Consider the following 144,179-nt stretch of genomic DNA (forward strand, 5'->3'; position numbering starts at 1 on the left):
TCGTCTGAGCCTCCAATCTCTAGTTTCCCCCCTCGCCAATCTTTCACGATAAACACCTGCCTAGCTGAAACTACTGTCAATAATTTTTCCCACTCTTTATCTGTGCCTAAATTAAAATGTAGATTCCATGAACAAAGCTTCTTTCTTAGAAGTGCACGACTGTTGAACTCTCTTCCGTTTGCCTGTTTCCCACCTGACTACAACTTGTATTTCTTCAAGTCCAACATAAACAAATTCCTGATGAATTATCCCCTTAAGTAAGACACTTTATCAAATCTCCAATACTAATGATTACTACGATACTATCCCATTGATTACTGTACACGCAATAACACTTATCCCCAAGTGGCTTCTGGGCCTTGGTAAGTGATGACCTCCATGTAAAAAAATTCGATAAAATTTGACCACTTATGTGGACGGCTCAACAAGAACTTATTTACATTAGATTTGAAGACTCCCATACAGCAGAACCTCTAGATACAAAATTAATTGGTTACAGCTGGATTTTCGTGCCTTGAAATTTTCATAACCTAAAAGGTGTTTACACATAAATCGTCTAATCCATTCCAAGCTCTATGGAAACACTCATTAAATTTTATAATATGGGTAAAACCAGAATGAAATAAGAGTCAAATAGTACCTAACCTAACAGTTAATATTTGTAAATGAAGTAGATATTAGAACTTAATGCAATAATAAATTTAAACAAGCTTTTTTGTACAAAACTGTGGAACCTTACTTTTTGAGTGAGACGATGTCCGAACTTTACAAAACACTTGAAATTAATTTTTATTTTTTCAGTTTCTAAGATGTTCATGGTTCGAAATTGGAATGACAGTTACTTCAAGTTTGGATTCACAAATGTTATTGGAGATTGCGTGGAATGCACGCATTGTCTGCATTGCTCAGTTATGATGTCAAATGCATCACTACGTCTTTGCAGACTTTCTAACAATCGTGACAAGATGCATCCCCCAAGAAATAACAATAGTGTTGATGCTTCTGTCTCCGAAACGTGCATGAAAGGGCAATAATGAAGCGACACTTCCCAAATTTGGATTCTGTCCAGAAGAAAAACCTGCTCTACAATCCAGCTACAAAGTGGCATACAGAATCATGAATTGCAAGAAACTGCACACTATTGCCGAGGCACTTATCAAGCTATGTACAGAGAAAATGGTGGAACTAATTATTACACCAGAGGCAAAAAAGATCCAACAAATTTTACTAGTGTTCAACTGAGCTCCAATCTATGGTCCTTCCTGGTCAATCTTTCACAAAAAACACTCATCTAGTTAAAATCACTATCAATAAATTCCCCCACTCTCTATCGGTGCCTACACCTAAACATGGATTTCATAAACAAAGCTCCTTTTCTAGAACTGTCTGCATGTGGAACTTTGTTCCACTAGTCTGCTTTCCAGCTGACTACAATATTGCCTTCACGTCCAACATAAATAAGTTATTGAATATTAACCCTTATCCTCGAGTGGCCTCTGGGCCTTGGTATGTCATAACCCATTTCTAAAAAGAAAAAAAGAAAACAGAACAAAACAATTCATCCGACAGATTGATGACTTATTTATGCCATCAAGTTTGCTCAGAACTCAAATAAAGCAAGTTAGCTTGCAATTGGATGCATCTACAGACACCATTCGCGAGAGTTTGTTGATCGCCTTTGGTCACTACGAGAAAGAAGGAAAGATAAAGGAAGAATTTTTGTTTTGCAAAATCTTGCCAACCACAACGATAGCAACAGATGTCAAAGTCATCATGGACTCTTTTGACCTTATGTACTTGACTGACAGAACTTCACGCACATCTGTGCTGATGGTGCTTCAGCGATGATTGGCATCAGAGAAGGGTCCATCATGCTTGTCAAGAATGAATGGTCGTATGTGATTTCCCACTGTTTACTATGCAGTTTTGTGTTGAAAACTCTACTGCCACATTTGTTCAAAGTCATGGACGTTACAGTTAAAGTGATCAACCCCATTCATGCAAAGGCCAAAAATTCACCGGCTCTTCCAACAAAATGGGAGCACAGCATATGCGACTTATTCTACACCAAAGTTCATTGGCTATCGAGGGGAAAATACCTCTCTTGGCCGTATGAATTCCGTACGGAAGTGAAAATCTTTCTAGGAGATAACTAAAATCACCTCTATGTCCACCTTGACAGTGTACAAGTTTGTCATGATGTTTGCCTATCTGGTTGATATTTTTGGCTGACTAAACGAAATGAACCAATCCTTGCAAGGCTGTGATGTGCAGTGACGTTCAAGACAAGCTTGCCAGACTGTCTGTTCAAACTGAACTCGGCATGCACAAATCAAGGCCATGTCCACAATTTTGTTTCCCTGTCTCAAACGAGCATTTGCAAACGTAAAGAATTGAACTTCCTACCGACATCAAAAGTTGTATTACTGGACATCTAAAAAATACTCTCCGCTGAGTTCAAATCTTCTTTAGACGAAGAATCACTGAATATCCTATGGCACAGAGAGATACTTTCAACATTGAAATTGAACCCACTGAAGATGAAGCAGACGAGCAGGCAGAGTTCAAGGTTTCAAAAGCAATGAAGCTGGCCTTGAGTAACAAAGAACATCTCTTTATCTTCTGGTTGCCCGTTCAGGATGCACATCCACTACTCAGCAAGAAAGCATCCATAATGCTGTAATACAATTCACTACAACATACCTTTGTGAATGTAGATTTTCTGACGTGGCAACTATTAAAACAAAGTTTAGGATATGTCTTGATGTTAGGAACAATATTCACCTTGCTTGGTGCAAGACAGAGTCGAACATAAGAGGCATTGTCACATGAGTTCAGCAGCGTGTCATTTTCAGCAAAATTTTCACTTTGATTTTTCATTTTAGAAAAACTAAGTAAATATAAAAATCTGCATTTTTTTTTTTTTATCTCTTGAAGTGCAGGGCGGGGGGGGGAGTCATGATTGTTAAGATACTTAGTAAGGGGGCCACAGGTCATTAAAGGTTAACAAACACTGGTAAATGATGTTTAGCTAGTAACCACTCAGGTGCTGCTTCTTAATAAATGAGGACATCTATTTTTGCTCCCAGCCCGTAACCTCATTATTTTATTCAATTTTTTTTTTTTTATACATGTCTATAATTTTCAAGCAATAAAAAAATAAATTAAAACGTCTTTTCTGCTTATGTATGCACGCTGCAAAGAAGATACCACGTTATTATTGTACGATGAAACGAGACAAAAACCAATATGACCATTGGATGCTTTTTAACATTTAACTCAAGAAAAGTAGTTGGTTTTGTGATTCTTCAAGTCAATCTCTGAACTGAGAGACGGAGACATGATGAATACAGTACAGATTCAAACAGAAAACGACCAAAACGAATCTCAGCAAAGGTGTTGTACGAGGAGAATGCAAATCAATTTCTCTTTTAGAATCGGAAAAAAAAAAAAAAAAATCTGCAATTTTATTTCCAGTGAGTGGGGGCGGGAAGGAGCAGGGAAAATGTTTAAATAAACACACATTTAGCAGTTCATTAAAGTCTTTTAAAAAATTTAAAACATTTTGACAAAAAAAAAAAAACAGAAAAAAAAAAAAAACGTTTACATTTATTTCTTTTTTGATAATCGCGTGTTATCTGTTTTCACATTTTAAAAATTATTTTCCATCATTTTCACAAATTTAAACATGCATTAATGTCGCCATATTATTATTATTTTATTTTTTGGGGTTTTTTTTTTTTTACAAAAATATGTTATTTATTAAAATAGTATTTATTCAACATGTTTGTAAACTCGATGACATAAATTCGAGATTATATTTTACGTAGTCATATTATTTGGACTACTGTTCTCATCTAGAGTCTTATTTGCACATTTCGGCCAATGTAACCTCCAACCTTCTTCAAGCGTATCTTGTAGAACTCTGGAATCTTCCCGTCAAACTTGAGAATCTGCACAAAATTTTAATTAGAATCCTTCATTTAATCTAAAGAGTAGCATGCACTTGTTCTGTCAGCCATGATTGAATAGAAGCCTTAATTTTATTTTGAGTGTTGCCCCAAAACCTTCAGTAGAGTGCAACTTTACAACTGAATTTTACCAAATACTTTATCCATTGCATCATGGCTCCTTGCAAGTTCAACAAGATACAACTGAAGAATTTCGGAGGTTACATCAACCGAAACGGTGTGAAAATAAGATTCAAGATGAGAACAGTAGTTCAATGAATCCAAATAATACGAATAACCAATCCCCATCTAAAAAATTCAGAAACATATTGTGCAAATAATGAAAAACTTCACATAAATATACGTCCTAAAATGCATAATTTCTAAGTTAAACACCGATATTAATCAATATTCTTCATTGTAAACTCATAAACATGTGCAACGTGTGTGATATTACACTTATTTCTACAGTTTTGGATAAACACTATCGCTGTGACAAGATCATAGGCAAAATAAGCCTGGGTCTGGTGTTGTCATGCGCACTAAAAACAACAGAATTCCCCCTATATTAAAAAAAAAAAAAAAAAAAAAATCTGTGCATAGTATGTAAACTGATCAAGTAGTTTTACTTTTAATAAAGAAAATCATTTGTAAGCGATGAATGGGGATTTGTAGACATTACGACATATCTTGCAAGTTTGAATCATTGTTGAGTTATCTCCCTTGTTTCTTGGATTTATTTTCAAGATGGCATTCAAGACCGTCGCTCCTCTCTTCCACATGAAATTTGATTCTATTAGTTAAAAATAAGACAATTTTTTTTTTTTTTTTAACAGAGAGAGAATTCTGGACAAGAACCAGATACCTAAATTTGTTAAAAAAAAAAAAAAAAAAAAAAAAAAAATTTCATTTTAAAAAAGGAAAAAATTTAAAATTTCTTATTTAGAATTCAAACTAATTAAAAAAAAAATACAGAAAAATATTTATAATGTACATACTTATCACAGAACGAAATTGTCATATTCCAAAAATCATAAACTGATGAAGCAGTTTTTTTTTTAACTGAGATAATCAAATTTTATGAGTAAACAAGAAAGGACTGTCTCGCGTTGCCACCTTGAGCAAAGAAAAAAATGCAAGGACAGATAAATCCACAATAATTCAAACTTGTGAAATCAGCCTCGTAATGCGACTGATTTCAACATTAATCGTTTTCAATCATTTAAAAATGATTTTATTAAAAAAAAAAATACTTAATCAATTGTCATAATTTTTGGAATATGACATTTTCGTTTCATGACAGGTATATACATCATAAATTTTTTTTTTTTTTTTTAATCAGATTGAATTAAGAACCAAAACAAAATACATGTTTTGCAACAATAATCGATCTTTTTTTTTTTTAATTTTAGGATTGAAACTTGTCACATTTAAGGAGACAACTTATTTTTTATTTTTTTATTTTTCAACAAAGAAAATCCCGACTAAAGATGCAAGTGTTGAATTACCTAATAAACCTAGGAAAGCTGCAGTATGGACCTCATTTTCTATTAGAAATAATAATATACAACATTAAATAAAAATATTAAATTCCTATTTGGACAATACCATGGTAAAAGGGAAATGACTCTTCTGTAAATATAGTTGCCTCCCTTGTTTTAATTCTGAGATAACAGTTATGTCCTCACGCGAAAACAACACACGACGACCACATACCATCAGCTATCTTCAGACAGAGCAGGATGCCATATGGTTTCATTTTTTAAAAACAGGTCGCTGACTGGATCCTTAAAACATTTCAGCTATCAAAAATATTCCAGCTCCAACAGACATCAAAACTCTACATTCTTTTTTTTGGTTTAGTAAGCCATTACAATTCATTTATACCAGAGTTACATCACACCCAATCTCCTCTACATCACCTTCTAAAAAAAAAAAAAAAAACTACATGGAACTGGTCATCAGAAATGCTTTTGCCAAAATTAAAGCTTCACTTTCTTCAGATCTTCTCACACATTTTAAATCCATCTTTGGACATTGGTGTAGTTTCCAAGCTTCTGACTCTGGTGTTGGTGCTATGATCTCTCATATCTTTCCTGACGGTAGTCAGAAAGTCATTACTCATGCATCTAGGTCATTGATACCAGCAGAAAGGAACTATAGCCGAATCAAGAAAGAAGCTTTGACATTAATATATGCTCTTAAAAAATTCAATGAAATAGTTTATGGCCGTCACTTCACATTAATCACAGACCACAAACCTCTGGTAAGCATTTTTGGATCTAAGAAAGGTATTCCTGCGTATACCGTCAATCGATTACAAAAATGGGCTACCACTCTAGTGGATCATGATTTTTCGATAAAGTACTTTTCAATCAATTCGACATGCAGATGCTTTGTCGAGACTCATTAACATACACCAAAAATTACCTGACAATTCGGTTGTTGCATCAGTTTTCTTGGAGTCAGAAATCTCTTCAATGCTTACAGCAACAGTAAGAGAGTTGTCAGTTACTTTCCACACGATTAAAGAAGCCACATCTTCTGACCCTCTATTGCAGGAAGCCATCACCTACCACCGTACCAAGTGGCCAACAGTATCCCCAAATAAACAGCTGCAACCATTCTTCCAATGGAAATCTTCCCTACCTGAGGTTGATAGGGTAATTCTTTTTGCTGAATGGGTCATCATTTTTTCATCCTTGCAAACCAGGATTCTTAAACAATTCCATTTCGGACATCAAGGTGTCAGCTGAATATGCCCTTAGAATGTGGATAAGCAGCTACAAGACCTCGCACGCACTTACACAAAATGCAAACTAGCAGCCAAATCACCTTGCAAATCTACACTTTCTTTATAGCTTGTTCCAGATTCCCCGTCGTCACATCTTCACATAAATTTTGCAATCTTTTCTTGCTGTTGCAGATGCCTACAGCAAATAGTCTGAGATTTTTCTAATATCCCACATCACTTCTGAAGAAACAATCTCCAAACTTCAGAAAATTTTTAGCAGATTCAGCATTACTGAGACCTTGGTCTCTGACAACAGTACGGCACTTAGTTCAGCCAAATTTTACAATGTCAACAGAACGGCATAAATCATATTCATACACCACCATCCCGCCCATGGTCAAACAGGCAGGTCGAACATCTTGTGGATGCTTTTAAAACACAGAGGAGAAGGGACAACATCAGAAATACTGGAAACCTTTTTGACAAGCTATAGGACAACACTAAACCCTTACAAAGTAAACAGTAGCTCATCTGCTGAATAGGAAAATCTGATTACATTGACGGTGTCTGTCCAAAACAACATCACAAAAATGGAATAGCAGTACAATCGCCATCATAGTTCGGTTCAAAGAAAACTCTTACTTGGTCAACATTTTTGGCAAGGGACTCCCGAAACACGAGAAACATGGACTCGGGGACATATCATACAGCAAATTGAAACATCACTTACAAAGTAAATGTCTAAAATTCTATTTGGACTTTACATTCTTACAACTGAGATCATCACATCTTTCAGTAGAAGTACAACAAAACCCTACCATTCCGTTGAACATTTTGTTGGACAAATCTAACTTGTCACAGCTAATTTCAGAACATAGAAGTTGAAATACAAGAACTGAACATCTGGAAGTTAGTTTGCGTGTTCTGTCCAGCACAACAACACTTGCAGGTGGACTCACAATTGAAGTTGTACAAGCAACTACATTTAAAGGGGAGATGTTAGGACGATAACATAGTCAAAGGAAAATAATTTTTCTGTAAAGGTAAAGTTGCCTCTCCTCCTTTAACTCTGAGATAACAGTTATCACGCCTTCACGTAAGAACACAAGATCACATGCTAGCAGCCATCTTGGGACAGAGCAGGACACCGCATGCCACGTGTAGATAATCAAACTAAAATTTAATTATATGAATAGACTTAAGAACCTTTCCCGACTTATAAAGACTTAATACATATAGTAATCATAACAATTCTAAAAGCTAATGATATTATATTTTATTTTTAACTAGTCAGTAAAAAATGTTTTCATTCCCATTTCAAAATACGTTCAAAAAACAAAAAACTAAAAAGTTGAGATAAATTATCCTCGTTGATATAAAAATATTGGAGGTTTGTGTAGAATAGTGATATTTTAAACCAAAAGATTTCAGGTGAAAATATTATGCACTTACATGCCACATGGAAATTGATGGAAATCAAAATAATTATGAAAAAAGATCCAGTGGATATGCTAGATGTGTTTTTAACAAAATTTAGTCACAATTACATTACAACATTTGTGTTTAAAAATGGCAAATTGTAATTATTTAGTCAAAATGATCAATTACAGTTACTTCCCTTGGGTCTTGTGACATAAAATTTGATAAATTTTAATTTTACTTGTAATTATTTTTCTGCTGGATCATTTTTTGATAATTTTTGGAATTTATACTAATTTGGACATTAGACACAAGTACATAATAATGTTTTCACCTGAAATGAGTTAGTTTAAAACAGTACTATTCAACACAAACACTAAAAAAATTGGATTCTGGTCTAGAATGTACATACCCATAACAGAAAGAACCTACTATACACCAAAAATCACATACATTGATGAAGTAGTTCAATTTTTAAATAAGAAAATCAAATTTTGTGGCCAAACGAACAGTAATGAAATTGCTTGAAAACAAAAGGAGATAACTCCAAATAATTCTTAACATGACGAGGGAAAACTCAAATTTGTTTAAAAATGAGCTTATTTATAAAATAAGTCGATGAAAACTAATTGATGTGATTTTGGGAATATGATTCTTTCGTTTTGTCATAGGTATGTATATCATTTAGACTTTATTTTTTTTTTTTTTTTTTTATAGGAATAGGGGGAATTCTGGGCAAGCAGCAAAAATTGCCATCCTAAAAAAAAACAAGGGCCAAAAATCATTGACAGAAATATGGCAACGTTAACAGATATTTGTTTTGTGAAAAAGTCTGAAAATTAAAAACTTCTGACTGATGATCTACGAGTCCCTTTTTTCTGCATAACATCAGAATCATTATTCTTCAAATTGATAAAGAACTTATAGGAATGGAATTCCAATACAGTTTGCATTATACTGAAGTGGTTAGCTTCCAAAATGGCTGTCAACTTTTATAGATTAGAGCTGTCTTATTTTCTAAATGGTGACAGGGCAAACTACTTGACTGTTTTAATTTGTTATCTGATGTTTTTTAATTCTTTTTATAATTTACATTTTGCAAATAATTTGTTTTTAATTTTTGTGGATTTCTTTTTTTTTTTTTCATTTTTATTCTGCAAATATTAATAAATAATAAAATCAATCAGTGTTGATTAAAAATGTTGTCACCCAGACTTGGGGGGGGGTTAGTAGTAGGGTTAAAAGAGAATATGTTTTGTTTTGTATATTATTTAATTGGAATTCATTATTGAGATGAATATTATTTATTTTATTGCGGACTATTATCCTCATCTTTCTTAGTTGTTGTTTTACGACGTTTCGGCCAAGTATTTCTCTGGCCTTCATCAAGTGGTAACCGCGACGGGATAGGAACTCAAAATCTTCTAACTGCATTCTCAGCAATTACTGCCATCCATAGTTGTTGTTGTTTCACCACGTTTTTGGCCAAGTAAGCCTCTGGCCAGCTTCTTTGGGTAGGACTGAAACTGCTATCTTCAGACTATACTCACCTGGAACCATAGAGATTCAACGTCTCTATCCACTCTGGCCTTCGTCAGGTGGTAACCTGACGAAGGCCAGAGGAATAGTTGGCCAAAATGTCATGAAACAATTAAAAATTGATGAGGATAATAGTCTGCAATAAATTAATGTTTTGTTTTATAATGAACAAATAATAAATTAGTGTTCATTATAATGAACAAATAATAAATTAGTGTTCATTATAAATGGAATTGAAATATATTACAAATTAAACACTGTAATAATGGTGTATCCAATGTAGAATATTGATGGAGGAATTGTCTTTAAAAATTCAATTTAATCCACAAAAATCAAATTAATATCTGCAAAATAATCCATTTAGAAAATCAGACGGAACAAATTGCTTAAATTTGACAACCATTTTGAGAGCTATCAGCTACAATATAAGCAAAGTTCGATTAATTAGCACCATTGTTGACCAATTCCATGTCAGGCGCCAAAAACTGGGGTTTCAACAGCAGTAATGCGAGGAACATATAAAAAAAAAAGGAAACATCCACACATTCAAGAATATAAAATATTTAAAGTTTTTGTTGTTCCTATTTTTTCTTAAAATATAGATAATGCTATGACCTCCGATTCGCGACAAATTCTCGATATGCGATTGAAATATAGACAACAATAAGAAGTAGAACAAAGACATCATCTAGAAGACCAAAAAGACCAAATGCCGCCTCGGGGATAATGTCCAACGGTGAGATGAGGTAGCAGATGCCAAACAGCGTACATATCGTAATCCGCATACGAAACATCATCATAAGGCCGTTCCAGGTGAAAAGTTCTTGCAAAAAATGTCGCAGTAAAGTTGGAATATCACGAATATAATCCATAATCTGAAGAAACAAAATAAAGAAACAGTCATTTTACAATACCAGACTCAATAATGGTTCTTGTCAAAAATTGTATATTAATAAACAAAAATAAGAAAATCTATACGATGTATCTATTTATATCACAAATATAATCCATAATCTGAAGAAACAAAATAAAGAAACATTCATTTTACAATACCAGACTCAATAATGGTTCTTGTCAAAAATTGTATATTAATAAACAAAAATAAGAAAATCTATACGATGTATCTATTTATATCACGAATATAATCCATAATCTGAAGAAACAAAATAAAGAAACATTCATTTTACAATACCAGACTCAATAATGGTTCTTGTCAAAAATTGTCTGCATATTAATAAACAAAAATAAGAAAATCTATACGATGTATCTATTTATATCACAAATATAATCCATAATCTGAAGAAACAAAATAAAGAAACAGTCATTTTACAATACCAGACTCAATAATGGTTCTTGTCAAAAATTGTATATTAATAAACAAAAATAAGAAAATCTATACGATGTATCTATTTATATCACGAATATAATCCATAATCTGAAGAAACAAAATAAAGAAACATTCATTTTACAATACCAGACTCAATAATGGTTCTTGTCAAAAATTGTCTGCATATTAATAAACAAAAATAAGAAAATCTATACGATGTATCTATTTATATCACAAATATAATCCATAATCTGAAGAAACAAAATAAAGAAACAGTCATTTTACAATACCAGACTCAATAATGGTTCTTGTCAAAAATTGTATATTAATAAACAAAAATAAGAAAATCTATACGATGTATCTATTTATATCACGAATATAATCCATGATCTGAAGAAACAAAATAAAGAAACATTCATTTTACAATACCAGACTCAATAATGGTTCTTGTCAAAAATTGTATATTAATAAACAAAAATAAGAAAATCTATACGATGTATCTATTTATATCACAAATATAATCCATAATCTGAAGAAACCAAATAAAGAAACAGTCATTTTACAATACCAGACTCAATAATGGTTCTTGTCAAAAATTGTATATTAATAAACAAAAATAAGAAAATCTATACGATGTATCTATTTATATCACGAATATAATCCATAATCTGAAGAAACAAAATAAAGAAACATTCATTTTACAATACCAGACTCAATAATGGTTCTTGTCAAAAATTGTCTGCATATTAATAAACAAAAATAAGAAAATCTATACAATGTATCTATTTATATCACAAATATAATCCATAATCTGAAGAAACAAAATAAAGAAACATTCATTTTACAATACCAGACTCAATAATGGTTCTTGTCAAAAATTGTATATTAATAAACAAAAATAAGAAAATCTATACGATGTATCTATTTATATCACAAATATAATCCATAATCTGAAGAAACAAAATAAAGAAACAGTCATTTTACAATACCAGACTCAATAATGGTTCTTGTCAAAAATTGTATATTAATAAACAAAAATAAGAAAATTTATACGATGTATCTATTTATATCACAAATATAATCCATAATCTGAAGAAACAAAATAAAGAAACATTCATTTTACAATACCAGACTCAATAATGGTTCTTGTCAAAAATTGTATATTAATAAACAAAAATAAGAAAATCTATACAATGTATCTATTTATATCACAAATATAATCCATAATCTGAAGAAACAAAATAAAGAAACAGTCATTTTACAATACCAGACTCAATAATGGTTCTTGTCAAAAATTGTATATTAATAAACAAAAATAAGAAAATCTATACGATGTATCTATTTATATCACAAATATAATCCATAATCTGAAGAAACAAAATAAAGAAACAGTCATTTTACAATACCAAACTCAATAATGGTTCTTGTCAAAAATTGTCTGCATATTAATAAACAAAAATAAGAAAATCTATACGATGTATCTATTTATATCACAAATATAATCCATAATCTGAAGAAACAAAATAAAGAAACATTCATTTTACAATACCAGACTCAATAATGGTTCTTGTCAAAAATTGTATATTAATAAACAAAAATAAGAAAATCTATACAATGTATCTATTTATATCACAAATATAATCCATAATCTGAAGAAACAAAATAAAGAAACAGTCATTTTACAATACCAGACTCAATAATGGTTCTTGTCAAAAATTGTATATTAATAAACAAAAATAAGAAAATCTATACAATGTATCTATTTATATCACAAATATAATCCATAATCTGAAGAAACAAAATAAAGAAACAGTCATTTTACAATACCAGACTCAATAATGGTTCTTGTCAAAAATTGTATATTAATAAACAAAAATAAGAAAATCTATACGATGTATCTATTTATATCACAAATATAATCCATAATCTGAAGAAACAAAATAAAGAAACAGTCATTTTACAATACCAGACTCAATAATGGTTCTTGTCAAAAATTGTATATTAATAAACAAAAATAAGAAAATTTATACGATGTATCTATTTATATCACAAATATAATCAATAATCTGAAGAAACAAAATAAAGAAACATTCATTTTACAATACCAGACTCAATAATGGTTCTTGTCAAAAATTGTCTGCATATTAATAAACAAAAATAAGAAAATCTATACGATGTATCTATTTATATCACAAATATAATCCATAATCTGAAGAAACAAAATAAAGAAACATTCATTTTACAATACCAGACTCAATAATGGTTCTTGTCAAAAATTGTATATTAATAAACAAAAATAAGAAAATCTATACGATGTATCTATTTATATCACGAATATAATCCATAATCTGAAGAAACAAAATAAAGAAACATTCATTTTACAATACCAGACTCAATAATGGTTCTTGTCAAAAATTGTCTGTATATATTAAACAAAAATAAGAAAATCTATACGATGTATCAATTTATATCACGAATATAATCCATAATCTGAAGAAACAAAATAAAGAAACATTCATTTTACAATACCAGACTCAATAATGGTTCTTGTCAAAAATTGTCTGTATATAATAAACAAAAATAAGAAAATCTATACGATGTATCTATTTATATCACGAATATAATCCATAATCTGAAGAAACAAAATAAAGAAACATTCATTTTACAATACCAGACTCAATAATGGTTCTTGTCAAAAATTGTATATTAATAAACAAAAATAAGAAAATCTATACGATGTATCTATTTATATCACGAATATAATCCATAATCTGAAGAAACAAAATAAAGAAACATTCATTTTACAATACCAGACTCAATAATGGTTCTTGTCAAAAATTGTATATAATAAACAAAAATAAGAAAATCTATACGATGTATCTATTTATATCACGAATATAATGCATAATCTGAAGAAACAAAATAAAGAAACATTCATTTTACAATACCAGACTCAATAATGGTTCTTGTCAAAAATTGTATATAATAAACAAAAATAAGAAAATCTATACGATGTATCTATTTATATCACGAATATAATCCATAATCTGAAGAAACAAAATAAAGAAACATTCATTTTACAATACCAGACTCAATAATGGTTCTTGTCAAAAATTGTATATTAATAAACAAAAATAAGAAAATCTATACGATGTATCTATTTATATCACAAATATAATCCATGATCTGAAGAAACAAAATAAAGAAACATTCATTTTACAATACCAGACTCAATAATGGTTCTTGTCAAAAATTGTCTGTATATAATAAACAAAAATAAGAAAATCTATACGATGTATCTATTTATATCACGAATATAATCCATGATCTGAAGAAACAAAATAAAGAAACATTCATTTTACAATACCAGACTCAATAATGGTTCTTGTCAAAAATTGTCTGTATATAATAAACAAAAATAAGAAAATCTATACGATGTATCTATTTATATCACGAATATAATCCATGATCTGAAGAAACAAAATAAAGAAACATTCATTTTACAATACCAGACTCAATAATGGTTCTTGTCAAAAATTGTCTGTATATAATAAACAAAAATAAGAAAATCTATACAATGTATCTATTTATATCACGAATATAATCCATGATCTGAAGAAACAAAATAAAGAAACATTCATTTTACAATACCAGACTCAATAATGGTTCTTGTCAAAAATTGTATATTAATAAACAAAAATAAGAAAATCTATACAATGTATCTATTTATATCACGAATATAATCCATGATCTGAAGAAACAAAATAAAGAAACATTCATTTTACAATACCAGACTCAATAATGGTTCTTGTCAAAAATTGTCTGTATATAATAAACAAAAATAAGAAAATCTATACGATGTATCTATTTATATCACGAATATAATCCATGATCTGAAGAAACAAAATAAAGAAACATTCATTTTACAATACCAGACTCAATAATGGTTCTTGTCAAAAATTGTCTGTATATAATAAACAAAAATAAGAAAATCTATACAATGTATCTATTTATATCACGAATATAATCCATGATCTGAAGAAACAAAATAAAGAAACATTCATTTTACAATACCAGACTCAATAATGGTTCTTGTCAAAAATTGTCTGTATATAATAAACAAAAATAAGAAAATCTATACGATGTATCTATTTATATCACAAATATAATCCATAATCTGAAGAAACTAAATAAAGAAACATTCATTTTACAATACCAGACTCAATAATGGTTCTTGTCAAAAATTGTCTGTATATAATAAACAAAAATAAGAAAATCTATACAATGTATCTATTTATATCGCAAATATAATCCATAATCTGAAGAAACAAAATAAAGAAACATTCATTTTACAATACCAGACTCAATAATGGTTCTTGTCAAAAATTGTCTGTATATAATAAACAAAAATAAGAAAATCTATACAATGTATCTATTTATATCGCAAATATAATCCATAATCTGAAGAAACAAAATAAAGAAACATTCATTTTACAATACCAGACTCAATAATGGTTCTTGTCAAAAATTGTATATAATAAACAAAAATAAGAAAATCTATACGATGTATCTATTTATATCACGAATATAATCCATGATCTGAAGAAACAAAATAAAGAAACATTCATTTTACAATACCAGACTCAATAATGGTTCTTGTCAAAAATTGTATATTAATAAACAAAAATAAGAAAATCTATACGATGTATCTATTTATATCACGAATATAATCCATAATCTGAAGAAACAAAATAAAGAAACATTCATTTTACAATACCAGACTCAATAATGGTTCTTGTCAAAAATTGTCTGTATATAATAAACAAAAATAAGAAAATCTATACGATGTATCTATTTATATCACGAATATAATCCATGATCTGAAGAAACAAAATAAAGAAACATTCATTTTACAATACCAGACTCAATAATGGTTCTTGTCAAAAATTGTCTGTATATAATAAACAAAAATAAGAAAATCTATACGATGTATCTATTTATATCACAAATATAATCCATAATCTGAAGAAACAAAATAAAGAAACATTCATTTTACAATACCAGACTCAATAATGGTTCTTGTCAAAAATTGTCTGAATATTAATAAACAAAAATAAGTAAATCTATATGATGTATCTATTTATATCACAAATATAATCCATAATCTGAAGAAACAAAATAAAGAAACAGTCATTTTACAATACCAGACTCAATAATGGTTCTTGTCAAAAATTGTCTGTATATTAATAAACAAAAATAAGAAAATCTATACAATGTATCTATTTATATCACAAATATAATCCATAATCTGAAGAAACAAAATAAAGAAACATTCATTTTACAATACCAGACTCAATAATGGTTCTTGTCAAAAATTGTATATTAATAAACAAAAATAAGAAAATCTATACGATGTATCTATTTATATCACGAATATAATCCATAATCTGAAGAAACAAAATAAAGAAACATTCATTTTACAATACCAGACTCAATAATGGTTCTTGTCAAAAATTGTATATTAATAAACAAAAATAAGAAAATCTATACGATGTATCTATTTATATCACGAATATAATCCATAATCTGAAGAAACAAAATAAAGAAACATTCATTTTACAATACCAGACTCAATAATGGTTCTTGTCAAAAATTGTATATTAATAAACAAAAATAAGAAAATCTATACAATGTATCTATTTATATCACAAATATAATCCATGATCTGAAGAAACAAAATAAAGAAACATTCATTTTACAATACCAGACTCAATAATGGTTCTTGTCAAAAATTGTATATTAATAAACAAAAATAAGAAAATCTATACAATGTATCTATTTATATCACAAATATAATCCATGATCTGAAGAAACAAAATAAAGAAACATTCATTTTACAATACCAGACTCAATAATGGTTCTTGTCAAAAATTGCATATTAATAAACAAAAATAAGAAAATCTATACAATGTATCTATTTATATCACAAATATAATCTATGATCTGAAGAAACAAAATAAAGAAACATTCATTTTACAATACCAGACTCAATAATGGTTCTTGTCAAAAATTGTCTGCATATTAATAAACAAAAATAAGAAAATCTATACAATGTATCTATTTATATCACAAATATAATCCATGATCTGAAGAAACAAAATAAAGAAACATTCATTTTACAATACCAGACTCAATAATGGTTCTTGTCAAAAATTGCATATTAATAAACAAAAATAAGAAAATCTATACAATGTATCTATTTATATCACGAATATAATCCATGATCTGAAGAAACAAAATAAAGAAACATTCATTTTACAATACCAGACTCAATAATGGTTCTTGTCAAAAATTGCATATTAATAAACAAAAATAAGAAAATCTATACAATGTATCTATTTATATCACGAATATAATCCATGATCTGAAGAAACAAAATAAAGAAACATTCATTTTACAATACCAGACTCAATAATGGTTCTTGTCAAAAATTGTATATTAATAAACAAAAATAAGAAAATCTATACGATGTATCTATTTATATCACGAATATAATCCATAATCTGAAGAAACAAAATAAAGAAACATTCATTTTACAATACCAGACTCAATAATGGTTCTTGTCAAAAATTGTATATTAATAAACAAAAATAAGAAAATCTATACGATGTATCTATTTATATCACAAATATAATCCATAATCTGAAGAAACAAAATAAAGAAACATTCATTTTACAATACCAGACTCAATAATGGTTCTTGTCAAAAATTGTATAATAATAAACAAAAATAAGAAAATCTATACGATGTATCTATTTATATCACGAATATAATCCATAATCTGAAGAAACAAAATAAAGAAACATTCATTTTACAATACCAGACTCAATAATGGTTCTTGTCAAAAATTGTCTGTATATAATAAACAAAAATAAGAAAATCTATACGATGTATCTATTTATATCACGAATATAATCCATGATCTGAAGAAACAAAATAAAGAAACATTCATTTTACAATACCAGACTCAATAATGGTTCTTGTCAAAAATTGTCTGTATATAATAAACAAAAATAAGAAAATCTATACGATGTATCTATTTATATCACAAATATAATCCATAATCTGAAGAAACAAAATAAAGAAACATTCATTTTACAATACCAGACTCAATAATGGTTCTTGTCAAAAATTGTCTGAATATTAATAAACAAAAATAAGTAAATCTATATGATGTATCTATTTATATCACAAATATAATCCATAATCTGAAGAAACAAAATAAAGAAACAGTCATTTTACAATACCAGACTCAATAATGGTTCTTGTCAAAAATTGTCTGTATATTAATAAACAAAAATAAGAAAATCTATACAATGTATCTATTTATATCACAAATATAATCCATAATCTGAAGAAACAAAATAAAGAAACATTCATTTTACAATACCAGACTCAATAATGGTTCTTGTCAAAAATTGTATATTAATAAACAAAAATAAGAAAATCTATACGATGTATCTATTTATATCACGAATATAATCCATAATCTGAAGAAACAAAATAAAGAAACATTCATTTTACAATACCAGACTCAATAATGGTTCTTGTCAAAAATTGTATATTAATAAACAAAAATAAGAAAATCTATACGATGTATCTATTTATATCACGAATATAATCCATAATCTGAAGAAACAAAATAAAGAAACATTCATTTTACAATACCAGACTCAATAATGGTTCTTGTCAAAAATTGTATATTAATAAACAAAAATAAGAAAATCTATACAATGTATCTATTTATATCACAAATATAATCCATGATCTGAAGAAACAAAATAAAGAAACATTCATTTTACAATACCAGACTCAATAATGGTTCTTGTCAAAAATTGTATATTAATAAACAAAAATAAGAAAATCTATACAATGTATCTATTTATATCACAAATATAATCCATGATCTGAAGAAACAAAATAAAGAAACATTCATTTTACAATACCAGACTCAATAATGGTTCTTGTCAAAAATTGCATATTAATAAACAAAAATAAGAAAATCTATACAATGTATCTATTTATATCACAAATATAATCTATGATCTGAAGAAACAAAATAAAGAAACATTCATTTTACAATACCAGACTCAATAATGGTTCTTGTCAAAAATTGTCTGCATATTAATAAACAAAAATAAGAAAATCTATACAATGTATCTATTTATATCACAAATATAATCCATGATCTGAAGAAACAAAATAAAGAAACATTCATTTTACAATACCAGACTCAATAATGGTTCTTGTCAAAAATTGCATATTAATAAACAAAAATAAGAAAATCTATACAATGTATCTATTTATATCACGAATATAATCCATGATCTGAAGAAACAAAATAAAGAAACATTCATTTTACAATACCAGACTCAATAATGGTTCTTGTCAAAAATTGCATATTAATAAACAAAAATAAGAAAATCTATACAATGTATCTATTTATATCACGAATATAATCCATGATCTGAAGAAACAAAATAAAGAAACATTCATTTTACAATACCAGACTCAATAATGGTTCTTGTCAAAAATTGTATATTAATAAACAAAAATAAGAAAATCTATACGATGTATCTATTTATATCACGAATATAATCCATAATCTGAAGAAACAAAATAAAGAAACATTCATTTTACAATACCAGACTCAATAATGGTTCTTGTCAAAAATTGTATATTAATAAACAAAAATAAGAAAATCTATACGATGTATCTATTTATATCACAAATATAATCCATAATCTGAAGAAACAAAATAAAGAAACATTCATTTTACAATACCAGACTCAATAATGGTTCTTGTCAAAAATTGTATAATAATAAACAAAAATAAGAAAATCTATACGATGTATCTATTTATATCACGAATATAATCCATAATCTGAAGAAACAAAATAAAGAAACATTCATTTTACAATACCAGACTCAATAATGGTTCTTGTCAAAAATTGTCTGTATATAATAAACAAAAATAAGAAAATCTATACGATGTATCTATTTATATCACGAATATAATCCATGATCTGAAGAAACAAAATAAAGAAACATTCATTTTACAATACCAGACTCAATAATGGTTCTTGTCAAAAATTGTCTGTATATAATAAACAAAAATAAGAAAATCTATACGATGTATCTATTTATATCACAAATATAATCCATAATCTGAAGAAACAAAATAAAGAAACATTCATTTTACAATACCAGACTCAATAATGGTTCTTGTCAAAAATTGTCTGTATATAATAAACAAAAATAAGAAAATCTATACGATGTATCTATTTATATCACAAATATAATCCATAATCTGAAGAAACAAAATAAAGAAACATTCATTTTACAATACCAGACTCAATAATGGTTCTTGTCAAAAATTGTATATTAATAAACAAAAATAAGAACATCTATACGATGTATCTATTTATATCACGAATATAATCCATAATCTGAAGAAACAAAATAAAGAAACATTCATTTTACAATACCAGACTCAATAATGGTTCTTGTCAAAAATTGTCTGAATATTAATAAACAAAAATAAGTAAATCTATATGATGTATCTATTTATATCACAAATATAATCCATAATCTGAAGAAACAAAATAAAGAAACATTCATTTTACAATACCAGACTCAATAATGGTTCTTGTCAAAAATTGTCTGAATATTAATAAACAAAAATAAGTAAATCTATATGATGTATCTATTTATATCACGAATATAATCCATAATCTGAAGAAACAAAATAAAGAAACATTCATTTTACAATACCAGACTCAATAATGGTTCTTGTCAAAAATTGTCTGAATATTAATAAACAAAAATAAGTAAATCTATATGATGTATCTATTTATATCACAAATATAATCCATAATCTGAAGAAACAAAATAAAGAAACATTCATTTTACAATACCAGACTCAATAATGGTTCTTGTCAAAAATTGTATATTAATAAACAAAAATAAGAAAATCTATACGATGTATCTATTTATATCACGAATATAATCCATAATCTGAAGAAACAAAATAAAGAAACATTCATTTTACAATACCAGACTCAATAATGGTTCTTGTCAAAAATTGTATATTAATAAACAAAAATAAGAAAATCTATACAATGTATCTATTTATATCACAAATATAATCCATAATCTGAAGAAACAAAATAAAGAAACATTCATTTTACAATACCAGACTCAATAATGGTTCTTGTCAAAAATTGTATATTAATAAACAAAAATAAGAAAATCTATACGATGTATCTATTTATATCACGAATATAATCCATAATCTGAAGAAACAAAATAAAGAAACATTCATTTTACAATACCAGACTCAATAATGGTTCTTGTCAAAAATTGTATATTAATAAACAAAAATAAGAAAATCTATACAATGTATCTATTTATATCACAAATATAATCCATAATCTGAAGAAACAAAATAAAGAAACATTCATTTTACAATACCAGACTCAATAATGGTTCTTGTCAAAAATTGTCTGCATATTAATAAACAAAAATAAGAAAATCTATACAATGTATCTATTTATATCACAAATATAATCCATAATCTGAAGAAACAAAATAAAGAAACATTCATTTTACAATACCAGACTCAATAATGGTTCTTGTCAAAAATTGCATATTAATAAACAAAAATAAGAAAATCTATACAATGTATCTATTTATATCACGAATATAATCCATGATCTGAAGAAACAAAATAAAGAAACATTCATTTTACAATACCAGACTCAATAATGGTTCTTGTCAAAAATTGCATATTAATAAACAAAAATAAGAAAATCTATACAATGTATCTATTTATATCACGAATATAATCCATGATCTGAAGAAACAAAATAAAGAAACATTCATTTTACAATACCAGACTCAATAATGGTTCTTGTCAAAAATTGTATAATAATAAACAAAAATAAGAAAATCTATACAATGTATCTATTTATATCACGAATATAATCCATAATCTGAAGAAACAAAATAAAGAAACATTCATTTTACAATACCAGACTCAATAATGGTTCTTGTCAAAAATTGCATATTAATAAACAAAAATAAGAAAATCTATACAATGTATCTATTTATATCACGAATATAATCCATGATCTGAAGAAACAAAATAAAGAAACATTCATTTTACAATACCAGACTCAATAATGGTTCTTGTCAAAAATTGTATATTAATAAACAAAAATAAGAAAATCTATACAATGTATCTATTTATATCACGAATATAATCCATAATCTGAAGAAACAAAATAAAGAAACATTCATTTTACAATACCAGACTCAATAATGGTTCTTGTCAAAAATTGCATATTAATAAACAAAAATAAGAAAATCTATACAATGTATCTATTTATATCACGAATATAATCCATGATCTGAAGAAACAAAATAAAGAAACATTCATTTTACAATACCAGACTCAATAATGGTTCTTGTCAAAAATTGTATAATAATAAACAAAAATAAGAAAATCTATACAATGTATCTATTTATATCACGAATATAATCCATAATCTGAAGAAACAAAATAAAGAAACATTCATTTTACAATACCAGACTCAATAATGGTTCTTGTCAAAAATTGCATATTAATAAACAAAAATAAGAAAATCTATACAATGTATCTATTTATATCACGAATATAATCCATGATCTGAAGAAACAAAATAAAGAAACATTCATTTTACAATACCAGACTCAATAATGGTTCTTGTCAAAAATTGTATATTAATAAACAAAAATAAGAAAATCTATACAATGTATCTATTTATATCACGAATATAATCCATAATCTGAAGAAACAAAATAAAGAAACATTCATTTTACAATACCAGACTCAATAATGGTTCTTGTCAAAAATTGTCTGCATATTAATAAACAAAAATAAGAAAATCTATACGATGTATCTATTTATATCACGAATATAATCCATAATCTGAAGAAACAAAATAAAGAAACATTCATTTTACAATACCAGACTCAATAATGGTTCTTGTCAAAAATTGTCTGTATTATATAAACAAAAATAAGAAAATCTATACGATGTATCTATTTATATCACAAATATAATCCATAATCTGAAGAAACAAAATAAAGAAACATTCATTTTACAATACCAGACTCAATAATGGTTCTTGTCAAAAATTGTATATTAATAAACAAAAATAAGAAAATCTATACGATGTATCTATTTATATCACGAATATAATCCATAATCTGAAGAAACAAAATAAAGAAACATTCATTTTACAATACCAGACTCAATAATGGTTCTTGTCAAAAATTGTATATTAATAAACAAAAATAAGAAAATCTATACGATGTATCTATTTATATCACGAATATAATCCATAATCTGAAGAAACAAAATAAAGAAACATTCATTTTACAATACCAGACTCAATAATGGTTCTTGTCAAAAATTGTCTGTATATAATAAACAAAAATAAGAAAATCTATACGATGTATCTATTTATATCACAAATATAATCCATAATCTGAAGAAACAAAATAAAGAAACATTCATTTTACAATACCAGACTCAATAATGGTTCTTGTCAAAGATTGTCTGTATATAATAAACAAAAATAAGAAAATCTATACGATGTATCTATTTATATCACAAATATAATCCATAATCTGAAGAAACAAAATAAAGAAACATTCATTTTACAATACCAGACTCAATAATGGTTCTTGTCAAAAATTGTCTGTATATAATAAACAAAAATAAGAAAATCTATACGATGTATCTATTTATATCACGAATATAATCCATAATCTGAAGAAACAAAATAAAGAAACATTCATTTTACAATACCAGACTCAATAATGGTTCTTGTCAAAAATTGTCTGTATATAATAAACAAAAATAAGAAAATCTATACGATGTATCTATTTATATCACAAATATAATCCATAATCTGAAGAAACAAAATAAAGAAACATTCATTTTACAATACCAGACTCAATAATGGTTCTTGTCAAAAATTGTCTGTATATAATAAACAAAAATAAGAAAATCTATACGATGTATCTATTTATATCACAAATATAATCCATAATCTGAAGAAACAAAATAAAGAAACATTCATTTTACAATACCAGACTCAATAATGGTTCTTGTCAAAAATTGTCTGTATATAATAAACAAAAATAAGAAAATCTATACGATGTATCTATTTATATCACGAATATAATCCATAATCTGAAGAAACAAAATAAAGAAACATTCATTTTACAATACCAGACTCAATAATGGTTCTTGTCAAAAATTGTCTGTATATAATAAACAAAAATAAGAACATCTATACGATGTATCTATTTATATCACAAATATAATCCATAATCTGAAGAAACAAAATAAAGAAACATTCATTTTACAATACCAGACTCAATAATGGTTCTTGTCAAAAATTGTCTGTATATAATAAACAAAAATAAGAAAATCTATACGATGTATCTATTTATATCACAAATATAATCCATAATCTGAAGAAACAAAATAAAGAAACATTCATTTTACAATACCAGACTCAATAATGGTTCTTGTCAAAAATTGTATATTAATAAACAAAAATAAGAAAATCTATACAATGTATCTATTTATATCACGAATATAATCCATAATCTGAAGAAACAAAATAAAGAAACATTCATTTTACAATACCAGACTCAATAATGGTTCTTGTCAAAAATTGTCTGTATATAATAAACAAAAATAAGAAAATCTATACGATGTATCTATTTATATCACAAATATAATCCATAATCTGAAGAAACAAAATAAAGAAACAGTCATTTTACAATACCAGACTCAATAATGGTTCTTGTCAAAAATTGTATATTAATAAACAAAAATAAGAAAATCTATACAATGTATCTATTTATATCACGAATATAATCCATAATCTGAAGAAACAAAATAAAGAAACATTCATTTTACAATACCAGACTCAATAATGGTTCTTGTCAAAAATTGTCTGTATATAATAAACAAAAATAAGAAAATCTATACGATGTATCTATTTATATCACAAATATAATCCATAATCTGAAGAAACAAAATAAAGAAACATTCATTTTACAATACCAGACTCAATAATGGTTCTTGTCAAAAATTGTCTGTATATAATAAACAAAAATAAGAAAATCTATACGATGTATCTATTTATATCACAAATATAATCCATAATCTGAAGAAACAAAATAAAGAAACAGTCATTTTACAATACCAGACTCAATAATGGTTCTTGTCAAAAATTGTATATTAATAAACAAAAATAAGAAAATCTATACAATGTATCTATTTATATCACGAATATAATCCATAATCTGAAGAAACAAAATAAAGAAACATTCATTTTACAATACCAGACTCAATAATGGTTCTTGTCAAAAATTGTCTGTATATAATAAACAAAAATAAGAAAATCTATACGATGTATCTATTTATATCACAAATATAATCCATAATCTGAAGAAACAAAATAAAGAAACATTCATTTTACAATACCAGACTCAATAATGGTTCTTGTCAAAAATTGTCTGTATATAATAAACAAAAATAAGAAAATCTATACGATGTATCTATTTATATCACAAATATAATCCATAATCTGAAGAAACAAAATAAAGAAACAGTCATTTTACAATACCAGACTCAATAATGGTTCTTGTCAAAAATTGTATATTAATAAACAAAAATAAGAAAATCTATACAATGTATCTATTTATATCACGAATATAATCCATAATCTGAAGAAACAAAATAAAGAAACATTCATTTTACAATACCAGACTCAATAATGGTTCTTGTCAAAAATTGTCTGTATATAATAAACAAAAATAAGAAAATCTATACGATGTATCTATTTATATCACAAATATAATCCATAATCTGAAGAAACAAAATAAAGAAACAGTCATTTTACAATACCAGACTCAATAATGGTTCTTGTCAAAAATTGTATATTAATAAACAAAAATAAGAAAATCTATACAATGTATCTATTTATATCACGAATATAATCCATAATCTGAAGAAACAAAATAAAGAAACATTCATTTTACAATACCAGACTCAATAATGGTTCTTGTCAAAAATTGTCTGTATATAATAAACAAAAATAAGAAAATCTATACGATGTATCTATTTATATCACAAATATAATCCATAATCTGAAGAAACAAAATAAAGAAACATTCATTTTACAATACCAGACTCAATAATGGTTCTTGTCAAAAATTGTCTGTATATAATAAACAAAAATAAGAAAATCTATACGATGTATCTATTTATATCACAAATATAATCCATAATCTGAAGAAACAAAATAAAGAAACAGTCATTTTACAATACCAGACTCAATAATGGTTCTTGTCAAAAATTGTATATTAATAAACAAAAATAAGAAAATCTATACAATGTATCTATTTATATCACGAATATAATCCATAATCTGAAGAAACAAAATAAAGAAACATTCATTTTACAATACCAGACTCAATAATGGTTCTTGTCAAAAATTGTCTGTATATAATAAACAAAAATAAGAAAATCTATACGATGTATCTATTTATATCACAAATATAATCCATAATCTGAAGAAACAAAATAAAGAAACAGTCATTTTACAATACCAGACTCAATAATGGTTCTTGTCAAAAATTGTATATTAATAAACAAAAATAAGAAAATCTATACGATGTATCTATTTATATCACGAATATAATCCATAATCTGAAGAAACAAAATAAAGAAACATTCATTTTACAATACCAGACTCAATAATGGTTCTTGTCAAAAATTGTATATTAATAAACAAAAATAAGAAAATCTATACGATGTATCTATTTATATCACGAATATAATCCATAATCTGAAGAAACAAAATAAAGAAACATTCATTTTACAATACCAGACTCAATAATGGTTCTTGTCAAAAATTGTATATTAATAAACAAAAATAAGAAAATCTATACGATGTATCTATTTATATCACGAATATAATCCATAATCTGAAGAAACAAAATAAAGAAACATTCATTTTACAATACCAGACTCAATAATGGTTCTTGTCAAAAATTGTCTGTATATAATAAACAAAAATAAGAAAATCTATACGATGTATCTATTTATATCACGAATATAATCCATAATCTGAAGAAACAAAATAAAGAAACATTCATTTTACAATACCAGACTCAATAATGGTTCTTGTCAAAAATTGTATATTAATAAACAAAAATAAGAAAATCTATACGATGTATCTATTTATATCACGAATATAATCCATAATCTGAAGAAACAAAATAAAGAAACATTCATTTTACAATACCAGACTCAATAATGGTTCTTGTCAAAAATTGTCTGTATATAATAAACAAAAATAAGAAAATCTATACGATGTATCTATTTATATCACAAATATAATCCATAATCTGAAGAAACAAAATAAAGAAACATTCATTTTACAATACCAGACTCAATAATGGTTCTTGTCAAAAATTGTATATTAATAAACAAAAATAAGAAAATCTATACGATGTATCTATTTATATCACGAATATAATCCATAATCTGAAGAAACAAAATAAAGAAACATTCATTTTACAATACCAGACTCAATAATGGTTCTTGTCAAAAATTGTATATTAATAAACAAAAATAAGAAAATCTATACGATGTATCTATTTATATCACGAATATAATCCATGATCTGAAGAAACAAAATAAAGAAACATTCATTTTACAATACCAGACTCAATAATGGTTCTTGTCAAAAATTGTATATTAATAAACAAAAATAAGAAAATCTATACGATGTATCTATTTATATCACGAATATAATCCATAATCTGAAGAAACAAAATAAAGAAACATTCATTTTACAATACCAGACTCAATAATGGTTCTTGTCAAAAATTGTATATTAATAAACAAAAATAAGAAAATCTATACGATGTATCTATTTATATCACGAATATAATCCATAATCTGAAGAAACAAAATAAAGAAACATTCATTTTACAATACCAGACTCAATAATGGTTCTTGTCAAAAATTGTATATTAATAAACAAAAATAAGAAAATTTATACGATGTATCTATTTATATCACGAATATAATCCATAATCTGAAGAAACAAAATAAAGAAACATTCATTTTACAATACCAGACTCAATAATGGTTCTTGTCAAAAATTGTATATTAATAAACAAAAATAAGAAAATCTATACAATGTATCTATTTATATCACAAATATAATCCATAATCTGAAGAAACAAAATAAAGAAACATTCATTTTACAATACCAGACTCAATAATGGTTCTTGTCAAAAATTGTATATTAATAAACAAAAATAAGAAAATCTATACGATGTATCTATTTATATCACGAATATAATCCATGATCTGAAGAAACAAAATAAAGAAACATTCATTTTACAATACCAGACTCAATAATGGTTCTTGTCAAAAATTGTATATTAATAAACAAAAATAAGAAAATCTATACGATGTATCTATTTATATCACGAATATAATCCATAATCTGAAGAAACAAAATAAAGAAACATTCATTTTACAATACCAGACTCAATAATGGTTCTTGTCAAAAATTGTATATTAATAAACAAAAATAAGAAAATCTATACGATGTATCTATTTATATCACGAATATAATCCATAATCTGAAGAAACAAAATAAAGAAACATTCATTTTACAATACCAGACTCAATAATGGTTCTTGTCAAAAATTGTATATTAATAAACAAAAATAAGAAAATCTATACGATGTATCTATTTATATCACGAATATAATCCATAATCTGAAGAAACAAAATAAAGAAACATTCATTTTACAATACCAGACTCAATAATGGTTCTTGTCAAAAATTGTATATTAATAAACAAAAATAAGAAAATCTATACGATGTATCTATTTATATCACGAATATAATCCATAATCTGAAGAAACAAAATAAAGAAACATTCATTTTACAATACCAGACTCAATAATGGTTCTTGTCAAAAATTGTATATTAATAAACAAAAATAAGAACATCTATACGATGTATCTATTTATATCACGAATATAATCCATAATCTGAAGAAACAAAATAAAGAAACATTCATTTTACAATACCAGACTCAATAATGGTTCTTGTCAAAAATTGTATATTAATAAACAAAAATAAGAAAATCTATACGATGTATCTATTTATATCACGAATATAATCCATGATCTGAAGAAACAAAATAAAGAAACATTCATTTTACAATACCAGACTCAATAATGGTTCTTGTCAAAAATTGTATATTAATAAACAAAAATAAGAAAATCTATACGATGTATCTATTTATATCACGAATATAATCCATAATCTGAAGAAACAAAATAAAGAAACATTCATTTTACAATACCAGACTCAATAATGGTTCTTGTCAAAAATTGTATATTAATAAACAAAAATAAGAAAATCTATACGATGTATCTATTTATATCACGAATATAATCCATAATCTGAAGAAACAAAATAAAGAAACATTCATTTTACAATACCAGACTCAATAATGGTTCTTGTCAAAAATTGTATATTAATAAACAAAAATAAGAAAATCTATACGATGTATCTATTTATATCACGAATATAATCCATAATCTGAAGAAACAAAATAAAGAAACATTCATTTTACAATACCAGACTCAATAATGGTTCTTGTCAAAAATTGTATATTAATAAACAAAAATAAGAAAATCTATACGATGTATCTATTTATATCACGAATATAATCCATGATCTGAAGAAACAAAATAAAGAAACATTCATTTTACAATACCAGACTCAATAATGGTTCTTGTCAAAAATTGTATATTAATAAACAAAAATAAGAAAATCTATACGATGTATCTATTTATATCACGAATATAATCCATAATCTGAAGAAACAAAATAAAGAAACATTCATTTTACAATACCAGACTCAATAATGGTTCTTGTCAAAAATTGTATATTAATAAACAAAAATAAGAAAATCTATACGATGTATCTATTTATATCACGAATATAATCCATAATCTGAAGAAACAAAATAAAGAAACATTCATTTTACAATACCAGACTCAATAATGGTTCTTGTCAAAAATTGTATATTAATAAACAAAAATAAGAAAATCTATACGATGTATCTATTTATATCACGAATATAATCCATAATCTGAAGAAACAAAATAAAGAAACATTCATTTTACAATACCAGACTCAATAATGGTTCTTGTCAAAAATTGTATATTAATAAACAAAAATAAGAAAATCTATACGATGTATCTATTTATATCACGAATATAATCCATAATCTGAAGAAACAAAATAAAGAAACATTCATTTTACAATACCAGACTCAATAATGGTTCTTGTCAAAAATTGTATATTAATAAACAAAAATAAGAAAATCTATACGATGTATCTATTTATATCACGAATATAATCCATAATCTGAAGAAACAAAATAAAGAAACATTCATTTTACAATACCAGACTCAATAATGGTTCTTGTCAAAAATTGTCTGTATATAATAAACAAAAATAAGAAAATCTATACGATGTATCTATTTATATCACGAATATAATCCATAATCTGAAGAAACAAAATAAAGAAACATTCATTTTACAATACCAGACTCAATAATGGTTCTTGTCAAAAATTGTATATTAATAAACAAAAATAAGAAAATCTATACGATGTATCTATTTATATCACGAATATAATCCATAATCTGAAGAAACAAAATAAAGAAACATTCATTTTACAATACCAGACTCAATAATGGTTCTTGTCAAAAATTGTCTGTATATAATAAACAAAAATAAGAAAATCTATACGATGTATCTATTTATATCACGAATATAATCCATAATCTGAAGAAACAAAATAAAGAAACATTCATTTTACAATACCAGACTCAATAATGGTTCTTGTCAAAAATTGTCTGTATATAATAAACAAAAATAAGAAAATCTATACGATGTATCTATTTATATCACGAATATAATCCATAATCTGAAGAAACAAAATAAAGAAACATTCATTTTACAATACCAGACTCAATAATGGTTCTTGTCAAAAATTGTCTGTATATAATAAACAAAAATAAGAAAATCTATACGATGTATCTATTTATATCACGAATATAATCCATAATCTGAAGAAACAAAATAAAGAAACATTCATTTTACAATACCAGACTCAATAATGGTTCTTGTCAAAAATTGTATATTAATAAACAAAAATAAGAAAATCTATACGATGTATCTATTTATATCACGAATATAATCCATAATCTGAAGAAACAAAATAAAGAAACATTCATTTTACAATACCAGACTCAATAATGGTTCTTGTCAAAAATTGTCTGTATATAATAAACAAAAATAAGAAAATCTATACGATGTATCTATTTATATCACGAATATAATCCATAATCTGAAGAAACAAAATAAAGAAACATTCATTTTACAATACCAGACTCAATAATGGTTCTTGTCAAAAATTGTCTGTATATAATAAACAAAAATAAGAAAATCTATACGATGTATCTATTTATATCACGAATATAATCCATGATCTGAAGAAACAAAATAAAGAAACATTCATTTTACAATACCAGACTCAATAATGGTTCTTGTCAAAAATTGTATATTAATAAACAAAAATAAGAAAATCTATACGATGTATCTATTTATATCACGAATATAATCCATAATCTGAAGAAACAAAATAAAGAAACATTCATTTTACAATACCAGACTCAATAATGGTTCTTGTCAAAAATTGTCTGTATATAATAAACAAAAATAAGAAAATCTATACGATGTATCTATTTATATCACGAATATAATCCATAATCTGAAGAAACAAAATAAAGAAACATTCATTTTACAATACCAGACTCAATAATGGTTCTTGTCAAAAATTGTATATTAATAAACAAAAATAAGAAAATCTATACGATGTATCTATTTATATCACGAATATAATCCATAATCTGAAGAAACAAAATAAAGAAACATTCATTTTACAATACCAGACTCAATAATGGTTCTTGTCAAAAATTGTATATTAATAAACAAAAATAAGAAAATCTATACGATGTATCTATTTATATCACGAATATAATCCATAATCTGAAGAAACAAAATAAAGAAACATTCATTTTACAATACCAGACTCAATAATGGTTCTTGTCAAAAATTGTATATTAATAAACAAAAATAAGAAAATCTATACGATGTATCTATTTATATCACGAATATAATCCATAATCTGAAGAAACAAAATAAAGAAACATTCATTTTACAATACCAGACTCAATAATGGTTCTTGTCAAAAATTGTATATTAATAAACAAAAATAAGAAAATCTATACGATGTATCTATTTATATCACGAATATAATCCATAATCTGAAGAAACAAAATAAAGAAACATTCATTTTACAATACCAGACTCAATAATGGTTCTTGTCAAAAATTGTATATTAATAAACAAAAATAAGAAAATCTATACGATGTATCTATTTATATCACGAATATAATCCATAATCTGAAGAAACAAAATAAAGAAACATTCATTTTACAATACCAGACTCAATAATGGTTCTTGTCAAAAATTGTATATTAATAAACAAAAATAAGAAAATCTATACGATGTATCTATTTATATCACGAATATAATCCATAATCTGAAGAAACAAAATAAAGAAACATTCATTTTACAATACCAGACTCAATAATGGTTCTTGTCAAAAATTGTATATTAATAAACAAAAATAAGAAAATCTATACGATGTATCTATTTATATCACGAATATAATCCATAATCTGAAGAAACAAAATAAAGAAACATTCATTTTACAATACCAGACTCAATAATGGTTCTTGTCAAAAATTGTATATTAATAAACAAAAATAAGAAAATCTATACGATGTATCTATTTATATCACGAATATAATCCATAATCTGAAGAAACAAAATAAAGAAACATTCATTTTACAATACCAGACTCAATAATGGTTCTTGTCAAAAATTGTATATTAATAAACAAAAATAAGAAAATCTATACGATGTATCTATTTATATCACGAATATAATCCATAATCTGAAGAAACAAAATAAAGAAACATTCATTTTACAATACCAGACTCAATAATGGTTCTTGTCAAAAATTGTATATTAATAAACAAAAATAAGAAAATCTATACGATGTATCTATTTATATCACGAATATAATCCATAATCTGAAGAAACAAAATAAAGAAACATTCATTTTACAATACCAGACTCAATAATGGTTCTTGTCAAAAATTGTATATTAATAAACAAAAATAAGAAAATCTATACGATGTATCTATTTATATCACGAATATAATCCATAATCTGAAGAAACAAAATAAAGAAACATTCATTTTACAATACCAGACTCAATAATGGTTCTTGTCAAAAATTGTATATTAATAAACAAAAATAAGAAAATCTATACGATGTATCTATTTATATCACGAATATAATCCATAATCTGAAGAAACAAAATAAAGAAACATTCATTTTACAATACCAGACTCAATAATGGTTCTTGTCAAAAATTGTATATTAATAAACAAAAATAAGAAAATCTATACGATGTATCTATTTATATCACGAATATAATCCATAATCTGAAGAAACAAAATAAAGAAACATTCATTTTACAATACCAGACTCAATAATGGTTCTTGTCAAAAATTGTATATTAATAAACAAAAATAAGAAAATCTATACGATGTATCTATTTATATCACGAATATAATCCATAATCTGAAGAAACAAAATAAAGAAACATTCATTTTACAATACCAGACTCAATAATGGTTCTTGTCAAAAATTGTATATTAATAAACAAAAATAAGAAAATCTATACGATGTATCTATTTATATCACGAATATAATCCATAATCTGAAGAAACAAAATAAAGAAACATTCATTTTACAATACCAGACTCAATAATGGTTCTTGTCAAAAATTGTATATTAATAAACAAAAATAAGAAAATCTATACGATGTATCTATTTATATCACGAATATAATCCATAATCTGAAGAAACAAAATAAAGAAACATTCATTTTACAATACCAGACTCAATAATGGTTCTTGTCAAAAATTGTATATTAATAAACAAAAATAAGAAAATCTATACGATGTATCTATTTATATCACGAATATAATCCATAATCTGAAGAAACAAAATAAAGAAACATTCATTTTACAATACCAGACTCAATAATGGTTCTTGTCAAAAATTGTATATTAATAAACAAAAATAAGAAAATCTATACGATGTATCTATTTATATCACGAATATAATCCATAATCTGAAGAAACAAAATAAAGAAACATTCATTTTACAATACCAGACTCAATAATGGTTCTTGTCAAAAATTGTATATTAATAAACAAAAATAAGAAAATCTATACGATGTATCTATTTATATCACGAATATAATCCATAATCTGAAGAAACAAAATAAAGAAACATTCATTTTACAATACCAGACTCAATAATGGTTCTTGTCAAAAATTGTATATTAATAAACAAAAATAAGAAAATCTATACGATGTATCTATTTATATCACGAATATAATCCATAATCTGAAGAAACAAAATAAAGAAACATTCATTTTACAATACCAGACTCAATAATGGTTCTTGTCAAAAATTGTATATTAATAAACAAAAATAAGAAAATCTATACGATGTATCTATTTATATCACGAATATAATCCATAATCTGAAGAAACAAAATAAAGAAACATTCATTTTACAATACCAGACTCAATAATGGTTCTTGTCAAAAATTGTATATTAATAAACAAAAATAAGAAAATCTATACGATGTATCTATTTATATCACGAATATAATCCATAATCTGAAGAAACAAAATAAAGAAACATTCATTTTACAATACCAGACTCAATAATGGTTCTTGTCAAAAATTGTATATTAATAAACAAAAATAAGAAAATCTATACGATGTATCTATTTATATCACGAATATAATCCATAATCTGAAGAAACAAAATAAAGAAACATTCATTTTACAATACCAGACTCAATAATGGTTCTTGTCAAAAATTGTATATTAATAAACAAAAATAAGAAAATCTATACGATGTATCTATTTATATCACGAATATAATCCATAATCTGAAGAAACAAAATAAAGAAACATTCATTTTACAATACCAGACTCAATAATGGTTCTTGTCAAAAATTGTATATTAATAAACAAAAATAAGAAAATCTATACGATGTATCTATTTATATCACGAATATAATCCATAATCTGAAGAAACAAAATAAAGAAACATTCATTTTACAATACCAGACTCAATAATGGTTCTTGTCAAAAATTGTATATTAATAAACAAAAATAAGAAAATCTATACGATGTATCTATTTATATCACGAATATAATCCATAATCTGAAGAAACAAAATAAAGAAACATTCATTTTACAATACCAGACTCAATAATGGTTCTTGTCAAAAATTGTATATTAATAAACAAAAATAAGAAAATCTATACGATGTATCTATTTATATCACGAATATAATCCATAATCTGAAGAAACAAAATAAAGAAACATTCATTTTACAATACCAGACTCAATAATGGTTCTTGTCAAAAATTGTATATTAATAAACAAAAATAAGAAAATCTATACGATGTATCTATTTATATCACGAATATAATCCATAATCTGAAGAAACAAAATAAAGAAACATTCATTTTACAATACCAGACTCAATAATGGTTCTTGTCAAAAATTGTATATTAATAAACAAAAATAAGAAAATCTATACGATGTATCTATTTATATCACGAATATAATCCATAATCTGAAGAAACAAAATAAAGAAACATTCATTTTACAATACCAGACTCAATAATGGTTCTTGTCAAAAATTGTATATTAATAAACAAAAATAAGAAAATCTATACGATGTATCTATTTATATCACGAATATAATCCATAATCTGAAGAAACAAAATAAAGAAACATTCATTTTACAATACCAGACTCAATAATGGTTCTTGTCAAAAATTGTATATTAATAAACAAAAATAAGAAAATCTATACGATGTATCTATTTATATCACGAATATAATCCATAATCTGAAGAAACAAAATAAAGAAACATTCATTTTACAATACCAGACTCAATAATGGTTCTTGTCAAAAATTGTATATTAATAAACAAAAATAAGAAAATCTATACGATGTATCTATTTATATCACGAATATAATCCATAATCTGAAGAAACAAAATAAAGAAACATTCATTTTACAATACCAGACTCAATAATGGTTCTTGTCAAAAATTGTATATTAATAAACAAAAATAAGAAAATCTATACGATGTATCTATTTATATCACGAATATAATCCATAATCTGAAGAAACAAAATAAAGAAACATTCATTTTACAATACCAGACTCAATAATGGTTCTTGTCAAAAATTGTATATTAATAAACAAAAATAAGAAAATCTATACGATGTATCTATTTATATCACGAATATAATCCATAATCTGAAGAAACAAAATAAAGAAACATTCATTTTACAATACCAGACTCAATAATGGTTCTTGTCAAAAATTGTATATTAATAAACAAAAATAAGAAAATCTATACGATGTATCTATTTATATCACGAATATAATCCATAATCTGAAGAAACAAAATAAAGAAACATTCATTTTACAATACCAGACTCAATAATGGTTCTTGTCAAAAATTGTATATTAATAAACAAAAATAAGAAAATCTATACGATGTATCTATTTATATCACGAATATAATCCATAATCTGAAGAAACAAAATAAAGAAACATTCATTTTACAATACCAGACTCAATAATGGTTCTTGTCAAAAATTGTATATTAATAAACAAAAATAAGAAAATCTATACGATGTATCTATTTATATCACGAATATAATCCATAATCTGAAGAAACAAAATAAAGAAACATTCATTTTACAATACCAGACTCAATAATGGTTCTTGTCAAAAATTGTATATTAATAAACAAAAATAAGAAAATCTATACGATGTATCTATTTATATCACGAATATAATCCATAATCTGAAGAAACAAAATAAAGAAACATTCATTTTACAATACCAGACTCAATAATGGTTCTTGTCAAAAATTGTATATTAATAAACAAAAATAAGAAAATCTATACGATGTATCTATTTATATCACGAATATAATCCATGATCTGAAGAAACAAAATAAAGAAACATTCATTTTACAATACCAGACTCAATAATGGTTCTTGTCAAAAATTGTATATTAATAAACAAAAATAAGAAAATCTATACGATGTATCTATTTATATCACGAATATAATCCATAATCTGAAGAAACAAAATAAAGAAACATTCATTTTACAATACCAGACTCAATAATGGTTCTTGTCAAAAATTGTATATTAATAAACAAAAATAAGAAAATCTATACGATGTATCTATTTATATCACGAATATAATCCATAATCTGAAGAAACAAAATAAAGAAACATTCATTTTACAATACCAGACTCAATAATGGTTCTTGTCAAAAATTTGTATATTAATAAACAAAAATAAGAAAATCTATACGATGTATCTATTTATATCACGAATATAATCCATAATCTGAAGAAACAAAATAAAGAAACATTCATTTTACAATACCAGACTCAATAATGGTTCTTGTCAAAAATTGTATATTAATAAACAAAAATAAGAAAATCTATACGATGTATCTATTTATATCACGAATATAATCCATAATCTGAAGAAACAAAATAAAGAAACATTCATTTTACAATACCAGACTCAATAATGGTTCTTGTCAAAAATTGTATATTAATAAACAAAAATAAGAAAATCTATACGATGTATCTATTTATATCACGAATATAATCCATAATCTGAAGAAACAAAATAAAGAAACATTCATTTTACAATACCAGACTCAATAATGGTTCTTGTCAAAAATTGTATATTAATAAACAAAAATAAGAAAATCTATACGATGTATCTATTTATATCACGAATATAATCCATAATCTGAAGAAACAAAATAAAGAAACATTCATTTTACAATACCAGACTCAATAATGGTTCTTGTCAAAAATTGTATATTAATAAACAAAAATAAGAAAATCTATACGATGTATCTATTTATATCACGAATATAATCCATAATCTGAAGAAACAAAATAAAGAAACATTCATTTTACAATACCAGACTCAATAATGGTTCTTGTCAAAAATTGTATATTAATAAACAAAAATAAGAAAATCTATACGATGTATCTATTTATATCACGAATATAATCCATAATCTGAAGAAACAAAATAAAGAAACATTCATTTTACAATACCAGACTCAATAATGGTTCTTGTCAAAAATTGTATATTAATAAACAAAAATAAGAAAATCTATACGATGTATCTATTTATATCACGAATATAATCCATAATCTGAAGAAACAAAATAAAGAAACATTCATTTTACAATACCAGACTCAATAATGGTTCTTGTCAAAAATTGTATATTAATAAACAAAAATAAGAAAATCTATACGATGTATCTATTTATATCACGAATATAATCCATAATCTGAAGAAACAAAATAAAGAAACATTCATTTTACAATACCAGACTCAATAATGGTTCTTGTCAAAAATTGTATATTAATAAACAAAAATAAGAAAATCTATACGATGTATCTATTTATATCACGAATATAATCCATAATCTGAAGAAACAAAATAAAGAAACATTCATTTTACAATACCAGACTCAATAATGGTTCTTGTCAAAAATTGTATATTAATAAACAAAAATAAGAAAATCTATACGATGTATCTATTTATATCACGAATATAATCCATAATCTGAAGAAACAAAATAAAGAAACATTCATTTTACAATACCAGACTCAATAATGGTTCTTGTCAAAAATTGTATATTAATAAACAAAAATAAGAAAATCTATACGATGTATCTATTTATATCACGAATATAATCCATAATCTGAAGAAACAAAATAAAGAAACATTCATTTTACAATACCAGACTCAATAATGGTTCTTGTCAAAAATTGTATATTAATAAACAAAAATAAGAAAATCTATACGATGTATCTATTTATATCACGAATATAATCCATAATCTGAAGAAACAAAATAAAGAAACATTCATTTTACAATACCAGACTCAATAATGGTTCTTGTCAAAAATTGTATATTAATAAACAAAAATAAGAAAATCTATACGATGTATCTATTTATATCACGAATATAATCCATAATCTGAAGAAACAAAATAAAGAAACATTCATTTTACAATACCAGACTCAATAATGGTTCTTGTCAAAAATTGTATATTAATAAACAAAAATAAGAAAATCTATACGATGTATCTATTTATATCACGAATATAATCCATAATCTGAAGAAACAAAATAAAGAAACATTCATTTTACAATACCAGACTCAATAATGGTTCTTGTCAAAAATTGTATATTAATAAACAAAAATAAGAAAATCTATACGATGTATCTATTTATATCACGAATATAATCCATAATCTGAAGAAACAAAATAAAGAAACATTCATTTTACAATACCAGACTCAATAATGGTTCTTGTCAAAAATTGTATATTAATAAACAAAAATAAGAAAATCTATACGATGTATCTATTTATATCACGAATATAATCCATAATCTGAAGAAACAAAATAAAGAAACATTCATTTTACAATACCAGACTCAATAATGGTTCTTGTCAAAAATTGTATATTAATAAACAAAAATAAGAAAATCTATACGATGTATCTATTTATATCACGAATATAATCCATAATCTGAAGAAACAAAATAAAGAAACATTCATTTTACAATACCAGACTCAATAATGGTTCTTGTCAAAAATTGTATATTAATAAACAAAAATAAGAAAATCTATACGATGTATCTATTTATATCACGAATATAATCCATAATCTGAAGAAACAAAATAAAGAAACATTCATTTTACAATACCAGACTCAATAATGGTTCTTGTCAAAAATTGTCTGCATATTAATAAACAAAAATAAGAAAATCTATACAATGTATCTATTTATATCACGAATATAATCCATGATCTGAAGAAACAAAAAAAAAAAACAAATCCAAGAATACATATTTTACAATATCAGACTTAATAACGGTTCTTGTGAAAACTTCCATAACCTGAGAAACAAAAAAAAAGACAAAATTCAAGAATACACATTTTACAATAGCAGCGATAGCAATGGTTCTTGTCCAAAATTCTCCCCTCCTATTAAGAAAAAAATCTTTAGGATCTATGTACCTGTGATGGAAAGATTATATTGTATTCCAAAACTCACGTAAATTGATCAAGTATTTTTATTTTTACAAAGAAAATCATTAAGTGATTAATGAGAATTCAACTAGTATGAATTATTGTTGAGTTATCTCCCTGGTTTTTGTTTTTTTTTCAAATTTTTTTAAAATTGCAAGCGAGACAGTCACTCGTTGAATGCTCATAAAATTTGATTTTCTTTAAAAAATAAAATTATTTGATCAATTAACATGATTTTTGGAATATGATATTTTCGTTTTGTCATGGGTACGTACATCATACAGATTGCTCTTTATTTTTGTTCTTTAATATAGGGAGAATTCTGGACAAGAACTATAACAATCGACTTAATGTCTCAATATTTATCTCTCTCCCATAGCGGGATGATGTGACACAAGAGTCAGAAAGTGAAACTGCAGAACCAGCGCATTAGAGGAAAAGCAATCAGGTTAGCAAACAATGCTTGGATAGCTCCATCGGCATTCCCTAGCAGGGGTGCCTCAAGCGATTAGCAATAAACTAATCTGTTCTCAGAAGGAGAAGGCAAAACCTGGAAGGATAAACTGCACAGAACCAGGAGCATACCTCAGCCAACATGTTGTATACTTGTGTGTGTATAAAGTGTCTGTGATGACCTTTAGTGTATGTACGTATCTATATATGTGATTATATCTAATTATATATGTGTATGTGTGTGTCAGTTTGTATTAATGCACTGGTTCTCTTTCTGTATGTAGTGTCCATCAAGTGAATGTCCAAATGTGGGTGGGTGTATATACATTTAATAAACAGGACACTGACGTACAAGAATAGTTCTTTTTAACAAAGGGGCAAATAACTTCTGTGGTGATACATCAGGCCAAAAAAGGGGAACATACTCTTTTCTGTAGGTTGGTCTTCATTGGCAGTCTGTCAAGATTTCTTCTATCTGAAGGAACAACAATCGACACTTGCGTTAGATTTTATGCAACTTTATTTCCTGACATCCTCCCATCTTAGAGTTGCACGTTTCTATGGTCTCTACATCTTTCTATAACGTGTCCATTAGCTTCAGCAGACTTCAAGAGACGAAATCTCCCAAACCAACTTTCGTCTGCTAACTAGACCTCGCTTTGACTGGCTAACATGCATATATAAAAACTATCGCTTTGTTTGTTCAACTCTGACGTCAGAGGTCAACCTTATTGTTATTCCAAATGAGGTTTTATTTATCTATCTACATTCTAATCTGGTTTATTATTTATGATATTAAATTCCGTTACGACTCAAATCGTTTTATTTTCAAATATTCCTCTTCGTTATCAAAACATTTTCTCTGAATATTTCCTATTTCATAAAATTTACGTTTCCATACAATAATAATAATAATCGCTTAGGTGACTTGACGATGCCACAATATATATTTTATCGGCAATATATTCTACCGTTGTTTTGCCCTTTCATGTTGCACCTAATTTTGACTACTACTTACCATATTATCCTATTTCTTCATTCTCATTTCATATCTAAATGTCATAAAGCCAGTTTTTTTTCTATATTTGCATTTTGTATAATTCAAACCCTATTCTGATGAGAAGCATTTAGCTTCAAAATGCCATGGCCTAAAGAGTTTTTTTTTTAATTTTCCCCTTAACTTTTCCTTATTGTTCTGATAATATAATAGTTATATATATAACTTTTATTCCTCATCTTCATTTAATATACATACATATATATATATATATATACATACACGCACACATAAATGAAAACCTATACTTACAGGCCGAGGTTCTCCAGAAAACCTTCTGTTGTAATCATGAATTTCATTTAAAATATTCGTTTGTTCTTGAGATGCCGATTGTGTTTCCGATTCCGTAAAACAGATTAAAATAAGAGTAACCTATAGAAGAAAAAAAAAACAGATTAAAATAAGAGTAACCTATAGAAGAAAAAAAATAAGAATTTTTGTCATTGAAAAAATTCTAGGAAAATTATATTTATCTTTACAGATATTTTTTTTAATGTTAAAAAAATAAGTTGCTTTTATTCTCTAGCTACTGCCTAAAATTTTAATAATTTCTAACTGAAATGAATAAAACAAGATTAATATTGATCAGGTGCTTATGTAGAATAAGGGCCATGCTTCTATTCAATCATTTTTGGTAAGTTTCACTCATTTAAACATGACACATCAGCACATAATAGTGTTTTATAACCTAAAATGCATTTATTTGAAATCCTATAATACTGTACAAGCACCGTAAAACGTAACATGCATCCACAGCCGAAATTGAACTCACTATACAAGATCGTAGGGTAATTCAAATCTTGTCTGTAGCAGAATACTTGATGCTTCGCCAGGGCTATCAAGAGTATTTTTTTATTGTGGCGCCATCACTAGATGGGTTGCCTACCATGGCTTAATAGAGGCCCATCTATCCTCGAGAGAATAGACCGCGCCAGTTTCCAAACTGTATTTTATTTTGCGGTACATACAGCGCCTCGCCTTCTCAAATGGTCACCCATCTGGCTCAACGTTGCTCAACTTTGGTGATTTGGCAAGAACCGATGAGTCAATGTGATTGTGGTGTACGGACAAGTACCAATAGTTTTGATATAGAAACTAGCAGGACTGTTAAAATTTGATGGTTATTATTTTCTGGATCTATCTGCATAGTTTGCCATTAATAGTAACGAGCATCTTTTTGAATGTGTGTCTGTCCTTCTTGCACGTATTTACGTGTGATCGCCTAGTTTTTAAAATGTCACTAAACAACTTACCTGGTATATATTCACATATAATGACAAATAACTAACAGAATAAACATACTTGTCTCTTGCTAGACAAAGGAATACCTTAACAAAAGGGATGAATACTATTCTATGGAGTAAAAACATTTAGCCAATTAGGGAACACATTTAGCCCATCTTTGAGCTTGCTGGACGGAAAGCTGCAATGAAAATTCTACCACGAATGACAGACCTCAAGTTTATTTCAGCAACCTTTTTTTCCAAATGTTGTTCCTATCTTGAAAAGATTGAACGCCGATACAGTCCTGTCTACATCTTAATTGCCGATCTTGCCCCTGCTGGGTGCCATCCCGTCAGCCGCCCATTACAGACTCAACTAACTAACTTTCTAAGTTGTCTCTCCTCTGGTTAAGTCATATATTTGCATAAACAAAAATACTTTCCTTGTCTTTTGTCATGTATCTTTGTTTATTAAAACCAAACATTCCAATCCGATGTCATTAAACATCTTTCTAAACACTTTTTTGTTTTATAGATTTCTGGCTTAATTATTTCTACATTAAATTCCAGTCCTATTTCAAAACATTCTTCCGTTATCAAAACACTTTGTTATTTTCATAACATTGTCATCAGTTCAAATGTCGGTCAATCACCTCATTCCCCGAGAAATCCGACGTTGTCCAGACCATAATATACTGATATTAAGAGAAAAAAAATGTCTCTTCATCCGTAAAAATAATTGTCAAATATGCTTCAAATAAAACTACCATTTCTTCTTTATTTAAAATCATATTTTTTAAAACTATTATTAGAAACTAGAACGACCCAGGAAAAATCTAATGAATGAGAAATATATTTAATAAACAAATGTGTTTTCATAAAGCTGATATTATTTTATTTTTATTATTACATTTTCACCCCAAACAAGGCACATTGCCACTTTGATGTTGGAGGCTACAATCAGGGAAATAAGCTACAGGGGTACTATGTAGAGAGTTGGGCAGCAAGATGTCGGTTCACATGTAACGTGAACTTCTGCATGTCAGTACAGTTGGGGAAGCAGGGACCCGGAAGGGAATTCCAAAGTCTAACAGTTCTGGGGAAGAAACTACTGGAGTACAAGGCTCACTTACATCTAGGGATCTCTACTGTAAAGGGGTAGGATTTAGCTGCTTGTCAGGTTTGGCTGGGGTATTTACGTTAAAGGGGTATAAGTGCTTTATATTTATCTAAATAGCACAAAAAAATTGTTTTGGGGCAGAAAAACTAATAACGCACAGCAAATATGTGTTTATCAACATTTCTATGAAAATAGTGTCCATTGTATTTTAAATATAAAACTGACAGAAATGAGATAAATTAATAAGAACTAATAAAAAATCAGAGAATAATATTATGCGACATAGTTCAATGCAAACAATAAAATCACATTGTAAGAAACAATATAATATAAAACTGACACAAATGAGATAAATTAATAAGAACTAATAAATATTAAGAAAATAATATTGTGCTACATAGTTCAATACAAATAATAAAATCACATTGTAAGAGACGATCTTTAATTTAATCCTTCAGTTCAGCACCTCTTGCCAAACAATGTTTTTAATTTTGTGCCCCGTCTCTTTTGAATATTCCTTATATGTATATATATATATATATATATACACTTGTGCCCGATATTATTCATACCCCCCTTGAAAATTGAGTTTATTAGGTGTAACTTTTGTAAGAATTTATTGTTTACGTCCATATTGATACATATTCTTAATAAACCTCTTCTGATCATTTTCGTCATTTTAAAATCTCGGGATACTTGTAATAAAAGAAATATACAGCTATTTATAAAATCTGCAATGTTCAAAAATAATCATACCCCCTTATTTTTTCAGTATTAATCGAGTTTCTGACTGTTTGTTTCCTGTTTGATTCTTATTTTGAATGCTTTTATACAACCTTTGATTAATTTCATTTCGTTTTTTGCATTTTTCAGAAATTAAAATGATATCAACTGAAAACCAATAAAAGAATAAAAATTATTAGAATGGGGAAGAAAAAAGAGCTTAGTAATGATCTTAGGACTAAAATTGTGAATTCACATAAGGATGGTTTAGGTTACAAGTCAATTTCCAAGAAATTTGAGGTCCCTACAGCAACAGTACAGAGCATCATCAAAAAATTCCAGAGCCACCACACAACAAACAACTTGATTGGTAGAGGAAGGAAAAGGAAACTGTCTGCTAGAGCCACCAGGAATATTGTAAGAAGTGTTAATTCAAATCCAACCACCACTAATAAGGACATTTTAGAAAATCTGGAGTCTTCTGGCATAAAAATATCAAGGCAAACATTGCAAAGGACTCTGCATGAAAATGGTCTGAAAGGAAGAAGACCAAGAAGGACTCCATTGCACACCGGAAAACACCTTGCAGCACGTCTAAAGTTTGCTAGGACCCATGTGAATTCTCCAGAGTCCGTTTTCTCAAGTATTTTGTGGACTGACGAAACAAAAATTGAATTGTTTGGCCATATGGATGCTTCTTACGTTTGAAGGAAGAAAGGAGAAGCTTAAAACCCAAAGAACACCATACCCACGGTGAAACATGGTGGTGGTAGCCTAATGTTTTGGGGCTCCTTTTCGGCTAGTGGTCCAGGTAGTTTGGTCAAGATAGATGGAACCATGAAGAAGGAGCAATATTTGGAGATACTCCAGAAAAACATTAGACAGGATGCGGAGAAGCTCCATTTAGGACCAAACTGGGTCCTTCAACAGGATAATGATCCAAAACATACTGCCAAAATAGTCAAGAAATGGTTTGAGGATAATCAAATTAATGTTTTGGAATGGCCTAGCCAGAGTCCCGACCTGAACCCTATCGAAAACCTCTGGCACATATTGAAAACTGAGGTTAAAAAGCGGAAACCTAGAAATTTGAGGGATTTGGAGAACTACTGCATTGAAGAATGGTCAAAAATCAGTGTTGATGCTTGTAAAAACCTTGTTGATAAATATCCCAAACGGTTACAGGCAGTTATTAAGAATAAATGGCATGCTATTGACTATTAGTAAGAGAGGTATGAATAATTTTGAACTAGTGCCATTATTGTTTTTCTTTGTATAATGTTTCAAACTTGCATAATTTATTTATTTGTTGAGTTTAAATTAAATGCTTATGCTTGATTTATTGTTTGAAATCCCTTTAATATTGTCTACCTTCTGGTTTGAGCAATATTCTTATAGAAATCTCAAAGATCCGAGGGGTATGAATAATATCGGGCACAAGTGTATATATTAATAAAATTTTGCTGACTTTTTTCGTTTGGTGAAGAACCACTACACATCAAAATTATGAGTTCCTTTCTCACACCATCACAACAGTGATCATATATTATGATATTTGAAAACAAGGCTACATTAAAAGGAGGTCACTCACATTCTTGTCCAGGGTTTGCAGATTGGCATTTTTAAAGCCAAATTTTGCAAATTTGCCCCCACCCTTTTTTTTTAAGCAATTTGGGCTCCAAAAATTGTATTTGGCCTTAAAAGAAATGATTTATTTGCATATACATTACAAATTTGTCCTTTTTTTAAAAGAGGAGATCCCCCGATTGCCCAAAATTCAATGCAAAAATATAAATTCTTACGTTGTCCATTTTCTTAGTAACATCAGGTAGTTAATGACGATACAAAATGGAGGTTACAATGAGGGTAAAAGTTTCCTCCTCATTATAAGAAATTACTTACCTTTTGTCGACAGACAGGACATTTGACACCACCTAACCAAGAACCATAATGCCAGTATGCAATTATACAACGAGCTGATAAAGAAAACAAAAATTTTGTAATTTTTGTTTAGAAAAAAAGAGGAAAATAAGCAAAAAAAACATGTCTGGATTTTTTAGATGAAGAATGATAATTTATATTATTTGTACTTCCACATAATTTATATAATATATACACCTGACAATTCTTATGTAGATATTCTCAAAATAAACACAGAAACGAATTTATCAACATGTTTTATTTACAACTAGCAATTCTTATGAGGAGTGTCGTAACGCTCGATGCTTACGAGGAGGGTCGTAACGCTCGATGCTTACGAGGAGGGTCGTAACGCTCGATGCTTACGAGGAGGGTCGTAACGCTCGATGCTTACGAGGAGGGTCGTAACGCTCGATGCTTACGAGGAGGGTCGTAACGCTCGATGCTTACGAGGAGGGTCGTAACGCTCGATGCTTACGAGGAGGGTCGTAACGCTCGATGCTTACGAGGAGGGTCGTAACGCTCGATGCTTACGAGGAGTGTCGTAACGCTCGATGCTTACGAGGAGGGTCGTAACGCTCGATGCTTACGAGGAGGGTCGTAACGCTCGATGCTTACGGAGAGAGTCGTAACGCTCGATGCTTACGAGGAGTGTCGTAACGCTCGATGCTTACGACGACTGTCGTAACGCTCGATGCTTATGAGGAGTGTCGTAACGCTCGATGCTTACGAGGAGTGTCGTAACGCTCGATGCTAACGAGGAGTGTCGTAACGCTCGATGCTTACGAGGACTGTCGTAACGCTCGATGCTTACGAGGACTGTCGTAATGGTCGATGCTTACGAGGACTGTCGTAACGGTCGATGCTTACGAGGAGTGTCGTAACGCTCGATTCTTATGAGGAGTGTCGTAACGCTCGATGCTTACGAGGAGTGTCGTAATGCTCGATGCTAACGAGGAGTGTCGTAACGCTCGATGCTTACGAGGACTGTCGTAATGGTCGATGCTTACGAGGACTGTCGTAACGGTCGATGCTTACGAGGACTGTTGTAACGGTCGATGCTTATGAGTATTGTAATGGTCGATTATTATGATTGTAATTGTTTGATAGAATGTTAGAAAAAATGTCATCAAAGTGAAATACATATTTACATACAAAATTAGTTATGTTAAAATACTTCCCAAAAACGTTAACTTATTGAAAAAGAATGTTAGAACGTAAATAAAATATGTGACGAAGGTAGGTCGTGTGGAGTTAATGAAGTAATGAAATAACTTGGTAAGCAGTTTAGGGTTTGGAGTCAGGCAGAACATATTAACACGAACGATATCATTTCCATATCTTGGAAGTTGGGTGAAACGTGACTTTAGCATAATGCAGGGAATTTTTCCTTGCAGTCCGATTTGGGAAGTCCAGAATAAAGTTATATCAATTATATTATCTATTGTTGTTTGGTTTCCTTCAGAAGGAAATGAACTTAAATAATGAGAAGAGACAAAGACACAATGGAGGAAGGTATGTTATTTGCCTGTGCGCTACACAGACTGAATGTTAATGAACTGTTTTATTATGTGTGACAATAGAAAAACATTTTAATCACTAGACGTCATGCATTTATTACGTGTGACAATAGAAAAACATTTTAATCACTAGACATCATGCACTGTATATATCATAATGTTAAAGAGAATCTGTTACATAGACGCTTTTTATATACACTCACTCCACAACAAACGAAAGACAATAAAATCAAAGATTAATAATAAAGATGATTCTTAATAATCAGTGAAACCGTTTAGCAGTTCATTTTCCTTCCACTGACAAGACACAAATACTTAGTTGGCTTTCAAGTAGTTTAATTTGGGAATTTGTATAAAATTTCAAAAGGTATCTTATTTAATCAACCGATAGGGCGGAGTGGGGGGGGGAGCAGAGTATGATCGAGTAGAAGTCTGACGTAACTTATGTATTCTTCGTATTGGTCAGAAGACGGTCACTTAGAACTGATTATTGCCTATTACTTTCATCTGTTATGCTACGAGTTCAAATGACAAATTATTAAGACTTCTATCCAATCATGGCTGATAGAACAAAAACTAGCAATTTCCAAGAGTTAAATAAAGGCTCCATTTTTTATTTTTTTTATTTGGGAGTCACCACTTATCAAAGCCCAAAGGCCACTCAAGGATAAGGTGGTAGTATAGTAATCGTTAATGGTGTAAATTGACTAAAATTTGATTATTTATGGGGACGACTAAACAAGAACTTGTTTACATTAGATTTAAAGGCTACTATGTTGTATTCAATTGGCGAGCAGGCCAGTGGAACAGTGTACCACAGGCGAAAAGTTCTGGGAAAGAAGCTTTGTTCATGGAATCTGCATTTAGATTTAGGTGGCACAGATATAGAGTGAGGGATATTGTATATAGTGGTTGTAGCTAGTCAAGTGTCTTCAGATTCCCGAGTTCTATAAGACACACTTGAAGGTCAAAAGTTACACTGGCCAAAATGCTGTGAGATGAAAACAGTAGTTTGATAATATAAATAATCCAAAATGGTAATAAATATTAATCATTTCTATGAACAAATTTGTATTTGTCATTAAAAAAAAATCAATCAATCATATCTTTCGTCACGGTAGAATGTGTAGGAAAGAGAAAAACTGACCACAAAAAATATGTCCGCAATTTGTTTCCACTCCATAATAAAGGTCTTCAAGGCACACAGGACAATTCGTCTCATTCTGTCGTCTGTGGGAATCACTGATGGGAACACGGTTCAGGTGTTCTCTAGCCGACTGGACATTTTCCAAACTATCTGGATGAATACTTTGCAGGGAGTACCTTAAGAACACAAGAAAAAAAATTCATTAAATTTTAAACTCAAAATAATAAATTTTCAAGTCGATTTAAATTATCAACGAATTAGTGAATTACTTTTCCTCAATGTAAGTAATGTTTAGATTTCAATTAATATTTGGAAGTTCGAAAAGCTAGCACAACACAAAATTAAAAAAAAAAAAAAAATCACTTGTTTAAAATCAATAAAGCTTCGGTGATATAATATCATCATCAGAAATAGAATCAATTACATCAAATAAAAAAAATTAAAAATAAAATTAAAAAGTTCACAAATAAAAAGTTCAGAAAATCTGAAAATATCGACAATGAAAAATCACACAGACTTTACTTTTCTAGTGATAACATGCTACGAGAAATGATAAAGAAAAAGAAAGAATACAGACTGATTCTATTCTTAAGATGCCATTATATCGCAGAAACTTAGTTGATTTTAAACAAATTAATATTTATTTAAAAAAAAATTTTTTTTTTGTTGTACTGGCTTTTTAAACTTACAAATTTCAATTTAAATTACAAGCATTTGTGGTCCTGGATATGATCATAAACTATATCCAGTGGTGAGGCCCCAGCTTGCGGGTTTTGGGGCGTGTGGAGCTACCTTTTAATTGCTATTGCTCCCAGGTCCACTGATATTTTGCTAATTACTTTTTTCTGAGGAGATGAGCCTACATAGAAAATTCATGGGTTAAGAAAAGTACTCTGAATTGTATACTTTATTTGAATAATGAATTTTTTTTTAAAAATTATATTTCTCCAAATGAAATTAAATATTTTGGAAAAACTAAAATGTATACGTGTGTGTATGTGTGTATCCTTATGTGTATGAATGAATACTTAGATGTATTTTTATTTGATTTATATATCTTGAACACGAAAAACACTTGTCATAAGTATATATGAAATGTGAATGTTTTAGTTATTCCATACATATGCAATTCATATCCTATTTCCTCACATCTGAGACATTATTAAAGCTTATAAAAGGCGAATCTAAAACAAACATAAAAAGTATACATCTTCATCGGATTTTATTTCTAAAATAACAACTTCAAACATGGAGAACATTGATGCATGAAACTTGGCAGCCATCTTGATTTAGGAATATTTCACTTCTTTTTCGGTATTCTTATTTATTTATATTTGAGTTAGAAACATCAATCCTGGCAAAAAATTGATATGCCGTAAAACAAAAACAACCAACCAACAAACATTTGTTTTTGTTTTTTTATCTGGCAGTTTTTTTTATGAGTCATTTAATGCTTACAATATACATTTGATTAAAAACAGTAATTGTCATCTGATCATCCCCCCCCCTGATTCAGGAATCTAGTTATCTCTCTTGCTAGCAGGCTGTCTGGCATTGCTCGGTTGTAAAATACGCTTAAATATAATATTTTGATTAATGCAGATTTTGTATTTATTATTATACTAGTGGGGGGGGCGGTGTTGCTCGGGTGTTTGGAGGTGTGTGTGTTAAAAAAAAAAAAAAAAAAAAAACGCTGGCCGGGTATTTGGAGGTGTAAAAGAAAAAAATAATTTTGGTTGGAAGGTAGAATTGAACCCCGAAGCCTAGACGCGAAGGTGGGAAAAAAAAAGCCAGCCACCTAACCATCTCGGCTACGAGGGGAGAGAAACTGATAAGTATGTTCAGTAAAAGTTTATAAAGTGAAATGTACAGGTGTGAGGAAGTGGCGTGATGTTTGACCTAGTTTTGCGCTACAAGCCAGTTACTGTTTTCCCTGCTCCATCATTCGCTTTTCGAAAACACGGCGAGCTGGTAAAAGTCGAGCAAATTAAATAGACAGGCGACACTCGGTAAATCGTACATATTATCATTTAGACGTGATATAAAAAATTTTAAGAATGAGCCCCCCCCCCCGAGAAGGCTAATGAAAAAAGCCTTTTGCAGACATACACAAAAAGCAAATATACATACATACATACACACATTTTCGCTTTTATATATATAGATTATATTGGACCCAATATATAGTAATGATTTAAAAAGTTTAAAAAAAAAAAAAAAACTTATGCGTTATCACCGAAAATCAAAACCAAAATGTTTAGCTTCCAATTTATTTTTCCTTTTACGTTAATGCCAAACTATGAAGACATGTTTGCTGCAAGCATAAAAATTAAAACATGCACCAATAGCTACTACGTTACGCATGCATATTCGTTTAACCATCACCCGGAAAATTTCATTTCTTGAATTTTCACACTTTTGTACCAATTTTCCCCCAGCTAAAATCCAAATGTAAAGTTTTGCATGGGTTCGAATGAAGTTTCATGTCTGTAGACCAAAAACTGACAGAAGTTTGGTAGGCAAAATTTTTTAAACAAATATATATACGCATACATGAATATATATAGAAACAGGTTTGTGTTTTTATGCAAATATTACACAAGTATAAATCATGTAGAATATCTGCATGGATATAATTATACATAATAGTTAACTAAAGATGAAAGATGATCATCCCATAAGAAAACCGCAAAAAAAATTAATAGGAAATTAATTATAATAGTTGTATTTTCTTTTTTTAATAAAAAAACAACCAAAAAGGCTTGCCTTTTTTCTTTCTTCGGGCCAAGATCAAAGTGTAGTATCTGATCACATTGCTGAAGAAAACATGATAGGCATGGCAGGGAAGAACTAGATGATTACAGGCCCATTAACTGCTAAAAACAGAGCTAATGATTTTGGCCAAGGTCTCATCGAATTAGCTGCAGGTCATCATTGTCGAATTGATCAAACCAGAGCAAAACTATGCAGTGAAGGGGAGATCGATTCAAAACAACTTGCACCTGATCAGTATGATCTTAGAGGGAGGAATAGAAGATCACACGGAAGCCAGACTAATCAATTTGGATCAGTCTAAATCTTTCGATAGGGTCGACCATCGCTTCCTGGCATCTGTTCTAAAGGTCGCAGGATTTCAATTAGGCTTCCGATAATGGATCTCCATACTGTACCATGCTCCAACGGTAGTGGTACAAGTAAACAAAAAACATTCGAAATCCTTTGCTTCCAGTCCATGCGTCAGGGCTGTCCGCTGTTTCCCCTGCTTTATGTCTTTACGTTGGAACCACTACTTTGCAAGCTGAGGGGGGGGGCAAATCTGGTCCTACACGAGATCGCTCTACCTGGCGAATCAAGAGCAAGATTTTCCACATTCGCCGATGTAATCACCATCTTTGTGTTGAGCTTCCAAGACATTGAGGTGGTAACAGAGCCGCTCACAATACGAAAAGACCACGGGGGCCAAAATCAACTGTAGCAAGTCGACCAGTCTGCGGTTGGGAGACTGGAGGGGCGCCAACTGCCTTTCCACTCCCTTCAGCTGGACTAATGGCCCAGTTTGGATCCTCGGCATTTGGTTTAGACTGGACCTCCAGCTGGAAAATAACTGCTCTGAGGTAAAAATGTGTTCGAAGGAAATTATCCTTGAATGGCAGGGTGGAGGTGTGTGCTACTTACATCTTTCCGCTTATCCTTTATCAACTGTCTCTTATTCCTCTGGCTGAGAATTATTTAAAATCCCCCCAGAGCAAGTTATCCTCACTGTTTTGGGACAAAGTGAAACATTGGGTTCGCAGACAGGTCTTTTTGAGCCAAACCTTGACAGAAGAGTCTATGTGAAACCTGATGGTCGAGGTCGCTGTTCCTGAGCTCATCTTCGACCACAAGGTTGAGGTGCATCAAAACTATGAAGCGACACGCTGTTCTTGAGAGTGTATGGCCGTGCTAAGGAACCTCCCAAGGTCCAGCGACCTTTAACGGCTGACTAGAAAGGAACTAGTGAGGGGAGGCCGCCGCTGACCCTCTCATAAAGCGTCTAGGGTTATTGAAGATCTGCTCCCGGTGAAGCTGGGCACTAGGTTGAAGTCATCTCAACAACTGAGTTCTCCTTGATCTGGCGATTGGCTCAAAATGCATTGCTTCTCAATGCCATACTGAAAAGTGCCGGACCAGTGCGGCTGTCAAGGTGTCCCCGTTGCAGAGTGTCCAGCCGAGGAAACGCTGTAACACTTGTTCTTTGATTGCAGCGGACTCAGACGGTACCGGGTGTATGTCAATGAGGTGACAGCTCGCATTGAACATGAGTAGCCTTGACTGCTGGACGTGCCCTACGTCATCCACAGCGCAGAGTAACCGTGAAACAGGGAGAGATGAATGGTGTTTCTTGCAATCCTGGCCATGGCCAGAATGGTGATATGGAGTGCAAGTGTGGGGTTGAATCTTTTTCTGATCTGGATCTGGTCCCCTTATTCAAGCACCAGATGTGATAGGAAAAGATTATACTTTGAGGCCTTTGATCGAAAATGGATAAAGATAGTGAGTCTGTGCATGCGTAGAGGTGCCAAGTTGGAGTTCGTATTCCCTGCCTAAGCATGGCATACATGGACTCCAGATCCTAAAACAAGCATTTAGACTAGGTTTTTAGCTAGCCGAGTGAATGGCCCTCACCATCTCCGATAGTAAACCTCCAAGATACCCACACACCGATCCTTTCTTTTTCGTCCCCGGCTACCCCAATAAGCAATCTTGGAGAAACTTCACATACCTCCCCTCAACCCCATCCTTTGATCTTGCCTAGAATTTTAGCCCTATATAGAGAGTGACTTGCTTGTTTTCGGCCAACACGAAACCAGTGGGCGTTCTACCACCTAGAGAGGGTTGGGAGGGTTTTACTAACATTTTGATTTATTTTTTAAAACTTTTTTCCCCATTACAAGCCAATAAAATAAAGTTAAACAAGCCGCACGTGTGTGGTCCTCCTCTGGTGCTGCATGTGAGATGACGCCACAAAAAATAGTGAAGAAATGCTGAATGGGAGAAGTGTGAAGGACCAATGTTGCCTTCACATTTTCGCCAAGTTTCAGAAAAATCTAATGGATGGGGCAAAAGTTATGGGGTAAAAAGTGTCATTTTTTTGCAATTTTGGGGCATTTATGACCCTTTTTGAGCTCCTGGGAACATTGAATCCTAGTGAAAATAGACAAACAGTACAGTTTCATGCCTTAAGACATGTATATTTGAATTCAGCACCATGGAAAACCACTATATAGACAGGCATGTCAAGTTTTTGAGTAATATGAAAAAAGAGCTCTAAAAAAAAAAAAAAAAAAAAAAAAAAAATCCCAGAGAGATGCGAACCAGAATTTTGCCAGGGTCATCCATATTGAATTCATATTAACAACAATAGCCTCCACATTTTGGCCAAATTTCAAGAAAATCTAATGGATGGATCAAACCCTATGGGGCAAAAAGTGTCATTTTGGGGTATTTTTGACCTCTTTTGAGTGCCTGGGGACGCCGAATCACAGTGTAAATGGATAATGGTGCAGTTTCAGGCCTTAACACATGTATATTTGAGTTGACTACCGTAAAAAAACACTATCTAATCAGACATATCAAGTTTTTGTTGAGAAATATAAAAAAAAAAAAAGAACCACAAAAAGTGGTGTTTTTAGCATTAAAAGTCCCCGGGGACGCAAACCAGAATTTTACCAGGGTCACCCATACTGGATTTATATTAAGAACAATGGGCACCACATTTTGGCCAAGTTTCAGAAAAATCTAATGGATGGGGCAAAATGTTTCATTTTGGGTCATTTTTGACCTCTTGAGTCCCTGGAGATGCAACAGGAATTTTTGCAAAAATAATTTCTTTACTGTGCACATCTATTTAATGAAATAAAATTTAGGATAAAATTTCAGGAAAAACTAATGGACGGTTATCTGGCAATCATCCGGAATAATGGACGGACGCCTCTCCAATAAATTGAGGGACCAACAAACGATTTTTTATAAAATTTTATGTTTACAAATTTATTATTTGCTTACAAAACAAACACACATACACGATATGATTTAGGAATCTTGGGTAGGACGACCCCCGGTGTGCTTGAGGTATTTTGGTGAATGAGAACTTTAACTAGGATCAAACATAAACTAGCAAAGGTACAGGGACGAGGATGGCCATAGACATCCCCTCCCCAATTTTTGAGTGGTGTTGTACCTAAATTTTTGTTTATTACTGTTTTGTTGTAAACATTCAGAGTGAATAAAAAATATATAACTCAAAGTGTAGTATCTGTTCTGATGCTACACTTAAGTTAATTTGTCCTTGGTCAATAGAGGAGAAACCCTCTATACTGAAACCATTATTATTTTTGGTTACTATCAGAGTGCCCCTTTTGCCCTTCTTTTGGGGGAGCTGGTTTTTTTCCCCCACATTAAAAACGATCTTGTGTCAGATTTTGTTTTTGTGGAGAAGCAAATAAAAACCAATAGTAAAAAGGGTTTTTAATATGAATATCAATACACACAAAAAAAAAAAAAAAAAAAAAATTTATAGTATAAATTGGCATTGTAATAATTAGCAGAATCAGAGATGTTTCATTTAATAAGTTGAAATAAATTGACAAAACTACAAAACTTCTAAAAGAAGTCTTGTTAACTCATTTCAGTGATATTTTACTCATAGCTGGGGAGTGATAGACTTTCATACCTATCCACATGCTTTTAGTATGTAACAGTTTCAATTAGCAATACCAGACAACATAACGTTCAGCAATGGACAAGACACAAACTGTTACTTAATTTGACACTCATAGTTTTTAAATCAGTAATAAGTACATTTCTCCTACCTTCATCAAAATAAAACTTATAGAACTGGATTCACAATAAAATTTATTTTAAAATGGTATTTTAATATTTTTGTTGTGGTTTTTATATTCGAAGAAATCGCTAGTCAGATCTGATATTATTGATATTAATGATGAAACATGCCAACAGAGCATACCCGTTGGCGATGAAACAATTTTTGCAAATAAGCAGTCAGGATGTGTTCACATAAATACTCACAGCTGAAGTTGTACCCGTCGACGACATTGTTAGTTGTTTTAGCTAATCAGAGAAAAGAATTGTTTTTGCTATGGAATTTGAACACAACATGTACATTTTTCCAGTCAAAAGTTAGAATATCTCAAAGTTGATGCTTTGTAGTACAAAGATAAAGATAGAAACTGTGTTCAAAAGCTATTTAATAGCGAATATATTAATTTCTTTTGTCCTAAAATTTGAAAAGAATTGGATAAAAACATTATGCACGACTCGATAGAAGTCGTTACAACTGCATATAAGCATGAGAATTTTTGTGTGTCGAGACGCGCACAAAAAATCTGTAAACAAGTGTTTGTGAACTAACTTACAAACAAAGTATTCATTTTATTTTTGTTATTATTATATATCACTATATTTAGAAAACATAAGTTTTAATCATTTTTATTTATTTTTTTTTTTTTACACAGTGGACACCACTTATCAAGGCCCGGAAGCCACTCAGGGATAAGGGTTATTGCAAGTACATTACGTTAGTGTGGAGATTTGATGAAGTGTTTACTTAAGGGGGCGGTTCATTAGGAATTTGTTAACGTTGGACTTGAAGACATCCAAGTTGTAGTCAGGTGGGAAGCAGGCAGACGGAACAGAGTTCCACAGGCGTGCAGTTCTAAGAAAGAAGCTTTATTCATGGAATCCACGTTTTGATTTAGGCACAGATAAAGAGTGGGGGAAATTTTTCACAGTGGATTCGGCTAGACGGGTGTTTTTCGTGAAAGATTGGCGAGGGGGGACCATAGAAAGGAAAATAATATTTTTAAAAAATAAATTCTTTGAAAAAGAATAACCGACGATGAACATACTTTTAAAAGTTAAAACACACAAACCACTTATCCAGTTAAGTAAAAGAACCACTTTTTATCAGTAATGTACTTGCAATAACCCTTGCTTATCCCTGAGTGGCTTCCGGGCCTTGATAAGTGGTGATCACTTTGTAAAAAAAAAAAAAGTAGTGTCGAGCATTACATGAGAACAAGAAAAAATGGCTGCAATGCTCTTGAAGTCTCAACAATGACTTAAAAATAAAAAATTATACAAAATACTGGTAGAAACTCACCCGATAGTTGTCACGGTAACTTGAAGCCGTTAAAATGAAATTTAATTATCCCAATTAGTTTAATGTACTTGAAAATATAATTTTAATCTGTACAAAATGTCCTTTAATTTGATATGCTACAAGCAATATTTTGTTAATTTCTTTGCGTTGTGTCATGGTAGCCATTTTGGATTTCCTGGTCACTATCTTGGGGATCTATCATGATGTTAAAATGGCAAATGATAACTTCCATCAGAATAATACTTCCTATGATAATAAAGCGTTAACATTTTTCTTAGCTGTTTTTATGATGTGTTATACTTAAAGCTGTTAAAATGAAACTGAAATGTGCTAATTAGTCCGTAAGTTACTAAGTGAGATGGTCGTAAATAACGCCAACTGAACCGTCATGCTATGATAGTATGTTCAAAATTTCATAATATCTTAAAAAGATCTGAAGATACAGTTTTTTAAAGATGTGTTAATTCGTAAATTGTGCAAATTTCCTACCATTTTCAGTCACAAGCTTACATGCATTTAAATAGGACTGACTTCTGGCAAAATGTCCAGTGAACCACACATTTTTTGATACTTTGAATGGTCATAACTCCGGTTCTCATGGATCGATTTTAAAAAACTAAAGATATTATTTCTTTGTTTTTTATGCTCTTTTCAATGATGCTTGATTTGAATTTATTTGATCCAAAGAAAAAAATGGTGTTGTATTGCTATTTCAAGGAGATCTAAACTTGACTTAACGATTAACGGCAACTAACCCTAACCCTTCATATCAGACAATTGCTATTCATTTGGACACTGCCAGAGTTCCCCCTATTTGGGGATAGCTGGTTTTCCCAAACATTGTGGGGAAACAAGTACAGGGTAGAAAGCTGAAAGCTTAACTGGTCTACAGCCAGACGTTCATTTCAGCGCCTGTGTGGTTCTTAATTTAATTATCAACTCGTTCATTTATTTTTCATCATTAAATTTGAACACTTTACACTTCCGCTTGTGTCATGACGCAACGGTAAACTCTCAAGTTTTCTTTCACTTTCTTTCCGCCCTCGCATCACGGGTTTGAGTCTGCCTGCCTACTACCACTTTTTATTGTTTTTGCTCAAAACATGCCTCCAAACACCTGGGCAATGCCGGGCACCCAGGCTAGTCTATATATATAGTATTAGGACAATTAATCAGAATTTGAAAAAAAAAAACTAAACTTTTTTTGGTGTTGGTATCAGAAAAATTTGTGCCTATGTGAAGAAATGGTTTTTTTTAATTTCTTTTTTTTTTTCTTGTTAAAGCAACATTTTCCATTATCTGGTACTAATGATAAAATGGTAAATGTTTATTAACGTTAAATTTTATTTGTAAAACTAAAAATTTATTTATCAACTCCCTTCAAGTGTATTCTTGCATTTGTGAAAAATATGTGCACGTATTACATAGATGTCTGGAGTAATCCAAAAATTATTTTTAAAAATGTCTATAGCTACATATATATCAAACAATTTGAATTGAGAATTTAGAATGGAATCTGTAGTTGTATCAAAATTGTCCCATCATTAACATATACATATATACACACACACACACACACACATATATATATAGGTTAATCATTTACTTCAAACATACTCGGTTTGTATATACCAATCATAATGGATTAAAAAACCTTTCTCACAAAGTTTTTTTATTATAAAAAGATCTTATTTTATATAAATTTTGAAATTTTAAGGTAAACATGTGAAGAGTATGTGACTAAATATGCAGCAATAACATAATTTTGAAGACTTGTTAGTTGCAATACGAAACAATATTGTAATGGATACCTTTTTGAAAAGTAATAGATAACCAACCGAGAAAATTATATTTGGAACTTAGAAAATTATTATACCACACTATATATATATATATATATATATATATATATATATATATATATCAGTGGCGCCAAAAAGAAACTGCAAATTTAAGCTAAATGTAACTGTTTAAACAAACTGTACCTCATTTGATTCGTCTTTTATCCCTCTATAATTTTACCTAGTCAAATTTGACTTTTAATTAACATATCCTAGTGTTCACATCAATTCAAAAAATTAACTTCAAATCAAGAAGGCAAAAAGAAACTCCGCAGTAACAAATGAGCTTAAAACTAACTTAAAATATCCATCTTTTAGGCAATATAGCATCTTTAATCGTAATTGTTCCAGGTTATACAACGTAACATTTAATCTGTATGCCTCGACTTTCCCTTAATGATCATCAGGAGTTCATTAATCTCCACCTTTCTGGTTTAGAAATCGGCCGCAGATTGAAATGTGATAAGAAAATGGAACGACTGACTGTACAAAGGCACCAAAACACCAGCAGTGTTTGTGATGTCCCTAAATCTGGTCGTCCTAGAGTTACTTCTTACAAGGAAGACAATGCTATCAAGATTTGCAGCCTTAGAAACAGATTTGAAATGGCTCCCCAAATCCAACAACAGTGCAATCTTGTTAACAAGTGCTCTCTTTCTACAGTTATGAACAGATTGAAGGAATTTAATTTGCAAGGTTGTGCTGAAAGAAGCAAGCCAATGATCTCTGTAAAGAACAGAAAGTGTCACCTGGACTTTGTCAGATGCAAGGAAGATCATGACTTCATATTGGCCGAAAGTGATTTTTAGCGACAAAAGCAAGTTCAATAGGCTAGGCGGTGATGGTAGGCAGTATGTCCATTGAAAGGAGGACAAAGAATTTAATCCTAGGTGCGCAGTTTCAATGCTGCAAAGTTGTGAAGATTCAGTTTTGGTGTGGGGCGTTATTAGTGTCAATGGTCCAGGACCTATAGGTCGCTTGCAAGGTGGAATTAATTTGACCAAGTGCATTAATATATTGACTAAGCATTTTCTACCCTACTTTGGTTGGAATTTGGATGTTAATCCCATCTTCATGCAGGATAATGCTCCCATTCACACAGTTGGCAATGTCAAGAGGTTCCTGGAAGAGCATGATATTTAGTGTTTGGATTGGCATGCACAATCTCCAGATCTCAATTTTATCAAAAACGTATGGCATTACGTCAATCAACAGCTATGCAATGATAAAATTTCAAATCTGGAAGAACTTTGGACAAAAATTAAAAAGAAGTGGGATACCCTTTCACCATAGTATTGCCGCAGACTAAGGAATGCCCAAAATATTGCAGGTGGTCAAATTGCAGACGGGTTATGCTACTAAATATTAACTAGTTCATTGTGTTCCTGTTGTATTTGTGTTGCATTAATGCATTAAAGTTACATTTAAATAACAATTTTCCACTGTGCAGAGTTTCTTTTTGCCTTCTCGATTTGAAGTTAATTTTTTAAATTGATGTGCATATGAGAATACTTAAATTAAAAGTCATATATGAACGGTCCTGGATATGACCTTAAACTATATCCAGTAGTGAGGCCCCAGCTTGCGGGCTTTGGAGAGTGTGGAGCCACCCTTTAATTGCCATTGCTCCCAGGTCCACTCTGACCCGGAGTGGTAGTACCTGTTAGGGTCCCAACTATGTGTTAAATAGAAACCGACTTGAAAACAACAAATATATTCTATTAAAAAACTTTTCTTCAAAATCTTTGGATCCAGCATTGAATAACTTAAAAAGGGTTGATATGCCGTAAAACAAAAACAACCAGCCAACCAAATATGAACAGGTAAAAATCATAGAGGAATAAAAGGCGAATCAAATGAGGTATAGGTTGTTTAAACAATTACATTCAATTTAGCTTAAATTTGCAATTTTTAAAAAAATGACAAGTGCGGACTTTCTTTTTGGTGCCACGGTGTATATATATAGTAATTTATAAAATATATATGGCGATTAAGCTACACTGAATATTCTGCATTTCATCCACTATAGGATTTGTCAGGCTTATGCGCGAATTCTGTGGTTGTTTCTTGTTTTTATATATGTTGAGGATTTCTAGTTAGCCAATCAGCTTTCTAGTATCCACCGCACCCCTTCCTATCAGCCAATGGGCATGCATTTTATCGAACAAAGGATCTGTTTTAGAACTAGGTTAGTGGTTTAAGGTAGACGTTTTCCTTCTTTTTTTTTTTTCTATATATATATATATATATATAAATATACCTATGTATATACATATACATGTACATATATATACATATATGTGTGATCGTTTATGTATATTCATGTTTATTTAATTTATTTGTTTGTTTTCTATTGTTAGTTTTAAAGCTATTTTGTATCGCTATCCTAGAGTAAGTTTTATTTTGTGAACACAGTTGTTTACTATTTCTCGTCTACAGTTTAATAGATTTTGGGGTTCTTTAAAGTACAGTATAGCAAATTTTTCATGGAGGCATAATTTACATGGGTCGTCTAAATGTCTGCACATGGTAGCTTGTCTTATTATTTTCCATTCGACTACCGGCGAATATCCGCTTTCTGTGAGTTCCCAGTATTTATTCGCTAGTGTTGTTTTTATACGGTGTTTTTTATTTTTGAATGTACTTTTGTGGTCATAGCGAACACCTATGACCACAAAAGTACATTCAAAAATAAAAAACACCGTATATATATATAAATATAAAAGCGAAAATGTATGTATGTATGTATGTATGTATGTATGTGTTCGCTTTTTCTGTGTGTCTACAAAAGGCTTCTTTCAGAGAAGCGGTCGGTCGGTTCACAACTTTTTAAAACTTTTTATATCACATACAAATCGTAATATCTCATAGTTAACAATGAAGCTCGCCTGTCTATTTAATTTGCTCGATTTCGGGAAGATAAATATTCAACATTTGTCGCTCGCCGCATGTGGGTTAGTTTTTTTCCGATAACATCTTGGGGGCAAGGAAAAAAGCGTTCAGCAGTAAATGAAATTCCGCAGTCAAACTTGACCTCATTAACTCATTAAAACGCGCACCTGCTAAATCCAAGTAATTAAATAAATTCAAACGCATTTCTGTTAGCATGTCGCGGTGGGGCAATGGTTAACGTCGCACTTTTTTTTTTTCACAACTTTGCCTCAACGGTTCGGGTTCGATCCTCATACTTACTTTTTTTTTTTTAAAACCCCCCCCACACACACACACCTCCAAACACCAGGGCAACGCCGGGTACCCCTCGTTATTATAAAGCTGAGTTAATCAATGTTCATGGTGAATTTAATTTGGTAATTCAATCAGTTCTTTTTAAATCATTTTATTGAATGTGAATATTCTGAAGTAGATTTTTTTTTTTTCCTCTTTTTTTTCCTTTTATTGTGAAACTAGCAGGGAATGCTGCCCAATTGTCAAAAAACAGAACTTGGGCGGCATCAGTCAGAAGTGAAACCAAAGGCAAAATTTTGTAAGAAAAAAATATGTACACGTACTGGGTGCAAACTCGCATAACTTAAGTTAGTAAGCGAACACCTTATTCATGGGTCCATGAGGACAGATGTTATAACGTTGCAAATTTAGCTATTTAAAATGGAATAACATAACAACGGTTAGCACATGCATGGTTTGCAAAAGTAGAAGCATCATAAAAAAACAGTTAAAAAAAAGGGAGGTAAGGCCTTATCATGCGAAATATTACTCTGATGGCCATTATCATTTGTCATCATTACATCATGAAAAATCTAAGATGGCAACTAGGAAACCCAAGATGACCACCAAGACATGATACAAAGAAATTAACAAAATATGGCTTGTAAAAAATCAAATGAAAGGAAATTTTGTACAGATTACCATTATGTTTTCAAATACATTAAACTAATTAGGATAATTAAATTTCATTTTAACGGCTTCAAGTTACCGTGACAATTATTGGGCGAATTTCTACCAGTATTTTGTATAATTTTTTTATTTTTAAGCCATTGTCAAGACTTCAAGAGCAGCACAACCATTTTTTCTTGTTCTTATGTAACGCTTGACACTACTTGGTTTTTGAACAGAATAAACATTTACAATACCAAAAATTTATCGAGGTAGGTAGAAGAGTAACTTGCCTTTGATAACATTTATTTGTTATATATTTGTTTTTTGGACACTTTTTCATACCTCTGTGGATTGTAAAACAAACCTGATAAAAATTATTCTTTTACTTAACTGGATAAGTGGTTTGTGTGTTTTAACTTTTAAAAGCATAGTCATTGTCGGTCATTCTTTTTCAAAGAATTTATTTTTTTTAAATATTCTTTTCCTTTCCATAATTAAAACTTATGTTTTCTAAATAATAAAAATAAAATAAATACTCTATGTTCGTAAGTTAGTCAATGAACACTTGTTTACAGATTTTTTGTGCGCGTCTCAGCACACAAAAATTTTCATATTTGTATGCGGTTGTCACTAATTCTATTGATTCGTGCATAAGTTTTTACCCAATTCTTTTCAAATTTTAGGACAAAAAAAATTAATATATTCGCTATTAAATAGTGTATGAACACAGTTTCTATCTTTAATTATCTTTGTACTACAAAGCGTTAACTTTGAGATATTCTAACTTTCGACTGAAATGATGTACATGTTGTGTTCAAATTCCATAGCAAATACAATTCTTTTCTCTGATTAGCTAAAACAACTAGAAACGTCGTTGACGGGTACAACTTCGGCTTCGGATATTTATGTGAACAAACCCGACCGTTTATTTGCAAAATATGATCTACTGCCAGCGGGTATGCTATGCTGGCATGTTTTATCGTTAATAGTCAGATTTAAACAGCAATTTCTTCGAATATACAAATCACAACAAAGATATTAAAATACCACTTTAAAGTAAATTTTATTGTGAATCCAGTTATATAAGTTTTATTTTGATGGAGGTAGGAGAGATGTACTTATTACTGATTTAAAAACTATGAGTGTCAAATTAAGTAGCAGTGTGAAACCTTGTCCAGTACTGAACGTTATGGTGTCTGGTATTGCTACTATTAGCAATTAGTAAATTAACTGAAATACATGATCAACTTAATTTGGAAAAACAAACTCATTCAAGGTGTGACCACATGGTGGAATTCAATATATGCTGAAAATAAATGAAGAAAAACAAAAAGCTCTTGTAATGTGAGCTGTTGATAAGATTCCTACCTTAACAACTTACTAATGGGAACTTGTTTGAAAAAAATATATCCAGTTCCCGAGTTCATTTGAAGAAATCACCAAAGAAATAAGTCACAGAACTTCAACTATATCAATGATACCTACAAATTTAGCTGTGAGGTTATTTCTGTCAAAAACTATCCCATCTAATTCTAGTATTTCTGATTTTAGTGGAATCCTTACCATTGTTGAACAATTCAGTGAATCAATGGAAACAAGATTTTCATGCTATCTAAACGATAAAAACTTGTGTAAGTCTACTTTCCTAGACTCACAATTCAAATATTAATTTTAAAAGATCGGCAGAGAAAACATATTTAGAATTGGCTTCTACATCTAGTTTCCACTCATGATAGTGAAGCAGAATCAACAGTATAGACTACCCTGCAGAGGGTGAAGAAGCAGGAGCATGCGTAAATTACAACATGGCAAATTTGAAACCAACTGACAAAAAGCAACCAGTAAAAATGTAATAGGAAGTATAAGTACAATTGTTTCTAATTAAATTTCGGCCTTCATTTTTGAGGTGTGAAAAGTGAACATTGCATCATTTATAATAGCAAAATTGCACTGATGGACAATTTTTAAAGTATCATTAAATAAAACTGAATTAAATGACAGTAAATATGAATATTCAATATAATTCTATACATAATGATTATTATGCCTATTTTTTTTTTTTTTTAACAATTCCAGCTGATAAAAATGCTATGTTGGTGGCGAAAATAAAGTACCGAATGTCATAAAGATATACTAATTTTCAAATCGCATATCAAAAAAATAATAAAAGATACAGATCTGGAATCATGCATGTCTAATCAATACATATTGTAGAATGCTAAATCCAGACGTCAGCTCTTTACACCATGTACTTCTAAAATAGTATCCTCAAGAAAATGTGATAATTATATGTAGTGTTTTTCACTTTATCATGGCGATTTCTGCCCGCCCTTTGACATCGGACTACCCTTAGAGACGTCATGTCCCATGCTGTAGAGGAAACCATCGGCTACACAAGCAAGAAAAGTCAGGACTGGTTTGAGGAGAATGACAACATCATATCTCCTCTCATCGAGGCTAAACATCAGACACGTCTGACCATGGAGAACCAGCCCACAGCTGTCAATAAACGTGCTCATAAACAAGCTGCAGCTGAGAGCAAAAAAAAAAAAAGAATCCATGCAGTCCAGAACTTTTGGTTGCAAAGAAAACTTGAGGAAATACAAAGGTACGCTGACCAGTGAGACCTACGAAATATCTATGCAGTAACAAAAGAAATTTTCAGCTCCATTCGGTCATCAGTGGGTGATTTAAAAGACCCAGATGAGACTACGGCCATCACTGACACCAAGCCAATTCTACTAAGATGGATGTCCCACTTTGAGAAACTTTTCAATGAACATACTGTTACCCCGAACAACCTCCTGCGAGTGACGCCGCTATACCCTGTCCATCACTGGATGGCGTTACCACCTTCCATCGAGGATTTTAACAAGGCCCTGAAATGCATGAGACCTGGCAAAGCCTCTGTACTTAACATCCCATCTACTCGCACATGGATGCCCAGACCTGAAGAATGGTTTCATGCACCTCATACTGAAAATATGGGAGATGAAGACCCTCCCTAGTGATTTCTGCGATATAACAATCATAACAATATTCAAAAAATAAGATCGGGAGAACTGTAACAACTACTGGGGTAGATCACTTTTGAGTATGCAACCAAGATATTCGCCTGTATTCTACTTGACAGCCTCCTCGTCCTCGCAGAAGATATTCTCCCAGAGTCTCAGCGTGGATTTCGACCTTCATGCGGGACCACTGACATGATCTTCTGCACACGGCAATTTCATGAAAAGAGCCTAAAACACCAGCAGCCCATTCTGTTCAATTTCTGGGACTTAAAAAAGACCTTTGACAAAGTTCCCCGACTTGCCATGTGCGCAGTCCTCGCTAGATTTGGCTGCTCACCTGATTTTATCACCTTGGTGCGCGCCCTGATTGAGGGAATGGTGGGGAGAGTATGTCACCAGAGCTCCCTCTCTGAGCCATTCCCCATCAATAGTGGGCTGAAACAAGGTTGTGTTCTGGTTCCAACATGTTTCTCACTTTACACAGCAGCAATGCTAAATGAGATACCACCAGACACACCATCAATCAATCTCCATTTTTGCATGGATGGTGGAATTTTCAACCTAGCACGACTCCGTGCTAGAACTCAGACACCCACATGCTTAGTGCGAGAGCTGCAGTATGCTGATGACAACACCACTTCAGGTCAGACTATACAGGAATTTCACTCATTAGCAGATGCATACAATGCAGCCTACAAACGTTTTTGAATGCAGGTCAATACAGAAAAGACCAAAGCACTAGTCTAACACCCACCTGGATTCCTGCTCCCTAATACCAAATGGCCAATCACTAGAGGAGGTTGACCAGTTCCTTACCTAGGGAGCATCATAACATCTACTCCCACATGTAAGAAAGATGCAGATAACCGGATCAGGAAAGCCCATGCCACCTTTGGTCGCCTCAACAGCCGCTTATTTAACAACCACGCACTGAAATTGGCCACTAAAATCATGGTCAGTAGTACTCTCCACGCTTCTTTAAGCTTGTGAAACATGGACGTTATACAGAAGCGATACAAAATACCTAGAATGCTTCCAGCAACACAAGTTGAGGAAAATTTTGCATATCACCAGGGAGAGCCATACCACTAACTTGCAAGTACTGTAGCATTACAAGTTGATTTTTTATTTTTAGAGAATTGTTATTTTATCAACTTGCATGAAAAGAGCTATGTAAAAGATGCTTAAAACCGTTTGAATTATGCAAATAACATCAGTAGTTCAAAAGTTATGAGAATTCTAAGTGCCAAAATTTAGGCTTTTCTGTGGACATTTTTCTTTAGAAAAAGTGGGCTGAATTACAGATCTCAACATTTCAAGAAATTCGGTAATTTCGCCACCATTTATTTATTTTTCAAGCTATTCTCATGAAACTTGACAGTCTTATGTAAAATTGTGTGTTCTTTCTGATTATGCAGTCAAATCTGATGTATCTCTTTACCATAAGCCATGAATTATAAATTCAGATGTACAAATTTCAATTTTTTTTAAACTAGCGCATGGTATCATACAGTGGGTGTCTATTTATAAACAAAACTAAGTCTTATAGTAGTATTTAAATATAGCTTTATTGAGAATAGGCATTTTCCTGCCTCCTCACCAGAAGGAGAGCTTAATCTTGGGTGCAGCCATTGAGTGCTTAAAGAGCATTCATGCCGGTATTTACTACTCCCTTCAAAAAAAAAAAAAAAAAAAAAAATTTTTTAAATAAAATTGAGTAGATATGAATTAATCTCAGAAATAAATCAAAGAAAATTTTTCATAACTTATGCATTTTGGGACCAGTCCAAGTTTCAATTTTGTAAATCCTCTCTATCTGGCCCAAAACATACTCCTATTTTCCGAGATGCAACCATAAATCGTACTCTACATGAATCCTCGATGTAACTTTCACAATACCAGGAATCCTGATAAGCAACAACTATATATTCACCAGTTGATGGTAATTTTTGTCATTTCTATTCTTTTGTTTTACTGAAAATTCAATTATGTAAACATGAAAATTCAACTATGTAAACAAAAAAATAAAACGGTAATTTTTTTACCTTGTTTCCATCTTAACATTTAAAATGATTACTTTTATTGGTTTTAGGGTATGCTGAAAACGAATATCGCATTTAAATTTTCTGCAAATAAGTAGTTTTCCGGATATTAAGCAATGTCATTTCTTATGTTATCACTGTTAGCCATCTTGGTATGTGCAAGCGTGCAAACGCAACCCCGAGAAACTATGCACAAACACGCATACCAAGATGGCTACCAGCAATAACATAAGAAATGAAATTGCTTAATATCCAGAAAGCTACTTATTTGCGGAAAATTTAAATGCAATATTCGTTTTCAGCATACCCGAAAACCTATAAAGGTAGCCATTTTAAAGAAAAATGTGAAGGTAGAAATAATGTAAAAATTTACAAAATGCATCACAAATAAATTCTTTATCAAACCGCCTAATTATTATTATTTAGATATCCTCAGTTAAAAAAAAAAAAACAGTTTGTTTTACAGATTCGAAAAATTGGTCGACAAGGAGTTAAAAACAATTTTACAATATCTTTTTTATTTAATTATTAGGTGAAAGTACAAAAAAACACCCTTCCTTCCCCATGTTAAGAATGGGTTTCTAAATAATAACGTTATTATTTCAGTATGGTAGCATAAGTGCACAAATACCTTTTATTTGTTATATATTTGTTTTTTGACTACTAAAAAACATAATTGTACCTTAAGTACAAATAAGTTAAACGCATGTACTTAGTACATTTTGTTGTTTTAACGTTTTTAGTGCATGTGTACAAAAACATTTTAACGTTTTTAGTGCATGCGTTAAAAACAAAATAGTATTGTTTGGAAATCAAATTTAAAAAAATTGAAAATTTTTTTAAATTGACAAACTCAGAATAAAGAATGACTAGTCTAGTAAGACAGTTTTCTATTTTTAAGAGAATACTTTAGTAAGCTCAACACATGATACGCTTAGCGATTGTTTTTCTGTAAGCGGATTTGATTTCTATAAAAGATAACATTTTAAAGAAAATTCTGCGCAATTAATAATCAAATATTTACATATTATACATGAAAATAATTTTGAAACTATTCTCTATATGAAAATGGATGATATATGCCGATTTATCTTATCAATTTTGAAATATTCTTCGTCAACACTGCTCGGTCATAACTTTGCTTCCTGTGGTTGTAAAAAAAAAAAAAAAAAAAAAAAAAAAAAAAAAATCAAACACCAGTAGAGATGGACTTCTTTGTTTATATAGTCTGTAAAATTTCAGCCATATTCAATGAAATTTAACCCAACGCATATGTATCTAAATGTAACGTATAAAATGTAAACATTGAAAAAACTGTTTCCCTTTTTGTTGTCATTTTTACCGTTTTTTTTTTTCATTTTTAATTTGGAGCATAAAAACATTGAACGCATAAAAGAAAAATAAATTAACATCATTGGAATGCTTATTTTATTCTCTTTCCATCAATATAATTCTTTTAAAAACTGACCAACAAATAAAAAAGATATGTCTTGTTGAAGCACATATTGCCGATGTTTACGAAAATACAGCAAACGCTTGTAATGCTAAGTACTGGACAGAACTAAAATGACCAACGTTAAGGCAACCATCATTCATCATCGCCTCCATTGGGCAGGCCACATCAGTAGGATGGAGCCTTCCAGACTTACAAAAAAAAAAATACTTTATGGTGAGCTCTCCAATGGGACTAAACGGCGCTATAAAGACCAATTCAAGCGCACCGTGGAAATGACTAACATCGACCCTTCCTCATGAGAACAGGCTGCCAGGGACCAAACAAAATGGAGGATCATGGCACGCAAAGGTGCCATGGACTTTGAGGAGAAACGAAAACTGTTGCGATATTTTTGATTCATAATGGAGCATGATCCCACACAGTCGAGCAATTCTATTTATAAACGATGCTGCTCGGAACTGACGAATCAAATTAATTCACTACAGCAGCTGTAGTATTAGTCTAAGTTTCTTCCATTGGACTGCTAGACATGGGAATTTTCTCCAGGTCTCTTACTTTCCTGACTGTACTAATATGCAAAAATTTAAATGTAATGTGAACAAACATCTTGCTGCTCAGTGGTACTAGTTCCTGCATCACCAAAATCAATAGAGTCAAACATGGCTTTTTCCTGTTGATTGCAGTATGATGCTGGTCCTGTGCAGTTCTAAGGGGATCCACCTTTCTAGGCTTTGCTTTCTCTCAAGTGCTCCTACCAAGGAATGCTGACGGGGCAGTCCAGCCATATTTTGCAGATCAGAATACTCCTCCTCAGTTTCAAAGGGGCTGGCTCCACAATCCCATTTTCCGATTCTAGTGCCACATTTCTTGATGTGGGAGATAGATACACCTTACTGCTCAACTCCCTACATAGTGTCCTCTTAGATATAGTCTCAATTAGTAGGCCTTATGTCCAAGTGGCAATATGCCTTGTTTGAGACTGAATAAGAGAAAAAAAAAAAAAAAAAGCGAAGCATGCATGATCCCCCATGAGTCCACAGTGAACGAGGCATTAAAAAAATTACTAAGTTCAGCATTGCCCCCCCCTCCATTTAGCCCCCAAAGTCCCCAGGGGACGGGACGTCAAATCCTGGTGAAAATAAACAAATGGTGCAATCTTAGGCCTTAACATTTTTAAATTTGAGTTCAGCACCATGCAAAACTGATAAATAGACATACACAGATAATTTTGGACAAATATGGTAAAAATAGTCCCAAAAATGAAGTGTTTTTATTAGCCCTAAAAGATCTCCTGGGGAACACCTAAGAGTTATCGCGAAGTATAGACAAACAAAATTATATAGAAATCAGTTAGTTACAACTTTTCTGAAAGTTTTATAAAAATCCAAGGCATCAATTTTTAAATAAGCACAAAAGTGTTAATTTTAGCCATTTTAACTCGAAAGGCAACCCTAGGGGAGAGGTGGGGGGTAATCAAAGTTTACCCGGAAAATCCGTTTTTCACTTTTTTACACATATTATGTGCAAAATTTCTAAAAATTCCAAGGCGTAGTTATTGAGAATAGTGCGGACAGACGAACGGACAAACGGACAAGTATAGACAAACAAAATTATATAGAAATTAGTTATAACTTTTCAGAAACTTTTATAAAAATCCAAGGCATCAATTTTTTTTTAATAAGCACAAAAGTGTCAATTTTAGCCATTTTAACCAGAAAGGCACCCCTACGGGGGCAAACGGAGTTGTCCTGGAAAACCCATTCTGTTACTTTTTTTTTTACTCATACCATGTTTAATGTTTGTGCAAGATTTCAAAAAATTCCAAGGTATAGTTATGAAGGGCGGACAGACGAACAGACAAGGGTGAATTTACAAGTCCACCCTCCTTTTCTCCGGGGAATGGTGGGGGGACTAAAAACTAACAATAAAAAAAAAAAGAAACAAACAAAAGAAGCTGATATTTAAACATCAGATTAAAAATGCAGGTCACAATTACTGTCTCACTTGGGTTAAGCCCGATAATTCAAATCTAAATTTATGAAAGTATAAATACATTCAAATTATTCAATTACTAAACAGATTACTACTCAACTTCCTGTAAAGGAAAAAGGTGATACACTCATCATGTTTAAAGTGGAGTTCTGAACATATGACCAGCATGGTTAACTGGCATTGCCCGGGAACATGGAAAAGAAAAATAGAAAAGTTAAAGTGTGTGTAGAGTCTTTCTTTTAAAACTTATCTCTCTATCATCTCCATCACAAATCTTCCCTGTGTGTGTGTGTGTGTGTCTCTCTCTCTACAACTCCCTTTCTTGCTTCTTTCAGCAACTGGAGAAAATAAATTGCTGGCAGATTATGACATCAAAAGAAAAATTTTTAAATTGCTTTAAATATTGTTGCCCCTTCCCCATTTATTTATTTCATTTTACAACATATCAACCATCATCAAGTTATAGTCTTTAAAAAAAAAAAAAAATTTTTTAATGAAAAACAGAAATATTGCGACTGTTTGAAAAATTAAACTTTGCAAAAAAAAAATATATATATATTTTTAAATGAAAAATAGAAATATTTCCACTGTTTGAAACATTAAACTTTAAAAAAGGAAAAAAATGCAAACAGTTCAGAGACCAATCAAAATGCACATTTTAAATTTTATTTTTCTACCTATATAAAATTCATCATCAAGAAAATACAGACACAGGGCTCTACATTGTGAGTGAAGCAATCGCATTTGTGAGTGATTTTTCAAAATGGCGACTAGAAATAATGAAATGTTTATCTTTTGGTGATTGTATTTCTTTCACTGACAATCTTCCAAAGCTGAATGAAAAATATCTTTTCAACTTTTTTTTTTAAAATAAAACGAACAAAGTAAAATTATTTAAACAATAAATGTTTAATAGAATATACTTTTTTTTTTAACTAAGGCTTTTTAAAAAAACATCTGAAGAAATTAGTATGTTTATACCTTCAAGTATCAACATAAAATTTGTATATTTAGAATTACACTTATGAAAAAAAACAGAAAAATATTTATGATGTACATATTCGTCACAGAACGAACATGTCATATTCTAAAAATCATGTAGGTTTGGCTAGTAACTTTCCTATTTGGCTAGTAAACGAAAATATTTAGTTGTCAAAGGCCAACTGAAGATAAATTTGTCTGTAGAGCCCTGATATATATATATTTATTACAACGAGCACTTTTTCTTTCCCTGTATTTTAATTAAAATAGTAATTTTACTATTACATTAAAATACACTCTGCTCTTTAGACTATTGTTCTAATCTCCTTTAAATTTATATATATATATATATATATATATATATATATATATATATATATATATATATATATATTTACATGGCATGTTATTTAGCTGTAGTCTATTCTTTTTGAAGATTGAGATTTTATTTTATCTCCGAGGACCAATGCTGTTGTGCTTTGGTGTGCATCTGTAAGTCATAGAAGAATTTTCACTGTTTGAATCAAAATTCGAAAATATATATAAACATGTTCTTTAAACTATCTCCGCCCCCGCCCCAACTAATTCTATTCTTATGTCCCTCAAAATAATGAATATTAAAATTAAACTGCCTCGCCTTTATTCATCAATTTAAATTTGCATATGCGGTTATTGAAGAGTTAGACACACACTCAGTCATTTTTATTATATAAAGAAACACGCAATTATTTAAAAAATAATTAAAAAAAAAAAAAAGTAAAAAAAAATAGAATTTAAAAAATAGTTACCTTTTTCCCATACTGGCCAAAATGGGAAGCACACTAAGCAACACCAAACTGACCACTGCATAAATCACTTCATCTCCAACTCCTTCAATAAATGTTCCAGTCATTATCACAAATTATGGCAAAATTATCACCTTTGGAAGAAAGAGAAAACGAAAATAAAAACTATTTTTAAATCTTTTTTTTAAAGCATTAACAAGCTTAAGGAAATTACTAAAATTCGTTACACAACTCCTAAAATGCACAACATTCGTCTTCCCTATAAAAAATATCTGCTTATATATCCTTAAAAATGCTAAGATTGTAAAAAAAAAATATCTGGTTATATGACTTTAAATACTAAGTATATGCAAAATGAATGGCTGATTCTGAAAATCTAAATTCACCAAAACTCAGGAAATCAACCAATTTTAATGAAATTTCCAGTGTTTATTAATTCACGATCGATGAATATAATGACCCCCATTAATTTTATAAAAATTTTAACAAAAATGTTGTGTTTTATGTAAAGTAAAAAAAAAAAAACATTTTTAAGTTTATATTTTTTGGTGTTAAAAAACAAAAAAATGCGTAAATTTATTTTTGCATTTTCATGAAAATAATGCATTGTTTATTTCTTGTATATTACGAGAAAAAAAAAAAACTGAAGTCGGTGTTAATAATAAAATCAATATAACTAACAAAAAAGAATTGCTTTCTCAAACTAACGATATTATCACTAAATTAAGCTTTGTTTATTCAATATTTTTATCAAAAAATATTTTGTGTGAAATGATAATAGTTCTTAGGAAAAATTTAAAGCACAATCTATTATAATATATAAATAAAAGTGAACGTGTGTGTACATTTCCCTACACAATAACTCTGTCAATTTTAAGTCTACAGACTCAAAATTTGATATATAGAGTACTGAGATTTGGGAAAATCTTAGTAATCCGTTTTCGGCCAGAAATCTGGCTGTTAACGGGTCAAAGTTCAACGATTTGACCTTTAAGAACTGTACCAAACTCCTCCGCCAATTTTGGGTCTAAACACTTGAAATTTTAGATATAGGTTCCTTGGACATGGATCTAACTTAATAACTTGATTTGAGCCCCAAACAATAAATATTAAGAGGTCATAATAGGGGTCAAAGTTAAAAAAAATTTACAGCTATTTTTTTTTTTTGCTTAACATACACCTCCAAACACCTGGGCAACGCCGGGCTGAAATGCTAGTATTTTAATATTTCCGTTTGTGCGTATGAACGTGTAAACATCAGTGTAAGAAATTTTTTCATAATCTTAGAAATAAAATAAAATTTGAAATTCTGAGCCACTACAAAAACTAAAATGGAATAATTTCTACTAACGCTGAATTTGAAGAGGTACAGATGGACAACATTGTAAAAATAAAAAAAAAAAATAAAAAATAGAAACAGATAGGATTTGCACTCCACCTGCTGTTACCAAAATGTTATTTTTAGACAATTGACAATTCCATCAGTCTCACAATTTACAGTGAATCATTTGAAAAAGTAAAACAAGTTGGAATTTTTTGTTGTTGCAATTTCTTCACTAATAAGCAATCATTTTCTTTCAAATGTGAATTCTATTTAATTATCTAAATAATGATATACTTATCCGACATGCCGTCTGGTGTCACCAAAATGAGAAATGATTCACCCTACAAACAAGTGCTGTCAAGAATTGAACATTTCAACATACTTAAAAAATAAACGGTAAGATGGACAACATCTGGAAATTTAAAATATAGGCTTTTGTCATTTATTTATATATGCTCTGTAGTTACATCGAGCTTCATAAATTAAAGGATTGCTATAAATAAAAGGTGAAATATAATTGAATAAACGTATTTCCCCATAAACATATATATATATATATATATATTAAACTAAGTCTTGTTCTTTTGGGATAATTATGTAATTTTTAGTAAAGAAAATAAAAAAAGGTGTTTCTTTTATAATTCAGTTTAAGAATTTAATTTACTAATTATCTTTGAAATAGCCCCAGAAAACTAACACTTATCTTTTAAGGGATTTATGCAATCAATTTATTCAAATTTAGCTTTTTATTAGTTGCCATGATGATTTTTTTCATATGTGAAAATACATTTTTCTTTCTAGAGATTAATCAGAAACTAATAAAAAATTATAATAAACCAGTTTTTATAACCATAGGCCCTATAATCTAACATCATTTTTTCATGTATCTAAAAAATTTTTTATAGAACTAGAAATGGGTGATCATTTTATATCAAATTTAAGTGAAACTGATCACCACATAAAATAGTTTTTGTTTTAAATATAATTAGTACCGGTAGGTGTATCAGAATTTTTGTAGGAATTTTTGACACCCCTAACACGAAATTGCGAATAAAATATAAAAATCTCGTAATTTCTCTTTTAAAAGTAGGTTGTTTATTTTCTTTATGGATTATACTTCCAAAATAAACTATTAAAGTTGTTTTAAAAGTAATAGAAATATTTTTTTTTTTTTTTTTAAACAGTAATGAATTTTCCGAACTCAATATTTTTCAATTTTTAAACTTTAAAAATCTATCAAAATTTTTCTATTGATTCTATTTTTACGATATTTTCAGGGTCAATGTGAAATTTTATGTTCTTTCCAAATAAACCGAATATAATATTTTAGACAAACATTTTTTTTTAAATTCACGCCCCCCCCCCATTTTCAAGTTTCTATTAAAAAGTAAATAAGTAATTTACTCACCGAAAAGTAAATAATTAATTTACTCACAAATTGAAGAGAAAAGGTCAATAAAAAATATATTCAAATTTAAAACAAAAAAAACAGTGTTTTTTTAGAATTTTACCTGTAAAGTTTGAAGTTTAAAAACTTTTTTTTTTAAACCACGTTATTTGTTTGTTTTTTTTTGTTTTTTTAATGAAACCTTGGTCCTTGCTCCTTTAATTGAAAACAAAATTAGGGCTTGAATTACATTTTTCGAGGAGTTATAAGCTTGGAAAGACAGGGGGTCGAATAATTGACGCCTCTCATTTTGAAATGTCTATTAAAAAGTAAATAATTAATTTATGTACCAAAGTCTTATATATCACAAATTGAAGAGAAAAGGTCAATAAATAATATATTCAAATTTAAAACAAAAAAAAAACGTTTTTTAGAAATTTACCTGTAAAGTCCGAAGTTTAAAACCTTTTTTTAAAAAAAAACACATTGTTTTTTTTTTTTTGTCTTTTTTTTTAATGAAACCTTGGTCCTTGCTCCTTTAATTTAAAAAAAAAAATTAGGGCTTGAATTACATTTTTCGAGGAGTTATAAGCTTGGAAAGATGGGGTGGAATTATTCACTATTTTCACGAAATTTCTGATACACTGTTGCCCAGTCATAAAATCGTAAAATACAGTTAAATACATTTTACCTTATAGAATAAAAAAAAAAAGACAACGGGACTGGGTGCAAAATTTGTCAGCAAAAAAATGAAGACAAATAATAGCAGGGATAAAAACATGAAAATGTGGCTGACCACTTTTCCAACGTAATTGTTCGGCAGTTTAAAGAAATTTGTTAAATGCTGCCTCGGCCTAGAAAGGTTTGTGTTTTAGAGTCCATAAAGTTGAGAATTGTAAAAACGTAGGAGAGAAAAAACTAAACGAAAAACAAAAAATACGATAAAAAACACAAATTTAATTACTTATCATGTTATTAAAAAAAAAAAAAAAAAATCCCGCTTGGTGATAGTAAACTTGCAAAAGTTTGTAAGCGAACATGCTACTGATTGGACCAAGACATAAACAAGGTTATCATGTGGCAAATTTATCTTTTTAAAATGAAAGAACATACCGACCGTTCGCGCATGCACGATTAACAAACATCGAAACCAAGATTTTTACTTGACCCCCCCCTTCAAACAAAACGACATTTCTACATGAAGTAATTGACACATTTTTTTTGTAATTTTTTGATATTATGTGTCCAAGAGATTGCTCTTTCTAACGATACCAGGTTCATGCCAGTTCAATGCGGATTACAAAAGTTTCTAGCGAACATACAAACACACAGACAACTGTGCTTTATATAATAGATTTTTACCACAATATTGTTTAGGCTACATGTTATATGTAACTGCCTAAAAAAGTAGAAGCTCTTTTTTGCTTTTGTGGGTTGCTAGAATAGCATGTAAGGCTACAATTTTACCATCAAGACAAACAATAAAAAAATATTTTTAAAATAATGTAAGAAAATTGCGCAAAATTTAAGCCTTTAAAATTCAAAATAAAAACTTGTCGGATTGAAAATATATGTTCGAAAAAATCGACTTTTACTGGTCATGTGTGCAACTTTTCTATATTTTTTTAAATTTTGCATTGCAATCTGTATTTTTCGTTACATAAAGTCATGTATTTTTTTTAATCATTTTTAAGAGATTTTTTATAGCAAATTTTGATCACGAACATAAAATTTATAGTAAATTGTTTGAGATTATTAAATTGTTCAGGGCCATATGAAATAATTTAATCTTTTTAAGCACACAATTTCAACCTGTTCAACAATAGGATGCAATCAGTGCTACTCTAGAAGTGAGAAACCTGACTAACTATTGTGATTGACCAACAGAAACAGACCGTCACCCAGCATGCAATCAAACACCGTATGGCCAGGGTCAACAGTCAGCAACAACGAGATGAAAATGACGATCAGTCAATTTGGTTGACAAGTTGAAGAGAGGGGCCACCTTGCCAGAGAAATAGACAACCAAAAGATGCAAACATTTTCTGAATGAATGTCGAATCCACATCAAACACCTGAAATAAAAAAAATATATACAACTAGTAGGGTTAGCCAGCATTACTTGGAGCAAAAAAAAAAAAAAAAAAAAAATCCCCTATCCTCCTCTGCCCAGTCCATGGAATCCACTTTTAAATTAAGGCACAGATAAAGAGTGGGAGAAATTATTGATAGTGGTTTCAGCTAGACAAGTGTTTTTGTGAAAGTTTGGCAAGGGGGGGGGGCATAGATTGGAGCTCAGACAAGCACTTGCAATGAAAATAACGATAAAGCAGAGACAGGCTTGCAACGTCTCTTCTAGGGGAAAGAAGTTGCAGGGAAGAGAAAATGGCATCCCCCATAAGGCTACAATGTCTATTTTGAATTCCGTCAAGGCAGCATAAGATGCTTCTAGCAGCTCCTGCCCAGATGTGGCAACATTACTCCATCCTAGGACGTACTTGGCTTAGGATCACAAAGCAACCGTAATACTTGATTCAGAAATTTTAGTAAGCAATAACAAGTTGAGATGAAGATGAATTTTCACAATTAGGTGGAGGGGACCGTCGGGTTGTGTGTATGTGCGTGTGTGGAAAGACGGGTCAGTACACATGGGAAGGAGACAGGAAGTCATAATTTGATCAAGTCAGCCAGCTCCTTTATCCCATCATGAACCATTTGAAGTCTTCACTTTTAACTTCATATTTTCAGTTTTCAGAGAGAACTGTTACAAGAAGCAAAAGGAAGGCAAGAAAAGAGAGAAATAAAATCCAGGTAAATAGCGAAGAAAAAAAGATTCTAGTGATTAATAAAAAAAACATCAGCTGAATTTTTGTGATGAGGATTGATTATTCGTATTATATGGATTCTTCAGACTACTGTTCTCATCATGAATTTTTTTACATGGGTATCACCATTTATAAAGGTCCGAAGGCCACTCGAGGATAAAGGTTAATGAATGTAAGGTAGCAGTGTAATCGTTAATGGTGTAAAGTGTTTTAAAATCGGCGAACGTTTAGGAAATTGACCCCCACCTCTAAATTCCCCAATTTGCACTTTTTTTTTCATTTTTCACGTTAATCTCTCATCGATTACAAACTTAACTTTTTTGTATTCAATTTTGTTTGAATTGAATATTTTTGGAATTTCTTATCCGATGCTAAAATAGGACATTACTGTGATATTCATTTACAGCATACTCGAAAACTTGTAAAAGTCATCAAGTTGGAAAGAAAGTAAACATTTACCCTACCCCCATTTTTTTTTTTTTTTTTTTTTAGAAGGGAATAATCCCCGGTTACGTAAGAGTCGCAATATTTTTCTTGGTGATGGTCACAAAGTACGTGTTCAATTTAGTAGAATGTTATAATTGAAAACTGATCCCCGACGATAAAAGTCGTACGTAAACAAAACATTTTTTTTTTTTCAAATTTTTTTTTTTAATCTGAAAGTTTGTACACGATGAGATTGACGTGGAAAAAGAAAAAGTGTAAATTATGGAATTTAGAGGTGGGAGTCAATTTCCTAAACGCCCCCCCCCCCAATTTTTTTTTTTTTTTTTTTTTTTACAATTACTCGAATGCAGCTTCAAGAAAAAATGCAGTACTCATCATGCACTTATTGATCCGTGCTGAAATAATAACGTTATTATTTAAAAAGCCATTCTTAACATAGGGAGGGGAGGGTGTTTTGTATCTATCCTGTACTTTAACCTTACAATTGAATAAAAACAAAACAAAAAAACCTTCATTAAACTTGGAAATACGATTTAAAAAAATAGCGCGCGCGGCAGTAAGTGCACTCACTCGCACCAAAAATACGATATCGTCGCATTTTACTTTTGTTACGAATGTTAAAACTTTTTAACATTAAACGAAGTTGTTGAAAAAAAGAAAAAATTATAATTTGTAGTAAAATAAAGTTACCTCCCTTAGAACTATGAGTTAAGATTCCGAATTGCTAAATGAACCAGAAAACTATCTTTAATTTTCATTAGACATTAAGGTGCTTCTTATGCACGTGCTATTTTTAAAAGTTAAATTCAAATATTACAATATCTATTTTTATTAAATTGTTAGGTAAAACTACAGAATAGTTATAAAACACCCTCCCCATGTTAAGAAGAATGACTTTCTAAATAAAGTCATTATCTCTTCGCGTTACAATAAATGCAAAAATAGCAACATTCATTTTGAAATGACATGTTTTTATTTTATTTTATTTTTTTAAGCATTTCGCATCATCACCATGGCGACCATTTGTCAAAATGTTTCCGAAATTTCTTTTGCATCATTTATATTCATTTGGACACAACTATACTCATGTCGGTTGTTTTTGTTACATTCACAACGTTTCGGTCGATGCAAGCTCCGGTCTTCTTCAGGTGCATTTTTTTTTTTTTTTTTTTTTGTACTTGTAAACTTTCTTGGGATTTGTTTTGTTTTACTATACACAGATTCGAAAAAGTTGTCAAAAAATATATAACAAATCAATGTTATCAAAGGCAAGATAAGTTACTTCTCTATCTAACTGGATAATTTTTTAGTGTTTTTATTTAATTTAACATGTTTATTCGGCTCGAAAAACAGTGTTTACAGATGTATTGAAAAATTGCAAATGGTGGGGCTGGGGCAGGGGCACTCTCTGGTGAACACGATAAGTTTGGAAAAATGAGTTAAAACTAAAAAACACACACACAAAATACTGCTAAAACCCCACCGAATATATGTCAGCTTATGTTACGGTAACATATATTGAGCGAGTTTCTAAGAGTATTTCTTTTAGTTTTAACTCAATTTCCCAAACTTACCGTGTTCACCAGAGAGTGAACATCTGCAATTTTCAAATACATCGGTAAACACTGTGTTTTTCGAGCTGAATAAACATGTTACATTAAATAAAAACACTAGAAACATATCCAGTTAGGTAGGAAAGGAACTTCTCTTGTCTTTGATATCATTTATTTGTTATACATTTGTTTTTGACAACTTTTTCGATTCTATGTATACAAACCCCAATTTAATTAAAAATGATATCGTAAAAAACTTGAAAATATTTAAAAAAAAAAAATAAAAAAAAAAATAGCACCATAACAAAAGTGTATAAGCGCCAAATATTTTTTTTAAATCATTAAAAAAAATAAAAATAATAAAAAAAAAGTTTTTTTCTTCAAATCGAATGAAAATTGTTTTTTTTTCCGCGTTTATATTAAATTGAAAACAAAAATAATTTACTTACTTTTGTTTTTAAATCCGTTTTTATAAGCTTAAAAATCTATAATTAAATAAAGAAGTTAAAAAAACAACTTTTTTTTTCTCAAAATAAGATATTTTGGGGTTTTTTTCTCATTTGTCAAAAAAAAAAAAAATAACAACACAAAACTTTTTTTGTCAAAACAAGAAAATCCAATTGTTATTGTGTTCTTTGGTTGTTATCTTGATTTTTACAGTTTTTATGGTTTCGGCTTCGATGATTGCTATTTTTAATGCTTAGAATTCACTCTAGAACATTCTGGAAAATGTTAATAAACCTCATAACGCAATATCATAATAAACATGAAATAATTTCGAAACTTCTAACCAGGAGGAAAGACGTTTAGGTACACCTTACCTCCCGGAAGTGACCTCATGGCGCGGAGCAGATCCGCACCGCAGTCTACGATAGAACTCATCGTGGCCGTCGTAACCAAGAGGCCTATTCACTAAAAATGACGTAGGCATGCAAGATCGATCGAGCAATCAGACTGTCTATACTGAATGAGAGCTCTACACAGAAATCAGTACTTCTATATTGTAATAACAAAATATATTGAATTTCAAGTAAAACAAATGCAACCTATGCAATTGTCATGTCGCAAATAGTAACATATCCACAAATTTCGGAAAACGATAGAGTAGAAAAATAATTATTCACGAAAAAAGACATTTGTAAAATCTGGCGATCTGAATTGGAGAGTAAACAGGAGAGGTAATTAAGTTGTTAATTTCTTGTAAATCTAATGCCAAAATTCAATTAGTTACTTTATTCAAAAAATAAAATTCACACAGTTTTAAAAAGTTATTTTTAAAATAATTCACAAATTATGTATATATGTTGTTTATTTTTGTTTTCTGAATAAATTCTGCAAACTTTCAACTGGGTTACTTCCTCTTTTGCGTACGTTACGTGACCCAATATGTCCGACCCACCATGTAATCTTATCAAACTCTTTTTACCTTTATCGGAACTGTTTTTTTATGAATAATTATTTTTCCACCTTATCATTTTCTATAATGTTTTTTTTTTACATGGGGGTCACCACTTATCAAGGCCCGAAGGCCACTCAGGGATAAGGGTTATTGCGTGTACAGTAATCAATGAGATAGTATTGTAGTAATCATTAGTATTGGGGGTTTTGATAGAGTGTCTTATTTAAGGGGGCGGTTTGTCAGGAGTTTGTTTATGTTGGACTTGAAGACGTCCAAGTTGTAGTCAGGTGGGAAACAGGCAAGCGGCAGAGAGTTCCACTGGCGTGCACTTCTAAGAAAGAAGCTTTGCTCATGGAATCTACGTTTGGATTTAGGCACAGATAAAGAGTGGGGAAAATTATTGACAGTAGTTTCAGCCAGACGGGTGTTTCTCGTGAAAGATTGGCGAGGGGGGACGAGGGATTGGAGCTCGGACAAGCACCTGCCATTGAAATAACGATAAAACAAAGACAGGCTCGCAATGTCTCTTCTGTGGGAGAGAGGTTGCAGGGAAGAGAAAAGGGCATCCCTCACTAAGCCACGAAGTCTATTTTGTACTCTGTCAAGGCAGGATAGGCTGTTTTTAGCAGCTCCTGCCCAGATGTGGCAGCAGTACTCCATCCTTGGACGTACTTGGCTTTTATACAGATAGAGAATTGCATCAGTAGTGAGATATCTTCTGGAGCGATAGAAGGATCCCACCATTTTCCCAGCGTCCCTGCCAACAGATTTGATGTACGTGTTCCATTTCAGATCAGGAGTAAAGGTCAAACCCAGAAGCTTGTCAAAACATGGAGCCTCCCCAAGACGAGAGCCATCCATTTCAATTGATGTCAGATGGGGATCAGAGTGCTGATGATGTAAAGATATAATTTTTTTATTATATTACTATTTGTGATATAACAATTACGTAGGTACCATTTGTTTTACTTTACATTCAATATGTTTTTCATTATTATAATATAGGAGTGCACAAAAAGCATTAGCAAACTAGTAAAAACTTTAATAAAGAGAAAAGTAAGAAACATGATTTATGCTGAAACAAAACTTATTCAATATAAATTTTTAAAAAAAAGCAAAAAATAATTCAAAAGAGAAACAACATTCTGGAAATAAACATTTCGTTGATTCATTGATTTTTAAGTCTTTAGACTTTAAAATCAATGAGTCGTTTATTATTAATAAATCCGTAGTAATAGTCAGTGTTGTGGCCGTTTTACTTTATTATGTGACGTTAGCAGGTCAGTCATGTTTTAATGGCTAGGCCTCTTTCTATTTACGATGGTCGCGACTGAACACGAAAAATATGTAGAAAAATTAAGCATTATTCGTTTTGAATATTTATAAGCAAAAAAAACTTTCTATAAAAATATAGAATAAATTATCAACCGTAAATATTTGAATTTTATATAAGAGTATATAATTTTAAACTAAATAAATACAGACCCGTGACATGTAGGTATATACGGAAGTAACCAGGCTTAACTCCCCTTTTCACTTTTAAAACATAGGAAACGATCAGCAGAAATCGCTTATGAACTATGGAAACCAATATACGGTTAAAAATAAACATTTATAAATGTATAATTTGAAAAACTGGATAAACTCTTGTGTATTATAAGTTTTTCTGTCATAGTAATGACGATTTATTATGGAATACAAGCCTTTTGATTTTGATAGGAATAAAAAGCACTTTGAAATGAATTATAAACGGTAGTGATAGTTGTACAGCTGATCTTCCATAGTTATTCATGTTATACTATTGTGTCGTCTATGTTGTTTCTGTTAAGTACTGGAGAGTAGTCGCAATGAATATGTCGGAAGGGTAAAATGTATATCTCTTGATTGACAGAAAGCACTTCCAGTGGATATATACAAGAGCGTGAACATAAAAACGAAAGCCTTAAAAAAAAAAAAATAATTGTTTTTTATTTGGATAAAAACTCGTCAACATGGATCGAACATACTCGTATCAGATGTTAATAAAATGGGTAAGTTTGTTTTTGGCAACCTTCTTTTTTTTTTTTCTCTTACGTGTAAGATTTTTTTTTTTTTTTCGTCAACGCAAAAAAAAAAAAAAAAGTGGCAAGCGGATATTTTACTCCCTGGACATTTTGGCGAAGAGATGAAATGGTAAAATAAATTAAAGTTGAAGTTTATTTCTTGATTTATATTAGTATATAAAATGAGAATTTGGTACTAGTGCACTTTTATTGGTCCGTGCTGAAATAATAATTTTATTATTTAAAAAGCCATTCTTAACATGGGGAGGGGAGGATGTTTTGTACCTATTATGTACTTTAACCTTACAATTGAATAAAAAAACATATAAAACTTTAATCAAACTTGGAAATACGATTTAAAATATAGAGCGGATCAGTAAGTGCATTCATTAGCACCTTGTTTTATTTCTTTTTTTATGATAAAACAAAATGATAGAAAACTATTTAAAAAATTTGAACTGTTTATTATTATTTTAGCATTTCATCTGTTGGACACGAACCCAAAACAGATAAAATTTTGAAATTGATATAGTTAAAAAATCTCTTTAAGAAAATAATCTTAATAACAGTGTCGATATATATATATATATATATATATATATATATATATATATATATATAACATTTTAGGGTTTGTTTTACAATCGACATCAAAACAAAAAAACAACAAAAAACATGTTACCAAAGGCAAAACGAGTTACTCTTTTGGCCTTCGGGACAAGATCAAAGTGTAGTATCTGTTCTTCTGCTGCACTTCAGTTTCTTGTTGTCTTTCGGTGGAGGAGAAATCCTTCACGACTGAGACAATTTTTATTTTTGTACCTTTTCTCCACGTTAAAAAACGACCCTGGTGTCTGTCCCGTGGGGAGGCATAGTAAATTACTCTTCTATCTAGCTAGATAAGTTTTTGTGTGTGTGTGTGTGTTTTAACGTATTTTAAAGCGTTTATTCGGCTCGAAACACAAGTAGTGCTAAAGCGTTTAAGTTAAAATGAAAACAAAGATAACGACATTATGATATCGCCTTTGGCGTCCCAAGAATCGCTCAAAACTCGAAAAATAAATTAAAAAAAAATATTGATAGAAATCCGCCCAATAAATGTCACGGTGATGTCATTTGTTGAATTTCTGTTATTTATTTATTTATTAATTTATTTCGGTACTCATGCATGCACTTATTGATCCGTGCTAACTGCTGAAATAATAAAAATTTAAAAAGCCATTCTTAACATGGGGAGGGAATGGTGTTTTGTACCTATTCTGTACTTTAACCTTACAATTGAATAAAAAAAAACATCATAAAACTTTAATTAAACTTGGAAATTCGATTTAAAAAATAGCACGGATCAGTAAGTGCATTAGCACCGAAATTTGGTATAATTAGATTATTTTAGTCGATGTTTCAACAAGAATTTGTTTACATTGAACGTGAAGACGGCCATGTTGTAGTCAGCTGGAAAGCAGTAAAGCGAAACATATTTTTATTGGCAGGCAGTTCTAGGAAAAAAGCTTTGTTCATGGAATCTGCGTTTAGATTTAGGCACAGATAGAGTGGGGGAAATTGTTGATAGTGGTTGTAGTTAGTCGAATGTTTGTTTTTTTTTTTTGTTTTTTTTTGTGAAAGTTTGGCAAGAGGGGATCATAGATTGGAGCGCAGACAAGCACTTGCCATGAAAATAAGGATAGAGCAGAAACAGGTTTGCAACGTCTCTTGTGGGGAAAAGGGTACCAGGTTTTGAACTTTGTCGAGGAAGGATAAGGTGCTCTGAGCAGTTCCTACCCAAATGTGCAACAATACTTTATCCTAGAACGTACTTGGCTCTTATACAGATAGAGGATTGTATCAGCAGTGAGATAGCTACTGGAGCGGTAGAGTGATCCAACCAGTTTTCCGACAATCTTGGCAGCGGATTTGATATACGTGCTTCCATTTCAGATCAGGAGTGAAGGTCAATCCCAGAAGCTTATCGAAACATGGTGCTTCCCCAAGACGAGAACCATTCATTTCAATTGGGGCCTGATGGGGGTCAGAGCATTGATGATGGAAAGAGAGAAGTTTGGTTTTAGATGCATTAAAATTAACCAGCCACCCTTTTCCTCATTGTAGATCAGAAAAGAGAGAATCAGAGAGACCTTAGTCTCATTGCATGCCTTTGAAGTGTTGCCATAGATGGTAGTGTTTTTTTTTTTTTTTTTTTTTTTGTGCATAAATGTCTACAAATGATCTAAGAATGTGATTTGGGAGATGATTGATGAAAACCAGAAAGTTGGACCCAGGATGGAACTCTCAGGGATTACTGTTTATCTTATGAGCTGATTTTTTTTTTTTTTAATAATATTTTCAAGTTAAATTCAACCTTTACATTATCTGTAATGTGGCCATTACACTTAAACCGCATTCGTTACAGTTCAAACCTCTCTCAGATCCCCACGCCATCTGGCACCATCAAAATGGAACAAACTAAAATAAATAGATCCGACTGCATTCTTTCTTTTTTAACAAAAAGCACTTATTACTATTATTCTCCCGTCGACACCATTCTCTCCATCACTTTACACGTCTGTTCACTTCAACGTCAACTTTTTTCTTTGTCCGACCACGTGGTGCCCTTTTTTTTCTTTTTCTTTAGACACAAGCCCTAGCACACTTGCCAATTTTACGTTCAAATGCTGTTGGGACCTCACCACTGGACATAGTTTATGGTCATATCCAGGACCATTAGAATCAAATTAATTCACGTTATATCAACCAATCAGAAACCAGAATTGCTCCATAAAAACTGAATCTTTTCGCATTCCAGCACATAATTTTTTTTGCGTCAACACGAGAAGGATGTTTTGCCCTCTGTCTGCAAAATTATAAAGTCCAGAACCTGTACAGAACATCTGCCTACTGAAAATTCTTCATCTTCAGAACCTGTACAGAACATCTGCCTACTGAAAATTCTTCATCTTCAGAACCTTTATAGAACAACTACCCATCTGAAACTCTTTTGAAATTAAACATGGCTTCCAATTAAAGACTATCCAGAACACAAAATTAACAGTTCTATCCAGTCATGGCTGAGGGAACGAGAACAATTTAACTAAACCTGTAATACCTGATGCGATATTAGTCTTAAGCGAACTATACTGACTTCCTCCAGAAGAAGTTTACAAGGAATATCAAATTCACAAGTGATCCCCACCCGTATACCAGTCATGGAAAGATGATATACAGTGCCTAGTATTCCCAAATAGTCCTCCATCTGATACTACCCAGGTGCCATATCACTTAACTTTGTTGATTTAATGAGAACCGGAGTATCGACACAATTATATCGTATATGAACTCCTGTGGATTAGATAAAAGGGTTCGGTTGGTTGGTTGGTTTTGTTTTACAACAAATATATTCTATTAAAAAATTGTTCTTCAAAATCTTTGGATTCGGCATTAAATAACCTGAAAAGGGTTGATATGCCATAAAACAAAAACAAACAATATAGACAACAAAACGAAAAAAATGGTGTAAAAAAAAAATATATATATATAATAAATAAATGTTACCAAAGGCAAGATAAGTTACTCTTCTACCTACTTGTTTCAAAGTAAATAAATGCTTTAAATTAAGTTAAAACACAAAAACTTTATGTTGATAAAAGAGTAACTTATCTGTTATATATTTGCTTTGTGACCACTTTTTTCGTTTTGTTGTCAATACTACAAAATATCCCCTCAAAAAAATTGCCATCAACGATAAAAACTTTTAATAAAGATCAAAATCATAGGCTTTAAAAGGCAAAGTCCATTTGTAATTACAGGGCAATTTAAGACCAAGAATTAATAGTATTTTTATAGAATCACTCCCGTTCCAAACAGGGCATGTACGATGAAACAACGGTAAGTTTTTACCTGGTTTCTACATTAACATTTTCCTATGATGACTTTTGAAGGTTTTCGGGTATGCTGAAAACGAATATCGCATTTCAATTTTTTGCAAATAAGTAGCTTTTCAGATAATGTCATTTTCTTTATATTATTGCTGGTGGCTATCTTGGTACGCGCATGCATGCACAATTTCTTGGGGTTGCATCTACATGCAAGAACGCATGTGCGCATACAAAAATGGCCACCAGCAATAATATAAGAAATAACATTGCTTAATATCTGGAAAACTACTTATTTGCAGGAAATGTAAATGTGATATTTGTTTCCAGCATACCCGAAAAGCTATAAATGTTGTCTTTTAAAAGGAAAATGTTTTTCAAACCAAATAAACACTTTACATTAAATAAAAACACTAAAAACTTATCCAGTTAGGTAGTAAAGTAGCTTTTCTTGTCTTGAACATGTATTTTTTTTTATATATTTGTTTGTTTGTTTTTTTACTTTTTCGAATATGTGTATACTGAAACAAACTCCAGCATACCCAAAAATGTTTAAAAGGAAAAATGTTAAGATGAAAACCATTTAAAAACCTGCCAAAACAACTGTTGCAATATTTTCTCTACTAAAATATGAAATAAGTTGTTTCAGATGTCGAAACTCATTTCGTCAATTATTAATCTATATATATAAAAGCCAAACGTCTGTGTGTATGTATGTATGTTTGTTTGTAACGCTAAAACTTTTGAAAGACGGAACCAAACTTGACAAATTTGGTATCATATCGAAGCCCCATAACCCGGATGACAAATATCGAAATTTCACGTCAAACGGACCACTAGAAGTTGGTCAACTGATCAGTTATCTTCGAGGGGGGCCCCCAAAAAACCTGTCATTATATATATAAACGACAAATGTTTGTTTGTAACGCTAAAACTTGAGATGAAAGATTCCTCTCCCCTAAGAATAAAACATATGTTCAATATCTGCTTTTGTTTTTTTCATTGTTTATACGGTCCCAAGCAACGCCGGGTAGCCCTGCTAGTCTATATATATAAAAGCCAAACGTCTGTGTGTATGTATGTATGTTTGTTTGTAACGCTAAAACTTTTGAAAGACGGAACCAAACTTGACAAATTTGGTATCATATCGAAGCCCCATCACCCGGATGACAAATATCGAAATTTCACGTCAAACGGACCACTAGAAGTAGGTCAACTGATCAGTTATCTTCGAGGGGGGCCCCAAAAACACCTGTCATTATCTATATATATAAAAGACAAATGTTTGTTTGTAACGCTAAAACTTGAGATGAAAGATTCCTCTCCCCTAAGAATAAAACATATGTTCAATATCTGCTTTTGTTTTTTCATTGTTTATACGGTCCCGAGCAACGCCGGGTAGCCCTGCTAGTCTATAAATATAAAAGCAAAAAATGTATGTATGTGTGTTCGCTTTTTCTGTGTGTCTACAAAAGGCTTCTTTCAGAGAAGCGGTCACTTGCTTCACAACTTTTTAAAACTTTTTATATCACATAGAAATCGTAATATCTCACAGTTAACAACGAAGCTCGCCTATCTATTTAATTTGCTCGATTTCAGGAAGATAAATATTCAATATTTGTCGCTCGCCGCATGTGGGTTAGTCTTTTTCCTATAACATCTTGGGGGCGAGGAAAAAAGCGTTCAGCAGTAAATGAAATCCCGCAGTCAAACTGACTCCATTAACTCATTAAAACAAGCACCTGCTAAATCCAAGTAATTAAATAAATTCAAACGTGTTAACGTCGCAAGTTTTTTTTTTTTTTTTTTTTTCACAACTTTGCCTCAACGGTTCGGGTTCGATCCTCATACTTACTTCTTTTTTTTTTTTAACCCCCCCCCCCAAACACCCGGGCAACGCCGGGTATCCCTCGCTAGTGCTTGAATAAAGGGAAAAAATTTAAAAAAAAAATGAGTTCAATACAACTCCTGACATGCAATAGCATAAACGTCCTCGCAGACAATTTTCGACACAAAATCAAATATGTGATTTAGATTCTAGAAAATATCTCAAATCTGAGACTTAAGATAAAATAAGATAGGTATTGAACACGTTTGAAGCCATATAACTGCAGCTCTACATTAAAAAACGGCCCTGGTGGTTAACTTTGTCCCGTGGGGAGACATTGTAAATAGGAACATCACGTGGACATAATTCATTGAACATTTTTCCACTCAACATCATGGCGAAGAAAAAGAGGGGAAAAAATATAGATTGACAAAGGAGTGTATCTTTGAAATATATTTCTAAAGAAATAAACACTCATTTATTTTATAAAAAATTTCGTGTTGCAATTATTTGGCTTCAAACGTGTTCAATACGTATTTTATTTTCAAATTTCACTCAACACCTCTAATGGATATAAACAAAAAAACTACTAAGACTTAAACTTAAGGAGTCTTTAGAAGGAATTAAAATTTAGGGAACCATGCTTAATTGTTATCTAGTGTCTATGACTTCTCTCAAACTGCTAGACTTTGGAATTCCTTCCCGATTTACTGCTTCCCTGACTGTACTGCAAGCACAAGTTTAAATGTAATGTGAACAGACATCTCCTTGCTCAGCGTCCCTGTAGATATAGTCCCAAATAGTAGCCCTTTATGTCCAAGTGGCATCGTGCCTTGTTTGGAATGAATAAGAGTTTAAAAAAAAAAAAAAAAATCTAATTAAAGGCTGGTTTGTTATATTTGAATTATCAAATGGGAGTTTGTGCCTAATATGTTTCCAATCTTTTAAAAATGCTCTAAAGAAACTGAAATACGCTAATTGATGGATGCGAGCTTTTGTAAAAAATTCACACAAAAATAAGGCGTATCTGAATTTTTATCGATGGCTTCCACCCTCTTTTATCTCCTTTGCATAAACTTAATTAAACTAAACATAGTCCACATTTGTACTCCTTATGCCTAGCATCTCTGTGTACCGAGATTCATAATGATTGGTTAATTAGTGCATCCTATAAATAGAAATATGTAAACATATACTCAACTTTATAAAGATGAAGATTAAGGTTATATAGCAATTGTGCAGTGTAGTTAACAAAAACAGAAATGCTTATTCAGACTATTGAATCTTATCTGCACAACGTTTCAGCTGATGTAATCTCCGACCTTCTTCAGATGCGTTTTGTCGAACTCGAGGTGGGGGGGGGGGTCTGCACGGAATTTTGTAACAGAACCCTTCATTTAATCCACGAGGGTACCATGTTCTTATTCCATCGCCTATGACCAGGTAGAAATCTTAGGATTTATGATTTTATTCTTCGTATCGCTTGCATGGAGAATTGAACCTTCAACCTCCAGGAGAGTGTCACTTACAATGGAATTTAATTTTTCCTTTTGGTCAAGATCAAAGTGTAGTATCTGTTCTTCAGATGCTGCACTTCCATTTCTTGTCCTCTTTCGGGGGAGGAGCAGTCCTTCACGACTGAGACAATTTTTTATTTTTGTACCTTTTCTCCACGTTAAAAAACCGCCCTGGTGTCTAACTCTGTCCCGTGGGGAGGCATAGTAAATAGGTACAATGGAATTTTACCAATTAATATATCCGTTATACCAGGAGTCCTTGCATAGCTGAAATGATTAAATTGAAATTTAAAAAAAAATAAATAAAAAAAAATAAAGAGCTTTCAAAGATTTTAAAACATGAAAAAAAATATGCAAAAAAATATGCAAAAAAATATGCAAAAAAATATGCAAAAAAATATGCAAAAAAGTGACTTTTATTGCCTTTGTTGACATTTTTTTTTTTTTCTCCACTATATAATCGCTAGTTTTGTTTGTTGGTGGTGCAAGGTCTGAATTCACGATTATAAACTGACCTAAAACTAAATGAAAGCAGTAATTTTCGTCGGCGCTACTATTCTACGAAACGAATTGTGAATCGTGCACTTTTAATCTTGTCATTTGTACCTTTGTGTCAATTGTACCTTTTGACATTTACACCTGCCACTGACATAAAAGATTAGCTCTTCCTTCACTGTTTTACTAGACATTACAATAAAAAAGACTAAATGTTTACTTTAACTACAATAGAACATGAAATCCTTCACGACTGAGACAATTTTAATTTTTGTACCTTTTCTCCACGTTAAAAAACGACCTCTGTCCCGTGGGGAGGCTTTGTAAATAGGTACAATAGAACACCGACCACTAAAATTTGCTTGTCTATAGGTTTTCAGGGTCGCTGACAATCTGATATTCAAACCCGTCGCAAATTTACCGTTTGCGTAGTATTAATCCTTGAACCCTCGCACTATTTTGCGCCATATCACCATATTCGTTAATGCTACACGTGAGCAGTTCTTATTGAAATGTACATGCGCGCACACACACGTGACCTTTCACAAGGCGCATGGATACATGGCGGACATTTTAGATGATAGGAAATTTTTTTCATAAAATAAAAGAAAAATAGTTTTCATCTCATTAGTAATTAGATGAAATTCTTCCGTGATGTGACAAGTCACTTTACTACGCGTGTGCATGCGCCAACGCATCATGTAAAAATAGCATCAACGAAGGCTGTGAGATGGCATAAAATAGTGTGAGGGTTCAGGGGTTAATACCACGCAAACGGTAAATTTGCGACAGGTTTGAATATCAGATTTGTTGTCAACGACCCTGAAAACCTTTAAAAAACCAAATTTTATTGGTTGGTGTTCTGTTATAGTTAAGGTAAACATTTACCAAAAAGACTAACCAGCCTTTAGGATGGAGGAACTTCTGGCTGGATTAAAGCGTAGTATCTGTTCCGGCTGACTTTGTTAAACCATCCTCCCAAGACTTACCTCCTCTTTTGACGAGAGGTGTTCTATTGCTGATCACTTGATGTGCCCTCATAGGAGGAATGCCGATCGGGGGCGCATGGAAAATGTGATGAGGATTATTATATACTGGAGATGTTCATAATCGTACCCTATTTCCAAAAGAGGGGAAATATAACACGAGAAATATTTGGAATCAAGTCTCCCCGTGCTGTTATTTCAGATTATTTGAAACCGTAGCAGCAAGTTTTAGTCTCCCCTCCATCAAGGCCAGAAGTTTTGGGGAAGTATCAGATATTTTGTAATTCATATGCAAAACTAGGAAAACAAATGATTTTGATTGAAATATTGGTATAGGTGCAGTATCTTTCCACCCACAAAAAAATCCTTTAAAATTACCACTATTATGAGTTTTCGAGGGTGCTGAATATGAAAACAACAGTTAAAATTCAAGGAAACGAGTAATTTCAATGATATAAATGAATTATAGTTTCAAAAAGTGGGGGATCACTTTTCTATATTAATTTAACATAAAGTAAATACCCACTTTATAGACAAGGTGGTCATAAAGTGGGTGCTCATTTTATGTTAAATTAATATGGAAAAGTGATCCCCTACTTGTTTAAACAATAATGTGCAACCTTAGGGGCAAATGTCACATAGGCTACAACACAATTCAAGTCATTAGCTTTCCAACAAATCTTCATTTGTTAAATTCTGATCAATAGTCACCGAGATTTTGGACTTGGAAAATTGCCAAAAAAAGTGGTGCATATATATATATATATATATATATATATATATATATATATATATACTCTCATAGCCAAATTGAATATTGAAATGCTCATATCTTTGGTTCTTGGGGACGAAACTACATGAATTTGCAGATATTTTGAAGATTATAATTTTATGACAATTTGTAAAAAAAAAAAAAAAAAAAGAATTTGTATTTTCAAACCAATGACATATGTCCAAATTTGCCTACATTTGTATATATAGTGTCCTAACAGACGAGCTTTAATTGTGCTGCTTCAGTTGTCTCCCTTTGTGACCTTGCCAGGCTACTTATATATACATTTTTTTTTTTCTTCATAAGTTTCGGTTTTGGCTTCGATTCAAGCTGATGCACCCAAGGCATATGGATATATTTTGGAAATCACAACTTTATAATTGGTAGAAAATTGACTCTATAATAATATATATGAAATCTGCATAAATTAAGACACCATATTTAAGCATATTTTAAGACCAGGCTACGCCGGGTGTCCCTGCTAGCTTAGATAATTACTTTTGCAGTTTTAACAAAAGAGCTACAATAATATCAGGGCGCCTCCATTTACACTGAACATCTACAGAATGCCAACATCAATATATTACATACTAGCGGGGGTACCCGGCGTTGCCCGAGTGTTTGTTTCCGGGACGGGGGGGGGAGTTTTAAAAAATGTTATGGTAGGTAAGTAGGAAGGATCAAACCCGGAGTCATGAGTAAAAGTAGGAAAATAAAGTGTGAAAAAAAAAAAAAAACATCTGCAACGTTAACAGTTCGACCACCAAGAAAAGTCCATTCCAGTTGTTTAGGAAAAAAAAAAAAACAAAAAAAAACGACTAGGGTAGGTCGGCGCGAACGTGAAAATATAATGTGAATTGTCCAGCACGCTAACCACTATGCCACAGAGCACTGCAGCTTAGTTTAGTGATTTTAAATAACTTCACATGAAAGAACTACGAAGCCAAACCGGTGTTCTCTTCTCAACTGTTCCTTGTGAATGATCCCCAAACGGTGTTAAGTGGTGGCAGGGGGAGGAGGAATTTATTAGAGAGAAAATATTTTACCACTTCCATTGATCTTAACCGATTTTGGCCGTGACTTCTCAGCAGAAAAAGTATAGAAATCTAAGATTATCGAGGAATTTGAGAAATAATAAGCCTATAACACACCTCAGATATTGTTCTGCCGTTTGTGCATATTATATTTGCATGAAATATCTTGATTTTTAATCCTATTAAGGTCAAAATCAGACAGGAAAAAATGAGTTCATTTTATTTATATAGAGATAACCTTATTATCTAGAAAAACCGTTCTTAACACGAGGACAGGCAACCGGAAGTGAAGTGAAAACAATAATCGTAAAGATAAGCCGCCTTTTTATACAAATACCAGCAGGGAGACCCGACGTTGCCTGATATGATCAATGAATGTTTCACATTCCCATATTTTTATTGTCATCGAAATTAGTGAAATCGCCCGTTTTTCAATGAAATCGATTGATTGCCTGCTCTAGTTCGGGACCCATCGCGGTGTACCAGGAGGAAGTTTCACATGCCTCCCCATCTGCATTGACTTAGTCCCACGATACATTGTAGCCTACATTGCACTGTAGAGAATGTGCTGTTGATTTTATAAAATTATTTTTAATATATAATGGGTTGAATTAAAGTTTAAAATGCAAAAGTCGGGTATCATGGTTCAATAGTGGTCCAAACAAAGACATTCATTTCGAACGTGTTCCTGTCATATCAAAGGATCTGTTTATTTTATTTGTCGGACCTTTCAGTTTGTGTGGTAATAAAACTTCTCAAATGTACTTGTGATATTTAGCTGTTAACTTTATTCAATATCGCTTGTTCCTTTCATTGGATTGTTTTGATTATTAATACATTATTGACAACATTCCAATACAAACTCTATCTAAGAACACTGCCAGATATATAAAGTATATTTGTGCAAAATTTCATAAAAATTGGCCCAGGCGTTTCAGAGTCCTTAGAGAATGTACTCGCACACATAACGTTCTTTTTATATAATTACTAGCGGGGGTACCCGGCATTGCCCGGGTGTTTGGAGGTGTGTGTGGTATTAAATAAAAAAAGAACCCGGGGGGGGTGTAGGATCGAACCCGAAGCCCTGAGGCGAAGTTTGAAAATAAAATTGGCCAGCCAGAATGAGTTACTGAAAGATGTTTGAATTTATTTAAGTAAGAACCAAATTGACAGGTGCGCACACGGAAATCGTAGAGCAATAGCTATTCAGCAAATGAGGTCAATGACCAGGTTTGTTTGTTATAAGCAAAGTAAAAAAAGAAAACAATGTTAAAACTAAAGCGGGGGGGGGGGGTAATCAAAACATCAACAACAAAAAAAACTAACGTAAGGCAAACGAATGATGTTAAATGTAAAAAAAAAACATTTAGATAATGAACCAACGCGCTAATCAACTGAGCTGACGCGACGTACATGAAATTTGTTCAGTTTTTCAACTATTTAAAGTGAATCAGGTCATGACGTCATCTGGCGCATGCATAGAACCGCTCGTTGTCACAAGAAGACCGTTTTTGTTGACCCCCCCCATCGAAAATTGTTGATTTCGGGGTGAAAAAATGAACGTTTTTGGCCAATTTTTTGATATTTTTCGAGCGAAGGATGGAGCTACGATATGATACCGAGTTTGTAAATTTTCGTCGTGTCTGTCGAAAGTTTTTAGCAGACACACAAACATACATACATAAATTTTCGCTTTTATATATATATAACTAGCAGGGCTACCCGGCGTTGCTCGGGACCGTATAAACAATGAAAAAACAAAAGCAGATATTGAACATATGTTTTATTCTTTCATCTCAAGTATTAGCGTTACAAACAAACATTTGTCTTTTATATATATAGATAATGACAGGTTTTTTGGGGGCCCCCCTCGAAGATAACTGATCAGTTGACCAACTTCTAGTGGTCCGTTTGACGTTAAATTTCGATATTTGTCATCCGGGTGATGGGGCTTCGATATGATACCAAATTTGTCAAGTTTGGTTCCGTCTTTCAAAAGTTTTAGCGTTACAAACAAACATACATACACACAGACGTTTGGCTTTTATATATATAGACTAGCAGGGCTACCCGGCGTTGCTCGGGACCGTATAAACAATGAAAAAACAAAAGCAGATATTGAACATATGTTTGATTCTTAGGGGAGAGGAATCTTTCATCTCTATGTATTATTTGTTTTATCTACCCTAGGACTGGTATTGTTCATGTTTTATCCCTAGCATAGGTAATTTACAGCATGTATATGAAATTGTTTTACCTTAGGGAGAAGAGAACAGGTAATATACAACATAATGTGTCTATATTACATCCCTGGCAACGCCTAGAAACCAGCTAGAACATGTATTTCAGTCAATCTTTATTATATCCTAGGCTATGCCGGGAAACCAGCTAATCTCTTTTTAGTGACTTGACCACCAAAATACCTCCCTAAGTGTGTCCTTTCTTTTGAACTTATTAGATATAGGTATCTAGAAATGTGTGTGAAATTTTGTTGAATGCATTGTTCACTATGATTTTCTTATTGTTCTACACAATATCAACTGTAGCGAAATAACACAGTAAACTTAGTGTAGTGTTAGAATAAAGAGCAACGGAAAAAATTAGAATCATATTCTGTAATTGCAAATCTAAATTTGCTAGCATGTACCAGTATTTGCCAGGTTGTGGAAATTTGGAACTTATAACATATGTAGTGGCCTTTTCCTAGATACCTATTGCTAAAAATTATACTTTCATTTTGTTAGAAAAATCTCTCTTCAGATGCCCTGCATCATTCAAAATAAAAACAAATATTTTTATAATTGTTTCAGTATATTGCTACACAATGTGAAAGATTTTAACGTTTGTAAAAAAAATCATGAATGTGCTTATATTGCAAAAAAGAAAATATCAGTGCACAGTATTGAAAGTGTTTGAGATTCAAAAGTCTGTAACATTTCTACTAACTTCATAAGATGTCATGTGAGAAACTGAATTGAATATCAAGACATTATCTGAAGCGTTTTTATTTTGGTGTAACATATGTGTTTACAGTGAACCTTAACTTTTAATAAACAGATTGGTATGCAATGACATAGGCTAAGAATCTTTAAAATATATATAAATTGGAAAAATGTGTGAACAAATGAAAAAAAAATGATCCGCTCCACTTGATGACATCAAGCACAGTAATATTTTAGTGAAGAAAATATGAAATTGATGTTCAGTGATTAGTTTGGATGAATGAGAAAATGTAATTGTTTGATGCATAAAAATAACTCAGTTGCTGTATTTGATATTAAGCAGCAAAATATAGTGATTTGAATATTTGGGAAAACATCAAACCAGATTATGTAAAAAGAAAAAAAAAAGATGAAATTAGAAAATATATATTTTATGTTTATGAGTTCTGCCAATCAAAATTTTGTGGCAGAAATTGGGTGATTACCATGCAATTTTATTTTGGTAAAATTCTTAAATTATTAGAATGTTTATTATAATTTCTAATTAGTGACTTGTTATAATCAAAATCCGCCCTAAAGAGTGTCCTTTCTTTTATTAGGTATCAGAGTAGGTATCAAGATTTCTACTTCTATACAAATGTGATATTTCAGATCTGTACATAAAAAATTTGTTGAATATATAGGTTGAGAATTGTTCTGTGTCGCTCTCTTTCACACACACACGCATTCTCACTTTTATAGATATAATAGATAGATTACTCTAGATATATTTCCATTTGTCTGAATACCCTATATACAAATTTTCAAATCTGTAGATAAAAAAATTTGTGGAGTATATAGGTTGAAAATTGTTCTCTCTCTCTCTCTCTCACACACACATTCTCAATTTTAGAGATATAATAGATAGATTATGCTAGATATATTTCCATATGTCTGAATACCCTATATACAAATTTTCTAATCTGTAGATCAAATATTTGTTGAATATATAGGTTGAAAATTGTTCTTACTCTCTCTCTCTCTCTCTGGCTACCTCACACACACACATTCTAACTTTTATAGATATAATAGATAGATTATGCTAGATATATTTCCATATGTGTGAATACCCTATATACAAATTTTCTAATTTGTAGATAAAAAATTTGTAGAGTGCATAGGTTGAGAATTGTTCTCTCTATCTCTCACACACACACATTCTAACTTTTAAAGATATAATAGATTATGCTAGATATATTTCGATATTTCTGAATACCCTATATATAAAAATTTGTTGAATGTATAGGTTGAGAACTGTTCTCTCTCTCTCTCTCTCTCTCTCTCTCTCTCTCGCTCACACACACACACATTCTCACTTTTATAGATATAATAGAAAGATTATCCTAGATATATTTCTATTTGTATGAATACTCTATATACAAATTTTAAAATCTGTAGATAAAGAATTTGTTGAGTATATGGGTTGAGAATTCTTCTCTCTCTCTCTCTCACACACACACACATTCTCACTTTTATAGATATAATAGATTATGCTAGATATATTTCCATATGTCTGAATACCCTATATACAAATTTTCAAATCTGTAGATAAAAAATTTGTTGAGTATATAGGTTGAGAATTGTTCTCTCTCTCTCTATCACACACATTCTCACTTTTATAGATATAATAGACAGATTATGCCAGATATATTGAAATATGTCTGAATGCCCAATATACAAATTTTGAAATCTGTAGATAAAAAATTTGTTGTATACATAGGTTGAGAATTGTCCTCTCTCTCACACACACACACATTCTCACTTTTATACATATAATAGATAGATTATGCTAGATATATTTCTATATGTCTGAACACCCTATATACAAATGTTCAAATCTGTGGATAAAAAATTTGTTGAATGTATAGGTTGAGAATTTTTATCTCTCTCTTTTTCTCTCTCTCTCTCTCTCTCGCTATCTCACACACACGCATTCTCACTTTTATAGATAAAATAGATAGATTATGCTAGATATATTTCCATATGTCTGAATACCCTATATACAAAGTTTCAAATCTGTAGATAAAAAATTTGTTGAATATATAGGTTTAGAATTGTTCTCTCTCTCTCTCTCACACACACATTCTAACTTTTGTAGTTATAATAGATAGATTATGCTAGATATATTTCCATATGTCTGAATACCCTATATACAAATTTTCTAAACTGTAGGTAAAAAATTTGTTGAGTATGTAGGTTAAGAATTGTTCTCTCTCTCTCTCTCTCACACACACACACACAAGTTCTCACTTTTATAGATATAATAGATAGATTATGCTAGATATATTTCTATATGTCTGCCTACCCTATATACAAATTTCCAAATCTGTGCCCAAAAATGTGTGGAATATATAGGTTGAGAATTGTTCTCTCTCTCTCTCTCTCACACACATATTCTCACTTTTATAGGTTATATAGGTTGAGAATTTTTTGCTCTTTCCATCACTCACATTCACACTTTTATAGATATAATACATAGATTATGCCAGATATATTTACATATGTCTGAATACCCAATATACACATTTTCAAATCTGTAGATAAAAAATTAGTTGAATATATAGGTTGAGAATTGTTCTCTCTCTCTCTCTTTCTCTCTCTCTCACACACACATTCTCACTTTTATAGATATAATAGATAGATTATGCTAGATATATTTCCATACGTCTGAATACCCTATATCCAAATTTTCTAATATGTAGATAAAAAATTTGTTGAATATATAGGGTGAGAATTTTCCTTCCTCTCTTTCTCTCTCTCTCTTTCTCACACACACACACGCTGAAAATTGTTCTCTCTCTCTCTCTGACTCTCTCTCTCTCTCTCACACACACACACATGGTCATTTTATAGATATAATAGATAGGTTATGCTAGATATATTTCTATATGTCTGAATACCCTATATACAAATTTTTAAATCTGTAGATAAAAAATTTGTTGAGTATATAGGTTGAGAATTGTTCTTTCTCTCTCTCTCACACACACATTCTCACTTTTATAGATATAATAGATTATGCTAGATATATTTCCAAATGTCTGAATACCCTATATACAAATTTTCAAATCTGTAAAGATAGAATTTGTTGAATATATAGGTTTAGAATTGTTCTCTCTCTCTCTCTCTTTCACACACATTCTCACTTTTATAGATATAATAGATAGATTATGCTAGATATATTTCCTTATGTCTGAATACCCTATATACAAATTATCAAATCTGTAGATACAAAATTTGTTGAGTATATAGGTTGAGAATTGTTCTCTCTCTCTCTCTCACTCACTCACTCACTCACACACACACACACACACACATTCTACCTTTTATAGATATAATAGATTATGCTAGATATATTTCCATATGTCTGAATACCCTGTATACAAATTTTCAGATCTGTACATAAAAATTAGTTGAATATATAGGTTGAGAATTGTTCTCTCTCTCTCTCTTCTCTCTCTCTCTTTCACACACATTCTCACTTTTCTAGATATAATAGATAGATTATGCTAGATATATTTCCATATGTCTGAATACCCTATATACAAATTTTCTAATCAGTAGATAAAAAATTTGTTGAATATATAGGGTGAGAATTGTACTTACTCTCTCTCTCTCTCTCTCTCTCACGCACACATTCTCACTTTTATGGATATAATAGATAGATTATGCTGGATATATTTCCATATGTCTGAATACCCTATATACAAATGGTCAAATCTGTAGATAACAAATTTATTGAATAGATAGGTTGAGAATTGTTCTCTCTCTCTCTCTCGCAACCTTACACACACAACCACACGCAAACATTCTGACTTTTATAGATATAATAGATCGATTATGCTAGATATATTTCCATATGTCTGAATACCCAATATACAAATTTTCAAATCTGTAGGTAAAAAATTTGTTGAATATATAGGTTGAGAATTGTTCTCTCTCTCTCACACACTCACATTCTCACTTTTATAGATATAATGTATAGATTATGCTAGATATATTTCTATATGTCTGAATACCCTATATACAAAGTTTAAAATCCGTAGATAAAAATACGTTGAGTATATAGGTTGAGAATTGTTCTCTCTCTCTCTTACGCGCACACACACACACACACACACACACACATTTTCACTTTTATAGATATAATAGATAGATTATGCTAGATATATTTCCATATGTCTGAATACCCTATATACAAATTTTCAAATCTGTAGATAAAAAATGTATTGAATATATAGGTTGAGAATTGTTGTCTCTCTCTCTCTCTCTCTCTCTCTCTGGCTACCTCACACACACACACATTTTCACTTTTATAGATATAATAGATAGATTATGCTAGATATATTTCCATATGTCTGAATACCCTATATACAAACTTTCAAATCTGTAGATAAAAAATTTGTTGAGTATATAGGTTGAGAATTGTTCTCTCTCTCTCACACGAAACTGTGCACTCGGCTTCTTCCCCCCCTTCCCACCCCAAATGCTTGGGAAACTGTGCACTGTTTTTGTTGGTTTTCAAGCTGCCTCTTCCCCCCCCCCACGCACACACACAGTTTAACAGTAGTAGGAGGTCAAGAGAAAGAGGGTGAGAGAGAGAGAAGAGTAAGTTGGTGAGAGAGAGAGAAAAGAGAAAGAGGGTGTTGGTTTTATATTTTTATTATCGTCTAATATTTTGAAAGCTGAATTTCTAATAAAATGTGCATCTATAGGAGATAATGCCTGGGAATGTGTTCCCCCCCCCCACAGTTTAACAGTGGTGTGACGTCAAGAGAAAGAGGGTGAGAGAGAGGGAAGAGTAAGTGGGTGAGAGAGAGAGAGAAAGAGAGAGAAAAAAAAGAAAGACGGTGTTGGTTTTGTGAAAAAAGTTGTTATTTACAATTGTTCGCATTCTTGGCCTTTTGGTCAAGATCAAAGTGTAGTATCTGTTCTTCAGATGCTGCACTTCTATTTCTTGTTCTCTTTCGGTGGAGGAGAAATCCTCCACGACTGAGACAATTTTTATTTTTGTACCTTTTCTCCACGTTAAAAAACGACCCTGGTGTCTAACTCTGTCCCGTGGGGAGGCATAGTAAATAGGTACAATTGTTCGCCATTAGTGGATGTTGACGTCACGTCACGTGACATGACTAAGCGTTTTTTTTTTTTTAGTATGAATAACATTTTTTGTTTTAATTATAAAGTCTACACTTAATTTTATAGAAAATGATGTATATATAATAGAAAAAAAAAATTACTGGTTTTGTTGGATTCAAGTGGATCCCCCCCCCCTCCAGTTTAAGAGATAGCAGGTCACGTGGTAATATACAAAATGGCTAGCGTAAATATAAAGATCGGTTTTTTTATCGACGAATATTTTGAAAGCTGAATTTTTTTTTATTCCTGTACATTTTTTCCTGATATTTTTCGTTAAAACTCTTGTATAAATACTATTTTTAACCAGTTAAATACGCTGGAGACATTGTCATGGAGTTTAATAATCTCTAGAACAAAGCAGAAGAGAAATTACAAAAGTATCGGTAAAACAAAGTGTTTGTTTACATTTGTTCGCCATTACTGGATGTTGACGTCTCGTCACGTGACATGACTAAGCGTTTTTGGATTATGTAATATTAACATTAAAATGACAGGTTTTTTGGGGGGCCCCCCTAGGAGAGAAATGATCAGTTCACCCCCTTTTAATGGTCCGTTTGGTGTGGAATTTCGATATTTGTCATGCGGGTGATCAAGGTTCAATATGATACATAATTTGTCAACTTTGGTTGTGTCTGTCAAAAGTTTGAGCTGACGTCACGTCACGTGACACGTATTGAATAACGGTAAAATGACAGGTTTTTTGGGGGGCCCCCCTAGGAGAAAAACGATCAGTTGACCCCTTTCTACTGGTCCGTTTGACGTGAAATTTCGATATTTGTCATCCGGGTGATCAAGGTGCAATATGATACCAAATTTGTCAACTCTGGTTCCGTCTTTCAAAAGTTTTAGCGTTACAAACAAACATACATACATACATACATACATACACACCGATTTTTGCCTTTTATATATATAGAAGACTAGCAGGGCTACCCGGCGTTGCTCGGGACCGTATAAACAATGAAAAAACAAAAGCAGATATTGAACATATGTTTTATTCTTAGGGGAGAGGAATCTTTCATCTCAAGTTTTAGCGTTAATGACAGGTTTTTTGGGGCCCCCCCTCGAAGATAACTGATCAGTTGACCAACTTCTAGTGGTCCGTTTGACGTGAAATTTCGATATTTGTCATCCGGGTGATGGGGCTTCGATATGATACCAAATTTGTCAAGTTTGGTTCCGTCTTTCAAAAGTTTTAGCGTTACAAACAAACATACATACATACACACAGACGTTTGGCTTTTATATATATAGAAGAAGATTCAATGAGATGAATTGATTCCATTCTTATAAGAAAGGGCTATGTTTTTTTGTTTTTTTTTGGAGGGGGGGTTACTCTAAACTGCCGTCATGAAACTGAACATAGCATTTGCCCAAATTGTGCCCTACCTCAACCACTAACCCTAAGTTATAGATGGCAATACTTTGACATCAACTTAAGTTTAATGATTGGTTTAAGTGATTACTTCTACAGAATTTGAACCAGACTGTTTTATTTTATTTTTTTATAATCCTAAACTAAGTTTTAGGTTTTTTTCCACAAAAGTCAGTTTAGTTCAGTTCAAATACTGTAGAAGCACCATGACCCCACCCCCCCATAATTCACATTTGGTTTCATTACAGCAAAATAGTCCTTTACAGTCATACTTTAAATATTTTTTTTTTCTGTTTTCATTTTTCTTGATATTGAAATATGGATGCCATTGTATTAATTTAGACCTGAACCTGAATTAACCTAGAAAAAGAAAGAGATTAGAGATCAATATCACAGGTGCATTTTTATGGTGGCGGTGGCGGTGGAGTTATTAATTCAAGGGAAAAATAGCAACATAAAATAAAGGTGGCCTAGATTTATTCTAGTAGCAATCAATCTACATTATGCAAATTGTAAAAAGTGAAAAGCTTCTTAAATTTCTATCGAAATGTTTTGCACACAAAAATTAGTACATATTCTTTAGAAGCAAGAATATTTGTTAATTTAATTTAAATATGTAGAGTACCTGTAAAGATTAAACCCCATGGCTGCAAAGTAAAATCTGGTAACAAATTACAACAGTTGACGAAGGTGACCATACAAAATTAAACTCTGGTCCTGATTATATTTCTCTTGTATGGTTGCAAGACTTGGCCTATGCGGGCTAGTGACCTATGCAAACTGGAGATATTTGACCATCATTGTCTTCATCACATCCTCCATATCTGCTGGCAATAATTTGTCCCCAACAGTACAATTCGCACTCCTTCCAAAAATCTCTCCTTACCAGACACCTTTGCTAGTTTAGCTACAGCCTTCGACGACCCATAGATGACTTTGCCCGTGAGTTCAATTGTAACATAGTGCATATGAGTGTGTGGGAAAATATCAGCAGCAGCAAAGGATGGCTGACTTGTGAAGAGATTAGCAGCAGCAGCCGAAAAACATGTATATGCAAATTAGGAAGTGTGCGCGAGAAGAAAACAATAAAAAGGAGAAAAAAATGCACCATGTGGTCCGAAGAAAGGTGCTTGTCGAAGAAAATGGACGTGTAAAGTTGAGGACGAGAATGGGCTGGCTGTGGCCTGCATGTGGTCGGAGGAGAGAAATGCAAGCTAGGCTAGATGGATATGTGACGGTGAGACTTTTTTTTTTAAGGTGGGAAAGTAAAGTGTAATAAAGTTTTGTTAAAAAAGAAAAAAAAAGCAGATCCGGATTTTTTTTTTTTTTTTTTTTTTTTTTGCAACATTACATCATAGATCCAGCTCCACCATCAGGCTGGAAGAAATGTCACGGTGGTCAACTCAAAGCTTGGCTTAGGATAGTGAAGCAGGATGCTGAACTGATTCTGCCGCCCCCCCTTTTACAGGGTCCATCATTGGAACCACGGATGGCTTTTACTCATAATGGAAGCAGCCTTGAATCGCCATGCTTGGTTAGCAAGTGTTCTGGAGATGGTGAACTTGTTGGAAAAAGCCGGCCCACCACCAACCCAGGGTGAATGCCGCAACCATGACCATGATATATTTATTGCTGTATTGGAAACATGTATTGGTGTGCTTTCACTGCACAGGCTGTGATCATATGGTCATTGTCTTCATCCAAATTTAAAGCTGGATTTCATTTGTGGCCTGATTATCAAGCATGTAGTCTTGGTCAGTACTGCAAATTCTCCACCCAAACAAAATCACAATTACAGTTTTAAACGAATAACAAAGTTTTATTTTGTTAAATTGCAATCATATTTAGTATCTCTACCAAACGACAGTCACTTCTCGCTGGACAACAGGCTTGCCAATAAAGACTTGTAAATTCCAACGCAAAGAGTGCATCAGCTTAGTACCCAAGGGCTCGTCTGTGTTTCAGAAATCCAGCTGAACCTAACCTCTGCTCATTCTGCTCTAATATGTAAGACCCCCAGAATCATACGGTATGAAGCACCACATGTAGAGAAAATGAGTTCTGTATACCTTGGAGTTCCTCAAACTCTCCCTGACATGCAACGTGGATCAGAGGTACAGTATGCATCTGACAACACGGTCAAAATCTGTCTCTACATCCCACTGCTGTCTAATGTTGAGGCTCTACTTACCCCTGTACCCTCAGCACATACATCTTATCTCTGTGGTGTCCCAGATGAACAAAAAGCTCTTTCTCAAGACCTGGAAACAAACCTGACGTTACAGGCAACTGTGGCTATCAGTGAATAATCTGACGTGATGATGCTGATGATCACAAAAAAATTCATGGATTATGTGTCAGTATGCACCAACATCAGCGCAGAATGACTCAGAATCAATGTAAACGCAGTAAAACTGCTTGTTTCATTAACTTCATCAAACTTTATTACTATGTTTACAAGCAATAATAGCACATTTCATTGTTACCGTTCTAACGATAATAGCCATCATTATATCACAATTATCATAATTGTTGAAATGAACATGACATGATGTGATAGTTTAGATGTGACACTTCATTTTAAAATAAACTCCAAACAAACATCTATATAGAACGCTGAGATACGCTTCTTTTTTTTTTTTTTTTTTCATTTTAATTTTTACTCATTTTTACCCAATCAAGGCATGTCACCACTTGGACGTAAGGGACTAATTATTGGGACAATGCCTAAAAAATTAATTAGATGTTGGGTTATGTTGCCCTTCATATCTAGACAAACCCCTAAATGAGGATTTCTATTACTTCCTGTGATACACGGGTTACAAAGTTACAAAATTTTAAACCCATTTTTTGGTTTAAAAAATTTTTTTTTTTTTTATTAAATGTCTCTTAATACCGTATGATTCTGATGGTCTTGTGTGTGTATGTATATATATATATATATATATATATATATATATATATATATATACATATATATATATATATATAATTTATGATAGACAACCCAGCCAGCCAGTCACCTACTTGAAAATCATCGGCCAGTTTATTTATGGACATAAATAAAAATACCTATTTTCTAATAGGTCTCGTATCTGGAAGGGAAATATTTTTTCAAGATTCAATTGCAATTGTTTTCTAAGAGTTCTTTTTCTCCAGTTATGCAAGTTTTTTTGTTTTTTATTATTTATATATTTGTAAATTGTTGCAGTAAAAATAACACTAGAAAAGAATTCTGAAAACCATAAGAAATAAAAAGCCACAATGTAAATATAAATAGAAGAGCTAGAACTCAGATCCTCGGCTTTAGATTGAATTTGTTTTTGGTGTGTTTTTCTTTTTGGCTGAATATGAACTGCTCATTATGAATTGGAATTTGAGTGAACAAATTCGTTCTTTTACAGAAGACAACTTTTCTTACATTCTAAATATAGAAGCATTTTCTTTTTATACTAGCTGAATTCCTGCCTCATCTTGTTAGCCTATCATATCAATCGTTATGTTTTGAAAATTTTGTGTTAGATGGGTGACCATTTTGAAATGCCATAGCAGGTGCTGTGTGTAGGGGGACATCGACACCTCCCTACAAGAAAACAAAATTGCATCTCAAGACAGAGATGGACACCATATTTGTAGCACATTTATCTCATTTAATCTTAATTTCAATTATTTAATCTTAATTTTGATCCCAAAATATACTTGGCGGAAATTCTTCCACTTTGCAATTGAAAGGAAAAAAAATGTCTGAAGAATTTTACATCCACGATTAAAGCTGGTTTTTTTAGCAACGAAAAAGAAAAAAAAATGAGATTATAATATATAATTATATATATATATATAAATAAATTTCCTTTGTTGGGTGGGTGTGTCACTCTTGTGTCCCAAACAAACAAAGAGCTGACATAAGCAGTTTTGTCCATACTCCTCCTCCTTCTTACTCCTCCCCGTCCTCTTCGCCCCCGTTTTTTTTTTTTTTTTTTTTTTTTAATTAAAATCTGACTTTCCAAGTGTGGCCATATAAGCAAAAACATTTTGTGGTACTGTTTGTTTAATCAGAAGCATTTCCAAATTTTTATTTGAACGGATTTCTTTCTTTCATGGATTTATAATTTAAAGTTATTTTATCAGTTAAAATTTTATTGTTTTAGTTTACGGCATATCGACCCTTTTCTGATTTAGTGCCAAATCCAGTCATTTTGGTAAGGTTTTATTCTTCAAGTTCTTTATATCTTCAAGTATTTATTCATGGAGTTTGGTTTGGTTGTGTTATTTTACAGCAGATGAACCCTTTTATTAGGTTATTTAATGCAGAATTCAGCCATTTTGGCATAAGTTTTTATTCTTCAAGTTCTTTATATCTTTATTCAAATATTTATTCATTATTTGGTGTGGTTGTTTCATAGAGGAAGATTTTTTTTGGTTCCCCGACATGAGGAGGGTGGACCTGTAAATTCACCCCTGTCCATTCGTCCGTCTGCACTTTTCTCAATAACTACGCCTTGGAATTTTTTTTGAAATTTTGCGCAAACATTAAACATGATATGAGTAAAAAAGTAACAGAACAGATTTTCTGGTAAAACTCCGGTTGTCCCCCCCCCCCCAGGGATGCTTTTCAGGTTAAAATGGCTAAAATTGACAGTTTTGTGCTTATTAAAAAAAAAAAAAATTGATGCTTTTAATTTTTATAAAACTCTTTGAAAAGTTGTAACTGATTTCTATATAATTTTGATTGTCTATACTTCGTGATAACTCTTGGGTGTGCCCAAGGGACTCTTTTAGGGCTAATAAAAACACTCCATTTTTGGAACTATTTTACTATATTTGTCCAAAATTTCCTGTGTATGTTTATTTAGAAGTTTTGCATGGTGCTGAACTCAAATTTAAATATGTTAAGGCCTTGGGGACTTTGGAGGCTAAATGAGGGGCGGGGGGGGGACAAATGGTGGACTTAGTTATTTCTTTTTTTTTTTTTTTTTTTGCATGGTGCAGAACACAAATTTACATATGTTAAGGCCTAAAACTGCACTGTAGTTCATTTTCACCATTATTTGATTTTCCCTTGGGACTTTTGAAGCTAAATGGGGGGGGGGGTAAATGCTGAACTTAGTCATTTTTTTATGCCTCGTTCACTGGACCATGCCTGTTTCACTTGTTTATTTTTGGTTTTGCAGAACATAAGAAACAAAAATAATGGCATCAATGCTTTGTGCATTTTAGGTCAGGATACTAGTATCTAAAATGTGATTGCATTTTAAAGATAACTGAAAATTAATCCATAAGTAACATTTCAACTTAAACAAACAGTTAACGAACAATCCACACACGTTTTCAACAGACGCATAACGGCTGCACTTGTGGGGGTTTGCCATTGAGCAATCAAGAAGCCAACAGTTTTTTTTTTGTTTTTTTTTGTATAAAATGTATGTTACCACTTAGGCCTGAAGGACACTCGAAGATAAGGGTTAATAATTCTACATTGGTTACTGGAACAACAGTGCAGTGATCAGTTGTGGTTGATATTGGGTATAATTAGATTATTTAAAGGAACAGCTCAACAAGAACTTGTTTACATCAGACTTGAAGACGACCATATTGTAGTCAGCTGGAAAACAGGACAGTGAAACAGGAAAGAAGTTTTGTTCATCGAATTTAGATTTGGGTACAGATAACGAGTAGGGGGTAGTGTTGATATTGGTTGTAGCTAGTCGAGTGTTTTTTTTTTAAAAGTTTAGCAAGGGGGAAACCATAGATTGAAACTCAAACGAGCACTTGCTGTGAAAATAACAATAGGGCAAAGACAGTCTTTTTAAATACATTCTTGTTTACTAGTGTTTTTATTGTCACTTTTCTATGTGTGGGCTATGGTTCTCTTGTGGCTGTTGACTCTTTTTTTACATAACTCAAGACGAATCTACTTGTGCATGGAAGCACATTTAAAACCTTGTTGAGGTTTTAAAGAATTTATTTAGTTTTCTCTTTGGAGTCTTTCAGGTACGTCTTGTCTGTCCGCTTCCTAACTCAAACTCTCAGAAACTCTGCTCTGTCCGTCAAACATGTGATAGCACTTTTGTGTCTAATATCATTTGATATTTGCATTTCTAGCTGGAGAGCTGACTTTTGAACCCTTGCCTCAATCATGCTAGCTGAACTGGATCTGTTTCTGTTAGGTTATCTTGATATGTATTCTATGTAATCCTTGCCAAAATACATACTAGTTAACATAATCTCTACTTACTGATGTAGGGTCTCAACATATGGCACATCTGTAAAGGAATGTTGAGTGTACCTGTGCCTGGCCAAAAAGTCAGAAATTTCATGAGATGCATTTATATACTTTACATCGGAGTTTGTGAGACCCACTCCGATCTGGTTACAGTAAAAAAAAAAAAAAAAATGATTTTTAAATAATACTGTTAATATTCATTTCTTTGGGGCCACCAGAGATCAAAATATTTGGTGGGAGGGAAACTGTGTGGAGAGGCATAGAAATAAGCGTCCACGGTTGGCATGTGCCTGCTGTAAGAAAGCAGTGATGCATGAACTTGAAGCTCTTCAGATACAAGAATAATACAACTATGAAAATTTAAGCACTGTTGGGAGTATGAGGTGGCAGAATAAAAGACTGATTTTTAGCTCAATAGATGTCTTTTTGATGCCACCCGATTTGCATGTGATTTTGTGGTTGGAACAAAATGAAAAGGTTGCTGCTGCTTATCTGAAAACAGTGAACACCTTTTATTGTGTGGAAAAAGAATGAAATATAATCCAACTTGAATGAATGTTTTCTTTTTAAGTCTAAATAATTTATGTGACTGAAATAGGAATCAGTTGCCTAAATGCATCTTTTACTCACATAAATTATAAATAATCTTTCAAGCGCGAGGGATAACAATAATTACTTTTAACTTTTACTGGTAGTTGTTTCAAAAACAACATTGAAAATTGGTCAACAGTCAGTTAGTTGCCGATGACACTGTTCTTCTTTTTTCTTTTTATATTGAACTAGGTGGCTGTTGTTTGTTTGTTTTTGTTGTTTTTTTTTGGGGGGGGCACCTCATTTGCGGTTGGAGAAAAAAAGGACTGCTTTTGCTTATGGGGAAAAAAATGCAAACATCTTCATTGTGTGGAAAAAGAACAAAAAATAATTCAACTTGGGTGATTGTTTTTGTTTCAATTTGAAATACTTTACGTGACAGAAATGGGAATCAATTGCCGAAATACATCTTTTAGGCACATATTTGTTGGGTGTGTAACTTAGTGTGTCTGTGTTGTGGGGACATCTATTGAAGGGTTGTTATGTCTTAACGACAGCAACCAGCTCCCCGGGTTTTAAACATGATAAAACGATAGATCATCGGTTATGTTTGCCTGGCAGATCTTGTGTCAAGCTCTCGACACTATCAATTCTCTCCTGAGAATTAATTATCTGGAAAGGGATTTTAGTGCTGGGATTGAATGCTGTATAAAATAAGCAAACAGGACATACTTTTATATAACATTTGAAGAATCATTTTAAGAATTTGATAGTTGAACTTGGATGTGATTGTCTGTGATAAGTCACTCTTCAACATTTTTTGCCATCCGCCTCGTACACAGCTCTGCTTTCAACTGTTCAGGAACAACCGTTGAGCCCCCAATATAAATTGACTGAAACACAAAAGACACATATTAAAAACAGTTATTGTTTTACAATCTTGGTGTCAGTTGAGTAGATCTGACCTTTTCACTTGTCAACCTCGATGGCATAAACAATCTGGTATGCTGACGTGCACTGAGATGCTGAGGCAACATTGGCTTGATTTTACTTGTCTCCTCCTGGGGACAAGGAAATACTGGTAGAAAGCTTTTTAAATGTAGGGAGCTCCCCCAAAACATGCTCTTTATCATTGGGCCACACACATATCTTCTGACTTGCAAATCTTTGTCAGGTCTATCTTATTCACCGAAAAAGTGCATCATCTGTTATATTCAAGCAAAGCTGTATTATGTACACCCACACATACAAAGGAAAGAAGTAAAAACCCATTGCTCTAGTCTAAAATAGACCTTGACATTATCTAATGATTGCTAAAAGTAATGTCAAGTAGCCGAAGGCAATCCCTAGAACAACAATGAATGTGTGTAAGCACATCATGATCCGTTTTCATCCTAACATCCCCCCCCATGGTCATGGCAGAGGAGTGCACTTGAATTTGTGATGTTGGCAATAAATAAACTTTGCTCAGCCTCACCCACCTGTTCTTCATAGGTAGGGGGTGAGATGGGATTTGTTTGTGAATTATTAACTCTAGCAAAAGATTAAAAATTTATTTTTGTCTGTCTCTTTCATTCTCTCTCCCTTTCTCTCTCTCTCTCTCTCTCTCTCTCTTCCCCTGTCTTTCTGTGTCTGTGTCTCTTTCTGTCTGTCTGTTTTTCTCTGTGTGTGTCATTATGCGTCTCTTTGTGTATGTTCGTGTCTCTCTCTCTTTCTGTCATCTTTCTGTGTGTGTATGTGTCTGTCTCTTTCTCTTCCCCCGTCTTTTTGTGTATGTCTCTCTCTTTCTCTGTTTTTCTCTGTGTGTGTGTCATTATGCATCTCTTTATGTGTATGTGTCTCTCTCTCTTTCTGTCATCATTTTGTGTGTGTGGTTTCTCTCATTTTTCTGTGTATTTTTTCTTCTGTGTTTGTATCTCTTTCTCTCTCTCTCTCTGTCTTTCTGTGTATGTTTCTCTTTTCTTTATTTTTCTCTGTGTGTGTATTATCTCTCTCTCTCTCTCTCTCTCTCTCTCTCTCTCTCTCTCTCTCTCTCTCTCTCTCTCTCAAATAGAGCATAGTGCCATCAGCAAATGTGTCTAGCTTGGACACAATTTCGTCAAAGCCAACCTGGATTTTTATTTTGGCTAAGAACGGATATAGTTACATTAAGTTCATTAATACTCTATGATTTAATTTTCATAAGATCTTCATGGCATATCTTATCAAAGTTTATATATATATATATATATAGCTTGATTAATCCTTTAAAAATTTTAGCAAAAAGGGGGATAACACTGATGAGGTGATAATTGAGCGGATCAGTTCTTTCACCAGAATTCTTGAATGCTGGTACCAGAGATAATTTGTTTGTCCGTTCATTTGTTTGCACTTTTCTCAATAACCACACCTTGGATTTTTTGCCCAAACAATAGTCATGGTGAAAGTAAATTTTTTCACTCATGGAAGGGGACCTTGCATGTTCAGCTTGTTCAAGAAGTAGAAACTGAAAAAGAAGAAAAGAGAAAAACCATTAGGTGACACTGGGATGAAAAAATTAATGTTGCAATTCGAACGGAGGTAAATGTCAACAAAGTTTAAAAAATGCGAACACATAAATGTTATGAAAGATGAAATAGTCTGAAATGACCCAGTTGAAAGATTTAGATACCGTTTATTTCTGCCAATGGGGCAAGATTATTTTTTATATCTGACGTTTTCGTTCCATGTGGTTCACTAAAGAAGCTTTCAGTTCGGTGTCCAATAAAAGAAGATCAAAGGGAAGTAAATCTAGAATGCAAAGTGGGGGGGGGTCACTCTTTAAAATTCAGAAACTTTCTTTTTTTTTTTTTTTTTTTTTCATGGAAGAAAATTAAAAGGATTCAATTAAAAAAGAATATATCAAACAGGTCCCCCCAATTCATCCATTTAAGGCATAAACTGACTTTCTCCAGTAATCATTAAAACACAGAAGGTTTGAGTTAGGTGACTTTCCAAAAACACAGCACCATTTTAAAATCAAAAAAGGTGCTGATAACTTTTAAAGTAAAAGTTTATTTAATTTATGTCCTCCCAGTAGTTTTATATGGCCTTGATTGTATGACATGACTAAACAACTAGCCAATCACATTGAGGTGTTTCAAAATCACTTAATACATTTCATTATGGGACATCGCCTGAGAAAAAAAATGAAATTATCCACCCTCCATCAAACTGCTTCCCTACCCCATCTATTTGATAAAATCAAAAGTAAAACCCTTAAACCTTTTGGCCATGTCAAACGATTAACCACTGGCCTGTCAAAGTTATGCTTTGAGGTTATGTTAGATGGCAAAAGAAGCAGAGGAAAGCCAAGGAAGAGAAGATCAAATATTTTTGATTGGACATCTCTTAACAGTTAGGCATCCATCAACCAACTTGCCCTAGATCGGAAGGAATGGTGAAAAATAAGTCACGTCGGTTCGTAATTCGCACCAAGCAGAAGCTGCAACTCTTAATGGAATATATGATGAAAAATGTGCCCTGTTGCGGGGCTGATACAAGCGATGAATTACTTGTTGCCTTAATAGTTATTCATGTTGGGGAACAGCATCATGATGACTGTTTCGAACATCTGCTATATCAAGGTGACAAGTATCTGATCAAGTACATGTAGACAGAAATCTTAGTCAGCAAAGTGAGCGACAGTTGGTTATGTAAATCAGGGTTTCCCAACCTTTTTTGGCAAACGCCCCCCCCCGCTAGAACACTCAGATACCTACTATCGCCCCCTCTCTTTACATGCATCTTTACATAATAATGTTTGTAGTAGTGATTAGTACATAATTAAAGTGAAAATAAATGATTGAATATTCATAATAGTTTTGTAATGCTATGACCCTTTTAAGCTGTGATCATAGTGTAGTATCTGTGTTAACTATGGCAAGCGGGGTCAAGGGTCAAAACATTATTGTTATTATTGATTTGAGCGACGGATGGTCGCTGGATCAGTTCTTATAATTAGAAGAATAAACAATTAAATTGGAGAAGAGATGATTGACGTCTGAATCGCAAAAGGAATGTGAAAATAGAAAATAGATGTAAACATTATTTTGGGGTTTGAATAAACAAATAACTAGATGTGGATATTAGGTTGGTCTGAGATGACATAAGAGAACACGTGATGTAGTTAGTTTTGAAGAGATTCAGGGAGTTGAGATTTGACCACCAAAGCGGACAGACGTCTAGGCAGGGGTGGACAGACATCTAGGAGCGGGCTGTAAGAATAGAAAATGTAGACGAACTGCAGATCCTGTGAAAAGCCATTTGAGACAACTGTAATAAATTTATATTATAAAAATATAAAGAGTTGTTTTAATGGTTTCACAAATAAGAACAGATGTCTCAATTGGATGGTGCCGATCGTTTCATGGCTCATCACGGAGCAGCGGGAAGATAGAAGAACTCTTCAAGAAAAAAGATATGAAGCATATATTATTCTTATATATGAACTGTAAAAATATCCCGTGTGATAAGTCTGATACAACATGACTCAGTTTACCCTCAATATCATATCCTCCTGGCTAAACAACATACATGCAATTTATACGTTTATTATCTGTCTATTAAAAGAACAATATCTCACATCCACTAGATAACACATGACACGTTTTAATATATCATCTCCTTCAATATAATCCCGATATACAATAGTTTATTCAACAAAATTTTACTCTGTCGATCAAATGAGAACTGTAACAACTATAAATCAACAGGGTCAGTTAATATATCCTAGCATTGCAAAAAAAAATTGCGAATACAATAATCAATAAAAATCAGAATAATAATCACAGAAATCACCGATCAATGTGCAGATTGTTGTTGAAAATCAGCAACAAGTTTTGGAATATTTGGTTCCATATTTGAAAAAATGTTTTAAATCACCATATTTCACTACATCCATTCAGTTTCTATTCCCACGACACATTCGATAGATGAGAAGGGTTTGTTGAAAATTGTGAATCCGAAATCAATCAGATTCAGGAAATAACTTAAAATGCTTTGTCAACATTACAGGATATGATTCTTGAATTAATTTTTCCAATTAAAAATAAGTGTGATGCAATCAATTTCCACTTGTGAATCCCAAAGAAAATGTGTTGAGACCCAACACCTAGTAATGTTACTAAAAGCTCTGTCTTTCACCGCCCTATACGATAAATTTGGCCATCGCCCTGAAGTCTTGTAACGCCCCTCTACTAGTTGGTGGTATGGATCCCGTTGGGAAACCCTGGTGTAAATGATTATTTTTTGCTTCGTAAAAGAACGCAGCATAATTTGCTCTTTGGCAGTTAACTTCGAGACTAACCTACCATTTAGTTTGTCTATTATGAGAACCAGTGTTTTGTTTCGAAACAAGGTAAATAGTGTGACCTTCTAACCATTAAACTATTATCACATCGTGGGTTTATTCAGTGCCAATACAGTACGGAATCTCTTAATCTCATGACTGTGTGTCATGTTTAACAAAAAAAAATATAGAATAATAATTAAGATGTGTTTTTAACTTTAAAAAAAAAAAAAGATATATTTTGGTTTTAACAAAAAAAAAATAAATAAAATAACTTCAAGGATGTGAGTTCATTTAGAAACATTGTTTTAATTTGAATAAAATAAAACGTTTCTATATGAACTCTCATCCTTGACGTAATTCTCGCGTTACCTATGCACAGTTCAAATATTTCAAAATGCAACCGCTAGATACAACGCGTGGCTCTTTGCAAACGGACTTCCTTCTCCAACTTTACAAAATGGCAAGGAAGAAGAAAAGGAAAAAAAAAGAAAGAAAACAACACACTGAAGATGGAGTATGCCTCTGAAATATATTTGTGATAAATTTCAAACAAGTAAAATATTTATTTATTTTCATAATATTACGTTGTGATTTGGCTTTCAAGCGCACAAGATGCATATTTTATTTTATTTAAATAAAATAACTGTTAACATTAGTACTAAAAAAAAAAATGGGTGCTGTGGTGACCCCGAGAGCAATACTGTCAGAAGCACTAGCATCTTATAGAACCACCAAAAATGGTAAGATCTTGGGCCAGACAAAGATCGATGACCTTAACATTTTATGACATTGATAATTAAAAAATATTATTAATTTAAGTTAGTTTAAAGGGTAATGCTACTATGATTTTAAGACTTTTTCACTATAACGATCTTTCATTATGAAATTCAGTAGTTAAACTACCACTGAGAATTTTTGTATTTCATAAACTTACCTTGATTATTATCCATAGTGCTTGAAAAAAGTTTGTTAATGACAACGAAATCCTCCACTCTCTGAAACAGATGGTGACATACTGAATGTAAGTGATGAACAGGTGCAATCTGGAGGTATCTGCCATCTACCCAGATACTTAATATGTACAAGGCGTGTTTGAATCAATTCCCACTTTATTTATTCCATTATATTCATTTATTTACGACTGCATGAATTAGTTCAACCATGTCATAAAGAGTTAAAAGACCTCACATCGTGAAGTGCCATTTGAAGGCCGTAGGGAATGTGGAGTTGCCCCTTAGTAATTGTTGCTCCCAGATCTACTTTGGCTCAAAGTGGTAATACCTGTTAAGCCTATTGCCAGGAATAATGAACTATTCCATGACGTCACTTCCGGGGAACGAGAAGTGGTTTACGAGAGAGACAGCGACAAACACACGTAGCGAAGTTCTTTCACAACTAGTCTTGTCATGAGCAAAGATTTTGTTCAATTACCTTTTTTATGTATTTTGTTAATAAATATTTATTAAAATTGTTACTGTGTCTTTCTCGTCATTTATTTAACCACTAACACCAAAATAATAAGGCTGTCTAAAGATATCGGCTTCCTGATCTAAAACTCACCAAACATTGATGGTATTGGTTTTTCTTTCCCTTTATAAAACTCAATCATGTTCTGCAAAGTAAAAAACAAAAACAATTTTCTTTCTACAAAACAATCAAACCAAATACCATGAATAAATATTTGAGGCATAAAAATTTTTTTTTTTTTTTTTTTTTTTTCAAAATTACTGGATTCGACATTAGACAATCTAAAAAGGGTTAATATACTATAAAAAAAAAAAAAAAAAAAACTAATAATTTTTATTATTTGTATTATTTAAACTAGTATTCTCAACATTTTGCTTGATGTACTCCGACCTTCTTCAGGTGTATCGGACTTGGGAAATCTGGTCAGAATTGTGAACAGAACCCTGTATTTAATCCGTGGTGGTAGCATGTTCTTGTTTTGTCGGCCATGATCAAGTAGACATCTTAAGTGATTCGCAATTATACTCTTAATATTGCCTGCACTGAGGATTGAACCTTTAGCCTCCCAAAGAGTGTCACATAGAACTGAAATTACGTAGTATTTTATCCACAAGGCTTGCAAATACACCTGAAGAAGGTTGGAGATTATATCAGCTAAAACTTTGTGAGAAATAGCACGACAAATGGTTCTTGCTTTTTTTTGCTTTTTTTTTTTTTTTTCGCTAAAAGTCTTTTATAAAAAAAACAAAACAATTTTTCTTATTTTTATTTTTCGAAGGTAGGGGAAATGCTAAAAAAAAAACAACATAAAATGAAAAATGTTCCTTTTGAATTAAAAAAAAAAAAAGAATTTTTACCTTTTTACGATCGTGAATCCTTTTATTAAAATTTTTTTTTTTTTAAGTAGTAAATGTTTTCTGAAAAAATGACAACAAAAAGCAAATATATCAACAAATTATTTAATTCCCCCTAAATCTTGCCCTATCAGTTTGAAATTTTTTTTATGATTTGTAGCAAAAACAAAAAAAAGTCTGTTTAAATTTAAATCGGTTGCTTCTTATTGTTAACATAAGAATCCCAGGTTGCCTGAATGAGGTGCCTAAATATCACATGATTAGAGAATCAGCAGGAACTAGTTGTCATGCCTTCATTTCACATACAAAAAAAGTAAAACTTTGTATTGAGTAAGGTTTTTTTTTCTAAACTCATGAAAACCACTTTTCCTTATAAGAGAAACCACTATTTTATAATAATTGACTCTTTAACTCCTTGACAAGTTGAATTCGTATTTTGTCTGTTTTTTTTTTTTTTTCACAAATCATTGACCTTGAGATGAGTGTCAGAATTCATGTTATATGAAACCAAATATTTTATTTGGTTCTAAATATAGAAAAACCTAATTTCTCTCTCATCTAATTTTACTGATATTGTTATCTTGAGTTCTTTGCTTTTTTGACTGATAAAACCCATGCTAAGATGTGAAAGACTGATTAATTTTGTACTCTTTATCTATATATAAAGTGGTAGCCTTCATGTGTTTGTGTGTACAACTCTTCTACAGTCTCCATTATTGGACCGATCATGACCAAACCTAGGGATGGTGCACACCATTTTCCGAGGTTACGGTCAAAGTGTGTGTGTGTGTGTATTACAGCCCCACACCACTGGAGCGATCATGATTCAAAACTTGACATGATGATGGTCTCCGACCTAGAGAGGATGTACACTATTTTTCAAGGTCATGGTCAAAGTCGGGACTTTGCTGTACACTTGGATATCCACTACGTGGGTACACCAGCATACAGCAAAGTCCGGGTATCTTTTATAGTAATAATATAAACTGTTGTCTATATCTGTGTTTTTGACTAAAAAAAAATAGAAAATATATTTTGGTTTTAACAAAAAAGATTAACTTCACTACTTTAAAAAAAAAAAAAAAAAGGTGGGTGTTGTGAGAGGTGTATCAGAATCTGCCATTAAAAATGCCGTTTATGAACTTGAATAAATCAACTTACTATCTTTCAAAGCTTATAACTACTTGAAAAATGTAATGCAAACCCTAATTTTTGTTTTCAATTAAAGGAACAAAGACCAAATTTTAAAAAAATAACAAGTTTAATAGCAAATTATGCAATATTTGTTTTTTAAATCGGTTTTCTTTAAAAAAGATTTAAAGAAAATCATCAAAATTTTACTTCGATTATAAAAAAATATAAATTCCAAAAAATCACTTACCTATAAAAAATTCTATTCAAGGTGTACTTCCATTGTTAAGAATTTATCCATATTTATACTTATATTCCATGTCCTTTTTAAATAAAATACAAAAAAAATTAAACAGGATTTAAAAAAAAAAAACGCGAACTCATTTTTTAACTGGTCAAATAAAGGGAGACAATCTCTGATTTTTTTTTTTCGCGATTATCTTATGGTGACTTATAAACACCATAATTAATATCGCTTTATTGCGTGCTATTAACCAAAATTAGTATTTTGGGGCCTCCATAGCTGAAAAAAAAGCATACATTCACTTATAAGTTTTTGCCGTTAAATAAAAAGTACCCAGCCGACCGATTTTTTTAAGTCTCTTAATAAAATACACGAGTTTTTGATTATTATACTTTATTTCTACTCTATCGAGTGAATTTTTTTTTTTCTTAAATATCTAAAAAAAGAAAACATTGAATGAAATAGAAAAAATTCTTGTCAGCGTCCAGTATTTATTTGACGATATGAGCATAACATGAGCTTTCATTTAAAAAAAAATCGGATTTAAAAAAAAAAAAGGTTTTAGACTTTGGACTTTACAGGTAAATTTCCAAAAAACACTTTCTTTTTTTTTTTGTTTTAAATTAGAATATTTTATTTATTGATCTTTTATTTTTAATTTGTGATATATAAAACTTTGGTGAGTAAATTATTTAAATTTTAATAGACATTTCAAAATGGGGGGGGGTTAAAAAAACGTTTGTCTAAAATATTATATTCGGTTTATTGGAAAGAGCATAAAATTTCACATTGACACTGAAAATATCATAAAAATTTAATCAATAGAAAAATTTTGATAGATTTTTAAAGTTTAAAAATTGAAAAAAATTTCACTTTGAAAATTCAATTGATTTCATACGTAAAAAAAAAATGGTTAGTTGAACACGCACCGGCACTTTGTAAACACTGTTTTTTAAAAAATAAAAAATAATATTTCTATTATTTTTTTTAAACAACTTTAAAAGTTTATTTTGGAAGTATATTCCATAAAGAAAATAAACATCCCACTTTTAAAAGAGAAATTACGAGTTTTTTATATTTTATTTGCAGTTTTGTGTTAGGGGTGTCAAAAATTCCCCCAAAATTCTGATACACCTAGTGCTGTGGTGACCCTGAAAGCAATTTTGTCAGAGGCGCAAACTTCTGATAAAAACCAGCCAAGATGGTAAGGTCTTGAGCCAGAGTACGATCAATAACCTTAAAAGTCATCCAAATGGTGAGGCCCCATTTGAAGGCTGTGGGGAATGTGGAGTTGCCCCTTAGATACCATTGCTCCCAGACCTACTTTGGCCCACAGTGATAATATCTGTAAGGACATCTTTACTTAAGGCAGGACCTTATTTACTGCTTGCGAATCGATTTTTGCCTCCTATTTCACAATGATGTCTCAATGGGAATTTTGCAAGGGTTGGATTTGTTTCGTTTCGTTCAAAATATTAATGTATTTTCATTTCTTTTTTTGTACAATTTTTATTTTTTGTCATGAAATTTTTTATATTACTTTGTCGAATTACTCAACCTGATTAATTAATGCAATCTTTGGGTTGCCCTAATTATAAGTTTTCATGTTTCATAGATTTTTGTAAAGCTTCTTTTTTTTTTTTTTTTTTTTTTTTTTTTTTTTTTTTACAAGGGAATCACCACTTATCAAGGCCCAGAGGCTACTCAAGGATAAGGGTTAAAGAGTGTACATTGGTCAAAAGGACAATATCATAGTAATCGTTAGAAGTGTAAATTTGGTAAATTGGATTACTTAAGGAGAACGGCTCATCAAGAACTTGTTTATAGTAGTCAGCTGGAAAGCAGATAAACAGAAGAGAGTTCACAGGTGTGCAGTTCTAGAAAGATTTGTTCATGGAATCCTTTTGCCACATGTTGGTTGTAATTAAATACTAATATAGATGTACACAACAAAACAAAAAATGAACGAAACGAAACCATACGGAAAGTTTTGTTTTATTTCGTTCATTTTTTTTGTAAAACTTCCTCTCTATGCACCACAATGGGTTTCCAACTAGAGCAGGCAATCAATCGATTTGAAAAATGGACGATTTCACCAATTTCGATGACAATAAAAATATGTGTGTGTGAAACATTCGTCGATTATCATTCAATCCCTGGGCAACGTCAGGTCTCCCTGCTAGTTAAATTTTAAAATAGATGACTTTTAGAATTCCCTATATATCCTAACCACCAAGCTGTAAGTGTTAATGCGATGAGGAATGCAAGTTCATTTTCATTATATTTTCTGAAAGAAGGTCAAAATCCAAGCACAAAATTTCTATGCCCCCCCCCACCTTTCTTCCCTGCAGGCAGTTCACAGAATTTTCAAAGAAAGAAGAAATGGTGGAATTGGTTGCAAGTGTTGGCAGCCCGTCAATTTGCGTTAGTTGTGTAACCCAAGAACTCTGCAACTGGTGGTGGAATGTGTCCGACTTTCTTGCTGCATGAACCATTTTCACGAAAAGTATGTCAAGCTGTGTAGACGGATATAAATTCCACGTTTTCATTTCTTTTTGATAATTTGATGATGTCGCTGAAAACATGAATAGTTTATTTTTGTTTAGCCTTTTGTGAAGCCGTTTTGTGTATCAAATGTATGAGCAACAAGGCATGGCCTTGTGTTGATTGCGTGTGTGGGTGAATTGCCTCTTCAAAAGTTTGCTTTTATTTGATGGCAGAAGGCGTTCAAATGAAGTCACTATTTTCTTGACTTTCTCCCCCTCTATTGCACCTTCTCTTCCTCTTTGTCTCTCACTCTCTCTGTCTCTCTCCCACCCTCTCTGTGTGTCTGTCTCACCCTCTCTGTGTGTCTGTCTCTCTCACCCTCCATCTCCCTCACCATCTGTGTGTGTGTGTCTCTCTCTCACCCTCTGTGTGTGTGTGTCTCTCTCTCTCACCCTCTGTGTGTGTGTCTCTCTCTCACCCTCTGTGTGTGTGTGTCTCTCTCTCACCCTCTGTGTGTGTGTGTCTCTCTCTCTCACCCTCTGTGTGTGTGTGTCTCTCTCTCACCCTCTGTGTGTGTGTGTCTCTCTCTCTCTCACCCTCTGTGTGTGTGTGTCTCTCTCTCACCCTCTGTGTGTGTGTGTGTCTCTCTCTCACCCTCTGTGTGTGTGTGTGTGTCTCTCTCTCACCCTCTGTGTGTGTGTCTCTCTCTCACCCTCTGTGTGTGTGTCTCTCTCTCTCTCACCCTCTGTGTGTGTCTCTCTCTCTCTCTCACCCTCTGTGTGTGTGTCTCTCTCTCACCCTCTGTGTGTGTGTCTCTCTCTCTCACCCTCTGTGTGTGTGTCTCTCTCACCCTCTGTGTGTGTGTGTGTCTCTCTCTCTCACCCTCTGTGTGTGTGTCTCTCTCTCACCCTCTGTGTGTGTGTGTGTGTGTGTGTCTCTCTCTCACCCTCTGTGTGTGTGTGTCTCTCTCTCACCCTCTGTGTGTGTGTGTGTGTGTCTCTCTCACCCTCTGTGTGTGTGTCTGTCTGTCTGTCTCACCCTCTGTGTGTGTCTCTCTCCCCTGTTTTCTCACTCAATGGTGATTTATATCATTTATTGTTATCAATATGTACATGCATCTTTTAATGTTATCATGTAAATGGAAATAGCTTCAATTTTTTTTTTGGGGGGGGGGTTGTTTTTAGTGTTTTTTTGCTTGTTTTTGTTGGTTATTTCACTTATGCCAACACGAGTTGTGTATATCTAAAAACAGGAATGGGCTGGGCAAAGAAAAAAGAGAGGATAGAAGTAGGTGGGGGACCAGGGAAAGGGGAAAGAAAGAGGTATGTTTGGTTTTTGCTCCAGGCAATGCCGGGTAGCTTTGCTATTTTAATCATTGAAAAAACCTGCAAATGTCATCTGGTTGAACATTAAACCAGGTATGTGAATTCAGAAAAAAAAAAAAAACCCCAAAAAAAAACAGAATTCCACTTAAATCACTTGAGCTTCCTCTCCATGAGTTTTCCACTTTTGAGTCAAAATGTTTTGATTTTTTTTTTTAGATGGCAAATTTATTTTTTGCTGCAATTTAGTTGGATTCTACGTTTCTTGTTCTCTTTGCCCTCTTTCTTTCTTCCTTTCTTTCTTCCTTTCTTTCTTCCTTTCTTTCTTCCTGTTTATTCTCGCTTCATCTTGCCTTCCTTTTCCCTCTGATGACCATCTTCTCTGAAAATGTTAATTTTGCTGTGAGGACTAAAACTTCAAATGATTCATGAAGGGGGCAGGTGAGGTGAATAAATCGTTTCATCTCTCTCTCCTACACCCCATCCCTTCGAAGGTGCTGCCAGATCAGGTTGTCTGAAGATATTGGTCTCCTGATATAAACGTTATTATTTTTTTCCCCCTTGCTCCTCTTCTCTCGGTTACAGATGATTTAAAAAAGATCACCTGTTTAGGATAAAAATGGAATAAATGTTCAATCTTCATTATGTTTACTTTTCACATCTATCACCCCTGGTATTGTACTTACTTGTACTCACCCAGGGTGGGTTGAGCCAGCTTCACCAGATGAGTTGTAATGTCAAGGATCAGAGCTGATCATGCTGGACGATCAACTGCCAAAGTTGCGGTGATGGAGAGCCAGTCACAGTTCTAGTGGCAAGATTTATAGACATGCGGCTAGAGACAGATTCAACATCTGCTTTAACAGTGAAGTCATGTCTTAATCTGGCCACCTCGGCGCTTGCACCACCCACCCTGGAAGACTTGAGTCACCTTCCTTCCTAACAAATACAGCATCCCTGATCATTGCGGCCCAATTATGCTGATCCTGAGCTAGTTTATACAATTTGGCTTGCCAATCCAAATTCCATAATCAAAGATAGACTACTTATTGACTTATTGATAGTGCTGCCTGATTGCATTAGACCTCAATTCTCCTTGTCCAGATGGTACAAGATGTCTGTTCTGATGACCTTGAACTGCTTTGTCCTGGTCATTACTAATATGGCATTTCACAAATTTCTTTTGTGCTGGCGGCAATACTGATGCATGGTAGTGAGACATGGGTCTAAAATGCTTCTGACGTGCAACAACTTAAACGTAATAACCATAACCCGACGGTCAGATGGATGTGTGACAGCAAACCAGAGGAGAAATTCCACTCCTCTGTGATTCAATCATAAGTTTGGCATTAGGAACGCCTTACATGTTTGGCGTCTCAGGTGGTTTGGTCATATATAGTGTGTCCCCCCCCCTGCATCAACTCAATAACATGCATGGCTACCCCAGACACAAGGGTGGATGGAAGACCAAAGAAAACCTGACTTTAATGCATACAAAGTGATTTGACTACTTCAACATGACTGGTATCAACCCTATGGATCGGACCGCGTGAAGAGCAGGTGTGAGACGTTTATTGTGGCTTAGCCTGAAGTCTGGGATACTTGCAGCACCTTAAATACCAAAACCAGATAATGATGACTGTCCGATCATTTCTGCACTATATTTCCTATGTTTTGGTTTCTCTTCGCATCTATTTAGAAAACCATACCAGAAAATTAAACACATTTTTAATCTTCATCATTGAGGACGCTTCAAAATTGGATTCAGAAAGAGCTTGTTGCAAATCTATAAAAGAGTACTCCTCTATTGTTGAGCATGTAAAATATTGTTCAAGAGAGTTGAGAAATCGGCCAATATTTTCTGAACCGTCTAGCTATTACATTTAGAAGTCGGCTGTCTAACCATCGGAGCTAGAACTAAATTGAGATCAGAAGCTAGAGTTGGTATATAAGCAGGCTGGAGTTCTTCGTTATGCTTGGAAAGCAAAATTTGTTTTCTGCGTCCTGATTGGTTGCTAGCTATGAATGATTATTCTGTGATATAAACAAGGATATGCTCTTTCTACTTACAGATTTTTGCTAGCCCGAGAGAATAGTATTATGATGAATGAACATTCTATACTGCCAGAAAAGGAGGAGGTAATTCCTAGGATGATGGTATCATGGCAACATTTCCTCCTCCCCCAATCTGAAATAGTATAATAAACTGAAATTAACATTAAAAGAGAGTACAATTAATAGTAGACAGACGAATACCAAATCTCTATAGGTAATCTATATATTAATATCGTAGTACCTTTTAATATATGCACATACATATATACATACATGCATGCATACATACATACATGTCACATTAAATTAGTATATAGAGACATTAATTAAATTAGTATGTATAGACATTAATTTAATGTTCGTAGTATGTTATAGCCTCCTTTTTTTAATCAATAGTATCACCCAATCACCTAAGACACAATGTAAAAAAAACAAAAAACAAAACAAAAAAAGAAAATTAGGTCGCTTTTGGGTCGTATGTGAAACTGAAATATACCTTCTTGATCTTCTAGCTAGGATCCAAGGGTAGTATATGTTCAGTTTAAAGATGGTATGATATCGTGGGGTTTCTCTTCATGCCAGGTGTCCATACAATGGAAATATATCACAGACTCCTATAAAGATATTGCAGATAAACCATAATAACCAGATATATTCTGACAGTACGTTAACCAGATTACTCAGATAAATAATTCTGCAGTTTTAATAAAAGAGCGACAATGATATCGCAGGGCCTCCATTCATGCTGAACGTCCGCAGAATGCCCAACAGCAATATATTACATGTGAAAGATGCCACTGTGGAATTTCCACAGATCCCGCTAGTAAATGTTACTTCAAAGCAAGAGTTTTTCAGTTAATTACACTAATAATCTACTCAAAACAATTGGAGATAATCTGAAAGTGTAACATAATCATGTGAACCAGTAAGTGTTTTTCAATTCTATCTATTTATCTATCTATCCTCATAGTCTGGTTGACCGTAGGAGGGGGGCTTAGCAGAAACTCTCGCTACCTCTCTCCACTCCCATTTGTCCTGTGCTATAGTGATGGTGCTGCTGAGCCTCAGGTCTATCTATTCCTTTTTTTTTTTTTTTTTTTTTTTTTTTTTACATGGAGGTCACCACTTATCAAGGCCCGGAAGCCACTCTGGGATAAGGGTTATTGCGTGTACAGTAATCATTGGGATATTATCGTAGTAATTGCTAATATTGGAGATTTGATAAAGTGTCCTACTTAAGGGGGCGGTTCATCAGGAATTTGTTTATGTTGGACTTGAAGACATCCAAGTTGTAGTCAGGTGGGAAACAGGTAAACGGAAGAGAGTTCCACAGGCGTGTATTTCTAAGAAAGAAGCTTTTTTCATGGAATCTACGTTTTGATTTAAGCACAGATAAGGAGTGGGGAAAATTAATGACAGTGGTTTCCCTTCTTCTTTGCTATAGTGATGATGATGCTGATCCTCAGGTCCATCTATTCCCTTTTTCTTCTGTCCTCCATGTCTTCTTTCACCTCTTACTTCACCCTGCATCGTTGATTTAGTAAGTCCTGTTGATCTCATTACATGGCCATACCATTGTAATTTGTGCCGTTTTACAGTGGCTAAGACCCACAAGCATGCTTGGTTACTTCCTCATTTGTAATGTGGTCATTTTTCAGGTTTTTGTTGCTATTTATCACGTTTGACCAAGTATAAATATTGACAAGTTGTGTTGTTTTTATTTATTTTTCCTTCAGATTTGTTTAAAATGAACAACATTCTGCTTAAATGTCACATACGAAATGTCACAGACGCAAATATGTTTAACTGACATTTTTTTTGTTGATCTGACAATACAATCAACCAAAAAACGATTTTGGTTGTATAGCTCGCAAAAAAAACTATATTTAAAAAAAATGTTTCTCTTTTTGTTCTAGATAGAGATGGGACAGGTTGACAAAAAAGTTCTTGCGGTTTGTAACTTTTAAATTCGGATGAACATATCTCGGATCAAACAAAATTTATTTAATCGAAATAAGCACCGTCAGGATGAACACACTTTTGCCAACGCAAAACAAGTGTATTTATGCCAGTAACGTTAAAAGCTTGTGTTCTGATGGTGATGAAGTAACTGAAGACGTTTTTGATACCGCTTAAGTTTTGAAGCATTTCTCATCCATAAAGTTGTTGATGCTTGAAAAAGTAGTCAGTGGGTGAGAGGTTTGGAGAGTATGGTGGATAATGCAGAGTTCTGTAGCCCAATTCGTTCAACTTCTGCAAGGTCTGTTTAGCAATGTGCGGTCAGACATTGTCGTGAAGAATTGGGCCTTTTCTGTTGACTAGTGCTGGGTGTTGTTGTCAAAGTTTTTGATGGATTTCATCCATTTGAGTCGGGTCGCAGACCACCAAACAGTCAGCATGACCTTCTTTTGGTGCAACTCTGGCTTCGGGAAATGTTGTGGAGCTTCGTCAGCGTCTAACCACTGAGCTGAGCATCGCCAGTTGTCATAAAAAACCCACTTTCCATCGCAAATCACAACCCGGTGAGAAATGGGTCGTTCTTATTGCTTAAAAGAACGGAAGATGACACTTCATAACAGCATTTCTTTTGGTTGTTGTTCAATTCATGAGGCAACCATTTATCAAGCTTTTTTGTCTTTACAATCTCTCAAGTGGTTGGAAATCATATTATTCTAAAGCAAGTTCTTGAACAGTTGTGCATGAATTAGCTTCAACTAAGACTCTTAATTGACTGTTCTCAACATTTGATGGCTGACCACTATGCTCCTCATCAAGACTCTCGCCACAAAATTTCTTAAACCACCATTGTTCCATGCGTTCCGTAGGAGTTCCTGGGCCAAATGCTTCAGTGATATCGCGAGTTGTTTCGACAGCTTTTCGGCTTTGCTTGAATTGAAATAAGAGAATTGTGCGAATTTGCTTTTTTTTTCCATCTTGTATTCAGAGTTCTGAAAAGACATATTTCTTTTAAAACTATTGTAATTTAAACGAATAGATAGCATTAGAAGTATTATAATAACAACTTCTTTGAAAATACATCATTTGAAATCAGAATTAAAACTTCCACAGAATTTTCTTGTCAAACATATATATATATATAAAAATATATTTGACAAGTCTATATTCCAAATTCAAGATGTTGACTATCTTAGCGTTTATTTAAGTACGTTGACATGCACAATTCTTAACAGCACCTGTTTCGTAGCGCAGAATCATTCACGTAATTATGTTAATTCTTGAATTTATTCCACCCTTAATTCATCAAAAGAAAAATTGTGCATGCCATCGTACTTAAAAAAAAAAAAAAAACAGTAAGATGGTCAACATCTTGAAATTTAGACTGTAGCTCTTTTGTCATTTATTTGTATTTGCTCTGTAGTTAAATCGAGCTTCATAAATTATAGAATTGGTATAAATAAAAGGTGAAATATAATTGAATAAACGTTTCCCCATAAACACACACACATATATAATGCAATCATGAAAGAAAGACGAAAATTCATGATTAGAACGTTAAAATAAAGTTAACGGGGTGAAGAAAAGAAAAAAAAAATGTTTTAATTTTAGTTACAGAGGACACTGCTATTTTCATCTGTATGTCTGACCTAATTACATCCAAAGGGTACCCATTTTTGGACAGGGTATCAATAATTATTTTTAATTCCTCATCCAATTTTGATTTTGAGCAGATCATAAGGGCACGATGTGTTAGGGTCCAAATTAAATTTATCTTACGTTTTCGGGGTCAAAATGAATCCCAGCGTGTATACAGTCCAGTGAACGTAGGTTTACGGTATATTGATGTAAGGTAACTGGATGGTGTTTCGTCATCAAGGAAAGCTATGGACGAATTAGACTCTCCTTCTTAAGTATTCCGTAACGTGGGATGCATCTTATTAAGTAAGGAGAAAAAATTATTTGCCTCTGTTTGGTTATTGAAGTGGTAAAATGTGTCATCCACATAGCGAAAATAGACCAATGATTTAATGGGTCCAGAGTGCAATTGCTCTTCATGGAAAACCACGAAAAATATTCGCCATTATCAGGCCCAAAACTGAGCCCATCGACACACCTATTTTCCGATACATTAATATTGTTGAAACTGAATTCAACAGATGTAGTGGCAAATTTGCCACTGCAGACTATTATGGAGGGTGTTCATCTGGAATGCTGTGTGTTTTCTGAGAGGAGCCAGCTCCACCCATCCTGGAGAGATGTTGCTTTGCTTTGTTTGTTTGGCTTTTGTTTTACGACATATCAACCCTTTTCAGGTTATTTAATGCCGAATCCAGTTATTTTGAAGAAAAATTTTTTAATAGAATATATTGTTTTATTCAAGTCGGTTTCTATTTAACCCATAGTTGAGGCCCTAACAGGTACTACCACTCCAGGTAAGAGTGGACCTGGGAGCAATGGCAAACGGTGGCTCCACACCTCCCCAAAGCCTGCAAGCTGGGGCCTCACCATCAGATATAGTTTAAGGTCATATCCAGGGCCGAGATGTTGCTTACTATTCTGCTATTAACCTGCAGGATTGTATTTTTTTATCCTCGACAGCAGAACGCTCAAAGGAATGGTGCAAAATCCATTAATTTGTAGTTCCCTGCCTGATACGTCTTTGCTAACTGCATGTAAAAACACTCAGAAGATGATGGATAATGATGCTGGTCCCTCCTAAATTTTTACCAGAGACTTGTTATCTGGATTTCAGCTATAATACCACTTTGTGTCAGACTTGTTTGGCATGGATGGCCCTGTCAATCAGTTCCAGACAATATAACACTGACATTACCCTGTTGATATTGCCCTTAACAATGATAAGGAAGGGTTGGATTTTAGAGGAGGGGGTATCATTGTGGCTTAGTATTAGACTGGGTTAATTTTTAGGGAAGATGGAGAAAAGCTATAGATGATTTAGACCACCTTTCCATTTTATTTATCTATTTTAACTAGGGTGCGTGGGTCACTGCTTATCAAAGCCTAGAAGCCATTTGAGGATAGGTTTAATAAGCATCATATGATTATCGGTAATGATAGAACTTTAGTAGTGTTTATGCAAGAGGACAGCTGAACAGAAATTCGTTAGATTTTAAAATGATTGTTGTAGTCAGCTGGGAAGCAGTCCAGTGGTATTGTGTTCCAGTTTTAGGAAAGTTGAAATAATTTTATCACCTATTCACTTCTACTGAAAAACGAAAAGCTTTTATTGTAGATGACATGTCAAAAGACTTACACAATAAATATCTGTTCTGTCCTCTATTAAAAGGAGAAATCTTTTTAGACAGAGGCAATTTTTATTTCTGTCTCTGTCCACAATGCCTGTTTTTAGGGAGTTCGATTTATTTTTTTCCCCCCCATTGTTTAACTTTGCTCTCCTAAGAAGGGGCAAGTAAATACGGGCAGCTATAAAGTAAAGGGAGGTAAATATAAAAAAAAAAAAAAAAAAAGCAAAAACCCATAATAAAGTTAATATTTTCTTGATCCACGTTGCCCGAATCAAATTAAGAAAAGGTGATTCACTCTTTGACCATAAACTGGCACAAAATTTGTGCAGAAAGGTGGGTGGGTGGGGGTTTCAGGTTATGTACTTACTGCGGCGAAGTTACTCTGATTTTTTTAATCAAACAAAAATAAATCCGACTTAGCTTTTCCTTCTTTTTTTAACTCAAGTCGTTTATTACCGTTTTTCTTTCTTCCTATCCCGACTGGTTCTGGATATGACCTTAAACTATATCCAGTGGCGAGGCTTTGGGGAGTGTGGAGCCACCCTTTGTCATTGCTCCCAGGTCCACTCTGACCCGGAGTAGTAGTACTTGTTAGGGTCCCAACTATGGGTTAAATAGAAACCGACTTGAAAACAACAAATATATTCTATTAAAAAATTTTTCTTCAAAATCTTTGGATTCGGCATTAAATAACCCGAAAAGGGTTGATATGCCGTAAAACAACCAACCCTATCTCGACACCAGTTTAAAATCTCTCGTTTCTGCTCTACTACACGCCAGTCGTAGACCGCCTTTTCTTAAACACCCATCTTTTTTTAACTGCGCCCTTTTTTCTCCCTTCATTTTACACGTCCATCTCCTTTGGCGCCAACTTTGTTTCTCCTCCAACCACATGGTGTCCTTTTTTCTTTTCCTTCATACACAAGCCGAGCACACTTGCCAATTTGCATACGCGTTTAAACACTGCTCCTGCTGCTAATATAATCGCTTGCCATCCATCCTTCAGCTGCTGTTGATATTCTCATACGCGCTCGTATGCACTGTTACACAATGTAATGAAATGAACAGTTTTTTCATGCCATAATCGCACCACGTCTTTTGAATTTTAACGACTATGGTTCATTTGAAAAAGAGCAAAAACATTTTTTTTTTCACATTACAAACGCCTCAAATATTTCCAGCTATTGTTTTTGTATGTTATTTCATGCCAAGGAAGTTTTGAAATATAGACAAAACAATAATGAATATTTAAAGAATTTTTTCTTTTTCATTTTCCATCATGTTGGAATATTAATTCCATAATTTTCATCACGTATACATCATATTGTGTATTTAGGCAGCATGTTTTAATTTAGACAGACCTTGTTGAATAGCATGGAGTTTTTCTGCTTAATCGTCTTTTTTTGTAATTTCTCCATTTTTCGTATGGTCGTTCTAATATCGCAGTCGAATTTAAATGTAATTTGAACTGAAGCATATAAAAACATCCAGATTTTAAATGAAATGGTAATCAAAAACTGCCTGAAGACGACTGAAGAAAATCAGTTGAAAGTACTGGCAAAAATTACAAAGAATAGATGGAGGAAAACGACTTTGGAACTTTCTTATACAAATTCAACTGAGATATTAGAATAACCATACAAAAAAATGGAGAAATTACAAAGAAAGACGATTAAGCAGAAACACTCCGTGTTTTTTTTTTTTTTTTACACGGTGGTCACCACTTATCAAGGCCCGGAAGCCACTCAGGGATAAGGGTTATTGCAACTACAGTACGTTAGTGTGGAGATTTGATGAAGTGTTTACTTAAGGGGGCGGTTCATTAGGAATTTGCTAACGTTGGACTTGAAGACATCCAAGTTGTAGTCAGGTGGGAAACAGGCAGACGGAACAGTTTCACAGGCGTGTTGTTCAATAATGTCTGTCTAATATATAAATATATATTGCACATACTCGCGGTATGTGGAGACATGCATTTTAGAAAGAATTGTTGGTCTTATAAGAATGCTGGACGTCCAAGTTGGATTTTTTTAACGACTCCAATTGTTACCAAATATTGAAAGACTTTAAAATACGAAGTCTGAGTCAAATATTTCGGAGTCTTCCAACTCTGCGACATTAGTAAAAATGTGTGAAAAGCTACCAAGAAATGCTTATAGCTAAGGTGAATAACATCTTTTTTTAGTAAGCACTATTCCCTTCAGCTGAATTTTCTTTAAAGGTAATTATTTAAAATGTCCATATATTACACCACTTATCAAGGCCCGGAGGCCACTTGAGATTAAGGGTTAATGAGTGTACAGTAGTCAATGGGTCAATATCTTAGTAATCATTAGTAGTGGAAATTTGGTAAATTGAATTACTTAAGAGAACGGCTCATCAAGAACTTGTTTACATTAAACTTGAATACAACCATATTGTAGTCAGCTGGAAAGCAGGCAAACGAAGGAGAGTTCCACAGGTGTGCAGTTCTAAGAAAGAAGCTTCGTTCATGGAATCTACGTTTAGGTTTAAGCACAGATAAAGAGTGAGGGGAAATTATTGATAGTGGTTTCAGTTAGACGAGTATTTTTCATGAAAGTTTGGCAAGGGGGCGGACAAAGATTGGAGCCTCTTACAAGCACTTGCCATGAAAATAATGATAGAGCAGAGGCAGGCTTGCAACATCTCTTTTGTGGGAAAGAGGTTGCAGGGAAGAGAAAAGGGCATCCGTTACTAGGCAACGAAGTCTTTTGAACTCTGTCAAGTCAGGATAGGGTGCTTCAACATGTAATGTATAGCAAATAGCGTAGGACAACAATAACAAAAAATTTGTTAGAATTAAAATTGAATTTGTTAGCTTCAATGCTATTTAAATCCAACTTATTTAAAATCAGGGCAATACAACTTTATATGTTTTTTTAATCCTTTTTTTATAATGTACTATATAATGTTTTTTTTATAATGTACTATATAATGTTTTTATTTATTTTTTATAATGTACTATGTAATGTTTATAATGTACTTTATATATATATTCTGATATCAAAATCTACCATTAATTTCTGATTACTGTGTTGTATAGCTTTCAACAATGGGAAGGCATAATGATGTAGTGAACGAATGAAAACAACCTGTCTAATCAGTGAACTGAATCAATAGCGCTATTGTAATTTACACGTTTCGGCTAGAAAAATATTAAAGTTTGTGGAAGGGGCAGTGGAAAGACAGAAGTAAAATAGGTTTTTATGACTAAACAGTAACCATGGTAACAGGTGGCCAATTGAGAAAACTACATTGGCCTTATGCCAGTTGTTGATTGTGTTGCTTCATAATTAATAACTATTGGTTATTGCTTATAAAATAATAGTTTCTTGAGAAAACTCACTTTCTCTTGCCAAAGCTCTATTTCACTCTCTCTCTCTCTCTCTCTCTCTCTCTCTCTACAATTCTGTCTGCCTCTCTGTCTCTCTCACAATTCTGTCTGCATCAATCGATTCAATTCTGTCTGCATCAATCGATTCAATTCTGTCTGCATCAATCGATTCAATTCAATGCCTCTATCTCTCTCTTAAACTCTCTGTCTGTCTGTCTTTCTCTCTCTCTCCAACTCTCTGGCTGGCTCTCTCTCTCTCTCTCTCTCTCTCTCTCTCTCTCTTTGGCTCTCTTGCTCTCTCTCTCTCTCTTTCCAACTCTCTGGCTCTCACTCTACGACAATGGCTCTCTCGCTCTCTCTCTCGCTCTCTCTCGTTCTCTCTCGCTCTCGCTCTCTCTCGTTCTCTCTCGCTCTCTCTCTCTCTCGCTCTCTCTCTCTTTCGCTCTCTCTCTCTTTCGCTCTCTCTTTCTCGTTCTCTCTCGCTCTCGCGCTTGAACTTCTGCATGTCAGTACAGTTGGGGAAGCAGATCGGAGGTCCTCCTCTAGTGCTTCTGCCATTTCTTTAGATATGTGTTCATTTGTTTTCCTGTCATGTCTGTTATAGAGTGTGGTGTCATCAGCATATATACCCATCTCACAGGCAATTTTGTCAGGGAGGTCATTTATGAATATTAGGAATACAGAGGTCCCAGGATAGACTCCTGAGGCACTCCCGCATTTATATCATATTTACTGACATGTGATCGGAAAAAATAGAAACATGGTCCAGATAAAATGGACATACGGCAGCGAGGGACTTTTTAAGTGCTGCCGGAATAGCAGAATAACAGAATAACGAAATAGCGGAATAACGAAATAACGGTAATTAAAAGAAAAGAAAATGCCAACCCAGATTTTTATTTATTTCTATTCCTGTTTTATTTGTTTTTCCATTTGTGACGTGATGTAATGGTTACGTTGCGCTTGCATCATTTTGATTGTAGCACAAATTTTGAAGCAAGAGACTTTTTCTTTTTTTTTTTTTTACATAGGCATCCCCACTTAGCAAGGCCAAGAGGCCACTCGAGGATAAGGGTTAAAGAGTGTACAGTAGAAATTGGACAATGTAGTAACCGTTAGTAATGGAGATTCGGTAAATTTGTTAACTTATATGGAACAACTCATCAAAAACTTGTTTACGTTAGACTTGAACACAACCATATTGTAGTCAGCTGGAAAGCAGGAAAACGGAAGACAATTCCACAGCCGTGCAGTTCTAAGAAAGAAGCTTTGCTCATGGAACCTACGTTTAGGTTTAGGCACAGATAAAGAGTGGGGGAAATTATTGATAGTGTTTTCTGCTAGATGGGTGTTTTTTGTGAAAGTTTGGCGAGGGGGGGGGGTCATAGAATGGAGCTCATCAGAGCACTTGCCATGAAAATAACGATAAAGCAGAGACAAACTCACAACATCTCTTCTGTGAGAAAGAGGTTGCAGGGAAGAGAAAAGGACATCCCCTACAAGGCTACGAAGTCTATTTTGAACTCTATCAAGGCAGGATAAATCCTTTCTAACAGCTCCTGCCCAGATGTGACAACGGTACTCCAGCCTTGGACGTACCTGGCTCTTATATAGATAGAGAATTGCATCAACAGTGAGATATCTACTGGATCGATAGAAGGATCCCACCATTTTTACGGCGGCCTTGGCAACGGATTTAATGTATGTGTTCCATTTAAGATTAGGAGTAAAGGTCAAACCAAGAAGCTTGTCAAAACATGAGGCCTCCCCAAGACGAAAGCCATTCATTTCAATTGATGCCAGATGGGGATCAAAGTGTTGATGATGTAAAGATAAAAGCTTGGTTTTAGATGCATTAAAAGTAACAAGTCACCTCTTTCCCCATTGGACGACTTGCTCAAGATCAGAGGAGAGAGAATCAGAGAGAACTTGGTCGTTTACCGTCTTAAATGTACTACCATAGATAGTAGTGTCATCAGCATAGATGTCAACAAATGACGTAAGGATGTGATTTGAAAGATCATTAATATAGATCAGGAAGAGTGTTGGGCCCAGGATGGACCCCTGAGGGACTCCAGCATTAATACTAAGAGCTTCTGACTATCAACCACTACTCTTATGAACCTATCAGAGAGAAATGATTTAATGATTGAGAAGACATTTCCAGCTATACCGTAGCCGGAGATCTTGTGAAGTAAACCTTTGCCATACTCTATCAAAGGCCTTTGATATGTCAAGAGCAATTTCCCTAGAAAGGTAGCCTCCGTCGAGAGATTCGCTAATCCTATGAGATATAACTGTAAGCACATCTGCTGTAGATCTAGCAGAACGGAAACCATATTGAGTGTCACTAAGAAAGTTATTTTTGCTGAGATGGTTGATTACTTCTGTATTTAACACAGATTCCAGCAACTTACTCATGACGCACAGGAGACTTATTGGCCTGTACTGAGAGGGGAATGAGCAATCACCTGAATTCTTAAATACAGGGAATACTGATGAGATTTTCCAGGGTGACGGGAAGCAATTCTCCTTAAGACAACGGTTAAACAGTTTTGTAAGTAGGGCGCTAGTTCTGGTTGAAGTCTTTTGAGTACTATAATTGGAATACCGTCAGGGCCGGTTGCTTTACTGGAATTAAGGTTTTTGATTAGCTTGGCAACATCACGTACAGATATTTGCATATCACATAGCGTGTTTTCTGATAGATTTGGTAGGGCAAAAGCGAAACAATCGCATTTGCTAGTGATTTTCTCCAAATAATAAAACGTTTGTCTTTTGGCGATTGTTTTTTTTTTTCTTTTTTTTTTCTTTTTTTTTTTTCTTTTTTTCTTTTTTTTTCTTTTTTTCTTTCTTTTTTTTTTTCACCAACAATCATGCAAAGCTCATCACTATGTGAAAAATGTCTTTTCAACCATTATTTGTTTTTTTAATAAAATCAGCAAAGTCAAATTATTTAAACAATATAAGTTTAATAGAACAATATACTTTATTATTATTATTATTATTTTTTTAATAAAGGCTGTTTTAAAAAAACATTTGAAGAAATTCAAATATTTCTACCTTCAAATCTCAACATAAAATTCTGTAGATATTCAGAATTACACTTATTTAAAATTACAGAAAAAAAATCTTTATGTACGTACTCCTTATGGAACGAATATATCATATGCCAAAATTCACGTGGGTTTAGCTTCTAACTTTTCTGTATGACTAGTGAACGAAAATATTTAGTTGTCAAAGGTCAGCCAAGGATAGATTTGTCCGTAGAGCCTTGCTTAATCACATCTTTGAAAAAAAGGCGACCATGTTTTTCTAATCAAAGTTACATGATTACGTTAAAGTGATAGAATTTAATTAAACTGACTAAGAGTTAAAGGTTCCCATGGTTTATTGACGGAATTTTATTGCTTCCCTGTGTACATGTTTTCTTTTTGTGAAATGACAGGTTATTGATTTTTTTCTTTTGCTTTCATGTGCACTTCACAGCAACTATGTGAGGTCATTTTAAAAGCGTCTGTCGGGTTAGATTTTGCAACTTTCTTTTCCATGACACAAATTAATCCACCAACTCCATTTCATAATCCCATTATCAGGTTTTGTTATTGCATGTCAAATGCACAATTATCCAGAAAAGAAAACATGTCTTTCTTAATCTTGATTTATCCGTTACTTAGTGATACGCACGGCTGTCATATTTTTGTTTTTTTCCTCTTTATCCTAGTCAGCACACCGGAATCTCATCTACTGGATAAACAAGTAGTAATTTCATTGTGTGTTTATGGCATTCAACGGGAGTGGGTTGAGCTGGTTCCAAGTGAATTCACTTCATCACGAATCAAGCCAGTCCAACCAGGTCTGTCCAACAAAACACTCCTCAGCATACTTCAGCATTCATCATCACATACCAAGGACGCTAGGGCCTGTCACAGCCTCCAAGTTAGCTTTGACCGTTGCATGCCATGTCCTCAGTTGTCCACCACTCTTCTTGCACTATACCAGTTGCAGTGTTGATGCTATTGCCTTGTGAATCAGGTCAGTTGGTGGACAACTCAATGCGTGCCCAAACCATCAGATAAAAAGTAATTCCTCAAATTTAGGAAGCTTACATCATGCATGGGTTGTGGCATTTGGAACGTGGTTTAACATGGAAATCCTGACAATACGCTAAAGATCAATTGATGACTTCTAGATTTTGAATGTCAGCTACCCGCAGGGGTCATATTTCATATTGTGTGTGCATGTTTGTCTTATACTATCAATGTCAATTTATCCCCCCCCCCCCAAGTATTGGGAAGTAAAAAAAAAAAAAAGGAAAGAAATATAACAAAAGAAAAGGAAGTAGGTTTATCGGTAGATAGTGGATTGGAATTTGTTCCTCAATGCGGACAAAAGAGAGCTAAGGTGGGGTAGTTATTTTAGGACAAAGGAATTAACATGGGGGGGGGCAATGTAATTTGGAGTTGGTGTATGGATTTTTTTTTTTTTTTTTTTTTTCTAGGTGCGGTTGAAAATTAAAGACAGAAACAGAACTCAAGATATATTTAGGATTAGAGGGTTTTATGACTGCACAGCCTTGAGAGTAGATGAGGACTTTAGTATTTAAAGGAGCGGAAGTGTCACTCACGCACCCAGAGTCCAACAAATATGTACAGAAAGCAACAAAGTTTGTGTTTTCCTTTAAGAGGATTAGGGTTTTATTTTATTTTTTATACTTATGAACCTGTGCGCACCTTTTTTGGCAACCTCTAATGAATACAAGACGATGACATGGCCAGAACTAGAATGAGAGAGGTTGAAAAGCAAAATCCACAGCACACAACGTTGGGGCGGCAAGTTGTAGGGGGGAGGGTGGCATGTGCTGTCACATGAGGATGAATATATAAGCAGCAGTAAGAGTTGACATTCTATACATTCTTCGTCAATTCATTAACACAGCGTTGGGTAAAAATTTGCGTGTCACCCTCCGTACTATTTCAGTCTAGGTGTGGATAGTGCTCTCCTCTGTTCCAAATTCTCAGGTCCTCAATTTCTTCTATTATCTTAAAATACATCCAGTGATGAGACCCCAGGTGAGCAATGTGGGGCTACTCCTTAGTTATCATTGCTCTTACGAGGTGTCTTCGATAAGTTTCCAGACTTTTTTGTATGGGCTCTTTTATTGATAGTGCACACATTAAACTATAGTCCTCTTCAAAGTAATCTCCTCCAGCTGCAATGCACTGGTTGTATCATTCCAACAACTTCTGGAACGCCCATGGAAGTCCCCTTGTGTGAGTGTGTCAATGACCCTCGTCACAGCCTCTTTCATCTCCTCACTTGTCTCATAACGACAGCATCTTAGGTTTTCCTTCAGCTTAGAGAATAACCAGAAGTCATAGGGAGCAAGGTCTGGATTATAAGGAGGGTGAGGAACTGTCTTGATGCTCATCTTGGTCCAATAGTTTGTGACAGGGATGAAGCACCCTTGAGACAAACCTCGCGTAAATCTTCCACATCTTCAGTTCCTTGCAAATAAGTGTGTACAGTTCCCACACTGACATCAAACTGTGCACTTATTGTCTCTATAGACGCCCGATGCTCCTTATCCATTAAATTCTTTATTTGGCCATTCAACTCTGGTGTTCTGACTTCTTTCCACTCCCTTACAGACTCGCTGCTTTCCTTGAATCTCTTATGCCACTCAAAAACTGATCCAAAATGGTCCAAAAGCAGTCTGAAGCATTCCATGTTTCTGTGGCATTTTTTTCAAGTTTAAAACATAATTTTATTGCATATCGTTCTTCTAAAGTGTCCTCACATCCAGATTGCATTTTTGAAATTCACTAGCTATGACAATCAGGCTTTAGTAGGGTGTATTCCAATTCTTGCTATAGCTGTTCATTTAAACCTGAAATCATAAAAATTGGTCAACAATCTCATAAGATGTATAACAATAACATCCTGAATTTTCAAGAATATACAACAATTTAAAATACCTGTACAAAAAAAAGTCTGGAAACGAAGTGGACCGACAAGGTGTCTTCAATATGGCCTAGAGTGGTAATACCTGTTAGGGCATCTGATGCTATTAGATTAGGCTGCCTGAAGATACTGGTTTCCTGGCCAAAAAATGCACCAAACATTGATAGTTTTTTCCCCCCTTTCTATTTGCAAATCTCAATCATATTCTGCATAGTCAAACACATTTCTTCTTACAAAACAATCAAACCAAACACTATTACTAAATATTTGAAAATATTAAGAACTTGAAGACTGAAAAACTTTTCCAAAATTACCCGATTTGGTATTAAATATTGTAAAAATGGATGATATACTAAACAAAAACGAGCAACCAACCAACTCGATTTTTCAATACCTGCATGTCCACTCCACTTATGGGTCAGTGCCAAATGAGCTGCTGTCAAACATCTCTTCCCTAATGTGCATATCAAAGTGCTTAGAACTCCACCTTAAACCAGATCTTGTCAACAAAAGACACCTTTGTGAAGACTTTTTCTAAATATAAACGTCTTTCCACACACTCGCAGTTAATTGTCCGTGGGCTCATCTATATAAATTAATGGAAAATACTTGTCCAACCTTGGATGAAAGAATTATGAGAATGTTTTCATAATAGATTTTAGAAACTGCAGTAGAACCCGGGATACGGTGGCCCCGGGGATACGTTTTTTTATTTTTTTTTTTTTATTTCAGGTTACGATGTGGAATACAATGTTTTTCCAGCCCCAAGTTATGGTATTTGCCCCACCTTAGTGTTATTTGATTATATACATGTGTATTATATACTGTACTGTATTTTATTACTAATTTTTAATATGTACTGTATAAAATTTTGCTTAAGCCCTGCCATACGGCGATTTCACCTTATGATCCCAAACTTGGATCGGATCAGTGCTGTATCCCGGGTTCTACTGTACCAACTTATAAAGGCTTCAAGTATCAAATACTAGCTGTAAAATAGAGGCTGGAAAATAGAGGCAGAGGCGAAATTTGAGCACCACTCTCACCCCAAATAAAATGAAAACCAACCTGCCAGTGATGCGTGTATGTGTCAGTGGAGTGATGTGTGACATTGATTGGCTCGCAATCTCTTGTGAGGAGTTGGTTTACGACTCACCAAATGAACGCAAGACAGAGGTGCTGACCATTGATAGAAAGAGCGTGACCGGCAGCAGAGTGATCAAGGTAAATCTGCAGGTGGATAAGATCCATGTTGTGATGGAGATTCTGGCCATGGATGGAGAAGTATTGGAGTTTGATCTCCCGCTCGGACTTGACGTCATTTTCCTATTGAGCAGTGTTCATAATAATAAGCTCAGTGAGGTTAAAGTTTCCAATATCGATGCTGTTGTTGCAATAAAAATGAAACAACCCAACTTTAATGTCATACTTGACATGACTAAGAAAAATTGGACTGCGACCTAGAAGTAGTCAGATGAGCAGCTGCCAGAACAGCTGATCGATCAGACTCTTGAATATATCGTGTTTGAATACATTTGGAAGAACTATAATTGCAAATTGAAAAATTGGATTTACAGCAGATAGCTGGTACCATATCTGAAGAAAAAGCTTGTGCCTCCAAAGAGATTAATCCCACTAATGGCAATTGCTCAGCATAACAAAGGAAAAATGCGACTTGTTATGGATTACCTTGGAATCATACACAGCACAAAAACTGAGAGACTGGTGTACAAAAAGGGTTTGACTTGTCTGTTGGATTCAAAAAAAAAGTCTTTAGGTGCATGTTCAATGTGGTGAAAGGGCAGATGTACCATCTAATCAGGATGAGATTTGGGCGTAACGTAGCACCATCCATTATGCAGACGATCGTCGAGGCTGTTCTATCCAAAGATGTAACTGTTCGACAGTGGTATACATAGAAGTTATATACTTCGACAATAGTGTGGCACCTGCAGAGCGAGTGAAACAGCATTTTGTTTGGTTTGGGCTAAAAAGCAAAAATCCAGAGCGGCTTAAAGATACATATGAGTGCTTGGATTGGAAGGCGGAGAAGCAAGGTCACTTTGCAATGGATATAACCTACTATAATGGCAAACATTTGACAGTCACCAATTCGATCTGATGGGAACCAGTGTGTCAATGTGATTTATGCCATATACACCTTTTTATATATATATATATATATATATATATATATATATTTTCGAAAACATAAAAATACACTTGTGAGTATGACCTATAGATGTAATTTTCATTAGTTATAAAAGATAGTTAAATATTTATCATTCAGCCTGCAACTTCTTTCCCGCAGAAGAGACGTTGCGAGCAATCGTTATTTTCATATCAAGTGCTCATCTGAGCTCCAATCCATGGTCCTTCCTTGCCAAACTTTTATGAAAAAGACCTGTTTAGCTGAAAACACTATCAATAATTTCTCCATCTCTTTATTTGTGCCTAAACCTGCACATAGATTTCATGAACTGCACATAGATTTCATGAACTGCACATAGATTTCATGAACTGCACATAGATTTCATGAACTGCACATAGATTTCATGAACTGCACATAGATTTCATGCCTGTGGAACTCTCTTCCGTTTCCCTGTTTTCCAGCTGACTATAATTTGGTCGAACAAGTTCTTGATGAGCCATCCTCTTAAGAATTCCAATTTACCAAATTTCCACCAACAATTACTATGATGTTGTTCCATTGACTACTGTACACTCATTAACCATTATCCTCAAGTGGCCTCCAGGCCTTGATAAGTGGTGAATCCTTTGTAAAAAAAAAAAAAAAAAAAAAAGAGAGTCTATGAAAGTTACTATTTAAACAAAAGCAAAAAATAAAAACAGTAAAGAGTCGTTTTTGGCATTGGAAAATAGGCACAGATTTCTTGGGTTTCGATACCACTAAAAGTTCTGACCCCCCCTCCCCCGATTACTCGTCCCAACACTGAGTTTTACCATCTGGCAGCCATTGTCATGTCAGAACTCTAGAAACATCATTCTGTATCTTGAATCTATGTTTTTTTTTGAGTGTGGCCCACTGCACAGACTGCTTACTAACAAAAGCACCGTATTCACTAGTGGAGAATTCAGGGAGTTTTCTGTCAGCTGGGAAGTGGATCTACCTTTTCAGTGTGTCTATATGCCCTAGAACGATGCTGCGGATTGCAGGTAGGAAGAGTTGCCCTGGTCAGGATGCAGTATTAGTACACTGTTATGCTG

The 144,179-nt window shown here is 32.0% G+C and overlaps 2 protein-coding genes and 1 pseudogene across 4 annotated transcripts in view; 2 read left to right on the top strand and 1 right to left on the bottom strand.

Annotated features, from left to right (window-relative positions):
- Positions 1 to 3,250: 3,250 nt before the first annotated feature.
- LOC145259293 (E3 ubiquitin-protein ligase RNF170-like) lies at positions 3,251 to 82,201 on the bottom strand. 2 transcript variants are annotated; one of them, XM_080117163.1, is made up of 6 exons: positions 81,801 to 82,201; positions 73,819 to 73,949; positions 49,707 to 49,882; positions 47,022 to 47,095; positions 42,306 to 42,425; positions 3,251 to 10,517 (listed from the first exon to the last, which is right to left on the bottom strand). In XM_080117163.1, the coding sequence occupies exons 2-6, from the start codon at positions 73,920 to 73,922 to the stop codon at positions 10,251 to 10,253; spliced, it is 741 nt and encodes a 246-aa protein (XP_079973289.1). In that variant the 5' UTR covers positions 73,923 to 73,949; positions 81,801 to 82,201; the 3' UTR covers positions 3,251 to 10,250. The 2 variants fall into 2 exon arrangements, with proteins under 2 accessions (XP_079973289.1, XP_079973290.1); XM_080117164.1 differs by lacking the exon at positions 81,801 to 82,201 and adding an exon at positions 78,395 to 78,642.
- Positions 82,202 to 84,277: 2,076 nt separating this feature from the next.
- The window catches only part of LOC145259294 (protein Hook homolog 3-like), a 184,972-nt gene continuing 125,070 nt past the window's right edge, over positions 84,278 to 144,179 (top strand). For both annotated transcript variants that reach the window (XM_080117166.1, XM_080117167.1), the window contains exon 1: positions 84,278 to 84,780. In XM_080117166.1, the coding sequence (XP_079973292.1) occupies positions 84,742 to 84,780 (39 nt within the window). In that variant the 5' untranslated portion in view covers positions 84,278 to 84,741. The remainder of the gene's footprint in view (positions 84,781 to 144,179) is intronic.
- Positions 103,156 to 103,289, top strand: LOC145259370 (U2 spliceosomal RNA; annotated as a pseudogene).

This window comes from Euprymna scolopes, chromosome 34 (assembly GCF_053919585.1).
Source record: "Euprymna scolopes isolate OS-2025 chromosome 34, ASM5391958v1, whole genome shotgun sequence".
NCBI classification, from domain to species: Eukaryota; Metazoa; Mollusca; class Cephalopoda; order Sepiida; family Sepiolidae; genus Euprymna; species Euprymna scolopes.

Bases quoted from the DNA above. Each gene is read 5' to 3' on its own strand.
- LOC145259293 (XM_080117163.1), bottom strand. From the start codon at position 73,922: ATGACTGGAACATTTATTGAAGGAGTTGGAGATGAAGTGATTTATGCA. The intron at 42,426-47,021 runs GTAAGTAATTTC...TTTCTTCTATAG, and splicing joins GTCCTGTCTGTCGACAAAAG to GTTACTCTTATTTTAATCTG. The intron at 10,518-42,305 runs GTAAGTATAGGT...TTGTTTCTTCAG, and splicing joins TTTCTGGAGAACCTCGGCCT to ATTATGGATTATATTCGTGA.